This window comes from Lithobates pipiens, unplaced genomic scaffold, assembly GCF_037356315.1.
Source record: "Lithobates pipiens isolate NorthernLeopardFrog02 unplaced genomic scaffold, aLitPip1_a1.2 Scaffold_37, whole genome shotgun sequence".
Classification (NCBI taxonomy): domain Eukaryota; kingdom Metazoa; phylum Chordata; class Amphibia; order Anura; family Ranidae; genus Lithobates; species Lithobates pipiens.
The window spans coordinates 13,750,172-13,894,350 of record NW_027507825.1 but is presented as its reverse complement, the minus strand read 5'-3'; the positions used below and the strand labels follow the sequence as shown (position 1 = coordinate 13,894,350).

General features: G+C 45.9%; 4 protein-coding genes across 4 annotated transcripts in view; 1 reads left to right on the top strand and 3 right to left on the bottom strand.

Moving 5' to 3' along the window:
* Nucleotides 1-44,318, bottom strand: part of LOC143956536 (legumain-like) — a 248,129-nt gene extending 203,811 nt beyond the window's left edge. The window contains exon 1 of the mRNA XM_077466740.1: nucleotides 44,297-44,318. The gene's annotated coding sequence lies outside the window, so the exon portion shown is untranslated. The remainder of the gene's footprint in view (nucleotides 1-44,296) is intronic.
* The window catches only part of LOC143956538 (legumain-like), a 49,115-nt gene extending 4,718 nt beyond the window's left edge, over nucleotides 1-44,397 (bottom strand). Inside the window, exons 1-13 of the mRNA XM_077466742.1 lie at nucleotides 44,297-44,397; nucleotides 38,728-38,883; nucleotides 32,793-32,890; nucleotides 28,998-29,079; nucleotides 25,353-25,438; nucleotides 22,788-22,863; nucleotides 20,762-20,824; nucleotides 19,922-19,988; nucleotides 13,606-13,724; nucleotides 10,538-10,627; nucleotides 5,545-5,745; nucleotides 2,881-3,051; nucleotides 25-92 (exon numbers count right to left, since the gene is read on the bottom strand). Of these exons, the coding sequence (XP_077322868.1) occupies nucleotides 25-92; nucleotides 2,881-3,051; nucleotides 5,545-5,745; nucleotides 10,538-10,627; nucleotides 13,606-13,724; nucleotides 19,922-19,988; nucleotides 20,762-20,824; nucleotides 22,788-22,863; nucleotides 25,353-25,438; nucleotides 28,998-29,079; nucleotides 32,793-32,890; nucleotides 38,728-38,862 (1,256 nt within the window). The 5' untranslated portion in view covers nucleotides 38,863-38,883; nucleotides 44,297-44,397. The remainder of the gene's footprint in view (nucleotides 1-24; nucleotides 93-2,880; nucleotides 3,052-5,544; nucleotides 5,746-10,537; nucleotides 10,628-13,605; nucleotides 13,725-19,921; nucleotides 19,989-20,761; nucleotides 20,825-22,787; nucleotides 22,864-25,352; nucleotides 25,439-28,997; nucleotides 29,080-32,792; nucleotides 32,891-38,727; nucleotides 38,884-44,296) is intronic.
* A 21,418-nt stretch (nucleotides 44,398-65,815) lies between these two features.
* LGMN (legumain) lies at nucleotides 65,816-107,624 on the bottom strand. Its single transcript, XM_077466743.1, has 14 exons — nucleotides 107,515-107,624; nucleotides 105,231-105,386; nucleotides 91,256-91,353; nucleotides 88,964-89,045; nucleotides 85,928-86,013; nucleotides 83,344-83,419; nucleotides 81,431-81,493; nucleotides 79,517-79,583; nucleotides 78,047-78,165; nucleotides 75,313-75,402; nucleotides 73,912-74,112; nucleotides 72,940-73,110; nucleotides 69,868-69,935; nucleotides 65,816-66,718 (listed from the first exon to the last, which is right to left on the bottom strand). Exons 2-14 carry the CDS (start codon nucleotides 105,363-105,365, stop codon nucleotides 66,676-66,678), a joined length of 1,299 nt encoding a protein of 432 aa, XP_077322869.1. The 5' UTR covers nucleotides 105,366-105,386; nucleotides 107,515-107,624; the 3' UTR covers nucleotides 65,816-66,675.
* A 35,996-nt stretch (nucleotides 107,625-143,620) lies between these two features.
* Nucleotides 143,621-144,179, top strand: part of GOLGA5 (golgin A5) — a 58,577-nt gene continuing 58,018 nt past the window's right edge. Inside the window, 1 exon segment of the mRNA XM_077466736.1 lies at nucleotides 143,621-143,891. The gene's annotated coding sequence lies outside the window, so the exon portion shown is untranslated.

Genomic DNA, 144,179 nt, shown 5'->3' with positions numbered 1-144,179 from the left:
ACAAGGAGAGGCAAAGATGGTTACCTCTCTAGTGGAAATCCGGATTCACAGAGGTTCACCAGAGTGTAGAGCCGTCTCATGGAATATTCATACTGCAATGACAAATACACCGTCAGATCTCATATCACCGCTAACACAGAACATTTTAGGATTAATGTGTTGCACAATGAAAGCAATATCCTGGATATCAGAGGTCTATACTTCTGGCCATAGGTGTGCTCGCCGGATGTGCCTGGGTACACCCTAATCACCCCATTCACATTAGCATTATTGCTCTGTGCATCGGCGGGGAGATGGGAAAGATCTACCACTGAGCAATTCTGCTTAAAGAAGTGTGGGAGCTTTTCTTTCTCATTCTAATCTGCAGTCATGGATATCATGTGCTGGTGCAGCAAGGAAGGAGCGCTGCAAGGAAGACTGTATATACACATACGTGTTTGTGTGGAGCTTTGGTGTGCACATCAGTGGCGGTGAGTCCATAGAGGGAGCAGGAGCGCCGCCCCCTCTCTCCTGCACCGCTCTATCACCAATAGCTAGATTCATGCACTGTTTGTCACTGCTGCCACCCCCTATTAAGGTGTCCGGCCCCTTGTCGGGCACTGGGCTTCTGAATTACAGCAGCGGGGCTTCTTTGGAAGTGCCTGATTAGAGCTGTCAGCTCTAATAGGTGTCCTGATTAGAGCCGTGGGATCTAATAGGCTTCCAAAAGGGTAAACGGCAGGCGCAATGCTGTGCGTTCGCTGTTTACACAGTGTTGTGTTAGAGAAGCGAATACATCGCTTCCCTAACACTGATCCGCCTCTCAGCCAATCAGTTTGCTGGGTCTGTGTTACCTGTCACCTGATTGGCTGAAAATCGCAGGCTCTGATTTTTGCGACCCCCAAAACTTTTGAGCACCAGCCACTACCGGTGCACACCCAAATGAAATAGGCTGCACACACCTGTACTTCTGACACAGAATTAGGTCTCAGACTAAGGTTTGGGATTCCTGTACAGTGGAAATGAACCACTTAAAGGGGTTATAAACCTTTGTGTTTTTTTCACCTTAATGCGTCCTATGCATTAAGGTGAAAAAACACCAGGCAATGACCGGCCCCCAGCCCCCCCCCCCACCCCCCCATTTTACTCATCTGAGCCCTGGAACTTCTCCCGGCGGTGACACGCTGTCTTTCTGCCCAGCTTCTCAGCTCTTGATTGGATAGATCGATAGCAGCGCAGCCATTGGCTCCTGCTGCTTTCAATCAAATCCAATGACACGGGTGCTGGGGGCAGGGCCGAGTCATACATTCAGCGGCTATGGATGCTGAATGCTGGACTCGGGAGCGCACCCACAAGGTAACCCCTCAGGAGATCGCTTCTCCTAGGGGGTTATCTAATGTGGGGAGGAGCTGAGAGAGCCACTGAGGGAACCCAGAAATGGACAACCAGGTTCACTATGTGTAAAACGAGCTGCACATTGGAGGCAAGTATGATGTTTGTTATTTTAAAGGAAAAAAAACGAACCCTTACAATCACTTTAAAGGGCCACGCTATAGCAGTATTACACTGCATCTCTGCATCGGATCACAAAATATACATTCGCTGACTCTTCCTGGTGGGGGGGTGCATGCGCGCTGCTGGCGGCTTGCTCCCACCATGTTTGCACAGCAGGAGCTGATCAGCGGGTAATGCGGACATGATATTCTCTGGCACCCGCCAATCATCAGGCAGAGACAGAACAGCAATTTGCTTATGTAAACAATAGGGGTGCAACAGATAAAAAAAAACTCATGGATCGGATCGTTCCTCAGATCAGAGTCACGGATCGGATCATTTTTTCAGATCAGCAAATAATAATTTAATTTGCAAAAACCTGTGAAAATTCCACCACCATATAGTCCCCATTGTAATATTGGCTGGGTATTGCAGAGTATGGCTGGGTATGGCAGAGTATTGGCTGGGTATTGGCAGGATATTGGCGAGTATTGCAGAGTATTGTCAGGGTATTGCTAGGTATTGCAGGGTATGGAGGGATGGCTGCTTCCATCCGATCTCTCCCCTCCACTGTACAGATTAGTACAGAGAGGGGAGACGCCGGTTTGTTTACAAGTGATCGCTCCGTCGGAGCGATCACATTGTAAACGGCCTGGGTGTAGAAAGATGGCCGCCGCTTCGAAGCTAGGCTGAAGCCGCGGCCTTTCCTAAGGCCGAGACTGCGGGGCGCTCCGCGGACCGCCGCACGTGCCAATCCGAGCGGGGTGACCCGTTCGGATCACGGATCGGTGACGATCCGTGTCACCCCTAGTAAACAAGGCAGATTGTTGTTCTGATAGAAGGGATGGAATTTGTATCCCTGTGCTAAAGGGGTAAAATGGTTTAAACTGCAGAAATATGCAAAGTCACTAAGTCAGTGCTCTCCCTGCAGCATATGTAAAAAAGAAGCGGTAAAGGCAGAAGGGAGGGGCCAGGAGCAGCAAAGAGGGACCCGAGAAGAGGAGGATCGGGGCTGCTCTGTGCAAATCCACTGCACAGAGGCGGCAAGTATGACATGGTTGTTATGTACACATGGATGGGAGGGTGCCCTGCATGTAGATTAGGGGGCCGGACACCAGGATAGGGGGCAGTGCCTGTGCACTCTGCATGTAGATTAGGGGGCCAGATGCATGGATAGGGGGCAGCGCCTGTGTGCCCTGCATGTAGATTAGGGGATCAGATGCATGGATATGGGAGGCGGTGCCCATGCCCCCTGTATTACAGGCTGCTACTGGTCATGAGTTAATTGGGGGGAAAAAAGTGTCACCTGATTCAATTATCTCATGAGATCTTCTTTAGTGAATTGATCCCCTGTGACACCCCCAAGAGAAGCAGCAGATTGAGGCTGTGATAATGACCGGGACTTACCAGAGGGTTGTGCCAGTTGAAGCACTGCTTCATGAAATGCTCGACAGCCGCACGGTAACAGGAGCGATCGTGAATATCCAGCCGATCGGTGAGAATCTCTTCGGTCATCTCATCAGATTCCGTCAGCAAAGAAACAATCTTCTTCACCGTTTCCTTGATCAATGCTTTGGCCTGGAGGGAAGATGAGGGATGGATATAAAAGCCGGCTATACGATATGGCGATTTATATAAAAGAACCAAATGCGAAAAATCTGAGGAGCTTAAAGAACCCCGGTGAGTGACCACACTATTGTCTACTGTAGTTAAGCAACACAGCTTGGACAGACCAATCTTGACTGGACAATGTTGGGGCACCATTGTATTGATGACATCACCATTCTGCCCCAGCAAGTGTCCAGTGTTAGACTGACAGCTCTGTTCAATGCCGTGCAACCTGCCTGACACAAGCAGAGGAATGCATGAAGAAAGATTTAGGTATTTATACTAACTGTATTTACCCACTTCCTGTCCTTAGGAGGTTTTAAAACTTTCCAGACTTGAAGTGATTAAAACAAGTTCATAGCTGCAGCCATGAACTTGGTATAATTTTTTTACAGCCCGCCAATCGCTTTTACTGTAGCACAATCTGTGTTTGAATAGCTGCATCAGAGGGCAGGGGAGACAATGGGGGTCTAATACACCCCTGATGTCTCCATAAAGAGTACCTGTCCCCTGTCAATACCATCACATAGGGGACTGGTTAGCGACTTTGTGATGGCAATAAAATTATATGAATTTTTTTTATTTTTTATTAAAATGTTAAGCACTGCTGTCACCCCGCGAATACAAACACACATAGGTCCGGCACATTGCTGTGAACACCAGAGTGAGAGCAATAGTTCTAGGGTCATCATTCACAAATTACACAAGGAATGCAGCGATACCAGTATCGTGCAGATACTAAGCATTTATACAAGCATCAGTACTTGTGCAAATGCTCCGAAACCTGAAACCAATACTTTCAGCTGACAGCGATATTCCCCAACTGACAGCTGAAGAGCAAAAAATAAATAAATAAATAAATAAAGGGAAAAAAAAAAGCCTGGCAATTACCGGTTGTTAACCACTTAAGCCCCAGACCAATTTGCAGCCAAAGGATCAGGCCCCTTTTTGCGATTCGGCACTGCGTCGCTTTAACTGACAATTGCGCAGTCGTGCAACAAGGCTCCCAAACAAATTGGCATCCTTTTTTTTTCCCCACAAATAGAGCTTTCTTTTGGTGGTATTTGATCACCTCTGCGGTTTTTATTTTTTGCGCTATAAACAAAAATAGAGCGACAATTTTGAAAAAAAATGCAATATTTTTTACTTTTTGCTATAATAAATATCCCCAAAAAATATATAAAAAAACATTTTTTTCCTAAGTTGAGGCCTATAGAAAAAAAAAAATCTCAATTAGCGATTATTATTTGGTTTGCGCAAAAGTCATAGCGTTTACAAAATAGGGATAGTTTTATAGCATTTTTATTAATTATTTATTTTTTTTACTAGTAATGGCGGCGATCACCAATTTTTATTGTGACTGCGACATTATGGCGGACGCATCGGACATTTTTGACAAATTTTTGGGACTGTTATCATTTATACAGCAATCAGTGCTATTTAAATGCAATGATTCCTGTGTAAATGACACTGGCAGTGAAGGAGTTAACCACTAGGGGGCAGTGTAGGGGTTATGTATGACGTAATGGGTTTTTCTTATTGTAGGGGGGCGTGGCCTGGCTTGTGACGTCACTGATTGTCCTTCCCTATAAAAGGGAACAGACGATCGGTGACAGCCACACAGGGAAGCACGGGGAGAGGTTTGGTTACACAGACCTCTCCTCGTTCTTCATCTCCGCTGCCACGGTCACGGAGCACAGTACTGAGTCAGGAGCGCTCTGCCGGCAGCGCGCTCCCGACCCATGGCTGGGCACTTAAAGAATCACGTACCGGTATGTGATTGTGCCCAGCTGTGCCATTCTGCCGACGTATATCGGTGTGAGGCTGTCCTTAAGTGGTTAAAGAACGGGTCCTTAACAACATGGCATCATTCATCTGTCAGTGGGGTTCCCCTGTTGACAGCTGAAGTTTAAATGAAGTCCCAGCAATTGGAACTGTCAAAAAAATGTTTATCAACATTGCTCAGCTAGAAGATATAAAGAAACATTGTACTTGTACAAAAAAAATGTTACTGGTGCATCCCTACTGATAACCTATAAAGGCTTTTAAAGTGTGTCACCTATGTAAAATTGTAAATCTTGACATGTTGGGCATCCAAGTTACTCAGAACAAGACAATTTTATATGTTATAAAGAAAATTGGGCATTATAGTGTGTGTGTGTACTAAATTTTATTTTAACATATTTGTTCCTGAAAATACATGTTTGATGTTTCACAAATATCCTGCAACATAAAAATTGCAACGGCCACCATTTTATTCCTTTAGGGTCTCGGATTTCAGAAAACAGATAATGTTTGGAAGGTCAAAGTAATTTTCTAGCATAAACTTCTGATTCTAGCACAGAAGTTTTGCTCAGTTAATACACAACAGGATAATTCTTTTTGGTTTCTTCTATATCTGCGGTTTTTCTATAAAATGGAAATTAAAATTTTATTTTTGTATCAGCGGCCGGCTTCTCTCACCTCCTGTAGGGCCTTTATCCTGCTCAGTATATCCCGGGCCTCGGTAGCATCATTGGTAGCTAGGAGCTTTCTCTTGAGGATGGCCATGGGCACCTCTGAGCTGGGGGTCTGGTCCAGGTTGTGTATGGGCTCCAGGGTCATCCGAGGGGCGACTTTTTTACCGCTACCTTGGAACTGGCTCACCTTCATCTTAGAAATGGTCTGAGAAGAAGAAAGCAACATGATACAGAATGTCAATAACAAAGTCTCATTGTGTTTTATAGGCTTAATCTCCCCCTATAAGCGTTATTCAATTCTGATAGGACCGACCACTTAAAGCATACAAAAAAAGCTAAAAAAAATTAAAACACCACACACACACACACACACACACACTACCATACAGGAACATATTCTCCTTTAAACATCAAGTTTGAGTTGACAACGCAAAGCCTCAGAGTCCCCAAGCAGTGTTGTCAGTCCTTTCTGCTGGACTACAGAACTCCAACCATCCCCCACCCCTCTCCACACACATACATTGATTTGTTTCCCAGCAATGCTGTTGCCTCAACTCCTGGGAGCCTGTCCGCAGACTATGGGGGTTATTTAATAAAGCTTGAGAGTGTACAATTTGATGCACCTCTGCAAAGAAACCAATTAACTGCCATGTTTGAGCCCGGGTTCACACTGATATGACACAACTGTGGTTCAGACTTTGCCATGCGACCTGAAGTCCGACATAAGTCCAACTTCAATCCCGACAATGCAGGCACATTGTGACTGGTATGAATCTTTAGGGGGAGCTCCATGCCAAATAAAAAAAAAAAAGGCATGGGTTCCCCCCTCCAAGAGCAAGTCCATACCAGACCCTTATCCAAGCACGCAGCTCAGATGAGTGAGCACCCCCCTCCTGAACTGTCACAGGCCACATGGCCTCAGCATGGGGGTGGGTGCTTTGAAGAAGGGGCATCCTTTCGCCCCCCCCCCCACCCCAAAGCACCTTGTCCCAATGTTGATGAGGATAAGGGCCCCTTCCCGACATCCCTGGTCATTGGTTTTGGGCTTATCGGAATGTGGAAGCCCCCTTAACAAGGGGGCCCCCAGATCCCGGCCCCCACCCTATGTGAATATGTATGGAGTACATTGTACTCCTACCCATTCACCTAAAAAAAAAAAGGGTCAAAAATAAAACGCAGTACACAGGGTTTTAAAGTAATTTATTAAGGCAGCTCTGACGTCATCTTCTCCATTCTCCACCGATGTCTTCTAGCCCTCTGTGGTTCTTCTCCCTCTGTCCGCTGTCTTCTCCCTCTGTTCTACTTCTGATGTTGACTTGACGTTTTCTCCCACTCTAATGCCAGGTGTGAGGTGTGCCACTACTTATATTGGTATGACCTCAGCTTGTGACCCCGCCCCTTATGACATCACCGCTTGGGGCATGATGGGTGGTGATGTCATAAAGGGTGTGGCCTCTGGATGACCCCACCCCATGCCAATGTAAGTAGTGGCACACTGCGCACCCACATTAGAGCAGGAGAGAACATTGAGTCAACCTCAGAAGAAGAACAGAGGGAGAAGACAGCAGACAGAGGGAGAAAAAACAGAGAGAGGGCTAGAAGACATCAGCGGAGAAGACCCAGAGAGGGGGAGAAGAAAATCTGAAGCTGCACCAGAGCTGCCTTAATAAAATTACTTTAACCACATCAATACCGGGCACTTAAACACCTTCCTGCCCAGACCAATTTTGAGCTTTCAGCGCTGTCGCAATTTGAATGACAATTGCGCGGTCATGCTACACTGTACCCAAATGAAATTTTTATCATTTTTTTCCCACAAATAGAGCTTTCTTTTGGTGGTATTTGATCACCTCTACGGTTTTTATTTTTTGCGCTACAAATAAAAAAATACCGAAAATTTTGAAAAAAATATGTTTTTTTTTTGTTTCAGTTTCAAAACTTTGTAAATAAGTACGTTTTCTCCTTCACTGATGGGCACTGATGGGGCTACACTGATGGGCACTGATATGGCGGCACTGATGGGCACCAATGATGTGGCACCAATGAAGTGGCACTGATGAGGTGGCATTGATGGACACTTATATGTGGCACTGATAGGCGGCACTGATGGGTGGCACTGATGGGCGACACGGATGGGCAATGATAGGTGGCACAAATTGGCACTGATAGCTGGCACGGATTGGCATGGATGGGCAGCACAGATGGGCATGGATAGGTGGCACAGATGGGCATGGGTGGGCACTGATAGGTGGCACGGATGGGCACTGATAGGCGGCACAGGTGGGCACTCATAGGCGGCACAGGTGGGCACTCATAGGCGGCATTGGTGTTATACTGTACTAATGGATGCCAATCAGTGCCAAACAATAATGCATGCCAATCAGTGATGCCCATTGTGGGCACTGATTGGCATCCATTATGGGCACTGATTGGCATCCATTGTGGCACTGACTGGCATCCCTGGTGGTCTAGGGAGGATTACCTTTTGCTGGGCATCCCTGGTGGTCTGGTGGCGTCCCTGGTGGTCCAGTGTGGGCATCCTCGGGGGGGCTGTGCTGATAATCGATCAGCACAGACCCCCCCTGTCAGAGGAGCAGCCGATCGGCTCCCCTCTACTCGCGTCTGACAGACGCGAGTGAGGAAAAGCCGATCACCGGCCCTTCCTATTTACACTGTGATCAGCCGTGATTGGACACGGCTGATCACGTGGTAAAGAGTCTCCGTCGGAGACTCTTTACCGAGATCGTAGTTGCCGGGTGTCAGACTGACACCCCGCAAAAACAATGATCGCCACGATGCGCGCCCCCGGGGGCGCGCAGCGGCTCATAATCCTGATCACGACATATGACGTCCGATCAGGATTATGCAACCACTTTGCCACCGTCAATTGCCTATAGGGCGGGCGGCAAGTGGTTAAAAACCTGTGTACTGTGTTTTTTTTTTTTTTTTTTTTTTTTTTTTGGTGAATGGGTAGGGGTACAATGTACCCCATACTCATTCACATAGGGTGGGGGGGGGGGGGGTCAGGGTCTGGGCCCCCCTTTTTAAAGGGGGATTTCAGATTCCGATAAGCCCCCCACCTGCCAGGGTTGTCGGGAAGAGGCTCTTGTCCTCATCAACATGGGGTCAAGCTGCTTTGGGCCACCCCACCTCACCATGTTGGAGGGCATACAGCCGTATATGGTTCAGGAGGGGGGTGCTCGCTTGTCCCCACCCCCTTTCCTGACCTACCGGGCTGTGTGCTCGGATAAGGGTCTGGTATGGATTTTTTTTTTTTTGGCATGGGGTTCCCCTTACAATCCATACCAGACCAAAGGGCCTGGTATGCTCTTGTAGGGGGAACCCATGCCGTTTTTTTATTTTATTTGGCGTGGAGTTCCCCTTCAAGATCAGAGCACAAGTCGCGTGCCAAAATCGGATCAATTAAGATCGTGATTCAACTTTGATCTGACTTCAGTGATATTCAATGGGCTGAAGTAGGATCAAAGTCGGACCACAGTAGTGCAGGAAGCATTTTCAAAGTCAGATTGACATCTGTCAGATGGCTCTTATAGGGAAACATTGATTTGCACATGTCATGCGACATGAACTCCCAGTGTCGGAGTGTTTGTCATACCAGTATGAACCCGGCCTTATTGCCAATGCTTAATTGAACAAGCTGAAGTTAGAAGCCAATTGGCTACCATGTACAGCTGCACCAGATTCTGTGTATAGCAGTTTTACTAAATCTCCCCTCCTCATGTGTAGTAAGAGGGCTCTTGTGTGATATAGTTTTGGGGGTGTACCCTTGTCAATAAGAACTGCCTAGAACAGTGGTGTTCAACTTTGACATGGGGGGTCTCTAGTGTGGTCCCCAATATCACCAAAGAGCCACATACAATACAGGAGATGGTCAGAGACTGCAGACATAATACAGGAGATGGTCAGAGACTGCAGACATACTACAGGAGATGGTCAGAGACTGCAGACGTACTACAGGAGATGGTCAGAGACTGCAGACGTACTACAGGAGATGGTCAGAGACTGCAGACATACTACAGGAGATGGTCAGAGACTGCAGACGTACTACAGGAGATGGTCAGAGACTGCAGACGTACTACAGGAGATGGTCAGAGACTGCAGACGTACTACAGGAGATGGTCAGAGAATTTTCACATTGCTGGATCCTGAGGATATGCTCAGGGGCGGCCCATATATTAAGGGTGCACGGGTGCCGCCACCCCTCTCACCAGCCACCCCCCTCTATGACTATTGGATAGATTTATGCATAGCATGAGTGGCGGCATTTGACGGGCACAATGAGGCTGCAATTGATGGGGTTGTTTTCAGTTTATTTGCACCCCCCCCCCCCCCCCCCCAAATTTTGAGCATCAGTTGCCACTGGATATGCTTCAAGAGAGTCACAGACTGGAGACACATCACACAAGACTGAGAGATCACTGATTTAACAGGGCAATAGGGGAAATGCAGATTAGTGTCTGCAGGTCACAAAAGGTGTCAAATGAATGTGGCCCCCAGGTTGCAGGTTGGGCACTGGGGGCCTAGAAGCTGCCTGTGTATGAATCTCACAATCCTGACAAGGACATTGCAGAGAGGAATACATGTGATATCTGACTACAGAGAGAAGAGAGGAGAATAAATAAAGCCGGGAGCGGAAAAGGGAGGTATTGGGATAAATCTGGGTAATACCTGGATATATACAACATCATTGCTGAATAAAAATCACACAAAGCGTAATTTTTTACAGCCAATCAGCAGAATGAAACATTTGCATTGAGCTAGAGGAACAACAACACACAACCACTGTGCAGCATTACTAAGGAGGAAGCAGAACCTGCACATGTAAATAGACGGCATTTGTTGCCACCTTGTACAAAGTAACATTGTTAGTAAAATATTCAGTAAATCCCAGAAGAGATTTCTGTAGACGACTACAATGTACTGACAGTGTACACGTCTATAGAGCTCCCCCAACAATGAATGTCTCCATCACTCACCCGGTTCCCGTACTGCGTCACATGACTGGTATTGGTGCGTTGCTTGACCAATAAATACTGTTTATATAATGTCTCCTGTGACAGATCCTCCTAGAATAGAAACATTATAATCTTATATGAAGTCATAGAACAGAAAACACTCCCATCATATATATAGAAAACAATGCAACGTGTCATCGCTAAGCAATAGTCATAAAAATAGCGGCCATTTACCATAAATGACACTTTTGTTTAGAGGTCAGGTGACAGCAATGGGCATTCCTTCTAATGTTCCTTCCATGTGCAGTGGGTGTGGTCACATGTGGAGCAGGTGTGGTCACATGTGCAGGGGGCGTGGTCACATTGACTAGGGACAACTACTATTGCGACATCACACCTTAAAACAACTGTCAATCTTACAGAGCTGGGGGTGTGGCTACACATGAAGTGGGAGTGGTTAAATGTACTGGACACTGCTGCTGTTCAGACAGCGAGCCTCCTGAGAGAAGTTATTGCCAATCAAACCATGCAGGGGGTGTGGTTACATGTGCAGGGGGTCAAGTATACCACTCGGTACAGCTGCTGTTGTGATAGCAAGGTTATTGTTGGGAGCCGCTGTCAAACTGAGCCAGGGCGTGGTTGCATGTGCAGGGGTGTGGTTACATGTACAGGGGCATGGTTGCATTTACAAAGCACAGCCTAGGAGCCACACTGTCAAACTGAACTGAACTGAGCTGGGGAGGTTTGTCAGCCAAGCTGACTATGGTCTGATAGGGAATGATAGGAAATGTAAGCAGTTATTCTGTTACAGTCTATGTACATTATATTATTTATTGTGAATTTATTATCTATACCCAGGGCCGCTGATAATGCAGTAGAGCCAGCCCTCCTGTACTGGGCCCCATCAGTTCAAAATAGTGGCCCGGGCACATGCTGAGCAGGAGGACCGGCTGTACGGTCTTCTTGCAGACATCAATCCTCCACCAGCTTCTCCCTCCGGCTGCACAGCAGGGGATTGGTCTTCACACATGCACTCCTTTCATCTGCTGTCTGGGCCCACCTGTGTGTCCCTTTCCCCCCACAGTGGTTCCAGCTTCCCTCCCCTCCTGCTGCAGGCACACAGGGGGGATGTTTTGGGAAGGAAAGAGAGGGGGGAAAGGGGCCGGTAAATATATAAATTTATTGGACCCTTCCATTCCAATCACTCTTGTGTCCATTCATCACTGAAGCATAGTAAACTGTCCTCACTATGCTTCAGTTTGTGAATGATAAATCTATGTCCCCAATCACTTCTGACCGAGTGGGGGGGGGGGGGGGGGCTGTAAGGTAGGCTGTATGGGGCCTGTGATTTCTAACAGCAGCCCTGTCTATACAGGATGGTCTCTAGAAACACAAGGGCTGATGGGCTGCCTTTGGACAGCTTATACAGTTTTTATTCCAGATACTTGGTGAGCTGTTGGTATAAATCAAGGAATTTTAAAAGGAGACATGTGCAGGATGTTATTACTATTCAGTTCAAAAAAATTCAACTGAATTAGAAAAAAAAAGTAGGAATGATTAAATCGGCATTCGAAAACGCATTCAAGTTTGCTATTTAAATGCAGTTGTTGTATACTGGTTATTTATGGAACAAAATAGAATTTTATATATATATATATATATATATATATATATGTATATACACACATATACACATATATATTAGAATAGAAAGAATATAATATATATCCATCTTCCAAAATTTAAATAGAATATTTTTATTCTATTCAAATTAATTCTAAAATTTATATTCTATAGTATTTTTTTTTTTTCTATTTTAATTCAAAAATAATATTTCCATTTGAATTTCTGAAGATGGCTATATTCTTTATATTTGAATCCATTCTTTTCTCTTATTATCTATTCTATTTTTTTTTTCTATTATTTTGGATTCTATTCTATTCGAATTAAGGAAGATGGTCATATTCAATTAGATTATTATTTGTTGTATTTTTTTTTAGAAATTCCTTTTCTAATTTTTCAAATTCAATTTTGTTTTCAAATCGAATTTTGGTTTGTTATTTTGGATTCGCTTAACCACTTCAGCCCCGGAAGTTTTTATGACCAGGCCATTTTTTTGTGATATGGCACTGCATTACTTTAACTGACAATTGCACGTCGTGCGATGCTGTACCCAAATAAAATTGATGTTCTTTTTTTCCCCACAAATAGGAGCTTTTTGATGACCTCTGTGATTTTTTTTTTTTTTTTTTTGTGATATAAACAATAAAAGTGCAACAATTTAGGAAAAAATAAAATTATTTTTTGCTATAAAATACATCCGATACAAAAAAATCGAATTTCTTTATCAATTTAGGTCAATATGTATTCTGCTACATATTTTGGTAAAAAGAAAATTCCAGTAAGCGTATACTGATTGGTTTGCGCAAATGTTATTGCATATACAAACCATGGGATTGATTTATGGACTTTACTTTTTTATTGGTTTTACTAGTAATGGCAGCGATCAGCAATTTTTAGCAGGATTGCGACATAGTGGCAGGATATTGTGACACCTTTTGGGGACCAGTGACTAATACAGTGAAATGCCACAAAAAGGTTCTATTTGTGGGGGGAAAAAAAGACATCAATTTTGTTTGGGTACAGCGTCGCACGACCGCACAATTGTCAGAGATGCAGTGCCGAATAGCAAAAAGTGCTCTGGTCAGGAAGGGGGTAAAATCTTCCAGGGCTGAAATGATTAATGTTGGAAGCAAAGTGGCCATTTGCTGGGCAGTAAGTTGAGTGAGGGCATGATGGCCCCCATTCAGCTCTATGACCTTGGAGGACCAGAGGGACCTCTGATGCCACTTCCGGTTTTGATGATTTTGAAAAAAATTTCACATCAAAAATAATATTTTTTCTTGTGCCGTATCCCAAAAAAATGGCCTGGTCATTAAGGGGGGGGGGTAAATCCTTCTGGGGCTGAAGTGGTTACATTTCTTACTATTGTAATTGAGATACATCTGAAAAATGTGTCCAAAATTCGATTCTGAGCCAAACGAACCGCACGGGTCTAGTTTTAATGCCTGTACAGAAATAAACCTCACCGCTTCCGAGTCCTCCATCCAGTTGATGCTGTAACAATCACCAAGAAATGTGTCTCGCTCCTTATCAAAATAGCAGACCGAGGAATCCTCTGTATTGTTGGTGGCTGTGGTGGCATAAACTACAAAATAGAACGTGAAAATGTAAATATAGAAGATATAATGATCCACAGGGCTTTTTTTTTCAGCGGGAATGCGGGGGAACGTAGTTCTGGCACCTCTAGCACTAAATGCATGTAAGGGATGTGCTGGAGGGTCTATTGATTCTGGCTGCTGGGGGATCTATTGTCACTGGTGGGGATCTGTTTTGTGTGGGGGATCCATTGTTGCTGGGGGTCTTATGTTGCTGGTAGGAATCTACTATTGAGGGAAATGTGTATCGTTGCTGTATGATGATGGGCCTATTGATGCTGGCTGCTGGGAGATCTGTTGTTGCTGCTGGGAGGTCTAATGTTGCTGGGTGGATCTTTTGTTGCTGAGGGTGGTATTTTGTTGTGGGTGGTCCATTGTTGCTGTGTGTGTGGGGGGGGGTCTATTGTTGCTGGGGTGTGGTCAATTGTTTCTGGGGGTGTCTATTGTTATGTGAGGGATCTATTGTTGCTGGGGGGGGCCTATTGTTGCTGGGGTGGGGTCCATTATTGCTTGGGGAGTCTATTGCTGTGTTGACGATCTATTGTTGCTAGGGTGGGATCCTATTGTTGCTGAGGGGACCAACTTTTGCTGGGATGGTGTCCTAATGTTGCTGGGATGGGGTCCATTGTTGCTGAGGGGACCTATTGTTGCTGAGATGGGGTCCACTGTTGCTGAGTGGACTCATTGTTGCTGGGACGGGGTCCATTGTTGCTGGGACGGGGTCCATTGTTGCTGAGGGGATCTATTGTTGCTGCGATGGGGTCAATTGTTGCTAGGGGAGTCTATTTGTGTTAGCGATCTATTGTTGCTAGGGTGGAATCCTATTGTTGTTGAGTGGACCCATTGTTGCTGGGGGGACCTTTTGTTGCTGGGGTGGGGTCCATTGTTGCTGAGGGGACCTATTGTTGCTGGGATGGGGTCCATTGTTGCTGAGGGGACCTATTGTTGCTGGGATGGGGTCCATTGTTGCTGAGGGGACCTATTGTTGCTGGGATGGGGTCCATTGTTGCTGAGGGGAGTCTATTGCTGTGTTGGTGATCTATTGTTGCTAGGGTGGGATCCTATTGTTGCAGAGGGGACCAACTGTTCCTGGGATGGGGTCCTAATGTTGCTGGGATGGGGTCCTAATGTTGCTGGGATGGGGTCCATTGTTGCTGAGTGGACCCATTGTTGCTGGGACGGGGTCCATTGTTGCTGAGGGGACCTATTGTTGCTGGGATGGGGTCCATTGTTGCTGAGGGGACCTATTGTTGCTGGGATGGGGTCCATTGTTGCTGAGGGGATCCATTGTTGCTGCGATGGGGTCAATTGTTGCTAGGGGAGTCTATTTGTGTTAGCGATCTATTGTTGCTAGGGTGGGATGCTATTGTTGTTGAGTGGACCCATTGTTGCTGGGATGGGGTCCATTGTTGCTGAGGGGAGTCTATTGCTGTGTTGGTGATCTATTGTTGCTAGGGTGGGATCCTATTGTTGCAGAGGGGACCAACTTTTGCTGGGATGGTGTCCTAATGTTGCTGGGATGGGGTCCATTGTTGCTGAGGGGACCTATTGTTGCTGAGATGGGGTCCACTGTTGCTGAGTGGACTTATTGTTGCTGGGACGGGATCCATTGTTGCTGGGACGGGGTCCATTGTTGCTGAGGGGATCTATTGTTGCTGCGATGGGGTCAATTGCTGCTAGGGGAGTCTATTTGTGTTAGCGATCTATTGTTGCTAGGGTGGAATCCTATTGTTGTTGAGTGGACCCATTGTTGCTGGGGGGACCTTTTGTTGCTGGGGTGGGGTCCATTGTTGCTGAGGGGACCTATTGTTGCTGGGATGGGGTCCATTGTTGCTGAGGGGAGTCTATTGCTGTGTTGGTGATCTATTGTTGCTAGGGTGGGATCCTATTGTTGCAGAGGGGACCAACTGTTCCTGGGATGGGGTCCTAATGTTGCTGGGATGGGGTCCATTGTTGCTGAGTGGACCCATTGTTGCTGGGACGGGGTCCATTGTTGCTGGAATGGGGTCCATTGTTGCTGAGGGGACCTATTGTTGCTGGGATGGGGTCCATTGTCGCTGAGGGGATCCATTATTGCTGCGATGGGGTCAATTGTTGCTAGGGGAGTCTATTTGTGTTAGCGATCTATTGTTGCTAGGGTGGGATGCTATTGTTGTTGAGTGGACCCATTGTTGCTGGGGGGACCTTTTGTTGCTGGGGTGGGGTCCATTGTTGCTGAGGGGACCTATTGTTGCTGGGATGGGGTCCATTGTTGCTGAGGGGATCCATTGTTGCTGCGATGGGGTCAATTGTTGCTAGGGGAGTCTATTTGTGTTAGCGATCTATTGTTGCTAGGGTGGAATCCTATTGTTGTTGAGTGGACCCATTGTTGCTGGGATGGGGTCCATTGTTGCTGAGGGGAGTCTATTGCTGTGTTGGTGATCTATTGTTGCTAGGGTGGGATCCTATTGTTGCAGAGGGGACCAACTTTTGCTGGGATGGTGTCCTAATGTTGCTGGGATGGGGTCCATTGTTGCTGAGGGGACCTATTGTTGCTGAGATGGGGTCCACTGTTGCTGAGTGGACTTATTGTTGCTGGGACGGGATCCATTGTTGCTGGGATGGGGTCCATTGTTGCTGAGGGGATCTATTGTTGCTGCGATGGGGTCAATTGCTGCTAGGGGAGTCTATTTGTGTTAGCGATCTATTGTTGCTAGGGTGGAATCCTATTGTTGTTGAGTGGACCCATTGTTGCTGGGGGGACCTTTTGTTGCTGGGGTGGGGTCCATTGTTGCTGAGGGGACCTATTGTTGCTGGGATGGGGTCCATTGTTGCTGAGGGGAGTCTATTGCTGTGTTGGTGATCTATTGTTGCTAGGGTGGGATCCTATTGTTGCAGAGGGGACCAACTGTTCCTGGGATGGGGTCCTAATGTTGCTGGGATGGGGTCCATTGTTGCTGAGTGGACCCATTGTTGCTGGGACGGGGTCCATTGTTGCTGGAACGGGGTCCATTGTTGCTGAGGGGACCTATTGTTGCTGGGATGGGGTCCATTGTCGCTGAGGGGATCCATTATTGCTGCGATGGGGTCAATTGTTGCTAGGGGAGTCTATTTGTGTTAGCGATCTATTGTTGCTAGGGTGGGATGCTATTGTTGTTGAGTGGACCCATTGTTGCTGGGGGGACCTTTTGTTGCTGGGATGGGGTCCATTGTTGCTGGGGAGAGTCTATTATTGTGTGAAGGATATAAATTTTACTGCTTTTCTTGTTATTAGACAACAGCACATTCCATACAAATTATTTAGCACCACAAAATAATACTTGGGGTAGTACTGGGAGGTGGGTAGGGGGTGGGATCAAGGGCCGGTGCTCAGAGGAGCGTAGGGTGCGTAGATAAGGGGGAACTCGGAAGGGGGGAATTCCCGCACCTAGTCTATGAGAAAAAAAGCCCTGCTATCCATACTACACAATATCTGTTCCGTGGGAAGGAATTTCAGACACACAGCAGGTCAGTCTGTTCTACAGTATAAGAATTTCCATACATTATATGTTTGTATACTCACAAACAGAAGTCTTGTTAGGCAAAGCTTGCAATATATCATTTTATAATAAATGGATGAATTTTAACAGTTTAGTATATGTATTGCATTATTAAATTGCATACAATTGTAATTTCCCCTAATGAAGGAAGACCAGGATCCATCCTGATACGAGGCTATTCCTCCACCAGGGAAGGGTCTTTAAAGGGGTTGTAAACCCTCAGAGATTTTTACCTTACAAAGGATATGTAAAAGGTTAGTTTAAAAAAAAAAAAAAAAAAGTGTCCCTGATCCTCTTTTGGGGTCCCCCGGCAGCGCTCCTGGCTCCTCTTCTCAAGTGCTCCAGTGGGGAGCCCCTTTCCCTTGCAGCACCCACACAGGCTCGCTCCTGAATCCTGCTGCTGCATCCATTAACAGACAGCATGACTCAGCCCCGCCCCCCGTCATTGGATTTGATTGACAGCAGCGGAAGCCAAATGGCTGTGCTGCTATCAATCTATCCAATGGGGAACCAAGACAGCGGCAGGAACTGCTGTGCTCGTCCCCGTTGCTGGAACGATCAGGTTCAGGTAAGTAAAAAAAAGGGGGGGTCTGGGGAGGCTGCTGCATCACAGGAGGTTTTTCACAATAAACAAAAGTGTGTATCTATTACAGGGTGGTTTCTGTGGATACACTCAACAGTCAAAAAAAGAGCATTAAGGTGAAAAACCTTTTGTGCTGTAGCAGCCTCCCCAGACACCCAACCCCCCCTTTTTCTTACCTGAACCTGATCGTTCCAGCAACAGGGACGTGCACACCATCTGCTGTCTCTGGTCCTGATTGGATAGATTTATAGCAGCAGGAGCCATTGGCTCCCGCTGCGGTCAATCAGATCCAGTGACATGAGAACCAGAGGGGGCGGGGCCGACTCCTGCTGTCTGTGTCGATGGATGTAGCAGCAGGACTCAGGAAGGAACCCGCATGGGGGGCCTCCAGGGAATGCGGCTCACCACGGGGGCACACAAGAAGAGGAGGTGCCAGGAGCACCCCTGGGGGACCCCAGAAAAGGAGGATCGGGGGCCCACTGTGCAAAATCCTTGCAAAGAGCGGGTAAGTATAACATGTTTGTTTTAAAAATAAAAAACCCTGAAGCTTTACAAATCAATTTAAATGTGCCAAGAAAGTGAGAATCCAAATATATGCAAAAACCTCCACGTCATAAAAACATCAGTTTTATTGTATCTTGTTAAAAGATGCCATCTAAATGTAAAATCAACAAAACAATCAGATAAATGTACAAAAAATGAGTTGATGTATCATTATATAATTCATTTTCTTCTCTGCGGTCCCTCCCAGCTCTCAGGGGGTCCTAGGAGGTATGGTACATACAGGGCCAGGACAATGGGTGGGCAGGAGGGGTGGCTGCCCTGGGCACTGTGGTATCATGTGAGGTGGGGGTAGCAAAAGTAGATTGAGGGGGTAAAAAAAATTCTAGGAGACAGTTGGGGGTGTCTGCTAGGAATGGTGATTCAGGGGGATTTGTGTTGGGAAGGGGATGGAAGGAGGGACTTTGTGCTATAAGGCTGCTTTCACACTGTGTTGGCGGTAAAGCACTGCTCGTTTCAGCGGCGTGCTTTTAACCCCCGATGAAAGGGTTAAAACTGCCCGTGGTGTGGCGCTTCCGAAGCCGAATTCCAATGTCCCGCAAGCCCTCCGGCCCAGTATGAAAGCACTCGGGCTCTCACACGGGGTGACATCGGGAGGCAATTTTCAAGTCCTATTTTTAGCTCTAAAATGCCTGAAAAAACTGCCCCTGTGTGAAAGTAGCCTAAAGGTTGATTTGGGGGGGGGGGGTTGTGCTAGAAGTGGTGATATAGTAGAGGAGGGAGGGGGATTTGTGCTAGGAATAGAACTTTTTTCTGAGGGGTGTTGGATTTGTGCTGGGGGGATTTATGCAGATTAGTAGCCAATCTTTTTTTGGGGGGATTTTTCCTGACACATGTAATATTCTTACATCTGGGGGGGGGGGGGGCAGTTTGGCACGTTCGCCCCTGGGCTCTAGGTGACCTTGTCCCGACTCACACATGAAGTTGACTTTTACAGGGACACTGAAAGCACAGATCATGGACATGACATGCCCCCTCCTAAGTCACAGCGTCAGTCCCTCTCCATGCCAGGTTCAGTCCACTCCAGTCCAAACAGTACTTACAGGCCTGCTCCCGGCTTGCCTTGCTCCCATCCCGCAGACCCACCCATGAGGCTTCGGCCGCTGGGTTCCCTTGCGCCATGACATCACACAACATGCTCAGGCACTGCCTCCACCAGAACGCACTGTAGCAGGCACTTGGATGGTCTCAGTCAGGTCCGGACTGCAGTTCTGAGCCCAGCATCAGCCATATTTTACTGACAACCTTTTCCTGTCATCTGCATTTACTGGCATGAGAAAAAGTGCCCATATTTGTACTAGCTGCCAGTAAAAATACTGAGGGTTGGCAACACTGGGCATGCATCCTTGCTGAGTCAAAGCCAGAGCTCTCCAATCAGCAGAGGGCGTAATCTTTGCCAGCTTCAGAATTGCTGACTGCCATGGCAATCCTTTTCTGTAAATGGGAATCTGTAATACCATTTGCAATGTATATGGTTGATTTTGCTCTTCTGGAGAAAACTGAGGCAAATCTCAGCCGCACTTACAATTGATGTCGTTGGGGAAGTATCTCACCATGGAGCCGGACTCACACGCATCGATGTACAGAACCATCTGTAAGAGAAATATCTCCATGTCACTCCAACAGGTTCTTCTACAAAAGACAAAAGAGGCTGGTCCATAAGGGGCGCCGCCCCCTAGTTTTCCTGCGGGGCTCCGGACTCATACGTTTCTATGAGTCCCCCCCCCCCCCACCAACACATGATTAGAGCCAGAGGCTCCAATTGGCTTGAAAAAGGTTAGGCTTGGGGCACAGAGCACTGCACCCCAAAAACACTCACTTGACACTAGCAAATCAATATTCCCTATTGGTTTCCAGCTTCTCCTCCTGGCCAATTGGGACAGGAGGCAGATCTATAGAAGACCGGGTTGGCTGGGAAAGCCGCGACCCAGGAGGGGTGAGTGTGGATCTGGGGGGGGGTTATTTTCCACCCCCCCAAAAAAGTTAAGCACCAGCCACCACTACTCAGCACACCGATACATTGGGGGAGATTTACTAAACCCAGAGAATTCAACATTTGGTGCAGGTCTACATAGTAACCAACCAGCTTCCAGGTTTTATTTTTTGTCAAAGGTTAAAGTGATCGTAAAGGCTCGTGTTTTTTCACCATGCATTAAGGTGAAAACCCTTTTGTCTGCAACCAGACCACCCCCCCCCCCCCCCCCAACAATGTGCATGAGAGCAGCTGCTGTCTTGCACTTCATTGGGTAGGAGCCATTGGCTCCTGCTGCTGTCAATCAAATCCAGAGACAGGGGAGGGGGCCACTGCTCCCCTATTGCATATCATAGAAACTGTCCACTTCCCATGACACCGTTAGGCACTTACTTTTTTGTACAGCTTGTTGTCATACATGTACTTAATGGTGTGATACAGTTCCTCCTCGAAGAGCTGCAATGGAGGACACAAATCAAAGAGTTACTACAACCAAAAGACACAATGTATGAATTATGTCAAAGGACTCTTTATAACAGTCACAGCTGTGTGTGTGTGTAATGGTAACATTGTACAGTACATCTGCACAAGGGCTTGATATATTTTATCTACATAAAATTTGGCTGTACACTAGTAGAATATTGTTAATTTTTTTTAAATTTGTATTAAGAACGTTTATTCAATTTTCTAATCATAACTGGGGTAAAGTTGGTGTTAGTTTTCAAGGAAAATCAGAGGAGCAGCAGTGGCAGCCCGTCCATAGGGGGCGCATGAGGGACACCCCCCCCCCCCCATCTACATGCAGGGTGCCAGACACATGGATTCCAATGGGGGGGTTATTTTGTTGAAGCACATGATTAGAGCCCTAGGCTCTAATGGGCTTCAAAAAAGGGTGGGCTTTGGCCGGAAGCCCACCCAGTTGTGTGACAATACCTGCTATTGTCACACTGATTCTACCTCCTGACCAACCGGGAAGCAGGTCCTGAGATCGGTTTCCCTATTGGCTGAAAGGACAAGCTACCCTATTGGCTGATGGAGGAAATGCAGGGTGAGGACACCACTGTGATGCCGAGGGGTAGACACACCACCATGATGCTGAGGAAGAGACACAGGGGAAGCGCTGCCCGGGGTAAGCGGTGCAGGTGACTGACCGTTGGGAAGGGGGGGCTGCAAATAGTGCATTGCCACCGCACTCCCCTTTCCAATGGTTGGTCAAAATTTTTATATATTTTATTTATATATATATAATATGTATGTGTATATATGCACACACACAGTGGGGGATTCCCCCAAATGACAGCTGATACATAAGACAAAAAAGGCTGGCAATTATTGATTCTTAAAGTGGTAGTAAACGCTGTACTACCACTTGTACCTACAGGTAAGCCTATAATACCTGTAGGTACAGTTAATATCTCCTAAAACTTGCAAAGTTTAGGAGATATTTAGAGTGCATGCAGCCATTGACATCTCTGGTGTAGCTTACAGTACCGGACCCCCAGAGCCCATGCCAAAATTGACGTTATCGTGCCCCCTGCCACTCATGTAGCCAGAGGCCACAAACCCGGAAGGAAGACCAGGGGAATATGTCAGCCGTCCCATCGGTGTCATTGTGGCACTGGATGGCTTCATTCCAAGGTAAGTTTCTCATAATGTGCTAGTATTCTATGCTTACTAGCACATTATAACATTGGCTTGCAGGATCTTTTTTTTTTTTCTGAAGCACCAGTGGATTACTACCGCTTTAAGGAGTGGGGCGGCCCCACCCTTAATAGGCGATCACTCATTCAGCTGTCAGTGGGGTTCCCCTGTTGACAGCTGAAGTGTAAACAAAGTCGGGGCTATTGGAGCTGTGGAAAAAAAGCAGCTTGACACTGTTTATGAACAACATTGCCCAGCTGCTGAAACAGAAAGACAAAAAGAAACATTGTTCTTTCTGTTTTATTCATCTAGAGATCACAGGGATGATGGTTAAATTGACAGCTATGGGACTTCCGCCAGGGGGTACATGCAACACTTACGCATCCCAGTGCCGGTAATCCTCCATTTGAACGAGGCCTAAGGCTACAAAACGGAGGTGCCTAGGCACACTCACATTCCAGGAAGTGCTCTGCTATTTTTCCAGACAAAAAAGGTACATTGTTCAGAGTAATGCTTGGTTACTTTTTTAGATGTCCCGCTATAACAGTAAATCTTCACTTTCTGAGTGAAGGTCCTCTTTAGTGGTTGGACTGGACAATGATCTTCTATGGGAAGTAACATAAGGAGGACATTAAACGCGTTAGCAGAAGCAGCAGCTGGTTCTTATATCTGAAATGCAGCTTCCTCTCCGTTTTCCTCCCAGAACAGGAGCCACAGTAGGGATACGGTACGAGCGGCTGTGGCGGGGGGGGGGGGGGGGGGTTAGTTTGGTGCTTACCACATCATGGGGAAAGCCCAGTAAACCCGGAGCTCCGTGATCATTGAAGTAGACAAAGATATGGTCTTTCGGTCCACTGCAAGAGAACAGAAAAAAATGGACTTACCCAAATTATGTGATGTCGTATGTTATAACTGAAAGCTGTGCAGAGTTCCTATTCAGAGCAGAGTTGTCACATTCTAGTTACTCATTTTACCAACCACCCCCCAGAGTCTTCCTGGTTTCTGGCCTAGGTGAAAATTATGTCATACATCCCAGGAGTTTTCATGGGCACCCCCCTTTTATCTGGAGGAGGGGCCATCTCAGCTTAGCACACCCTCCTTTTCCTGTATGCTTGAGCTAAGGGCAGGTAGATTTCAGCAAGTAAAAGCTACATGAATTATCTGCCCTTACTCAAGATGGCCAACACTACGGCTTGTGCTTGTGATGCTAGGGGGGTGTTTTTCAAAGTGATTTCTCAGCAAATTAAAGCATGGAGACATGGATGGACAGGGGGAGTTTTCCTTAAAAATTAAAAATGAATTAAGTTTTCAGCTTGTACTGCTCATTTGCATTTTAAAGAGGATTTCCAGATAAGGCAATTTTTATAGGTGACCTTGTCTCGACACTAAATACATCTACATTGGCCTAGCTTGGACCAATGTAGCCATGTATGTATCCAGTGCCGGGACAAGGTCACATAGAGCCCACGGAAAACATGCCCAACTGTGCCCTCCCCAAGATGTATGAACAATATGTGCCAGCAAAAATCCCCTCCCCTAAAAAAAGGCACAAATTAACCCCCCACCAAGAAAACAAATTTCTCTTCATAGCACAAATCCTATTCCTTCTCTACCATATCACCACTTCTATCCCCCTCCCAACACAAATCCCATGAATCACCATTCCTAGCAAACACCCCCAAATGTCCCCTCCTAGAACAATTTTTACCCCTTGCTGCTCCCCCAAAGTCTGCATAACACAAATCCCCTCCCCCTCAATCTACTCACAGTGCCCCCTCACATGATACCACAGTGCCCAGGGCAGCCACCCCTTGTCCTGGCTCAGGACCCTCTGAGAGCTGGAAATCACTGAAGCAAACACTGCTACTACACCTACACTACAGTGATCTCTACTAACCTCTGGGTCCCGTGCTGAGCGGCTGCCCTGTGAACACAGGAGGTTGATTGTTTGCCAAGGGCAGGCATGTACTGGCCATCGGGACTACCGGGAGTTTCCCGGTGGGCCGATGGCTCAGTGGGCCACTCTGATGTAAGGGGGCTGCTGATGGGACACTCTGATGTAAGGGAGTGCTGATGGGACGCTCTGATGTAAGGGGGCTGGTAATGGGACACTCTGATGTAAGGGGTGCTGATGGGACACTCTGATGTAAGGGGGTGCTGATGGGACGCTCTGATGTAAGGGGGCTGCTCATGGGACACTCTGATGTAAGGGGGCTGGTAATGAGACTCTCAGATGTAAGGGGGTGCTGATGGGATGCTCTGATGTAAGGGGGCTGGTAATGGGACACTCTGATGTAAGGGGGCTGCTGATGGGACACTCTGATATAAGGGGGTGCTGATGGGACGCTCTGATGTAAGGGGGCTGGTAATGGGACACTCTGATGTAAAGGGTGCTGATGGGACACTCTGATGTAAGGGGGTGCTGATGGGATGCTCTGATGTAAGGGGGCTGCTCATGGGACACTCTGATGTAAGGGGGTGCTGATGGGACGCTCTGATGTAAGGGGGCTGGTAATGGGACACTCTGATGTAAGGGGGTGCTGATGGGATGCTCTGATGTAAGGGGGCTGCTCATGGGACACTCTGATGTAAGGGGGCTGGTGATGGGACGCTCTGATGTAAGGGGGCTGGTAATGGGACACTCTGATGTAAGGGGGTGCTGATGGGATGCTCTGATGTAAGGGGGCTGGTAATGGGACACTCTGATGTAAGGGGGTGCTGATGGGACACTCTGATGTAAGGGGGTGCTGATGGGATGCTCTGATGTAAGGGGGCTGCTCATGGGACACTCTGATGTAAGGGGTGCTGATGGGGCACTCAAAATGTAAGTAGGCCATTCTGGAGGAATTCCAGGGCCACATTTCTGTCCCAGTCCAGCCCTGGCCAAGGGTGTCATTCACTTCTCTATAAATGCAAAGCATTTTATGATTGAATGAGGTGGAGAGGCAGGAGGGAATGTCACGATCTACACCTTGTCCAATCAGAGCGACCTCCGGTGGTCACAAGACAGCAGGGCAGCCACACGACACAAGACCTGGAAGCTAGTGGAGATTACAGTAGTAGCAGTGTCTACTACAGTAACTTCCAGCTGCCAGGAGGATCCCACAGGCATAGAACATACATACTTCCATTGGTCCAAATATGTAAAAACTGCCAAGCTGGGGATTTCTGCTTTAATGAGAGGGCCAACAGGGGACATCACATTTCAGAAGTATGGACACCCTTATTAGATGGGTCATAGGTCCGTTTCTACACAAGAATCCCATATTCCCCTCTTCTAATCCCAGCAGCCATCTCATGTGAGATCCAAATCCAAAGGGTTAAAGAATAACAATTCACCAACCTCCTAATCACCTTCCCGGATCCTTGTTCCTTCACCGCATTTGCGTCACCTCGGAGAACGGCCAGGAAGTTTTTAGGAGTGACGAACTAGAAAGAAACAACAGTCACATCATCAGCAACACAGGATAAAAAGGTCCTTCGATAAAATATTTAAATTCTCATGGTGGCCAAAATGTTTTCTGAGCTTTGTTGGAATATGAGAAGGAAAATCGAAGTAGTGCTATGACGGAGGGTTAAAGCGGAGGTCCACCCTAAAGTGGACCTCCGCTCATCGGAACCCTCCCCCCCTCCGGCGCCACAATTGGCACCTTTCAGGGGGGAGGGGGGTGCAGATACCTGTACAGTACAGGTATTCTGCACCCACTTCCGGGATAGCTCTCTGCGGAATTATGCCCCTTTCCGCAAGTGCCCGCCCCTTTCCGCAAGTGCCCCGCTGCCTGCTGGGAAACACACGGATCCCAGAGACAGCGGGGACCATCCTTATTGCGCAGCGCGATTCGCGAATGCGCAGTAGGGAACCGGGAAATGAAGCCGAAAGGCTCCATTTCCTGATTCCCATACCCAAGATGGCGGCGGCAGCACCCGACAAGACGATCTAGAGATCGGCTTCGGGTGCCGACATCGCGGGCGCGCTGGACAGGTAAGTGTCACTATTTTAAAAGTCAGCAGCTGCAGTATTTGTAGCTGCTGGCTTTTAAAAAAAAAAAACGCGGAGTCCCGGCGGACTCCTGCTTTAAGCAAAACACTTCCAGCACTGACTAAGCCTCAATAATTACTTCCCAGGATCTAGAACATAGAACAAAGGAAAGTAATGGCGAATCACAAATGCCACCTACAGATCTGGGTGCATTGACTCCCCGCTGGGAACAGAACAATTTCCAACTATAGTGGTCCCACTGCAACCCAAATTCTGCAAATGTGAACCTTCAAAAAGTGGAAGATGCCACCTCTGTCTTGGTGAATATGTCCCCGAGACTTTAGAGTTGAAGGGCAATTACTGGTCTAGTGGTGGGAGGACAATGACTGGGGCGGAAATCAGTTGCTTGTGTTCACTTCCAAGCCACCAGCCTGGTTTGAATTTTACAAGCCTTTGCACAGGGAGGGGGGAGGAATCATGTGCAGCATGTTGTAGGAACAATGAGATCATCAGCATGGCAATAGATGCCACTCTTGGGACTGGATAGCCAGACCTTGTAAATCCATTTGTCCTCAATGGCTCCTTCAGACAGATAAACCAGGAGAAGAGTTGGCCTTTGGAAAACACAAAGGCCCAAAGGGCTCTGAGTAATCCAGACCTCCACTGGTTAGCGAAAGCTGGCCATACCGATAGCATTTTCACTTTATTTAAAATATAGCAAGGAACCAACTCCCCATACTAAATGGCCTCACAATCACAGGATTTTCTTCCTCTTTCTACAAACTCTCACCCCCTCCCCCACCTCAATCAGCACGTGCCATGCTGATTCCCCCTGCTTTCTGGTGCCCCGTTTCCCCCTGCAGTGCCGCCAAGTTCCCTATTCTCCTTCTTGCTGCAGGGGGATGTTTTAGGATGGAGAGTAGGGGAAGGGACCAGTAAATATTTAATTTACTAGCCCCTTCCTTTCCTGAATGAACAGTGAGTGATCTGTGTTGCTTGCTCCTATGTCCATCCTGCATTGAAGCATAGTAAACTATGGGGCTCCAAAAACAATATATAAATAAATAAAAAATATTAAAATATTTTTTTCCTTTATAAAAATAAAAAACTGACGCCATCCACTGCTCTACTGATATACAAGCATGTGTATTTGTGCTCTGGGGTGCACACACCAATGCTGGCCATAAACAAGTAGAATGAGCAATAGCAGACCCCCTCAGTCTTTGATGGTCTGGCAATGCACAGATGTTACATAATAGGTGAGGGTTGAAAAAAGATACTAGTCCATCAAGTCCAACCTATGTGTGTGATTATATGGCGGTATTACATTGTATATCCCTGTATGTTGCGGTCATTCAGGTGCTTATCTCATAGTTTCCTGTTCGATGTCGCTGAGACCACCGCTTGTGGAAGGGAATTCCACATCCTTGCCGCTCTTACAGTAAAGAATCCTCTACTCAGTTTAAGGTTAAACCTCTTTTCTTCTAATTTTAATGAGTGGCCACGTGTCTTGTTAAATTCCCTTCTGCTGAAAAAGTTCTCCCTATTGTGGGGTCACCAGTACGGTATTTGTAAATTTAAATCATATCCCCTCTCAAGCGTCTCTTCTCCAGAGAGAATAAGTTCAGTGCTCACAAGCTTTCCTCATAACTAATATCCTCCAGACCCTTTATTAGCTTTATTGCCCTTCTATGTACTCGCTCCATTTCCAGTACATCTTTCCTGAGGACTGGTGCCCAGAACTGGACAGCATACTCCAGGTGCGGCCGGACCAGAGTCTTGTAGAGCGGGAGAATTATCGTTTTCTCTCTGGAGTTGATCCCCTTTTTTAATGCCAATATTCTGTTTGCTTTGTTAGCAGCAGCTTGGCATTGCATGCCATTGCTGAGCCCATCATCTACTAGGACCCCCAGGTCCTTTTCCATCCTAGATTCCCCCAGAGGTTCTCCCCCCAGTGTATAGATTGCATTCATATTTTTGCCATCCAAATGCATTATTTTACATTTTTCTACATTGAACCTCATTTGCCATGTAGTTGCCACACCATTCATTTGTTCAGATCTCCTTGCAAGGTTTCCACATCCTGCGGGGAAGTTATTGCCCTGCTTAGCTTAATATCGTCCACAAATACAGGGATTGAACTATTTCCCCCATCCTCCAGGTCGTTTATGAATTAAATAGGATTGGTTATTTTAAATCCATTTAACTCACCCTATGGTCCATGGCAACAGACTTTACTTTGTACAGTAAACGTTTATGGGGAACTGTTTCAATTGCTTTTGCAAAATCCAGATACACCACGTCTACGGGCCTTCCTTAATCTAGATGGCAACTCACCTCCTCATAGAAGGTTAATAGATTGGTTTGGCAAGAATGATTCTTCATCAATTCATGCTGATTGCTGCTAATGATACCATTGTCATCACTAAAATCTTGTATATAATCCCTTATCATCCCCTTCAAGAGTTTACATACTATTGATGTTAGGCTAACTGCTCTGTAATTCCCAGGGGTGTATTTTGGACCTTTTTTTTTAAATATTGGTGCTACATTGGTTTTTCTCCAATCAGTTGGTACCTTTCTACTCGACTGTCAGTAAAAATTAGGAACAATGGTCTGGCAATTACTTGACTGAGTTCCCTAAGTACCCTTGGGTGCAAGCCATCTGGTCCCGGTGACCTTATTAAGTTTTTCTGGTCTATTTCTAATTCTGTCCTCTGTTAGCCATGAGGGTGCTTCCTGTAATGTGTCATGAGGATAAACACTGCAGTTTTGGTTACTGAATTCCCCCAGACCTGGCAGAGCCCCATGGCAGATCCGCACTTGCACAGGTGTGCAAAAGCAGTTTGATTGGAGAAGCGTTTTTTCCATTCCATCTCCATCTTTTGCTGTGCACTTTCCTTTTTATTATAATGGCGCCCAGTCTTGACCCCGAGTGGGACCTGTGGCTGGGAACACATGATGCAGGGAAGGGGTATTCCACTGCAGCATCAAAATGGTGAGGGTTACCTCCTTTGTGTAGTCCTTAATTACTCCGGCGTACACGTCTGTCCCATTGGGCCGGTTTATGATGATTCCTTTGGTTGGATTCCTGGACATAAAAAAAAAAAAAATATATACATTGTATAATATTAGCATATTACTCACACTTCTTTAGAATTAACCACTTGACCTCTGGAAGATTTACCCCCCTTCATGACTAGGCCGTTTTTTTGTGATATGACACTGTGTTAATTTAACTGACAATTGCACAGTCGTGCGACGCTGTACCCAAATAAAATTGATGTCCTTTTTTTCCCCCACAAATAGAGTTTTCTTTTGGTGCCATTTGATCACCTCTACGGGTTTATTTTTTGCACTATAAAAAACAAAATCAAAAACGTAAATTAAAAAAAAAAAAAAACAATAATAATTTAGGCCAATATGTATTCTGCTACGTTTTTGGTAAAAAGAAAATCCCAATAAGTGTATATTGATTGGTTTAAAAAAGTTTGTGATATTGCGGCAGACATTCTGACACTTTTTACAGACACCACTACAGTGTTCTGTGCTAAAAATATGCACTATCACTGTACTAATGACACTGGCTAGGAAGAGGTTAACGATGAAAGGGTTAATTGTGTGCCTAGCCAGTGTTTTACAAAAACTATGGGAGGTGCTTTTACTAGGGGGTAGAAATAAATCCTTGTCCTCGCTTTGTAGGAACATGGGATCCATGGCTTCCCTCAGGTCAGAACAGCGATCTGCCTTGTTTACATAGGCTAACTGCCATTCTGTCTGGCTGATGATCGGTGGGTGCTGGCGGACAAAGTCTGTGGTACCCACTGTGTAATATCACAAAGGGAGTTAGCCGCTGGCAGAGCGCATTCATACCCCCGACCAGTGTAGGATCACACATTTACATACCCTGGCAGAATTTATGATTTCTTGGCCATTTTTTGGAGAATATGAATGATAACACAAAAACTCTCTCTTTCACTCATGGTTAGTGTTTGGATGAAACCATTTATTATCAATCAACTGTGTTTACTCTTTTTAAATCATAATGACAACAGAAACCACCCAATGATCCTGATCAAAAGTTTACATACCCCAGTTCTTAATACCGTGTATTGCCTCCTTTTAACATCAATGGCAGCTTGAAGTCTTTTGTGGTATTTGTGGAGGAGGCTCTTTATCTTCTCAGATGGTAAAGCTGCCCATTCCTCTTGGCAAAAAGCCTCCAGTTCCTGTAAATTCTTGGACTGTCTTACATTAACGGCGCCTTTTGGGATCTCCCCAGAGGGGCTCAATGATATTGAGGTCAGGAGACTGAGATGGCCACTCCAGAACCTTCACTTTATTCTGCTGTAGCCAATGACAGGTCAACTTGGCCTTGTGTTTTGGATCATTGTCATGTTGGAATGTCCAACTACGTCCCATGCACAGCTTCCTGGCCGATGAATGCAAATGTTCCTCCAGTATTTTTTGATAACATACTGCATTCATCTTGCCATCAATTTTGACCAAATTTCCTGTGCCTCTGTAGCTCTCACATCCCCAAAACATCAGCGATCCTCCTCCATGTTTCACAGTAGGAATGGTGGACCTTTCACCATAGGCCTTGTTGACTCCTTTCCAAATGTAGCGTTTATGGTTGTGGCCAAAAAGCTACATTTTGGTCTCATCGCTCCAAATGACTTTGTGGCAGAAGGTTTGAGGCTTGTCTCTGTGCTGTTTGGCGTATTTTAAGTGGGATACTTTGTGGCATTTGCGTAGTAATGGCTTTCTTCTGGCGACTCCACCATGCAGCCCATCTTTCTTCAAGTGCCTCCTTATTGTGCATCTTGAAACAGCTACACCACATGTTTTCAGAGAGTCCTGTGTCCCATCTGAAGCTATTTGTGGGTTTTTCTTTGCATCCTGGCAGTTGTGGCTGAAATTTTAGTTGGTCTACCTGACCATGGTTTGGTTTCAACAGAACTCCTCATTTTCCACTTCTTGGTTAGAGTTTGCCAATCAGCAGTGTTCATTCTCAATTCCTTGGATATCTTTTTATATATCTTTTATGTTTTATACAGTTCAACTTTTCCCACAGATCCTTTTGAGAATTATTTTGCTTTCCCCATGACTCAGAATCCAGAAACATCAGTGCAGCAATGGATGAAAGATGCAAGGGTCTGTCAGGAGTCCAGAAACTCATTGACCTTTTATACACACACACTAATCACAAGCAAACAGATCACAGGTGAGGATGGTTACCTTTTAATAGTCATTCAAACCCCTTTGTGTCAACTTGTGTGCATGTTATCAGGCCAAAATCACCAGGGTATGTAAACTTTTGATGAGGATCAGTTGGGTAGTTTCTGTTGTCATTATGATTTAAAAAGAGTAAACACAGTTGATTGATAATAAAAGGTTTCTACCAAACACTAACCATGAGTGAAAGAAAAGTTTTTGTGTTATCATTCATATTCTCTGAAAAATGGTCAAAAATTCATAAATTCTACCAGGGTATGTAAACTTATGAGCACAATTTTTTTTATTCACTATATATATTAAAGCGTTGTCACCCTATGGAAGCGAGTGTTTTACTGGTGAAAATAAAAGTAAAAAAGGAAAGCCTGGGAATTAAAAAAAAAAAATCTACTAAAATTTTTTTTTTTTTCTTTCAAGAATCCTTCCATTTTCCCCTCCCAGGGCAATGCACACAAACAAATCCCATGCAGCCTGTTCTAGGAACAATGAGATTCCCAGCATTGAGTTAAGTGCCGTTCATCTAAGTTTGGTTTATATCCACCTCAGCTCCAGAAGGTTTTAATCCCCTCAAGACCAGGCCATTTTTTGCGATATGGCACTGCGTTATTTTAACTGACAATTGCATGATCATACAACACTGTACCCAAATGAAATTTATATAATTTTTTTTAACAAATAGAGATTTCTGTTGGTGGTATTTGATCACCACTGAGTTGTTTTTTTATTATATAAAAAAAGGAAACAAACTAAAAATTTTGGAAAAGAAAAAAAAGTTTTACTTTCTGCTATAAGACATATCCAATAAAAAACATTTAAAAAAAAAATAAAATGTCTCTATAATTTTATGCCAAAATGTATTTTGTTACATAACTTATAAAAAAAAATAAAAAAAATACCAATAAGTGTATATGGATTGGTTTCCTATGAAAGTTATAGAATCTACAATCTATGGGATATGTACAGGGATTTTTTTTTTTAATACTACTAAGGCTCCATTCACATCAATTCGTTTTTTTATGCATTTTTGTAGAAACGCAACGCATTCTTTTTAACAAGGGCTCCTATGGAACACGTTCACATCAATGCATTTTGTGCCTCTGCGTTTTTGGAAAGGGTCAGGGACTTTTTTTTAAAAGCAAAACAGTGCTTTTTTGTTTAATAGTCTTCAATGGATAAGCTTTTAGTGTGTTTTATCGCAATTTGTGGTTTTTAATCTGCCCAACAACAAATTTTTTTTAGGGGAAAAAAAAAACACCCAGAGCGGCCCTGGTCTTCTTCAGTCCCCCGCTGACATTCCTGGCTCCTCTCCCATAAGCAGTGCTCCCAATAGCAAGCCGCTTGCCATGGGGGGCACTGGTGCGTGCTCGCTCCTGAGCCCTGCTCTATGTGCCCATAATAACAGAGCCATGGCATGGCCCTGCCCCCTCTCCTCATTAGCTGCAATTGACAGCAGTGGGAGCCAATCCCAATACCGACCAACATTCTCTTCTATGGACTTATGAAAGTGGAACCCCAGATAAAGAACAAAGTCAGACGATCTCTAGTTTTATTGTACATAACACTTACACTTCATTATCTGCGATGTCGTCATACATCATCACCACGATCTGCTCATCAGGGATGCCGTTGTTCTTGACGATTTGATACGCGTGGCAGACGTCAGCCTGGAAATACAATGTCAGAGGTAAATGTTATATACAGTTATAGCAGAAAGAGTCCAACAATCATTCACTGGTTCAGTAAATGACCATAGAAAGGACAATGAAATGCATTTTGGGGGCCCAAAGATCTTCCCCTTCCCCCAGAGCTTAAAGTGGTTGTAAACCCTTACAACACACTTTGACCTACAGGTAAGCCTAGATTAAGGCTTACCTGTAGGTCCAAGAAATATCTCCTAAACCTATACGGTTTAGGAGATATTTGCCTGAAGACAGGCGCACTGAGGGCGGCATTTCCAACAACGGAGCTGCCGCACGTGTCGGCTCCCGTGTACTTGCGCGGGAGTGACGTCATCGCGGCTTCGCCGAATGACAGCGGCGGAGCTGCGAGACCCCACCGAGAAGATGGATGTGCCAGACTACAGGGGACAGCGGTGACATCGCTGGCTCCTGTGTCAGGTAAGTGACACATAATGGACTACTATGCGATGCGATGCGATGCATAGTAGTCCATTATGCTTTACCTTTGCAGGGAATGAAAGAGGAAGTAAACCCATCAGGGTTTATTTCCTCTTTAACCACTCTCCTACCAGGAAAATATATATTTTTTTGCATGTTACAATTTTTTTAACCACTTCTGGACCACACACCTCATATATATGCTGTGTCTGAGGCTCCGCGTGCCCACCGCTGGAAAATAAAGATCTCGATTCTCAGTGTAACATCATCTTTCACATTATACAAAAAAAAAATTGGGCTAACTTTACGGTTTACTTTTATTTTACCCACTTTAAGACCAGGCCTATTTTCCAAACTTGTAGTTTACAAGTTAAAATTTGTTTTGTTTATTTTTTGCTAGAAAATTTCTTAGAAAAAAAAAATATATTGTTTGGGGGTTTTAACACCCTAGAGATTAAAATGGCAGTCATTGCAATACTTTGTCACACCGTATTTGCGCAAAGTCGAACCGCAATTAGAGGATAAAAATGAATATTAATATTTACTGTGGCAGTCTATATGAATATAAATTTTTATCCTCTAATTGTGGTTCGACTTTTCGGCCACAAGATGGCAGTTTGGATGTGTTCAACACATTCGATATGTCAATTTGGCTTTTTTAGCCACATAATGGCAGTTTAAATTAATTTTATTTAAACAATAATATTACAATATATTAGTTCTTTGAAGTTTATATCCATCCATTTCTTCATAATGACATCTTTCTTTGCAACTATTGAGGATGGCACTGGATTGGATATTGTTAATTGGCGGTTGTATTTATATGGAGGCGACGTGCCCATTCGTATGACCCCTAATGACATCAGAGCGTACTGACGAAACTGGTAGGGTATACTGAACGTGATACGCCACTTCCACCAGCGGCGTTTGTGTAAAGACTGTCTGCACGAACGTATGCATTTTTTTTTCACTTTGTTTTTATTACAATTTTTAATAAATTTTCTTGATATTTATATATATATACTTCATATATATATGAAGTATATGATATATACTTCACTATGGGAACATTCCTTTTTTCTCCCAACCTATGGCATTGATGGTTTAATGATCAATCAATCACATTTTAAGCAAGCCCACCCAGTGTCCAGGCAGGTCACAGCATTCCTATCTTCACAACACTTGGATCAAGCCACTGCGGTGAGATTCCAATCGGCATTTTCCATACAAGCGTGCTCGACTCCTGTAAGGAGAATCACTACTTTCTGGTGAGTAGACTGTGTGACCGGTGCTGGTGGTGGAAGATTAACCCTTTTTGATGATCGCCGAATATTAGGAAGACCTCAACCAGAAATCATTCAGAATTTGTCTGTCAGGCTTGAATAATACTTTATTTGAACACAATAACATTTATATTTTGGACCTTGGCTTAAAAAACACTTACGGTGTCAGAAATTATTGGCATTTTCACTAGTTTTTTTGTGTTAACTAATTGGTTATTTTTGCACTTTGTAGAGAGCGTGGTTTTAACTAATTTGTTTGTTTTTTCATTCTTCATCTGATTTTATACAACGTCCTGCTCTCATATTTTCACAATATAAACCTCACAGTATACTAACTAATTCATCAATTATTTCATTTGCGTGGATTGGTGGCATTTCCATTTATTTTAGCATCTTCAGCTTCCCACATTCCGATCGCACATTTTTTTGTCGGAAAGTCCAACTGTGTGTACAGGGCATTACTGTGGGGGGGGGGGGGGGGGGGGGCAACCACTGACATGACAGCGATCACTGATCCCGATGACAGGGAGGGATGATCTCTGTCATGTCACTAGGCAGAACGGGGAAATGCCTTGTTTACATAGGCATTTCCCAATTCCGCGGCTCTGTGACACGAACGTGGGACACCAGGGGACGTACAGTCAGCGGGACCTGCGGTTACAGAGCATGGATGCGCCCACAATGCTGCATCTTAAAGGGGATATACCTGCATGCCCTTTTGCCTACCTGTGACATTCTGCCGACTTATATCGGCGTGCGGCGGTCTGGAAGGGGTTACTCCAATGTCAGCCACCTATTTTGCTCTACACTTCAAAGAAGCTGGATCTTGGATAGAGAACAAAGTTGCAAATATTTTAGATATTAAACCCTTCCTTGCATCTGCTTGAAGGATCTCCAGCAGCAGAGGAACTTGGATGGTAATTTTTTATAATAAATTACAGTGCCACGATAGAACACCTTTGGGATGAATTATAGTGGAGACTATGAGCCAGGCCTTCTAGTCCAACATCAGTGCCTGACCTCACAAATGCCCTTCTCGAAGAATAGACACACTCCTAAAACTTGTGGATGGCCTTCCCAGAAGAGTTGAAACTGTTATAGCTGCAAAGGGTGGACCAACTCAATATTGAAAACCTACGGACTAAGACTGGGATGCCATTAAAGTTCATGTGCGTGTAAAGGCAGGTGTCCTAATACTTTTGGTAATATAGTGTATATGAAAACAGATGTCGTCATCCCTTTAGTATTTACACTTGGAGCCTTGAGGAATGTACAGTGCCGATAAGCCTGAACTCTCTTCATCTCCCCTTCATCTCCCCGGCTGTATATTGTACTATAAATGATTCCTGTGCAATGTGACCTTGGTTAAACTCCAGTGTAGTGTAAAGTTCACCATACAATAATAAATATGAGCTAAAAGGCAGTTGAGGTGAGTATAGAGCAACTTTGTCCCTGGAGATTAGAAGGAAAAGCAACCCTTGTACTGTGCAATCATTAGATAGTTACATAGTAGGTGAGGTTGAAAAAAGAAAGTCCAACCTATGTTTTCTGATTATGTGTCAGTATTACATTGTATATCCCTGTATGTTGTGGTTGTTCAGGTGCTTATCTAATAGTTTCTTGAAACTTTTGATGCCCATCTCTGAGGAAGGGAATTCTACATCTTTGCCGCTCTTACAGTAAAGAACCCTGTAGTTTAAGGTTAAACCTCTTTTCTTCTGTCCCAATGACAAATGTTTTTTGAAAATTTGGTGTTTTTAGTGAATCAAGGATTGGTGATAAAGCATCAGTGGAGAGGAGACACGTTTTTCCCATATCAACCCTTATAGGAGAGAATTTCCCTTCCTAGGGGTAGATTTCATCTCACTTCCTGTTGTCTCCTTCCGTTTGCAAGTAGGAGTCATTTGTAAGTTGGATGTTTGAAAGTAGGGGCCTGCCCTATATGCTCTGCAGAAATTTTGGGCCTTAGGTGTTGGTGTTGCCACAACACTATAAGCCCTCACAGTTACTCTTGGTGGGCGCTGGAGCGCCCTGCTGTGTACTAATATATCAAGAATTGTAATTACATGCCATTGTTGAACAGTGGTAGAAAAATTGGGCCTTTGGTGGTGGTGGTGGTGTTGTCACAACACTGTAAGCCCTCACAGTTAATCTTGGTGGGCACAGGAATGGGCCCTGCTGTGAAATATTAGATCAAGAATTGTAATTACATGTGCCTGTTGAACAGGGACAGAAAAATTGGGCCTTAGGCACTGGTGCCACAACTTCAACCCCTTACAGATACTGGAGTTGACCGCAGGAATGAGCCCTGCTGCAAAGTATTGCATAAAAAATTGTAATTACATGCCCCTGTTAAACAGGGGCTGAAAAATTGGGCCTTAGCCACTGGTGCCACAACACTGCAACTCCTCACAGATACTCTAGTTGGAGTGCAGGAATGAGCCCTGCTGCAAAATATTGCATCAAAAATTGTAATTACTCGCCCCTGTTAAACAGGGGCTGAAAAATTGGGCCTTAGCCACTGCTGGCGGCGCCCAGAACCAAAAATGTTCTTACAAGCTATCAGCATGAACATTGAGGAGTTAGAGGATAGTCACTCAGCATCAGCATAGGCAGTCTTGAAGGAATCTGACATTTCAAAAAATTATTCGGTTACATCAGCATCAGGTGCTTGGCGGCTGGTGGTGATCCAAGACTGATTAATTTTTATGAAGGTCAGTTGATTCAGTGTTCTTTCAGAATGCACATTCAGTGCAAAGCACCTGATGCTGATCCAAGACTGATTAATTTTTATGAAGGTCAGTTGATTGATCGAGTTGGTGGACAGGCACACCCTGTGATCGGTTACAAAGCCTCCAGCAGCACTGAATGTGCATTCTGAAAGAACACTGAATGCAGGACAGGCCAGTGGCTCAATTGCATACTGTGCAAGCTCTGGCCAGTGATCCATCCCCAAGACCCAGTAAGCCAGAGGATTTTCGGTGGGAAAGGTGTCTAAGTCTGACCTTGCCCCTAGGTATTCCTGCACCATGTAAATCAGATGCTGGTGATGGCTGCTGGATCCGATCATACCTTGGGGCTGCGGACTAAAAAATTGTCTGAATGCATCGGTCAGATGGCCACCTTCTCCACCGCTCCTTCTGACCGATGCCTCAGCAACACGTTGTCCAGGACCAGGAATTTGTAACCTCCCAGTCTCTGAAAAAACGTATTGTACAAACCTTTCTGCAAAGCCCCCTAAAGATATTTCATCCTCTGCTCCCTCTGCGACAGAAAGATAAGGTCAGCAATCTTACCCTTGTAACGTGGATCAAAGAGGGTTGCCAGCCAGCAATGATCCCTCTCCTTGATACCACAAATACGAGGATCCTTCCGCAGGCTTTGCAGGATCATGGAGGCCATGCAGCGTAGGTTTGCTGAGCCATTCAGTCCGGAGTTCTCTGGGTCACTAAGGACGACATGATCCGCAGCCACCTCCTCCCAGCCACGTACAAGTCCATAGGTTTCTTGGGACTGTAAATGATCCCTTGAAGACAGCTGCTGATGCCGAGTGCTAGGCTCCACCTCCATGCTGACACAATCCTCCTCCTCATCCTGTGTGATCTGCGGGCCAGCAAGAATACTGTCTAGATAAAGGGGGCCTTGAGAGGTAAGGAAGTCCTCCTCTTCCTCCCTCTGTTCTGATTTAAGTGCCCTGTCCATTATTCCATGCAGCGTGTGCTCCAACAGGTGGACAACAGGGACAGTGTCACTGATGCATGTACTGTCACTGCTCACCATCCTCGTGGCCTCCTCAAATAGGACAGTGCATGCATCCCTGATCATAGCCACCTGGCATGCCGAAAAAAAAACAAGCTCAACTGACCCTGTCCTGGTGCCATAGTCTAACAGGTACTCGTTGATGGCCCTCTGCCGCTGCAGCATGGCCAATGTTGAGTTCAACCTGGTGGGCATGTCAGAGATTAGGCAGTTCTTGGGCAGGTTAAATTCCTTTTGGAGTTCAGCCAGCCAAGAACTAGCATTATATAATCTCATGTTACTGAAGATGAATGTTGTTATCTTGAGTCACTGATGACAGAAGGTGAATTTGAAGGCTCTCACCTGATGTCTATAGTTGTACCAACCACTGGAGCCGGCCACCAGGACCACCCAGTGCTTCCCGCCATCTTCTGGGTCATCAATTGGCATGGAAGTGGCCAGGACAGCGAGGCCGAGGAATAGCATTACTGGAAACATCTTCAAATAAGTATCCGATCCCTGAAGAGAGAACATGAAGGGTGATTTATACACACGGAGCATGAGGAAGATCTCCTTGGTTGTATGCTCTGTTCCACAGACCTCAGTCTACAATACCCTATTGAAGTCCAAGCATGAAAACCAAGACAGTCAATAGATATTACCAACAAGTAACATATTACTATAGATCAACCAATATCCTGACATCCTGCTGTGTGGGGCTGTGTGATAGAACTGCAGTTGCTGGTAAACATACAACTATACCACAGAGCTGATTGAACTTTAGCTTGTTTTATGAATTGAGTGCAAAAATCATGTACCTGTACAACATTTTGTTGAAGTGGTTGTACCAGGGTGATGTCTGCAACTAGAGGCATCACCCCGGTACCTTTTTTTAGAGCTGGTGGTCGGGTCGGCTTTCTGATGATTACAGCTGATAAGGCCAATGAGCCGCTCGGCCGTCATCATGAGCTGCGTCCACCGGCTGGCCGGAGACCCGAACGAAGCCAGAAACCGTTTTGATTGTGTCTGATGTAGCAACCCGGAAGCAACGTCACTTCTGGTTTACTTGGCTGCCAAATTTTTAAAATATGTCAGTATTCCAAAATGCAGATTTTAGCATTTTGAATACAAAGGAGGGATTTGGAATCTTTTAGACCCCGGATCCCTCCATAAAGAGTATCTGTCACTGACTATTACTGCTGTCACAAGGGATGTTTACATTCCTTGTGACAGCAATAAAAGCGATCAGATTTTTATTTTTAAAAAGGGACAGTGTTAAATTAAAAAAATAAAATTTTAAGCACTCAAGTCCACCAAAGAAAACGCATACGCAAGTCGTACCAGCAAATGTAATACCGCGTACACGCGACCGGACTTTTTGACAGCAAAGGTCCGACGGAACGAGTCCGTCGGACAATTCGATCTTGTGTGGGCTCCATCGGACCTTTGCTTGCCAAAAATCTGGCGGACTTTAGAAATAGAACATGTTTTAAATTTTTCCACCGGAACTCCGCCGGACCGAGAAATCCGTTCGTGTGTATGCTAGTCCGACGGACAAAAACCGACGCTAGGGCAGCTATTGGCTACTGGCTATGAACTTTGTTATTCTAGTCCAGTCGTACGTCATCACGTTCGAATCTGTCGGACTTTGGTGTGATTGTGTGTGGCCAAGTCCGTTCATTTGAAAAGCCCGTCGGAACTCCGCCGGAAGTCCGTCAGAAAGACCGCCAGACCTAGTCTCTCGAAAAGTCCGGTCGTGTGTACGTGGCATAAATGGTGTTCAAATCACACATGTGAGGTATCGTCATGGTCATTAGAGTGAGAGCAATAATTCTAGCAAAATACCTCCTCTTTAACTCTAAACTGGTAAAAAAAAATTCAACATCGCCTATGGAGATTTTTTATTACAGTACCATAGTTTGTCGCCATTCCACAAGTGTGTGTAATTATAAAAGCGCAACATGTTTGGTATCCATTTACTCGGCGTAGCATCGTCTTTTACAATATGCAAAAAAATTGGTCTAATTTTACTGTTTTCTTAATGAAAAAAATAAATAAAAAGTGTATGAAAGACCGCAGCACAAATACCATGTGAAATAAAATGTTGCATATTATTTTCTAGGGTCTTTCCTAAAAAAAAAGATATATAATGTTTGGGGGTTCTAAGTAATTTTCTAGCAAAAAATATTGATTTTAACTTGTAAACAAGTGTCAGAAATAGGCCTGGTCCAGAAGTGGTTAAATTTGTGAATTGATGCACTTTAGTTGGTGATTTGATCATCTCCTTTGGAAAACGCTCTTGCACAATTTGATGGCATGCATTGGTTTTGTGTCACTATATGTATGTTTAAGTGATTACTTTTATTGATCATTTATTCAGGTCGCTGTATTTCTTTTTTATTCATTCTCATTTATTCACATCATTGGATATATGAATTGTCACCAATTTAATTATTTATGATATTCACTTATATATATATATATGTAATTTTACATGTATTTATTAATTTGATATAGGTTTGCATAGTTTTGATTTCTTATATATTGATCTGGATTTGTGGTTCACTATTAGCACCCCTTATAATTTTGTATTGAAAAAATAATACTGCATGCATTATGCGGACTGCGAGGGTGTGGGGTGGGGGTTTGAAGGGGAATTTAAAGGGGTTGTAAAGGTGGAAGGTTTTTTTCTCTTAATGCACGCTATGCATTAAGATAAAAAGCCTTCTGTGTGCAACAGCCCCCTAATACTTACCTGAGGTCCCTGCCTGTCCTTGATTGTCTCAGCTGTCCGAGATTCTCCTTCCTGATTGACAGAGACACAGCAGTGGCACCATTGGCTCCCGCTGCTGTCAATGAAAGTCAGCTAGCCAATCAGGGTAGAGAGGGGGTAGGGCAGAGTGAGGGCTCTGCGTTTGAATGGATACACAGAGCTGTGACTCAGCTTCTTTGCCCCCATAGCAAGCTTCTTGCTGTGGGGGTACTGAACAGGAGGGAGGGGCCAAGAGCAGTGAAGAGGGACCAGATAAGAGGAGGATCTGGGCTGCTCTCTGCAAATCCACTGCAACAGAGCAGGCAAGTATGACATGTTTGTTATTTTTATAGAACAAAAAAAAAAAAGACTTTACAATTACTTTAATGCTGGCCATCAGACTGAGGACATCTAGTGTGAGAAGAAAAGTACTGTGAGGAAGGAAACCTCCTGACTCTTGCTGAACATTGCGTCTTGTTAAAGAGGAAGTAAACCCTGATGGTTTTACTTCCTCTTTGTTTCTCTGCAAAGATAAAGCTTAATGGGCTACTCTGCATTGCATAGTAGCCCATTATGTGTCACTTACCTGACACAGGAGCCAGCGATGTCACCGCTGTCCACTCTTCCACGAAGCGTCCATCTTCCTTCTGGGTATCGCTGCTCCGGCGCTGTGAGTGGCTGGAGTAGCGATTACATCACTCTGGCGCATGCACGTGGGGGCCTTCAGTGACGGCATGTTAGCCTTCACTAACGGCATGCTCAGTGTGCTTGCGCCGTTGTCTATGGCGCACATGCACCATAGACATTGGTGCCCGGTTTTTGTAAAATATCTCCTTAATCGTGTAGTTTAAGGAGATATTTCTTGCACCTACAGGTAAGCCTAGATTAAGATTAAAGTGGTCCCAAAGGGTTTACAATCACTTTAAGGTGGTTGTCAACCCTTTACAAACACTTTTTGCTACAGACAAGCCTATAATAAGGCTTTCCTGTAGCTACACTGGATATCTCCTAAACCTGCACAGTTTAGGAGATATCCCTGTATTTGCATGTCCCGCCGTCATCATACGTGCTTTTGCTTTAGTTAGACTGTGCCATTACCGGCGGCTCCCATGCACGTGTGCGGGAGTGACGTCATTGCGGCTCCAGCCAATCACAGCGCCAGCGCCAGAGCCTGCAATGCCCGGAAGTAACTCCAGGAGTTATGTCAGCTGCCGAAGTGGTGTATGAGGACTGCTGGGGGGGGGGAGGGGCTTCGATCTCAAGTAAGTAATTCATAATGAGCTCCGTGCACATGTGCGGGAGAGACGTCACTGCGACTCCGGCCAATCACAGCGCCAGAGCCTGCAATGCCCTGAAGTAAATCCAGTAGCGATGTCAGCCGCCGAAGTGGTGTATGAGGACTGCTAGGGGGGCTTCGATCTCAAGTAAGTAATTCATAATGAGCTAGTATACTACGCATACTAGCTCATTATGCCTTTGTCTTATTTATTTTTTATAGGGTTTACAAAAACTTTAATGTGCGCTTTAATGGCCTATTCAATTTTTATCTTTTTAGTTTTAGTTGAACCCCATAATGAAGCTATAGGAGATGAGGTACTACAAGTCCCAGAAGGACCAGCTGTTCAAATATTACCAGAACCTAGCATGCCACTGATTAGACATAAGCACGCCATGTGGAGGAAGTGTCAGAGGAGAAATTCCTTCTGCATTCATAACCGGTACAAAGGGCGACAAGTCAGCTGAGGGAAACTTAAACTTGTAGAGAGAGATCTGTGTATTAAGGAGCTGAATGTAGACTGGGTGTGCTACGTACAGCAACCAATCAGAGACCAGCTGGGTCTTTTCTATTGCAGCAGATGGAGGAATGGCTGATGTGGATGACAGATTCTATACCCAGACATCCAGAGCTCATCCATTATATACACACAGACAATGTTACCTAAAATGTTATACAGAAACATATTTAAAAAAAAAGGATTATGGTTGGATTATTACGTCTATACAGATGGAACACACAAGTGGACCAATTAACAAAGACATCCATAATAAATGGATCTTTCTATTTTCATACACAGGCTGTCAGATCCCCTGATTGTCACCCAACCCCCCATTCACTTCCAATCATCAGATCTGTCCATCTGCCGATCTTCTCCTCTTAAACCGGCCATACACGGGTCGAATTCCAAACCAATTATCTTTTGAAAATCGTTACTAATGCCCTGCACACAGGACCGGTTTCCCCGTCAGAATAAACTCTGAAGGTTCTTGCGTACACACGATCACACCAAAGTCCGATCGTCAAGAACGCGGTGACGTACAACACATACGACGGAACTAGAAAAAGGAAGTTCAATAGCCAGTAGCTTCTGTCTCATACTTGCTTCAGAGCATGCAACGTTTTTGTTCCATCAGAACAGCATACAGACGAGCGGTTTTCCCGATAGGAATTGGTTCCGGCGGAAATATTTAGAACATGTTCTATTTCTTGGTCCGTCAGAATTATCGAAAAAAAAAAAAATCAGATGAGGCATATACACGATCGGAATATACGATAAAAAGCTGCTGTCAGACATTCCGCTCGTGTGTTCGCGGCATCAGAATTTTCTTTTGCATTTCGGATCATTAGTGGGGCTGCCGCAATGGTCGATTTTCGAGCAGCCATCGAATTTCAGTGATGGGGCATGTTGGGGAAAAAAAAAAACAACAACATTTTCTAATCAACGATGGGAGAATCGTGCGAGAAAAAAATTAAACAAAAAAAAATGCGCATGAGTTGTGACCGGCAAAGAAAAGAAGATTCCCGGCCACAAAAGTTCTTTTCTGTAATAACAGGAGGAGAAATTGAAGGCTTGCTTGGTCGTATTTTGAAATCAATGGTGGTATCATCGGATCACAAAATTTCCAATTTAAAAAAAAAAAAAATGCATTCGGAATTGGACTCGTGTATGGCCGGCATTAGTCTCATTACTCCATTGTCTGATCTCTCCTGAACCCCTCCCCCACACACACAGATCTCTTTATTCCCCAGTAGCTCCCCTCCCCCACACTACTCCCAGCAAGGTACATATATAAAATACAGTTTAGTATTATTATAGAACGCCTTTAGAGGCAGTTTATCAATTATACAAAGGAGATCTATACCCCCCCCCTGCAGTCCTGGCCGACCTCCTGATCACTTACCTGCTCTCCTCTGCGATCCCAGTGTTATTACAGTGATGAGTCCGCAGATTGTGACTCTGTATCCTTCCAGCTACTGTATAGACACAAAAATGAGGGCGGGGTCACTGCTGTCCAATAGCTTCGCCCACCAATCACCAGAGATTAGCTGTTGTTGGTTTCAAAGCTGCAACATTCAAGAACACCCCGGCGGATACTTTTTGTATCCATTTATGGGAATTTATTAATGTGTGCCTATAGGAGGAAATCTACCCGGCAACAACCATTGGTGGGGGATCTAACCCACCCCACTCCATCCAGAACTCAAACATTGGGCTGGAATTAAACTTTACCCCCTCATCCTTTTTTTATTTCTGTTTTATGCATACATTTATTTATTTCAGGTACTTATATAGCGCCATCAATTTACGTAGCATTTCCCATATATTATATAATTCATCAGCCCCTGCCCTCAAGGAGCTTACAATCTATGGTCTCTTATGCTGCGTACACACAATTGGTTTTCTCATCGGTATAAACTCTGAAGGTTTTTCCGGAGGTGTTCCGACGGAATTACGATGAAACTGTCTTGAGTACACAAGATCGCACCAAAGTCCGATCGTCAAGAACGCGGAGATGTACAACACGTACGACGGGACTAGAAAAAGGAAGTTCACTATCCAGTAGCTAATAGCTTCCGTCTCGTACTTGCTTCAGAACATGCGTCGTTTTTGGTCCGTCGGAACAGCATACAGACCAGCGGTTTTCCCGATAGGAATTGGTTCCGTCGGAAATATTTAGAACATGTTCCATTTCTAGGTCCATCAGAATTTTCGAAAAAAAAAAAATCAGATGAGGCATATACACGATCGGAATATATGATGAAAAGTTCCCGTCAGACTTTTTCTGTCGGACATTCCGCTCGTGTGTACGCAGCATAACGCATATTCATACATACACTATATCACCAAAAGTATTGGGACACCTGCCTTTAAACACACAATAACTTTAATGGCATCCCAGTCTTAGTCCGGAGGGTTCAATATTGAGTTGGCTTCGCCCTTTGCAGCTATAACAGCTTCAACTCTTATGGGAAGGCTGTCCACAAGGTTTAGGAGGGTGTCTATGGGAATGTTTCACCATTCTTCCAAAAGAGCATTTGTGAGGTTAGGCACTGATGTTGGACGAGAAGGTCTGGCTTGCAGTCTTTGCTCAAATTCATCCCAAAAGTGTTCTATCGAGTTGAGGTCAGGCCAGTCAAGTTCCTCCACTCCAGACTGGCTCATCCATGTCTTTATAGACCTTGTGCCCATTATGAGGGGTTCTCTCCACCCCTGTGCTGAGTTCCCGGGTCTGTACACCTGCTGTGCCCATTATGAGGGCTTCTCACCTTCCCCGTGCTGAGTTCCCAGGTCTGTATACCTGATGTGCCCATCATGAGAGGTTCCCACCATCCCTGTGCTGAGTTCCCGGTTCTGTACACCTGCTGTGCCCATTATGAGGGGTCACCACCATCCCTGTGCTGGAGTTCCCGCGTCTGTACACCTGCTGTGCCCATTATGAGAGGTTCCCACCATCCCTGTGCTGAGTTCCTGGGTCTGTACGCCTGCTATGCCAATTATGAGGGGTTCCCACCATCCCTGTGCTTCTTAGGTCTGTACACCTGCTGTGTCCATTATGAGGGGTTCTCACCATCCCTGTGCTGAGTTCCCGGGTCTGAACGCCTGCTGTGCCCATTATGAGGGCTTACCACTATCCCTGTGCTGAGTTTCCGGGTCTGTACGCCTGCTATGCCAATTATGAGAGGTTCCCACCATCCCTGTGCTGAGTTCCCGGGTCTGAACGCCTGCTGTGCCCATTATGAGGGCTTACCACTATCCCTGTGCTGAGTTTCCGGGTCTGTACGCCTGCTGTGCCCATTATGAGAGGTTCCCACCATCCCTGTGCTGAGTTCCTGGGTCTGTACACCTGCTGTGCCCATTATGAGGGGATCCCACCATCCCTGTGCTGAGTTCCCAGGTCTGTACACCTGCTGTGCCCATTATGAGGGGTTCCCACCATCCCTGTGCTGAGTTCCCAGGTCTGTACACTCGCTGTACCCATTATGAGGGCTTACCACTATCCCTGTGCTGAGTTCCCGGGTCTGTACACCTGCTGTGCCCATTATGAGGGGTTAATTTTGTTTATTGAAAAATCTTACAAACAACAACTTATATATACAATAAAACCATAATAAATAAATAAAACATATTTACAAAATAGAGTAGGACTATACAAAACAAAAAAAGCAAGAACCAAATTTTGCACAACATAATCCTTACAAGAGAGCCAGACTAAGGAACATCACCGTCACCATGCATGTAGCCTTTTATCAAAAATATATTTGATCTGAAATTCTAGAGGAGTAAAACAAGAATACAAAGAAAAGCCGCACACCCCGAGATCAACAGGCAGCAGCTACAGAGTCACACCCGCATATGTAAACTGTGTTCAAACCACACATGTGAGGTATCACTGTGATCGTTGGAGTGAGAGCAATAATTCTAGCACTAGACCTCCTCTGAAACACTAAACTGGTAACCTGTTAACATTTCGAAAGCGTTGCCTATGGTGATTTTTAAGTACTGTCGTTTTTTGCTATTCCACGAGTGTTTGCAATTTTAAAGCATGATATGTTCAGTATCTATTTAATCAGCATAACATCATCTTTCACATTATACAAAAAATTGGTGTACGATTTATGTTTTGTTTTTTAAATTAATTAAAGTGTATTTTTTCCCCCAGAAATTGTGTTTGAAAGACCACAACGTAAATTCTGTGTGACATAAATTATTGCAAGGATCACCATTTTATTCTCTAGGGTATCTGCTAAATATATATATATATATAATGTTTGGGGGTTCTAAGTAATTTTCTAACATAAAAATACTGGTTTAAACTTGTAAGCAAAAAGTTCCAGAAAACACCTGGTCAGCAAGTGGTTAAAATTCTTTACAGATTATCAGTTTCGAGTCACCTGTGAATTATGGCCTTTAGAATAATCGCTCTCACTCCAACGTTCACAGCGCATTAGTGTAGTGCAATTTATGGTTACATACACATCCTATGCTGTGGATTTGCACTGGGGTGTGTACTGGGGGGACTTTTTTTTTATATACATTCATTTGTATTTTTTTATTATTTGTCTTTATTGCTGTAACAAATAGGCCCCCTATGTGATAACACGGGCAGGTGACAGGTCCTCTTTATACAGACATTCAGGTTCTATTTGGCCTCCAATGTTTTCCCTGCCACTCCAGCTAATCAAGAACTGATCGTTATAGATTAGCTACATACTTTGCTACAGTAGCTAAGCAGTGACAGCTGTGAACCTGTAAGTAGTACACATTGCTTCTGGGTCTAAGTGCCGGTTCACACTAGTGCGATGCGAGAACCCTGCGAATCAACATCGGGTTCCCGCATCGCACTTGACACGCACGGCAGTTCACACTGCCATATGCGATCTCATGGGGAGTGTCATTATATGTTAACGACACCCCCATTTCAGGTCGCATATCGCACTGCGAACTGACAGTTCGGACATGAATCGGATCGCATATGTGTGAACACGCATGCGATCCGATTCTGGTCCGAACAGAAAAAAGGGTCCTGTGCGTGTTTGGACCAAATGCGGTGCGATATCAGCCATACTATCTGTATGGCTGATATCGCACCCGCACAGACATCGCATGTAATGTGAACAGCTGTGCGCTGCGAATTACATGCGATGTCTGGCATCGCGCTAGTGTGAACCGGCACTTATAGGAGAAAGAGAGGGCAAGGGATGGATGTTTCCTGATCACCTTCTGCTCTCTTAGTTACCATTTACCTTTAGTCCTAACAGGAGAGCCTGGGAACCACAGAGGGTTTCATTAGTGCCAGGACAAAGTCATCTAAAGCCCATTCCGCCCCCACAAGATGTATGAGCATTATGTGTCAGCAAAAATGCCCCCCAAAAAAATCACTAAGCATAAATTCCCCCATCTCCCAATAAAAATGCACCCCCTGCTGAAATTCCCCCTTCCATCACAAATCTTTGCCCCCCCCCCAGCTCAAATCCTCTGATTGCTCATATGCCTCCAGCATAAATCCCTGCCCCCCCCTGAAAAAAAAATCCCCCCTCCTAGTACAAATCCTCTATCCCTCAAATTTCCCCTCTGATTACAAATCCTCTCCTCAATCCCTCACTTTAGCACAAATCCCCCTAAATTTCCCCTCCTAGCACAAATACCTTCTCCCCCATGCGCCCCCATAAAAATCACCTCCTAGCATAAATCTTCTTCCCCCATCCCCCCTCACAACACAAGTCCCCTCAACTCACTACTCCTAGCACACCTCCCTAAAATTTCCCCTCCTTGAACAATTTTTATCCCCCAAATTCCCCCTCCCAGCATGAATCCCTGCACCTCCTTGTGGCGCCACACCTCACATGTCATCCCTCCTGCCCACCCCTTGTCCTGGCCCTGGGTTTCAGTGCAGAAGGGGAGGCTCTCATTTTGAACCCTGTAAAAGTAACCTGGCTGCTCTAGACTGCCCAGACCACTTACAGCGGGGAAAATAATTATTTGATCCCCTGCAGATTTTGTAAGTTTGTCCACTTACAAAGAAATGAAGGGTCTATCATTTTTATCATAGGTGTATTTTAAATGATAGAGACAGAATATCAACCAAAAACCCAGAAAAAAACACACCATACAAATGTTATAAATGGGAGTTGCAGTTCAGTAAGTAAAATAAGTATTTGATCCCCTACCAACCAACAATAATTCTGACTCCCACAGACTGGCTACAGTATGTGCTCATATAGTACACAGATTAGTCCTGTCAATGTAAGAAGGTGCTCCTACCAACAACTTGTTCTGTCCACAGAATCTTTCTTCCATTCAAACCTCACCATCATGGGCAAGACCAAAGAGCTGTCAAAGGATGTCGGGGACAAGATTGTAGACCTACGCAAGGCTGGAATGGGCTACAAGACCACCAGCAAGAAGCTTGGTGAGAAGGAGACAACCTTTTGAGCAATTATTCTCAAATGGAAGAAATACAGAATAACCATCATTCGCCCTCGGTCTGGAGCTCCACGCAAGATTTTGCCCCATGGGGTAAGGATGACCATAACAAAAGTGAGGGAATCAGCCCAGAACTACACGGGAGGAGCTTGGGAATGATCTCAAGGCACCACAGTCACCAAACTAACCATCGGTAACACAACACACCACCATAGATTGAAATTCTGCAGTGCCCACAAGGTCCCCCTCCTCACGAAGACACATGTACAGACCCATCTGAAGTTTGCCAATGGACCTCTAAATGATTCAGAGAAGGATTGGGGAAAAAGTGCTGTGGTCAGATGAGACCAAAATTGAGCTCTTTGGCATTAATGCAACTCGCCGTGTTTGGAGGAAGAAAAATGCTGACTATGACCCTAAGAACACCTTCCCTACAGTCAAGCACGGAAGTGGAAATATGATGCTTTTGGGCTGTATCTCTGCTAAAGGTACAGGCCGACTTTGACACATTGAGGGGCCGATTAGCAGGGCCTTGTATTGTAAAATCTTGGATGAGAACCTTCTTCCCTCAGCCAGAACACTGAAAATGGGTCCTGGATGGGTCTTCCAGCATGACAATGACCCAAAACATCCCGCCAAGGCAACAAAGAAGAAGCACATTAAGGTCATGGAGTGGCCTCATCAGTCCCCTGACCTTAATCCTATATAAAGAAACTTTAAAGATTTAGAGAAGATCTGTAAAGAAGAGTGGACTAAAATTCCTCCTGAAATGTGTTCAAACCTGGTCACCACCTTCAAGAAACATCTTACCGTATATACTCGAGTATAGGCCGACCCGAGTATAAGCCGAGGCCCCCAATTTACCCCCAAAAAACTGGGAAACCTATTGACTCGTGTATAAGCCGAGGGTGAGATATGCCTGTCCATCCCTGTGTGTGTGTCCATCCATCCATCCATCCCTGTGTGTGTGTGTGTCCATCCATCCCTGTGTGTGTGTGTCCATCCATCCATCCATCCCTGTGTGTGTGTCCATCCATCCATCCATCCCTGTGTGTGTGTGTGTCCATCCATCCATCCATCCCTGTGTGTGTGTGTGTCCATCCATCCATCCATCCCTGTGTGTGTGTGTGTCCATCCGTGTGTGTGTGTGTGTGTGTGTGTGTGTGTGTGTGTGTGTGTGTGTGGCCTTGTGTGTCCAGCCTACCTGTGTCCTGAGCCTCCGTCCGGTCCCGAGCCTCCGTCCGGTCCCGTCCCGTCCCGAGCCTCCGTCCGGTCCCGTCCCGTCCCGAGCCTCCGTCCGGTCCGGTCCCGTCCCGAGCCTCCGTCCGGTCCCGTCCCGTCCCGTCCCGTCCCGAGACTCCGTCCGGTCCCGTCCCGTCCCGAGCCGAGCCTCCGTCCGGTCCCGTCCCAGGATCACCGCTCTTCGTCGGCGCCCATTCCCCTGTTCAAATGCCGCGCCTCCCTGTCTGTGATAGGCGGAACACAATTTCCCAGCAGCCTGTGTTCCGCCTATCACGGACATCGTCTCATCCTCGTCCGTAGTACGAGGATGAGACGATGTCGGTGATAGGCGGAACACAGGCTGCTGGGAAATTCAGTGTTCCGCCTATCACAGGCGAAGGCGGAGCCGGAGGCGCGGCTTTTGAATTATAGAATGGCCGCTGTCTGTCTGCTCGACACGCTGATCGAGCGGGCAGACAGCGATGACTCGAGTATAAGCCGAGGGGGGCACTTTCAGCCTCAAAAAAGAGGCTGAAAATCTCGGCTTATACTCAAGTATATACGGTAACCTCTGTGCTTGCCAACAAGGGTTTCTCCACCAAGTACTAAGCCATGTTTGGCTTAGGGATCAAGCAACTGCAACTCAATTTGTAAGATTTGTTTTATGTGTTTTTTTTTCTGGATTCTTGGTTGATATTCCATCTTGATCATTTAAAATACACCTATGATAAAAATTATAGACCCTTCATTTCTTTTCTTTTCTTTCTTTTTTCTTTCTTTTTTCTTTCTTAAAGAGGGATTCCACCAAAAAAAAAATATATTAAAAGCCAGCAGCTATAAATACTGCAGCTGCTGACTTTTAATAAATGGACACTCACCTGTCCCGGGTTCCAGCGATGCCGAGGCCGATCGATCGCTCGGCTCTCGGCTGCTGCCGCCACCATTCTAGGTGAGGGAATCGGGAAGTGAAGCGAATCGGCTTCACTTCCCGGTTCCCTACTGCGCATGCGCGAGCCGCGCCGCGCAATAAGAAAATCTCTGCGCTGTCACTGGGACCCGTGTGTGTCCCAGCAGACAGCGTGGCAGGGCAGGAAATGGCGTAGACTCCCACGGGAGTCTATGCCCGGAAGTGGGTGTAAATACCTGTCTTTGACAGGTATCTCCACCCCCCTCCCCCCTGAAAGGTGTCAATTGTGACACCGGAGGGGGGGAGGGATCCGATCAGCGGAGGTTCCACTTTAGGGTGGAATCCCGCTTTAAGTGGGCAAACTTACACAATCTACAGGGTGTCAATTAATTATTTTCCCTACAGTGAGTGTACACATCAATATCAGCAGCAGCCATAAGCTTGCCATTTTTAATAATGCCTTATGCCGGTCTGACGGTCTTCCCGACTTTTAGTGGACTTCCGAACGAACGGACTTGACCACACACAATCACACCAAAGTCTGGCGGATTCTAATGTGATGATGTACAACCGGACTAGAATAAGGAAGTTCATAGCCAGTAGCCAATAGCTGCCCTAGCGTCGGTTTTCGTCTGTCGGACTAGCATACAGACGAATGGATTTTTCAACCAGACTCGAGTCCGTCGGAAAGATTTGAAACATGTTCTAAATCTAAAGTCTGTCTGATTTTTAGACAGCAAAGGTCCGATGAAGCCCATACATGATCAAATTGTCAGGTATACAAAAATAAGAAATATGAAACAGCAAAAAATATCAGTCGCATAAATAAATTACATAGAGGTGATTAGTTCTGATTGAGATTATGAAAGAATTTGAATACTCCTTTTATTAACCAGTTCCCGACCGGAGCACGCCGATGTACGTCGGCAGAATGGCATGGGCAGGCATATTGGCGTACAGGTACGTCCATTTTTATATGCTGCCCTGCCATCGCGTGCGTGCCGCTGGCGGCGCCTCGCGTGCCAGTCGGGACCCCCGTGAGTCCGGTCGTGGGTCCCGCGGACTCGATCGCTGCGGGGATACCCGTGATCGTCTCACAGGCCGGCTGAATGGGGAGATGCCGTTGTAAACAGCATCTCCCTGTTCTGCCTAGCAACAAGTGACGCTGATCTCTGCTCCATGTGATTGGAGCAGAGATCAGCGTTCACTAACACAAAGCCCAGCCCCCCACAGTTAGTAACACGCCCCTAGGAACACTTAACCCCTACACTGCCACCCACTGGTTAACCCCTTCACTGCCAGTGTCATTTACACAGGAATCACTGCATTTGTATAGCACTGATTGCTGTACAAATGACAATGGTCCCAAAAATGTGTCAAAAATGTCCGGTGAGTCCACCATAATGTCGCAGTCACAATAAAAATCGCTGATCGCCGCCATTACTAGTAAAAGAAAATTATTAATAAAAATACCATAAAACTATCCCCTATTTTGTAAACGCTATAACTTTTGCGCAAACCAATCAATAATCACTTATTGCGATTTTTTTTTATTTATTTTTTTACCAAAAATATGTAGAAGAATATGTATCGGCCTAAACTGAGGGAAAAAAATGTTTTTTATATATTTTTGGGGGATATGTATTATAACAAAAAGTAAAAAAGAATGCGTTTTTTTCAAAATTGTCGCTCTATTTTTGTTTATAGCACAAAAAAGAAAAAAAAATGCAGGGGTGATCAAATACCACCAAAAGAAAGCTGTATTTGTGGGAAAAAAAGGACATCAATTTTGTTTGGGAGACACGTCGCACGACCGCGCAATTGTCAGTTACAATGACGCAGTGCCAAACCGCAAAAAGTGGTCTGGTCTTAAGCCAGCAAAATGGTCCGGTCTGTAAGTGGATAAAGCCATTTTCTGCTCTCAACCTGTCCAGCCAAGTAGGGCTCACCTATAGGAATTGGGGTGTAGCAGCAAATGTGTGCAGTAGGAAGAGATCCTGAGAGGACATTTTTTTTGAGCAAAGGATGGCAGAACAAGCTGGGGCCACACTGACTATTGCTGGAGTGGGGGTCTTACACAGCAGGCTGCACTCAGAGGAGTGGGGGTGGGGAATATTTAAACATTTTAATACCAATTCTGGCATTCCTCTCCTACATGTAAAAATCGTTATTGTTTTTGCGAGAAAATTACTCAGAACCCCAAACATTATATATATATATATGCAATTTTTTTTATGTCAGATGGTATTTGTGCAGAAATCTTTTGTTTAGTATGAAAGATGATGTTATGCAGAGTAAACCCTCTTGTATTGAATTGTATTGTTGCTGTACTGTCTCCCTTTATATCCTAAATCGCTGCACAAACTATTGGCGCTAAATAAATCCTGTATAATAATAATAAATAGATACCTAACATGTCATCCAGATATCTCCACTTAAAGTCCAGGATGTCATATGATGTCCTTGGGCTGGAAATGGTTAAATGACAACTGTAAGTAAAAAATAGATGGTGTTGCGCTCCACGCCAAATACATTAAATCTAATAACACAATTGATAAATAATCGCATAAAATCTTGAAGACGCACTCATGCGATTAAAATTACTATTAATTATAACTACAAACTTTAGTGCAAAAAATTAATGCCAAGTGATTAATACAGTGCTCGGAGAAAAGCTAGTTCCTACTATTATTCATGAATGAAGGAACTAAAATGATCTATACAATCATAATAAAGTGCCAGATAAAAAACGCAGATCTTAATAGAAATACTTCAACAGAATCGTGACATCAAACAAATCTGTGTCAGTCCATGAAAGTGCATCCAAGTGCCAGCATGTGTGCAAAACTTATATATAAAAAAACCATATATAATAAATACACAAAAAAATATATAGAACGGTGTGTGAAAAGTATGTATCACAGAATACAAAAACAATAGTCCAACAAACGTGATTGCTAAAAGTGTCTCTAAATTAACATAAAAAACTTAGTAATAAAGTTCATGCAGGAAATGAAATAAATCCATGCTGTGCTATGTGAAGAAATTAATCCTGTGAACGACCCCGGGATAATTCCACCAGTGATCTTGCAGCTCCTTAAACGTGGGTGCTCACACACTGAGTGCAGTGGGTACCTGACTAGTGCCTGATGAAGTCACGTGATCAATGACGATACGCGTAGGATTGGCCTAGGAGGATACCGGAAGTGACGTCCGGGGTACGAACGAGGAAGCCGTTCGTTGTTTGTTAGATGTAAAAAAACGTTTGAATTTTACTGCATAAATGTGAGTACCCAGGACTTGGTCCTTTTATAATAAAGTATTTGTGTGACGTACTTCACTATTGGAGCCCCCCTTTTTTCTTTCTTGGGTCTGACTTGCGATCCTTTGCGGAGTTTCTGGAGGAAAAGTTTTGGGGGCGCCCAGACTGCATTTAGGATATACACCGCAAAGTATTGGAGTACCCCTACACCCACTGAGGACATACATCCCATTTGAGGACACAACCGCTATATTGGAGCATATTGCTGTCTGACTGACAGCAGTGAGGTAAGGTACCCACTGCACTCAGTGTGTGAGCACCCACGTTTAAGGAGCTGCAAGATCACTGGTGGAATTATCCCGGGGTCGTTCACAGGATTAATTTCTTCACATAGCACAGCATGGATTTATTTCATTTCCTGCATGAACTTTATTACTAAGTTTTTTTATGTTAATTTAGAGACACTTTTAGCAATCACGTTTGTTGGACTATTGTTTTTGTATTCTGTGATACATACTTTTCACACACCGTTCTATATATTTTTTTGTGTATTTATTATATATGGTTTTTTTATATATAAGTTTTGCACACATGCTGGCACTTGGATGCACTTTCATGGACTGACACAGATTTGTTTGATGTCACGATTCTGTTGAAGTATTTCTATTAAGATCTGCGTTTTTTATCTGGCACTTTATTATGATTGTATAGATCATTTTAGTTCCTTCATTCATGAATAATAGTAGGAACTAGCTTTTCTCCGAGCACTGTATTAATCACTTGGCATTAATTTTTTGCACTAAAGTTTGTAGTTATAATTAATAGTAATTTTAATCGCATGAGTGCGTCTTCAAGATTTTATGCGATTATTTATCAATTGTGTTATTAGATTTAATTTATTTGGCGTGGAGCGCAACACCATCTATTTTTTACTTACTATCACTTTGAGGGGAGGGTTTGCACCTCTGTCGGTGTTTTTGCTGCAACCACACCAGCCTGCTTAAATTCTACCACTATAGCGCGAGGATAACCCACCATTACCAATAAATGACAACTGTACTGCGGACATTTTGCCTTCCCTGGCTGCTCCCTCATCAACTTGCTATTTACATTATTAAGACCACTTTCACACTGGGGCGTTTTTCAGGCGTTTTTCAAGCGCTTTAGCGTTAAAAAAAAGCGTCTGTAAAGCGCTTGAAAGAAGCCTCATCTGCAGTCCCAATGTGAAATGTCAGCGCCTGAAAAACGCTTGTAAAGCGCCGCTTAAACTAGCAGCGATTTACCAGCGTTTTTCGAGCGTTAATTGGGCGCTTTTAACCCCTGCTAGTGGCCAAATAAAGGGTTAAAAGTGCCCACAAAACGCTGCTGCCAATAGCGTTTTTCAGGCGTTTTTCGGGCGTTTTACAAGTGCTTCCCATTGATTTCAATGGGAAGGGGCGTTTTAGGAGCGTTGTATTCACCGCTCCAAAAGCGCTGCAAAGAAGCTGCTTGCAGGACTTTTTTGACGCTCTGCCAGCGCAGCGCCTCAGTGTGAAAGCACTCAGGCTTTTACATTGGGATTGCAGTTGCAGCTTCTTTCAGGCGCTTTTTTTAACGCTAAAGCGCATGAAAAACGCCTGAAAAACGCCCCGGTGTGAAAGGGGTCTTACTACTTGACCACATGGAAGGCTTTCACACTTGTACGACTCCATAAAGTCAAACGATTTTTGGAGAGCAGCTTTGATGCAAATTTGGATGGGTGCGACTTGGATGTGACTTGTCCCTCTGCAAAGTTGGACCCACTGTTGCATGTAAAACATTCAGGTCTGACTTTCATGCATCTTTTGAGGCTTAACATTGAAGTCTATGGCCCTCAAGTTGCTTAAAAGTCAGACCACAGTAGTACATGAACAGTGCCTTGAAAATGTATTCATACCCCTTGAAATGTTCCACATTTTGTCATGTTACAAGCAAAAACATAAATGTATTTTATTGGGATTTTATGTGACAGACCAACACAAAGTAGAAGGAAAATGATAAATGGTTTTCAGAATTTTTAACAAATAAATATGTGAAAAGTGTGGGGTACATTTGTATTCAGCCCCCTTTACTCCGATACCCCTAATTAAAATCTAGTGGAACCAATTGCCTTCAGAAGTCACCTAATTAGTAAATAGAGTCCACCTGTGTGTAATTGAATATCAGTATAAATACAGTGGTTCTGTAAAGTCCTCAGAGGTTTGTTAGAGAACCTTAGTATCATGAAGGCCAAGGAACACACCAGACAAGTCAGAGATAAAGTTGTGGAGAAGTTTAAAGCAGGGTTGGGTTATAAGAAAATCTCCCAAGCTTTGAACATCTCACGGAGCTCTGTTCAATCCATCATCTAAAAATGGAAAGAGTATGGCACAGCTGCAAACCTACCAAGACCTGGCCGTCCACCTAAACTGACCAGCCGGGCAAGGAGAGCATTCATCAGAGAAGCAGCCAAGAGGCCCATGGTAACTCTGAAGCAGTGGTTCTTAACCTCAGTCCTCAAGTACCCCTATCGGGCCATGTCTTGGGAACTTCCCCTAGATAAAATAGCTCTTATCAATACCATGTCATTGATATTGATTTAACCACTTGCCGCCCGCCCTATAGGCAATTGACGGCTGCAAAGTGGTTGCATAATCCTGACCGGACGTCATATGACGTGACCAGGATTATGAGCCGCTGCGCGCCCCCGGGGGCGCGCATCGCGGCGATCGTTGTTGCGGGGTGTCAGTCTGACACCCGGCAACTACGATCTCGGTAAAGAGTCTCCGACGGAGACTCTTTACCACGTGATCAGCCGTGTCCAATCACGGCTGATCACAGTGTAAATGGGAAGAGCCGGTGATCGGCTTTCCCTCACTCGCGTCTGTCAGACGCGAGTAGAGGAGAGCCGATCGGCTGCTCCTCTGACAGGGGGGGTCTGTGCTGATCGATTATCAGCACAGCCTCCCCGAGGATGCCCACACTGGACCACCAGGGATGCCACCAGACCACCAGGGAAAAGGTAATCCTCCCTAGACCACCAGGGATGCCAGTCAGCACAATGGATGCCAATCAGTGCCCATAATGGATGCCAATCAGTGCCCACAATGGGCATCACTGATTGGCATGCATTATTGTTTGGCACTGATTGGCATCCATTACTATAGTATAACACCAATGCCCCCTATGAGTGCCCACCTGTGCCGCCTATGAGTGCCCACCTGTGCCGCCTATGAGTGCCCACCTGTGCCGCCTATCCATGCCCACCCATGCCCATCTGTGCCGCCTATCCATGACCATCTGTGCCGCCCATCCATGCCAATCCGTGCCAGCTATCAGTGCCAATTTGTGCCACCTATCAGTGTCCGTCCGTGTCGCCCATCTGTGTCGCCCATCAGTGCCGCCTATCAGTCCCGCCTATCAGTGCCACATATCAGTGTCCATCAATGCCACCTCATCAGTGCCACTTCATTGGTGCCACATTGGTGCCCATCAGTGCCGCCTTATCAGTGCCCATCAGTGTAGCCCCATCAGTGCCCATCAGTGAAGGAGAAAACTTACTTATTTACAAAGTTTTGAAACTGAAACAAAAAAAAACATTTTTTTTTTAAAATTTTCGGTATTTTTTTTTTTTTGTAGCGCAGAAAATAAAAACCGTAGAGGTGATCAAATACCACCAAAAGAAAGCTCTATTTGTGGGAAAAAAATGATAAAAATTTCATTTGGGTACAGTGTAGCATGACGGCGCAATTGTCATTCAAAGTGCGACAGCGCTGAAAGCTCAAAATTGGTCTGGGCAGGAAGGTGTTTAAGTGCCCGGTATTGAAGTGGTTAAAGCAGCTGTGCAAAGTAAAGGAAAACCTGAAAAGTGTGGGGGGCATTTATATTCAGCCCCCTTTACTCCGATACCACTAACTAAAATCTAGTGGAACCGATTGCCTTCAGAAGTCACCTAATTAGTAAATAGATTCCACCTATGTGTAATTTAATCTCAGTATACATACAGCTGTTCTGTGAAGCCCTCAGAGGTTTGTTAAAGAACCTTAGAGAACAAACAGCATCATGAAGGCCAAGGAACTCACCAGACAGGCAGAGCTTTAGATTTGGAGAAGTTTAAAGCAAGGTTAGGGTATGAAAAAAAATATCCCAAGCTTTGAACATCTCACAGAGCACTGTTCAATCCATCATTCAAAAACCTAAACTGACAGGCCGGGCAAGGAGAGCATTCATCAGAGAAGAGCCAAGAGGCCCATGGTAACTCTGGAGGAGTTGCAGAGATCCACAGCTCAGGTGGGAGAATCTGTCCACAGGACAACTATTAGTCGCACTCTCCACAAATCTGACCTTTATAGAAGAGGGGCAAGAAAGCCATAAAAGACCCCCATTTGCAATTTGCGAGAAGTCATGTGGGGGACATAGTAAACATGTGGAAGAAGGTGTTCTGGTCAGATGAGACCAAAATTGAACTTTTTGGCCTAAAAGCAAAACGCTATGTGTGGCGGAAAACTAACACCGTACATCACCCTGAACACACCATCCACACTGTGAAACATGGTGGTGGCAGCATCATGTTGAGGGGATGCTTTTCTTCAGCAGGGACAGGGATGTAATCTGATATAATGGGAGGACGTCTTGTGTGATGGATGACCTCTGATGTGATGGGGGACCGCTGATGTGAGGGGTAGACCTCTGATATGATGGGTAGACCTCTGATATGATGGGTAGGTAGATCTCTGATGTGATGGGGAAATCTCTGATGTGATGGGTGGACCTCTGATGTGAAGGGGAAATCTCTGATGTGATGGGAGGACCTCTGATGTGATGGGTGGACCTCTGATGTGATGGGTGGACCTCTGATGTGAAGGGGTAATCTCTGAAGTGATGGGAGGACCTCTGATGTGATGGGTGGACCTCTGATGTGAAGGGGTAATCTCTGATGTGATGGGAGGACCTTTGATGTGATAGGGGGAATCTCTATTGTGATGGGGGGACCTCTGATGTGATGGGAGGACCTTTGATGTGATAGGGGGAATCTCTATTGTGATGGGGGGACCTATGATGGGATGGGGGAATCTCTGATGTGATGGAGGAACCTCTGATTTGATGGGTGGATCTTGGATGTGATGGGGAACCTTTGATGTAATGAGGGAATCTCTATTGTGATAGGGAAACCTCTGATGTGATGGGTGAACCTCTGATGTGATGGAAGAACCTCTGATGTGATGGGTGGACCTTTTATGTGATGGAGAACCTTTGATATGATGGGGGAATCTCTATTGTGATAAGGGAAGCTCTGATGCGATGGTGGACCTCTGATGTGACTGGAGGACCTCTAATGTGAAGTTAAATTCATCATGGTTGTGTGCATTGCCCCAGGCTCAGGTTCCCCATTGATAAGTAACATTCTGATGTGATGGTGGGGAACCTTGATGTAATGTGATGGGAGGACCTCTGATGTGAAGGGGACTTCTGATGAGATAGGGGGCTCTGATGTAAAGTTAATTTCATCAAGGAGATTATAAGCATCGTCCCAGACTCAGGTTTCCCAATGACAAGTAACATTTACATTTTGTACATTGTAGACTGGGGGTGCCTCAGAATTGTCCACATTTTTAAAATGTGCTGGGACTGAAAAATGGATGAGAGATGCTGAGCTTGATGACTGCAAGAAAGGTGGAATGCATAGGGGGTAGGTTTTAAATAAACAGCTGAAGGGGGCTTTGGGGGTGAGGTGGAGAGTTGCAAGGGTGGACAGTAGACAAAAACCTGAAGTTCTTGCTTAACACGCTAGGGAGTTAGTGTTGCTAGGGAGGGAGGCGATTAAAATAAACCTGTAACTTTGACTCCTATGAAGAACAGTCCTGGTTTACTTTAAAGGGACATACTACTCCCTGTACTTTTATTTTTTCCATCCCCCCCACTATAGTTATTACCTTTTTTTTTTTTATCACTTGACCCTCTCTCTTTGATTGTAAGCTCTAACGAGCCGAGCCCTCTGATTCCTCCTGTATTAAACTGTTTAGTGACTGTACTGTCTGCCCTTATGTTATAAAGTGCTGTGTAAACTGTTGACTCTATACAAATCTTGTATAATAATAATAATACTCATGTGTAGGATTTTTTAATATCTGCAAATAAAGTAAATAAATATTTGAGAATTAGGCTTCAAAATTCCGATCTGACATCAGCACAATAAGAAGTAAAATCTATTCAATGCTAAAAGCTACACAAGAAAATAATCAAATTTTATAGTATAATCTCATTTTATTATTACAGGTGATATTTCATAAAACAAAATTATGACAAGAATTGGTGTTTTGCTGCCCCCTTGTGACTGAAAAAGAGTACGATTTATGACTAGAAAAACACAACAAAAACTGTGGTAGACAAACAGTGCTGACGACCCATAGATAGTCCTGGATTTCCAAGTTTTGTCCCTGGTTATCAAAACTGATCAAATACACCAGGGGTAGGCAACCTCGGCACTCAAACTTTGGTGAAAATACAAATCCCATCATGCCATTGCCTTTAGGAGTCATGCCTGTGATTGTCAGGGTCTTGCAATGTCTCATGGGACTTGTAGTTTCAAAACAGCTGAAGGGCCATGGTTGCCTACCCCTGAAATAAACCCTCATCATTTACTGCAAAAAACATTTAACATGCAACAACAGGATCCAAATACTGATTAAAAAAAAATCATAATTGGTTATATGAGTACAAAAATAAATGAAATGGGACTTTATATACCCCTCCAATGGACAGATGTACACAAGAAAATATATTCAGAAATATGCATACCTTTATTACATTCAATTAAAACTTCATTTTAAAAACATACAATTTATACATGGACTTCCAGTCTACCACTTGTCTTCCATTTAGGGAAGTAGAGGATGTATGGTATCTAAGATTATGATGTGTGCGTCGACGCGTTTCATTGATGATTTGCTTCATCGGGACCTCAAATCTCATGTCAAAGTACAACTGGACACTAAGATAACATTTCCAAAAAAATGTCATTCAATATAGCTTCAGAATAGTACTCTCAGGAACCATTAATCAGACTGAGACAGAAGTGCAGTAAAAATCACACTATTTAATAAAATGTTAAACTGGTATAAACGGAGCAAACATAGTCAAAACATAGCCAGAGTAATCAGGTTGAGTAATCAGAACAAGCCAGAGAAACAGGAGTCCAGAGATCAGCGCAGTCGGGTGCAGCAATCAGGAAACAGAAGGGAAGTCAGCCAAGCAAATGTCTTTCACAGGAAAACACAGCAGAGAGAGACCGGATATGTTGACCAAGGCAAAGGGATAGAAGATTTGATCCAAGGAGTTTATATAACCAGCAGCTCTAGCTGACGAGCAGGAAATGAAGACCAGACAAGTCACTGTTGAAAGAAGTCTTTAGCAATTAACCATAAGCTGAGCACAGAGCTATGAGAAGGAAGGGCTGAGCCCAGCCCTGACAAGTACATGATTGTGATGAATGAGTGTGAGTAAAGTCACGCCGGCCCATGGGAAGACCACCAGGGCGGGAGATCTAACAGGCTCAATGGAAAGGTATTAGTGTATTATGTGAGTGCCCCAATTTACATCATCTATCATTTCAGATAAAGAAGGGGAGGGAAAGTTGCCAGTCACATTAAAGTGGAAGTAAACCCTTCTATGGTTTTCAGTCAAGGAAGCTGCCATCTTGGCCTCTAATGATTCTTTAACTGCCATAATGCTGCACATGTGATCAGTTATGAAACCAGCCATTGGATGGTTTGAAAGTTTGGTTGAGAGCACAACCAATGTGAAAGTTAGCATTTCTGGCATGCCGGGAATGTAAGTGTTTTTTTAAACTGAGTTTACTCCCACTTTAAAATAAAAGTGTTTCCAACATGTCAGGTAGTCTATAGGGATGAGCCAAAGAGGCAAAAAATGTGTTCGAACACCGTTAAAGTCTATCAAAAGTGCTAATTTTAAAGGCTTATATTCAAGTTATTGCTATAAAAAGTGTTTGGGGACCCGGGTCCTGCCCCAAGGGACATGTATTAATGCAAAAAGAAAGTTTTAAAAACTGTTTTTTTTTTCCGGGAGTGTCAGAAACCATTAAATCAGGCCGAGACAGAAGTACAGTTAAATCCCACTTGTTTAATAATAAAAGTAAAAAGAACAAACGCAGTCAAAACATAGCTAAAGTTCAGTAACAGCAACGGATAGTCAGCCAAGCCAGAAGTCAGGGATCAATGTAGTGGAACAGCAAGCAAGATCTGGAGGCAGAAGGGATGTCAGAAAAGCAAGTCTTGAACAGGATCGCAGGAGATCGTCTCTGTGATGTTGACCAAGGCGAAGGCAGAGATCCTCTGGACTGGATGGCTTAAGTAGGCAGGATTGACGAGCAGGATATCATCAACAGCTGAGTGACTGTGGAGAGATAAGAGCTGGCAATTAGCCGACAGCTGAGCGGCCAGCTAGAGAAGGAAGGGCTGAGCCCAGCCCTGACAGGGAGCAGTGCTTTTAATAATGCTTAAAGTAAAACAATAAAAATGAAATATTAAATATCGTGTCTGGGGTTGTCCTTGGTATGCCTGTAAAGTAGAGCATCTTTCCCATGTTTATAACAGTGCCACAGCAAAATTACATTTCTAAAGGAAAAAATGTCATTTAAAACTGCTTGCGGCTGTAATGTATTGTTGGATCCCAGCAATATAGATAAAAATACCAAAAATACTAATTCTTTTTTTTTTTTTTTTTAAACATTTTTTTGTTACAAAAAAAGGGACCAAAAGGGTGAGCAAACTTCCCCCCTCCCTACTACATAAGGTGAACCTATACAAATTTCTTACTTTACACATTTCCCTTTCTTCCCTCCCTACCCCCTCCCCCCTCTTGTACCCCCTCTTTTGAGAAAGGAAGTAACCTCCTTCCCCTCTCTTACCCCTACAACCCTGACACCTCACTGTATTTCCTCATTAGCTTAAATGTTTTCCATCTCTCCCACCTCCCATAGAGCTCCGTACTTCCTCCCTCCTCTCCAACCCTATTTCATCTATTTTATCAAAGCATTCCTTTATTTTAGGGATTTCTACTTCCTTCCATTTTTTCAGGATCAGACTCTTTGCAGCATTAATCAGATGGATTGTCAGGGAGTTGCTATATTCTTTTAATGGGGTATCCACCCCATTGATAGGCATACCCAGGGTACTGGATACTAGTTATCTCCTTTATATACCTTTTATATATTTCCCTCCAGTAATTTTTGATCTTTGGGCAGTTCCACCATATGTGTGTCATAGTCCCTATTTGCTTACATCCCCTTCAGCATTCCATAGTTTGTTTCGATCATCCCAATATTTATCGAGGATCCATGTACCAATTTTAGTATTTTCCCTACCTCCTGCTTCTCACCTCGTGGGCCTATTTCCCGCTCCCAATTTTTTATATATGTCGGTACCTCCAGCCCATTTTCCTGCACAAAGAACTTATAAATCCACGAGATCTGCTTGATTGTGTTCTCTTACCTTAGAGTCCTCTTTTTCATGCTTCAGGAGATTAACTGTATGAACTGTTCTACATGCTGGTTTTAAAATCATGTATTTTATGTATTTTGAATAAAATGTGTTATTTTTCAATTCTTCTATACTCGTTGTATACGCAGCAGCCCTCAGCCGTACTATCCCCAGGGCAAATTTTCCTATTTCTCTTGATCCATTGGGATGAGATGTGGATTTATATATATTTTTGCTAGGTAGTCCTTGTATTATTTTCTTCTGGTGTGATGGGAGGACCATTGATGTAATGGGGGGACCTCTGATGTCATAGAGAAACCGCTGAAGGGATGGGAGGACCGCTGATGTTCTAGGGAGAACTCTGATGCGATAGGGGACCTCTAATGTGATGGGAGAACCTCTGATGTGACGGGCGGATATCTGATGTAATGAGGGGCCCTCTGATGTTATGGGGAGACCTCTAATGTGATAGGGGGACCTCTGATGTGATGGGGGACCTCTGATGTGAAGTTAATTTTGATCATGATTGGGTACATTGCCCCAGGCTTAGGTTCCCCATTGTTAAGGAACATTCTGATGTTTTGGGGGGCACCTCTGATGTGATGGGGAGAACCTCTGACGTGATGGGAGGACCTTTGATATAATGGGAGGACCTTTGATGTTCTAGGGAGAACTCTGATGTGATAGGGGACCTCTGATGTGATGGGAGAACCTCTGATGTGACGGGCGGATATCTGATGTAATGCGGGGCCCTCTAATGTTATGGGGAGACCTCTAATGTGATAAGAGGACCTCTGATGTGATGGGGGACCTCTGATGTGAAGTTAATTTTGATCATGGTTGGGTACATTGCCCCAGGCTTAGGTTCCCCATTGTTAAGGAACATTCTGATGTTTTGGAGGGCACCTCTGATGTGATGGGGGACCTCTGATGTGAAGTTAATTTCATCATGGTTGTGTGCATTGCCCTAGGCTCAGGTTCCCCATTGTTAAATAACATTCTGATGTGATGGGGGAACCTTGATGTAAAGGGGAGCTCTAATGTGATGGAAACCTCTGATGTGGAGGGCGCTTCTGATGAGATAGGAGGCTCTGATATAAAGTTAATTTCATCAAGAAGGTTATAAGCATCATCCCAGACTCAGGTTTCCCAATGACAAGTAACATTTACATTTTGTACATTGTAGACTGTGGGTGCTTCAAGATTTTCCATATGTTTAAAATGTCCCGTGACTGTAAAAAGAATGAGAAATGTTGAGCTTGATGACTGCAGGAAAAATGGAATGCATAGGGGGTATATTTTAAACAAACGCCAGGGGGGGCTTCGGGGGTGGGAAATGGGAGAGGTGGGCAGTAGTCAAAAACCTGAAATTCTCACTTAACATGCTCAGTGGACCGGCCCTGAAAAAAAAGCTATGTATGTGTTACTTCCGCTTCATAATTATGTGCCACTTTGTGTTGGTCTCTCTCATAAAATCCCAATAAAATCCATTTACTTTTTTTTTTTTTTTTTTTGTAACATGACAAAATGTGGAAAATTTCAAGGGGTATGAATACTTTTTCAAGGCACTGTAACCATATTGCATTTTCAGAAAATTACAGCGGCTGCAGATTAAAAAGGAAAGGTAATTTTTAATAACATTCAGTTACAATATGGCGTGTATCACAATTGTAAATGCTATATCATTTTTTCTTTATTTGCGATTTATTTATTTATTCCCCCCCCCCCCCCCCCACAAAAGTGGAATTACCCTTTAATAAGAGCCGCATTTCAACTATAAAGGCAGCAGTCTGTTCTATGTACTATAGATATACAAGAATATTGACTTCCACAATTTGTTACTCGAGTGACAGATTCACAGTCTTTGAGAAAAAAAAACACTAAAACATTCTCTGCAATTAAAACAAACATTCTAGTGATACAAAATGTACAATCTGCATTCTAATAAGTTAAAAGCCACATTTTCAGTTTGTGGTAATTTCTCTGAAATCCAAAATGTGATCAGACTCATGTCATGCATTAAAACCGGCCAGAGGTAGTCCGAGTCAATTTCCACCCTTCGTTTTGGTCAAGCAGCATCTCAAGTATTGTCACCACTCTTCAAGTCTTGTGATTTATGTTGTTTGGTGGCCTCTAGGGGGCAGGCCTTGACTTCCTAGGAGCGGTTCCTGACCCTCCTGGCCATTCAGAATGGTGTGGAGGTCACACACATGCTCCTCATTTTGGATGTACAGATCAGGGCCTTGCTCAAGCTTTTCAGGTCCAATAGCCAACACAGTCTTAGATGGACTTGGCTTTGTAAATGTAGATTGAGGTTTGTACTGAAGAGTTGTGACGTTGAAGGCAAAAATGGTCATAGAGTAAAGTTCAGGATTGAGGTAGAAGCTTCAGGCTAGGGGTAGAGAGGATTAATCATCACCAGTGCCCCCCTCTACTGCCCTCTGCTGGAAGACTCGATGTTGCCAGTCGTGTCAGTGAAGACCTTGGCAGACGTTATCCATAGCACGGGTGATGCTATAAAAACACAAAATAGTGTCAGTGTGTCTATAAAATACTAAATATTATATAACAGGGCAGGCAGGACAAAATGGAAAGTGATCACCAATCTGAACCCACAACTGATGAAAAGGGCCGTTATATACACAGCACAACAAATGTTCCCATGAGCAAAGACCGGTCATATCGGTTGCCATTTTACAAACAGACCTCTCAGCAAATATGTAGAAATTGCAAAGCACCTCGGCATCATGTAGTCCTATTCTACCCAATGAGAGCATCTAATAAGACGCAACTAGAAGTCGATTTGATTGAGAGTTTATAAGGATGGGTACAAAGGAGCGCCTGATATCTAATGAGATGCAAACTGAAAGGTGAATTTGTAATCGATCTATTGAAAGTAGTGAAAAGTGATCAAGCCAATGCGTTTCGACGGAACAGACTCCCCTCCCCCTTCTTCAGGACTATCAGAGAAAAATAAACTGCTTCTTTCCATTTTAGTGTTTTGGTTTTGTTTTGCTTCTGCTGTTTTTATCATTTTGTTAAATACTATGTACAATATTTTTATATATATCTATATATCTTTTTTTTTATGTTTCTGTACACTTTTATTTTTTCTGATTGCCCTGAAGGGGGGTGTGTCAGGGCTGGGCTCAGCCCTTCCTTCTCTGAGCCGGCCGCTCAGCTGTCAGCTAATTGCCAGCTCCTATCTCTCTTCACAGTTACTCAGCTGTTGATGATATCCTGCTCGTCAGTCCTGCCTACTTAAGCCGTCCAGTCCAGAGGATCTCTGCCTTCACCTTGATCAACATCACAGAAACTATCGCCTGCGATCCTGTTCAAGACTGTCTTTGCCGACATCTCTTCTGGCTCCAGATCCTGCTTGCTGTTCCACTACATTGATCCCTGACTTCTGGCTTGGCTGACTATCCGTTCCAGTTACTGAACGTTGGCTATGTTTTGACTACGTTTGTTCGTTTTACTGTTATTATTAAACAAGTGTTATTTAACTGTACTTCTGTCCCGGTCTGATCTCATGGTTTCTGACAGGGTCTTTGTTCCTGAAATGCGTTGGCTTGATCACTTTTAGCTACTGTCAATAAAACAATTAAAACCTTTCAGTTTGCATCTCATTGGGTATTGGGCACTCCTTTTTACCTACCTTTACAAGTATATGGGGAAACGACCCGAGGCCATACATAGAGGTAGCAGCCCACAAAAAAGGCTTACCACCTGCCTTCTGTTAAGTTGGGCCAAAATCCTTGGGAGAGAACTCTTCCAACCCACCCCCGCCCTCACCTACTCACAGACCCTCAAATGAGTAAGTCAGTCCAGCCTGATATCCAATATCCTATACTGATGCCAGAGGGGAGGGGGGCAGCGAGCGGTGGCTGCAGCATTGGGAACAGGTTACATGTTCCACCCTAAAATTTGGTGGAACATGTAACATATTCCCAAAGGTTAACTTATCCTTTAAAAAAAGTCTGTTTTCCATTTTTATGAATGCATTATTTTCCCCAGGGGACAAAGTACGCGTAGAACCTTGTTCCGTCTTTCTCTATGCCATGTAAGGCTTGTTGTAAGCCTGGACTGTGCACCCCTCCTCCCTCCACAGTCCAACAATACAGCTAGCAGGAGATGGCTTTTCACCTCCTCCAAGCACTTGCCCGCTATCCTGGAACATTTTGGCTCACAATCTCCCCTCCCCCCTGCATTCTCGTAAGCAGTGATGGTCTGCTGAATAGGGACGCAGGGGCGCCGCCCCTCTAATCCACGCGCCCGACTCCTAATCTCCATGTGGGATGCCAGACACATGGATTTCAATGTGGATTCTTTTTTTTTTTAAGCACACGACTGGAGCCTAAGGCCTCGTACACACGGGCGGATTGTCTGCCCAACTTAGTCCGCTGAAACGTGTTTCAGTGGACAATCCGCTCGTGTGTGGGCTTCAGCGGACTTTTTCAGCGGTCAGTCTGACGGACTAAGTCTTTCGGAATTTCCGTAATTTTGTCCGTCCAAACTTGGTTTCAGCGGACAGTCCGCTCGTGTGTAGGCAAGTTGGACGGACTAAGTTTGGCGCATGCTCAGAAAGGATTTACATGGCCGAAGGTTGCATTGCAGTGTATTGGACGTCGTATTTCTAGTCCCGTCATACGTGCTGTACACGTCATCGCGCAAGCTTTCAGCGGACTGTCTGTTCATCGTGTGTGGTCAAGTCCGTTCATTCAAAAGTTGGACGGACTGTCCATCGGATTGTCTGACGGACTTAGTTGGGCAGACAATCCGCCCGTGTGTACGCGGCCTAAGGCTCTAATTGGCTTAAAAAAAAAAAAAAAAAAGGTGCACCCCAAGCCCACCCACTTGTGTGTCATTAGCGAATAAATATTCGGTAATGTCTTCCTGCTTCTCCTCCTGGCCGATCAGGAAGCGGGTTCTGAGACCCAATTGGCCTGGGAGTTTTGGAACCCTTGGCCAATCGAGTCTCAGGACCCGCTTTCTGTTCGGATGGGGGGGGGGACAAGCAATGGCCTCAGCTCTTCCCTCCGCAAGCTGCAGGCCATGTGCAGCGAAGAGCAAAAACAGCCTCTTGCAGGAGCCGTACCCCAGCACCAACACCACCACCTTGTCATCGTCCTCCTCCCCGCAACTTTACAGCAGCATAAGGTAAGGCTATGGATCGCCTCCTTCCCAATCATTCGATCAAGTGCCGGAAGAGGGAGGAGATTGCCAGTGGATCGCCCCATCCCAACTGATTGAGTGCGGGGGGAGGTAGTGCGAGTGAGGGGGCCAGGTATGTTGGCCGTGCCCCCTTCAAAATATTGAGCACCAGCCACCACTTCTCTGGGGTCAGTGCTTGGAGACAGAGAGAAGCTCTGTCTGTCAAAGCCGTCTCCTTGATAGCTGCGTTGTTGGGCAGCCATGGAGGCAGGAGGGGTGACAGCAACACACACCAAGAACTTAGACGTCAGCTTACTACGTAACAGAAAGTGTGCTGGGGATCCCTTTGTACTGGTCTGTATATTGTCCTGCCCATGTGCACCTTTCCTTTATGCTAATTTCAAACAGAGCAGCTGCCATTGTTGCTTTTTTCGGAAGAGTTGCAGGGTGAAGGATACGGAGCAGATATATAGACGACAATTACTACAAGGAAAGGCAGAGATGGTTACCTCTCTAGTGGAAATCCGGATTCACAGAGGTTCACCAGAGTGTAGAGCTGTCTCATGGAATATTCATACTGCAATGACAAATACACAGTCAGGTCTCATATCACCGCTAACACAGAACCTTTGGAAAAAAATTGTTGCAAAAGGAAAGCAATATCCTGGATATCAGATGTCTATACTAGGGTTGCATAATACCAAGATCGGTGCCGATACTAAGCATTTGTATGAGTATCGGTATGCAAATGCTTTGATACCTGAAACCAACACTTCCCACTTCAAGAATCGGTTCTTTCAGCTGTCAGTGGGATTCCCCCACTGACAGCTGAATAAATAGAAAAAACCCTGTAAATGATCAGCTGTTAAGAAACGGGGCCGCCATGTCCTTAACAGTCTTTGTCTCATTCAGCTGTCAGTGGGGTTTCCCTGTTGACAGCTGAGGTGTAAGTCCCGGCAATTGCAGTTGTAAAAAAAAAAAAAAAAAAAAAATGCAACCGGGCAATGTTTATCAACAAAGCTACCCAGCCACAGAAACAGAAAGATAAAAAGAAACATTGTTTCTTTTTGTATCTTTCTGTTTCTTCATCTATATAGCAAAGGGATGCATTTCAATCAGCAGATGAAGTCAGTTTTCAAGTAAAAAAATTATTATATTATATTATATATAATAATTTTTTTATATATATCTGGTGGGGTACCATACTACCACAATATTTATATATATATATTGTGGTAGTATGGTACCCCACCAGAAGAAGGATGCAGGGTTCTCAACGAGGCAGGTTGAAGGGCTCCAGGGGAGTTGTTTATTTGGGAGGAAACTGGCTTTTCAGTTTCCTCATTGTTTCCAAAAATCCAGTTGGGGACCTGGAGCCCAGAGATTCCATAGTGTTATGGGTGGGACAGAATCTCCAATCCTGGGACCGGGTTTTCGGACTCACCAGCACACTGACTGGTCAGGTGTGTGTTAGTCTATTTCTAGACACCTGACCATGGTTCTGGGTTCCACCCTCCCGAGGAGTCCAGGCAAGCAAGGGAGAAGCATGCATGTCTGCATGGTATAGTCAGAGGGCCCAAAGCTGTGGGCTGAGCAGCAAGAAACATAAAAAGAGGTACAGTAGTTGTATGTGATCTCTTTTATATGGCCAAGAGGGCTGAAGTGTAAAGCCTGAACGTCAGTACTGCTGAAAAGAGCCAGGTGGCTTGGTATTTTTCTGTTATTACATTTTTGCTGTGGAAAGCTGAAACCACTGTGTGGGCAAACCTCCTGTTATTGGACTTGTTCTCTTTTACTTTTAATAAAAGTGGGCCAACAAGCCCTTAAATGGCACGACTGGTGTGGACTCTGCTCACTGGTGTGCTCTACACACAGAGGCTAAATAACCCCTATATATATATATATATATATATATATATATATATATATATATATATATAAATAAATGGGGCTGGTTGGTAAGTGGTTAATATTAACCACTTGCCGACCAGCCCCGTCATTATACTGCGGCCATCCCCCATTTTGTAGATGCTATAAATTTTGTGAAAACCAATCAATATACACTTATTGGGATTTTTTATTACCAAAAATATGTAGAAGAATACATATAGGTCTAAACTGAGGAAAAAATTTGCTTTTTTAAAAAAAAAATTGGGGATTTTTATTATAGCAAAAAGTACAAAATAATGTGTTTTTTTTTTTTTTTTTTTCAAAATTGTCCCTTTTTTGTTTATAGTGCAAAACACACGATCGGAATATATAATGAAAAGCTTCTGTCTGAATTTTTCTGTCGGACATTCCGCTCGTGTGTATACAGCATTAGGATTTCCTGTAATGTAAATGAACAACTTAAGGTCCGCACTGTAGCAGTTTTTCTACACACACACACACACACACACACACACACACAGGCTCCGTGTCTGAATGGACACAGGAAGCTGTGACTCGGCTCAGGTGCCCCCATAGCAAGCTGCTCGCTGTGGGGGCACAGGAGGGAGGAGCCAGGAGCACAGACCATTGACCCGAGAAGAGGAGGATCTGGGCTGCTCTGTGCAAATCCACTGCAACAAAGCAGGTAAGTATAAAACTTATTTGTTATATTTATGGGGGGGGGGGGACTTTACACTTTATCATTTTAAAGTGGTGGACCAGCTGAATTTTTTTTTTTTTTAAAGTCAGCAGCTACAAACACTGTAGCTGCTGACTTTTAATAAGGACACTCACCTGTTCAGGGTGCCTGCGATGTCGGCCGCCTGAGGCCGACCCGTCCCTCGGCTCTCGGCGCCACCATTCCAACTAAGGTAAACAGGCAATGGAGCCTTGTGGCTTCACTGCCCGTTTCCTACTGCGCATGTTGCTCAGCGCTCTGCGAATGGCCGGCTGTGTTCTGGGACACACTCAGTTCCCAGAACACACCACGCCACCTTACCCAGAAGACAACGCGAGGAGAAGACTGAAGATCACCGCGGAGTAGGAAGTGACAGATTAGGACGATCTGCCTAGCAACAGCCATTTCTGGTAAATTAAAAAAAGATATTTTTTCTTTTTTTCAGATTTTTAGGGACATTTTTATGCAATTTGTTTTTTTTAGGGCGGCCCTCCACTTTAATCTCCCTAACAGGGACACAGAAAGCAATAAAAACCCTGACAGGGGTTCTAATCCACCCTATCCAAAACAAAAACAAAAAAGTTTTGCCTTTAGTAATGCTTTAAGTAAATCATTCCCAATAATTCTGTATTTTTCAATATTTAGGTTCCTACGCATTACTGTTGAGAAACTGATCCAAAAAGGCAGAGACCCCTCCAAACTGGCTTTTATTTTTTTTTACATTCCTTCAATAGCTCATGCGATAATGCCGTTTTAGGAGTTCTTTTCCTCATATCTTTGCTTTGTAAGGGAAGTAACTCGTAAGGGGACAGTGAATTGACATTTTCAGCATCTCATGAGATAACTGGAAAAAAATGTGTCACCTGATTCAATTATCTCATGAGATCTTCTTTAGTGAATTGAACCCCTGTGACACCCCCAAGAGAAGCAGCAGATCGAGGCTGTGATAATGATAATGACGACCGGGACTTACCAGAGGGTTGTGCCAGTTGAAGCACTGCTTTTTGAAGTGCTCGACGGCCTCACGGTAACAGGAGCGATCGTTAATATCCAGCCGATCGGTGAAAATCTCGTCTGTCATCTCATCAGATTCTGTCACCAAAGAAACAATCTTCTTCACCGATTCCTCGATCAAGGCTTTGGCCTGCAGGGAAGATGAGGAGGGATGGGTATAAAAGCCGGCTATGATAGGATTTATATAAGGATCAGATGTGGAAAATCAGAGGAACTTGGAATTACCTCGGTCAGTGACCACACTTCTCTATTATTGATAAGCAACACAGCTTGGTCACAGACCCAGGGCAGGACTTAGGGTGGCGGGGGCCCCCCGGGCTTGAGTCAATTTTCGGGCCCTACCTTCTATACATTACCGTATTTATCGGGGTATAACACAAACACACACATAGTTCGGCACATGACGTGAGGTATTGCTGCGAACGAGTGAGAGCAATTCTAGTGTCATCTTTCACAAATAACTCTACACTGATAACCTATTAAGGCTTTTAAAGGGTCACCTATGAAAAATTGGAAATCTTGACATTTTAATTATTTACACATCACAACCCAATTTTGCCAAAAAGAAAAATGGGTATTATAGTGTGTGTGTGTGTGTGTGTGTGTGTGTAAATTCCTTTTAACATATTTGTTCCTGAAAATACGTGTTTGAGAAACAGCTGCACAAATATCCTGCAACATAAAAAAATTGCAACACAAACCATTTTATTCCCTGGGGTCTCTAATTTTAGAAAATAGAATATGGTTGGAGGTTCTAAGTAATTTTCTAGCAGAGAATGCTGATTTAAAAACATAGAAGTTTTTTTTTTTTTTTTTCAATGAATGCACAACAATATTCATTTTTTAGTTTCTTAGATTTCTGCGGTTTAGCTATAAAATAGAAATTAAAATCTTATATTTATTTTTTGTATCAGTGGCCGGCTCCTCTCACCTCCTGTAGGGCCTTTATCCTGCTCAGTATATCCCGGGCCTCAGTAACATCGTTGGTAGCTAGGAGCTTTCTCTTGAGGATGGCCATGGGCACCTCTGGGCTGGGTGTCTGGTCCAGGTTGTGTATGGGCTCCAGGGTCATCCGAGGGGCGACTTTTTTACCGCTACCCTGGAACTGGCTCACCTTCATCTTAGAAATAGTCTTGATAAGGAAAAAGCAACAAGATACAGAATATTAATATCAAAGTCTCTTTGGATATATATATAAGCTTAACCTCCCCCTTTAAGTGTTCTTAGTTTCTGATAGAACCGACCACTTAAAGTGTTAACAAAAAAAAAACAACAACAAAAAAAAAACACAAACACACACAAATAATACACCTTTGCAATACATGGACATATTCCCCCTTTAAATGTCATGTTTGAGTTGACCGCACAGTGCCTCAGATTTCCCAAGCGCTATTGTCGGCACTTCCTGCTGGACTACAAAACTCCACCTGTCCCCCACACCTCTCCACACACATATGTTAAACTGCCTAGAACAGTGGTGACCAACTTTCTTGACATGGGGGGCCTCAAGTGTGGCCCCTTGACATAACCAAAGAGCCACATATAATACAGGAGATGGTCAGAGACTGCAGACACACTACAGGAGATGGTCAGAGACTGCAGACATACTACAGGAGATGGTCAGAGACTGCAGACATACTACAGGAGATGGTCAGAGACTGCAGACACACTACAGGAGATATTCAGAGACTATGCACATTGTTGGAGACTGGGGATATGTTTCAAGAGAGTCATAGACTGGAGACACATCAAACAAGACTGCTAGAGATCACTGATATAACAGATCAATAGCAAAATACAGATTAGTGTCTGCAGGAGCTCCGAGGGGGGGGGGGGCTGTACAAAAGTGTCAAATGGCTGAATGTGGCCCCCAGGTTGCAGGTTGGGCACTGGGGGCCTAGAAGCTGCCTGTGTATGAATCTGACACGCCTGACAAGGACATTGCAGAGAGGAATACATGTGATATCTGGCTACCGGAAGAAGGGAAGAGAATAAATAAAGCCGGGAGCGGATCTAGATGGGAAAAGGTAGATTAAAAAAATAAAATAAAAAAATAAAAATCACACAAAGCGTATTGTTTTACAGCCAATCAGAATGAAACATTTGCATTGAGCTAGAGGAGCAACAACACACAAACACTGTGCAGCATTACTAAGGAGGAAGCAGAACCTGCACATGTAAATAGACGGCATTTGTTGCCACCTTGTACAAAGTAACATTGTTAGTAAAATATTCAGTAAATCCCAGAAGAGATTTCTGTAGACGACTACAATGTACTGACAGTGTACACGTCTATAGAGCTCCCCCAACAATGAATGTCTCCATCACTCACCCGGTTCCCGTACTGCATCACATGACTGGTATTGGTGCGTTGCTTGACCAATAAATACTGTTTATGTAATGTCTCCTGTGACAGATTCTCCTAGAATACAAACATTATATCTTATATGAAGTCATAGAACAGAAAACACTCCCATCATATATATATATATATATATATATATATATATATATATATATATATATATATATATATGATAGAAAACAATGCAACACGTCATCGCTAAGCAATAGTCATAAGAATGGCGGCCATTTATTATAAATGACACTTTTATTTAGGGGTCAGGTGACAGCAAAGGGCACGCCTTCTAATATTCCTTCCAAGTGCAGCGGGTGTGGTCACATGTGCAGGGGGCGTGGTCACATTAACTAGGGGCAGCTCCAGTTACAGCACGGCTCAAAGTCACTGTCAATCATACTGAGCTGGGGGTGTGGTTACATGTGAAGGGGGTGTGGTTACATGTGAAGGGGGTGTGGTTACATGTACTGGACACTGCTGCCTTCATGACAGAGAGCCTCCTGAGAGAAGTTGCCAACCAAACCAAGCAGGAGGTGTGGTCACATGTGCATGGGGCGTGGTTACATTAACTAGGGGCAGCACCTGTTGTCACAGCACGGCTCCTGCTCGAAGCCACTATCAATCATACTGGGCTGGGGATGTGGTAACACATGGAGGGGTGTGGTTACATTACTAGAAAGTGCTGCTGTTCTGACAGCGCGCCTACTGAGAGAAGTTGCTGTCAATCAAACCAAGCAGGGGGTGTGGTTAAGTGTGCAGGAGGTGTGGTTACATGTACAGGGGTCAAGGATACTATCACCAAATACAGCTGCTGTTGTGACAGCAATGCTATTGCTGGGAGCTGCTGTCAAGCAAACTGACCTGGGGGTGTGGTTACATGTGTGGGGAATGGTTGCATGTGCAGGGGGCATGGTTACATATAGGGTTGCACCAATTCCGATACTAGTGTCATATCGGTGCTGATGCCAAGGATTTGCACGAGTACTTGTACTCATAAAAATGCTCTGATATCTAAATAGATATCTCCCAGCAGGAGGTAGGAGGACACAGGAGCCAGAGGAGGACCCGGAGGACAGCTGTGGGCGATTGGTGTGGTGGTGGGGACCAGTTACAAGCACCGATCTCCCTGTACAGCTGCTTCTCCTCCTCTCCCTTCTGTGGCTGTCAGTTGCTTCATTGAAAGCTATACAGGGAGATCGATGCTTGTAACTGATCCCCACTGCTGCACCAATCACCCCTGACTGTCCCCCAAGTCCTCCTCCAGCTCCCCGATGTCCTCCTCCGGTTCTCACTCCCTTGTCCCAGATCTGTCAGGATGGAGAGCGGATGAAGGAGCCGGTAAATGTGTAATTTACCAGCTCCTTCCTTTATAGAAAGAACAGAGCCAATGATCACCGACTGACCATTCGTAACTGAGCATCGTAAACTGTTTCTGATGCTTCAGTTTAAGAATGGGGGAGGGGCCTCTGTCTCCTGTCCATTCATCTTCATTGCAGCTGAGAAAGGAACTGGGGAATCTGTGTCCTCAGTCCCTGTCTCAAAGGGGACATATCAGGGGACTGTTTAAACCCCTGATATCTCACAAAAGACCCCCCCCCCTCCCGATGGGGCTGATTGATTGACTAAACCCACAACAGTAAAATCATTCTGTATATGCAGCATAGCCTGCTTGTTATACTCACTGTTGATCTTAAGGGCTTAATCATCTGTACTGTGTAAAAAGCTTGTTTTATCCTGTATGTACAGATCCTCCCCCTCCTACATAGTCTAGATTGAGACGGCCAGCTAACACACAGGCAATAGCCAACCTGCACATGCTCAGTTGTGTCTTTTCTGCTGGAGAGAACAGTTACTAGTGTGGGTGTGTACACAGGCTGCAGGGGAAATATCTTCCTATCTGAACTCTCAGCACTGAAGAAACTCTGCAGTTTATCATGTATACAGATCAGCAAAAAAAGGTATATAATGGCAATATTTTAACGTAAAAAGAAGATTTATAAGCTGTGGGCACTCTGTGTGTGTGTGTGGGGGGCAAATTAACTATTTTCATATTATTGGGTTTAGTAATATTTTTAGATTTTTTTTTTTTTACAAACAACACTACACTTTAAAAAAAAAAAAAATTATAATATATATATATATATATATATATATATATATATATATAATCTATACCTATCTATATCCCATCGGTGCTGCATATTAGTGCCACTGTCACATGACATTAAAAGTATCAGTAATCAGCATCGGCGAGTACTTGAAAAAAGTATCAGTACTTTGTCTTAATAAAGTGGTATCTAGTTACATATAGAGGGGGCATGGTTATATATGCAGGGGAGTGGTTACATATGCAGGGGGAGTGGTTACATTCACTAAGCACAGCCTAGGAGCCTCCTGCTAGGAGCCACTGTCAGTCAAACTGTGCTGAGCTGGAGGAGGCTTGGCAGCCAAGCTGACTATGGTCCCATAGGCACAGTGTTTTGTAGCTTCGATTGATAAACAATTAGAAACTTAAGCAGTCAGTTATTGTCTAGATTACATTGTATTTATTCTGAATTTATGATCTATGGCTGATGGTCTTTTAGAAACAAGGAAGCTGATTGGCTGCCTTTGGACAGCTCATACAGTTCTTATTCCAGATACTTGAGGAGCTGGTGGTATAAACTGAGGCATTTTAATGTATGTACAGAAAAGAAAAAAAACTCACTGTGTCGGAATCCTCCATCCAGTTGACGCTGTAACAATCACCAAGAAATGTGTCTAGCTTGTCATCTTGATAACAGGCATAGGAGGACTCATGAGCGTTGGCGGCTGTGGTGGCGTAAACTACAAGTAGAACGCGAAGATGTAAATATAGACTAGATGATGATCCATACTACACCATATCTGTCCCGGGGAAGGAATTTCAGCCATGCAGCAGGTCACAGTCCGTTATACAGTATAACAATTTCCCACGCGTTACATGTTTATATACACAAAACAGAAGTTGGAACAAAGTTTGCAATATATTTTATTAATTTTATAATAAAACTTTTTTTTTTTTTTTAACAGTTTGGTATATGAATTGCATTATTAGGCAACCCATTCCTGTAGACTTGTAAGGGGAGAAAAACAAACAAGGGCCTAAATCGGCTACAAATACATTCTAGAAAACAAGAGGTGGGCCAAATCCTGGAGTAGAAAAGCCTGTTCCCTGCCAGCATGCTGCAGAGATAGACACTTGCTGTCTGTGTGGAAGTGGCGGTCTCTCTGTAGAGGTCCGACACACATGCCTCTTTGCTGAGTCAAAAAGCCAGAGCTCTCCAATCAGCAGGGGGCATAATCTTTCCCAGCTTTAGAATTCCTGACTGCTGTGGCAATCCTATCTTTTCCTGTAAAGGAGTTTAATATTCTCAAAGTAAGAATGTGTAATAGACATGTGCAATTCTGAATTTGTTTGCGGATGAAAATTGGCATATTCGTTCAGAAGCATCCATATGAATGAAAGACTCTTGACGAATGCATACAAAAATAAATTTTCTGAAAGAACGTAAATCCGAAAGAACAAAAAAAAAAAAAAAAAACAGAACGAAAAACCCAAAAGAGCAAAAACCCAAAAGAGCAAAAATCCAAAAGAACAAAAACCCAAAAGAGCAAAAACCCAAAAGAGCAAAAACCCAAAAGAGCAAAAACCCAAAAGAGCAAAAATCCAAAAGAGCAAAAATCCAAAAGAGCAAAAATCAAGAAGAATGAAAAATCCAAAATAACGAAAAACGATTCAACCAACTAATCGATTACATTCAGATCATTTAGATTTTTTTGCGTAATTTTTAGTATAAATCAATAATAATAGTTAATAATTTATTATAAAAAAAAAACTATAAACAATTATAGGTATTGGAATTTCCTTTCAAATGTGCCTGACTGTTAGTGAACATAACGAATACAAATGCATCCGAATTTACAAATTATCTGAAGTAATGAATACTGCATCTAAACGAACGGAACAGGACGATTATGAACACATTATAAAGTTACGAATGATCTGGAGTAACAAATGCCAATCATAACTAATGAACGGATAAAAAAAAAAAAACATTTTGGTTGTGCACATGTCTAATCTGTAATGCCATGTGTAATGTATATGGTTGAATTTGCTCTTACGGAGAAAACCGAGACAAATCTCAGCTGCACTTACCATTGATGTTGTTAGGTAGGTGATTCATCATGGAGCCGGACTCACAGGCCTCGATGTACAGAACCATCTGCAAGAGAAATATCTCCATGTCACTCCAACAGGTTCTGCTACAGAAGACTCAGCACACATTGGGGGGGGGATTAACTAAACCTGGAAAATTCAACATTTAGTGCAGTGCTGCATAGTAACCAATCAGCTGCTAGGTCAGTGGTTCTCAACCCTTATAGTGCCGTGACCCCTTGATAAAAATTTTCCAAGTTACGAGGACCCCTAACATTAAAATTATTTTAAAACATTTTAGGATGTACCATGCTCTTTGTGATAAGAGAAAAAGGGGGTAGGTGCGCTATGGACCCTAAATGTGAAAAAAATTAAAATACTATATATGAATAACCCAAAAACGGAATTAGAACCCTTAAAATTAAGAAGAAAGGGGCTGCCACTACCATGTAAATTCACCCGGATATTCACTTTTTTCACCTTCTGGGTGAATTTACATGGTAGTGGCAGCCCCTTTCTTCTTAATTTTAGGGTTCTAATACCATGCTCTTTGTGCTCCTTTCTATCCTAAAAAAAATTTCCCCATACATCCCTCTAGCCGTTTCTCTTATTCTGTCTCTCCCTTTCTTTGTTCCTCCCCCTCTTTTTCTCTCCCTTTCATGTATTCTCTATTTTTAGAGAATATATGAAAGGTGGGGGGGGGGGGGGGAATGGGATCAATGGCAGTGCTGGCGGAGAGCTGGCATCAGTGGCAGTGCTGGCGGAGAGAGGGCATCAGTGGCAGTGCTGGCGGAGAGCTGGCATTAGTGGCAGTGCTGGCGGAGAGCTGGCATCAGTGGCCGCTCTGGCGGGGAGCTGGTATCAGTGGCAGTGCTGGCGGAGAGAGGGCATTAGTGGCAGTGCTGGCGGAGAGCTGACATCAGTGGCAGTGCTGGCGGAGAGCTGGCATCAGTGGCCGCTCTGGCGGGGAGCTGGCATCAGTGGCAGTGCTGGCAGGGAGCTGGCATCAGTGGCAGTGCTGGCAGGGAGCTGGCATCAGTGGCAGTGCTGGCAGGGAGCTGGCATCAGTGGCAGTGCTGGCATCAGTGGCCACTCTGGCATCAGTGGCCATGCTGCCGGGGAGCTGGCATCAGTGGCCACGCTGGCGGGGAGTTGGCATCAGTGGCCACGCTGGCGGGGAGCTGGCATCAGTGGCAGTGCTGGCGGGGAGCTGGCATCAGTGGCAGTGCTGGCATCAGTGGCTGCTCTGGCATCAGTGGCCACGCTGGCGGGGAGCTGGCATCAGTGGCCACGCTGGCAGGGAGTTGGCATCAGTGGCCGCGCTGGCAGGGAGTTGGCATCAGCCAACTTGGGTGCTCTTGATCAAGGTCATCTGCTGATCTGAGAACTTTAGTGGAGACTTTTAATGGCAACTCTATTCACAGGTAGTTTTACTGTGTCTCTGACTTTGTGGTGTCTCGTAGCAGTGACACTTATTCCAAAATCAGGAGATAGGGTCTCCTCCAGCCCCTCCCACTTCACATTCCTCACCAGTCATCTGACCTCTAGTCTCTGCCCCCAGTCATGCCGTGAACTGAATGGGTGGCTGCAAAGAGGCTGAGTGGGCGGCCGCGGGCTTCAGGGACAGCCCTGCTGGGCAGCTGCAAAAAGACTGGGAGAGCGGTGCGGGCTTCAGAAACAGCCCAGGATTTGGTGACCCTTGCCAAATCATCATTCTGCCCCCTGAGGTGGTCCCGACCCCCAGGTTGAGAATCAATGTTCAAGTTTTTTTTTTTATCAAAGCTTAACTGGGCAAGCTGAAATTGGCTCCCATGCACAGCTGCACCAGATTCTGTGTTCTCAAGTTTTAGTAAATCTCCCCCCATTGCCTATCATACAAACTGGCCACTTCATAGGACACCATCGGGCACTTACCTTTTTGTACATCTTGTTGTCATACATGTATTGAATGGTCTTGTTCAGTTCCTCAACGTGGAGCTGCAATGGAAGGCAACAAGTCTAAGGATTACTACAACCAAAAACACATTGTATGAATTATGTCAAAGGACTCTTCATAACAGTCACAGCTGTGTGTGTAATGTTAACACCAGGGCTGGGCCAAGACATTGTGCTGCCTGGGCCCAATAAAATGGCGCCCCACCCCAAAAAAAAAAATATATATATAATAATAATACGTCCACCAAAAGGCCCCCACATTCATTATTTTATACAATGATAATTAGAATTAAAATTTAATTTATCAGGAAGCCAGATTTACATGGAAGAGCACCTTGTCTATATGCAAAATTATATGTAATACCATTATGTTCAATTCCAAGGGGCAGGCTAGGGCAGTATGGGAGCCGTATAAGGGTGGGCTAGGGCAGTATAAGGGTGGGCTAGGGTAGGGGCAGGCTAGGGCAGTCTAGTGATTTTTGAGCATGACAGGTTATGCAACATTTGGCCATCCAGCAGATAAGCAGCCACTACTAGAAAAAAAATGCACACCCTTTGTGTCCTGCCACACAGAACTAACTTATATTACCTCTCTGTTGCTCTCTCCCAGTGCTCCCACAGTCTTCGGTGCCTAGCCTCATGCATGTACCAGAGCATAAGAAGGCGGGCTGGCCACACCCCCTCATCTAGTTCCACCCAATAGAAATGCAAGCCTCGCAATCTGCCCCCGAAAATTGTCTGCTGGAGGAGCCAGAGGGGAAGGGATCTTTCATTGCTCCCTGTCTCCTGCGGGTACCCCGCCCCCAGCAGAAAACCCACCTGAGCTCTTCATGTGTGCTCAGGTGTTTAGCAGCCGGTGAATGTGTGCGAGCTGGAAAAAATTCTCAGACAATTTCTAACAGTGTAATGTATGTGGTCTTTGTTTTGGAAAGTCCATTTGTTCTACAATAGTATGTTAAAAGTAGGGTTACACCGATAGCAATATTGGAGCCGATACTAAGCCTTTGAGCGAGTATCAGTACTTGTGCAAATGCTCCAATACCTGAGACCAATACTTTCAGGCTCAGTTCTTTCAGCTGGCAGAGGAATTCCCCCTGTTGACAGCTGAAATGTAAAAAAAAAAAAAAGCCGGCAATTACCGGTTCTTAAGGTGCTGGGCCACCAAGTCCCTAACAACCAATGACTCATTCAGCTGTCAGTGGGGCTCCCCTGTTGACAGCTAAAGTGTTAAAGAAGTCCCAGCAATTGGAGCTGTCAAAAAAATAAATAAATAAAAAATCTGCTGGGCAATCAACAACATTGCTCAACCGCTGAAACACTAAGATAAAAACAAACATTGTTTCTTTTTGGACCTTTCTGTTTATTTATCTACAGATCACAGGGATGACGGTTAAATTGACAGCTTTGGCACTGCCATCAGGGGGGTTCATGAAACACCTGTGTATCCCCATGCTGGTAAAACCCGGCCCTGCATGGGGCATGAATTAAAATCCTCCATGTGAATGAGGCCAAAGTCTACAAAACTGGAGTGCCTAGGAGCACTCACATTACAGGAAGTACTCTATTTTAGAAGGGGAATTCCAGACAAAAAGGTAAATTGTTGAGAATCACATTTCTAGATGTCCCCTAAAACACAGCAAAACTTCATTTTTTTAAATGAAGGTCCGCTTTATTGGTTTGACTGGACAATGATCTTCTATTAGAAGTAATATAAGGAGGACATGAAAGGGTTATGAGAAGCAGCAGCTAAGTCCCATCTTTAAAAAGAGTCTTCCTTGGTTTTCCTCCCAGCAAAAATGAAAGAGAATGGGATTCAGTGTAGGAAAATGGTACAAGCGACTATGGTGGGGTTGGGGGGGGATGGGGGGGGGTTGTTTTGAAGTGGTTCCTACATCATCATTGGGAAAGGACAGCAAACCCGGAGCTCCATGATCAGCAAAGTAGACAAAAACATGGTCATTCGGTCCACTGCAAGAGAACAGAAAAAAAAATGACTTACTCAAATTATGTGATGTCATGTTATAACTGAAAACTGTGTAAAGTTACTATTCAAAGCAGAGTTGTCACATTATATTTACTTGTTTAAGGCTGGGTTCACACCGCTGCGGGGGGAGATCCGGATGTGATTCGCACCGCAAATCACATCCGATCTCCGTAGCGATGCGAGTACAGCCATACAGATAGTATGGCTGAATTCGCATCGGTCCCGCAGCAAACTCGCACGGGACCCTTTTTTTGGTCCGCAACAGAATTGGATCGCATGGGGGTTCACACCATGCGATCCGATTCCTGTGCGAGTCGGCAGATCGCACTGCGATATGCGGACGGATCTGGGGGTGTCATTAACATATCATTGACACTCCCAGCCGTCCGCATAGGGCAGTGTGAACTGCCGGCGGGAGTAATGCGATGCGGGAAAACGCCGCGGATTCGCGGCGTTCCCGCATCGCAGCGGTGTGAACCCGGCCTAAATGTATTTTTTTTTTTTACATTTCTCCAGTGTCTTGCTGGTTTCTAGCCTAGGCCAAAATGAGATTATCAAGCACGCCCTCTTTTTCTTGCATCCCTGAGCTAAGGGCAGGGGAATTTCAGGAAGTAAGCGCTACATGAATCATCTGCCCTTACTTAAGATGGCCACCACTAGAAATGCTAGGGGGGTTTCAAAGTGATTTCTCAACAAAATAAAAGCATGAAGACATGGATGGACGGGGGAGTTTTCCTTAGATATTAAAAATGAATTCCGTTTTTAGCTTGTGGTGTTCATTTCTGTTTTAACCACTTCCCGACCAGCGCACGACGATGTACGTCGACAGAATGGCACGGGCAGGCATATTGGCGTACAGGTACGTCCAATATTCAATGCCGCCCTGCCATCGGGAGCGCGCCGCCGGCGGTGCGCTCCCGCGCTGGTCGGGACCCCCGTGAATCCGGTCGCGGGACCCGCGGACTCGATCGCCGCGGGCATCCCCGCGATCGTCTCACTGAGCGGCCGAATGGAGGAAATGCTGTGTAAACAACATTTCTCCATTCTGCCTAGCAACTAGTGACGCTGATCTCTGCTCCATGTGATTGGAGCAGAGATCAGTGTTCACTAAATAAAAGCCCAACCCCCCCACAGTTAGTAACACACCCCTAGGAACACTTAACCCCTACACTGCCACCCACTGGTTAACCCTTTCACTGCCAGTGTCATTTACACAGGAATCACTGCATTTATATAGCAGTGATTACTGTATAAATGACAATGGTCCCAAAAATGTGTCAAAAATGTCCGATGGGTCCCCCACAATGTCGCAGTCACAATAAAAATCGCTGATCGCCGCCATTACTAGTAAAAAAAAAAATAATAAAAAATTATTAATAAAAATGCTATAAAACTATCCCTATTTTGTAAACGCTATAACTTTTGCGCAAACCAATCAATAATCGCTTATTGCGATTTTTTTTTTTTTACCAAAAATATGTAGAAGAATACGTATCGGCCTAAACTGAGGGAAAAAAAATTTTTTTATATATTTTTGGGGGATATTTATTATAACAAAAAGTAAAAAATAATGCGTTTTTTTCAAAATTGTCGCTCTATTTTTGGTTATAGCGCAAAAAATAAAAACCGCAGGGGTGATCAAATACCACCAAAAGAAAGCTCTATTTGTGGGAAAAAAAGGACGTCAATTTTGTTTGGGAGCCACGTCGCACGACCGCGCAATTGTCAGTTAAAGCGACGCAGTGCCGAATCGCAAAAAGGGGTCTGGTCTTTGACCAGCAAATTGGTCCGGTCTGCAAGTGGTTAAAGGATGATTTCCAGATATGGCAATCTTTATATAGTAACATTGGCCTAATTTGGATGTAACCATTTATGCATCATACCTCTGGGAACCCCGGGAACCTGGAAATCACTGTGGCAAGCACTGCTACTACATATACACTACAGTGATCTCCACTAGCTTTTGGGTCCCGTGTTGTGCGGCTGCCCTGTGAACATAGGAGGTCGCTTGTTTGCCACAGGTGCCATTCACTTGATTGGATGAGGTGGGGAGGCAGGAGGTAATGTTCCGATCTCCACCTCGTCCAGAGAACTCTTTGTAATAATTGATTTAAAAAAAATATATATATGTTCTTTGAATGGCACCCATGCTCCTGTGTTCAGGAGACAGCAGGGCAGCCACTTGGCACAGGACCTGGAAGCTAGTGGATACTGTAATAACAGTATCTACTATAGTACCTTCCAGCTGCCAGGAGGATCCCACAGGCACGGAGCATACATACTTCCATTGGTCCAAATATGTAAAAACTGCCAAGCCTGGAATTCTGCTTTAACGAGAAGGGCAACAGGGGACATCACATTTCAGAAGTATGGACACCTTTGTTGGATGGGTCATAGGTGCGTACAGGAAGCCTATATTCCCTCTTTCAATCCCAGCAGCCATATCATGTGTGACCCCAATCCAAAGGACTGAGGAATATTAATTCACCAACCTCCTAAGAACCTTCCCGGATCCTTGTCCCTTCACCGCCTCTGCGTCACCTCGGAGAACCGCCAGGAAGTTTTTAGGAGTGACGAACTAGAAAGAAACAACAGCCACATCATCAGCAACACAGGATAAAAGGTCCTTCAATAAAATATTTAAATTCTCATGGAGATCCAACTGGTTTTCTGAGCTTTGCTAGAATATTGACAGGAAAATCTAAGTAGCGCTATGACGGGGGGGGGTTTAAAGAAAAAACACTTCCAGCACTGAGTAAGCCCCCATAATTACTTCTCAGGATCTATAACATAGAAGGAAAGTAATGGAAGATTCCTAATGCCACCTACAGATCTGGGTCTTGACTCTACACTGGGAACAGAACTGGAAACCCAACAACATCCCACTAAAGTGTACCTGTGGTCCCACTGAAACCCAAATTCTGCAAAGGTGAAGAGTCAGGATCAGTGGCGTAACTAGAACCTTCAGGGCCCCGATGCAAGAAACCATGAAGGGCCCCCCTGAACCCCAGCCCGGGCCCTTCCCTTCCGAGTCCGGTGGTGGAACTCCAGGGCATGGTCACAGGTATGACCTTTGTGAGCCCTGTAGTTCCACCACTGGCATCAGCAGTTTTTTTTTATAATTTTTTATTTTTAGGTGCCCCATTGGGGGACTGTCTCTAGGCAGGATGGGGTCTCCGTCCCCAGAAGAGATGAGGTCCTTTTCTCCAGGGCAGATGAAGTTACTGCCCCCAGGTGAGAAGGGGTCCCTGTCCCCAGGGGAGATGGGGGTCCCTGTCCCCAAGTGAGATGGAGGGAGTATGTAATGGTGTGTGGGGGATGGGGTCCTCTCACTCACCATGACCAAGCTGCAGGCCGCGCACTCATCCATGTTGGCCTGGGCTCCATCCAGTGTGTTGGACGGGTGATCAGCATATCTCCCAGAAAGACCTTTCATCATCTGTGTATGACGGGGGAGGAGGGGGGCTGGCAGACAAGCCTGCAGTGTCCTCCGGGAACCGGCTCTCATAGGGCTGCACTGCATCTGTGTGCTTAAAGTTTGTTTACCAGGGAGAAGTATGCAGTGCAGTGTGGGCCGGACTTGGGGGGGGGGGGGGGGGGGATGGGGCGGGACTCTGTCTGGGGAGAACAGACATCGGACTGAGCGGCAATGCATGGAGCAGGAGAGGGGTACTCTGAGGAGGCGGCCCGAGGACATAGGTCATGCGGGGAATGCACAACTAAAGAGCAGCCAGTGCGATAGTCAAGCATGGAGCTCTGCTAGTCACCCTCCACCTCCAGCCACCCATGTGCATGGTGCACTGGTACCCCTAGCTGCCTATGCTGCTGCCAGCCATATGTAGAGGGGGCTGCATGGGCCCCCTGCAGCACAGGGCCCAGTTGCGTTCACGACTGCTGCACCCCCTATAGTTACGCCCCTGGCCAGGATGGAAGATGCCACCTCTGCCTTAGTGGATATGTCCCCCAGACTCTATAGAGTAGAAGGACAATTACTGGTCTAGTGGTGGGAGGACAATGCCTAGGGATCAGCTGCTTGTGTTCACTTTCAAGGCTGCCACCAGCTCAGCTTGCCTTTTACAGGGCTTTTCACAGAGGGGAATTATGTGCAGGAACAATGAGATCATCAGCATGGAAATAGATGTCACACTTGGGACTGGATAACCAGACCTTATAAACCCATTTATCCTCAATGGCTCCTACAGAAAAAAAAAATACAGGAAGAGTTGGCTTTGGGGTTTCCCAAAGGCCCAAGAGGCTCCATGTAAGTCAGACCTGCACTGGTTAGCAGAAGGTGGCCATACAGATAGTATTTCCACTTTCTATTTAAAATATAGCAAGAACTATTGCGGCCCCAACTCCCCAAACTGAATGGCCCCACAATCTCAAGATTCTCTTCCCCTTTCTACAATCCCCCCTTCCACATCCTTACTCCCCCCACTCCTTTCATGCAATCTCCCCCAACTTTTTAATCATTCTCCACCATTTACTCCCTTGAAAAAAAAAAAAGAAGAAAAAAAAAAAAGCACCTCTGCACCATGATGCCTTTGGGGAGCTTATGCTGGCCATACACTAGTAGAACGAGCAACTGCAGTCCCCCTACTGCTGACCCCACCATCTTTGATGGTCTGGCAATGCACCGATGTGCCTTCAGACCTGGCAGATCTGCACTTGCATGGGTGCATTTTGATTAGGAAGGTACAGAAAATTATCTTTGGTCTGTGCACATACCAGTTCTTATGACCCGTACACACGATCAGATTTTCCAACAACAAACCCGTGGATTTTTTTCCAAAGAATGTTGGCTCAAACTTGTCTTGCATACACATGGTCAGACAAATGTTGGACATAAATTCCGAATGTGAGAACGCGGTGACGTACGACGAACCGAGAAAAGGGAAGTTCAATAGCCAGTGCGGCTCCTTTTCCTTTCCGAGCATGCGTGAACTTTTGTGCGACGGACTTGTGTACACACGATCGGACTTTACTTGTCGGAAAATTTGAGAACCTGCTCTCAAACATTTGTGTGCGGAAATTCTGAACAGCAAATGTTCAATTGAGCATACACACAGTCGGACTTTCTGACAACAAGCTTACATCAAACAATTTCCCGTCGGAAAATCCGACCGCGTTTACACGGCTTTAGACTTGAGGGGACTGGACACAAAGGGTTTGATTTAATAAAGCACAGTTGCTCCGGGAGCATAGTAAAATGAGGTAAAGCTTCACTTTGCAAAGAATACCCAATCACGTGCAAGAATTTTTTTATCTTTTTTAAAACAGCATTTTGCTTGCACATGATTGGATGTTGAAAGTCAGCAGAACGTCAGCTCATTTACTAAGCTCTGGAGCAACTTCCCTTGCAGGGTGCAACTGCCCTTTGCAAAGTGCTCAGTTCCTTTGCCTCTAGTATATCAACCCCATAATCTTATGCCTTCCTAATCATGGTGTGTTCTCGCATGTGTTTCTAGATGTGCCGAAGAAAAATGAAATCTTTTATATGAATGTCAAAGAAAAATTGTGAGTCTCACCTCCTTTGTGTAGTCCTTAATTACTCCGGCGTATACGTCTGTCCCATTGAACCGGTTTATGATGATTCCTTTGGTTGGATTCCTGGACACAAAAAATACATTGTATATTATTAGCATACTGCTTATAATTCTTTAGAACTTTAAAATGCATTTTGTTCAACCTCGGGTGACAACAATTACACCACTCCTCCATAGATATAGGCAGAAATAATGGGGTCCTGTACAGCCTTCCTGATGCCCCCCCCCCCCCCCCCAGAACCCCACTCATTTATTACGTTCCATTTGTTTAGATGCAGCCTTCATTATTTCGGATAGTTCCTAAATTCAGATAAATTTGTATTCGTTATGTTCACTAACACCCAAATTTGAAAGGAAAATTCCAAAACCTATCATTTAATATTTATTATTAGTTCATTATTATTTTGGATTTTTGAACTTTCGTCCTTTCATATTTTTACATTTCCAAATTTCCGATCATAACAAATGACCTGAAAAACAATACACAAAAAAAAAACGAATGAAACGAAAACTAACAATTTTTTTGGCAGGGCACATGTCTAGAGCAGGCCATTTTTTGCAGCACTGTGCTACTTTAGATTATTAATTGCATGGTCATGCCATGCTGTATCCAAATTAAATTTATATAATTTTTTATTGGTGGTATTTGTTTTATTTATATAAATTAAATAGTAATAAAAAAAATTAAAAAATGTGTATATATATATATATATATATATATATATATATATATATATATATATATATATATATATATATATATATATATATATATATATATATATATATAGAGAGAGAGAGAGAGAGAGAGAGAGAGAGAGAGAGAGAGAGAGAGCTTTACAATGCATAGGGGAGACAACACAATTACAGTACAATACAAAAGGTACAGGAGGGCCCTGCTCATAGAGCTTACATTCTAAAGGGAGGGGGTGAAGGTACATACACACACACACACACACACACACACACTACATATATAAAAAAAAACTAAAATCCCGGGAAAAAAAAAAAGCATTGCAGAAACACTCAAAAGCAAACTGCATAGGTGTAAATGGAGCCTAATGGCAGTGATAAGCGACTAATGCCGCGTACACACGACCAGACTTTTCAACATCAAAAGTCTGACGGAATGATTCCGGCAGACTATTCGATCGTGTGTGGGGCTGCAGCGGACTTTTGATTTGCAAAAGTCTGACAGACTTTAGAAATGGAACATGTTTCAAATTTTTCCGACAGAACTCTGCCGGACCCAGAAATCCGCTCGTGTGTGTGCTAGTCTGACAGACTAAAACCGACGCTAGGGCAGCTATTGGCTACTGGCTATGAACTTCCTTATTCTAGTCCAGTCATACGTCATCACGTTCGAATCCGTCAGACTTTGGTGTGATTGTGTGTGGCCAAGTCCGTTCATTCGGAAAGTCCGTCAGAACTCTGTCAGAACTCCGTCAGAACTCCATCGAAAGTCTGCCGGACTTAAGTCCTGTCGTGTGTACGTGGCATTAGGCTGGCCATACAATCTACAATTTTCCTTTATATTTACTAAAACCATATAATATGAAGTCACACCTAAACACATTCAATTTGTATGCAATAAAGCAGACCCTTCCACTACATAGTTGAAAGTAAATCTAAAGGAAACTGAAAAAGAAAAAAATTGTATAATGTATGGCCAGCTTTATAGTGGGAGTGTGATAGTCCGGCGGACAATCTGGCACTAACTGAAACTGGGGGGACCGATTAACTGCCACCGACACCAGTGACACTAATATGTGATCAGTGCTCATACTATGCACTGTACTAATGACACTGGCTGAGATGTGGTTAACATCTCGGGGTAGTCAAGGGATTAAAGGGTTATTAAATTTTTGCCTCTATTTATAAAAATACAAACAAAAAAAAAACACCCGCACGCAACAAACGTCATACTTACCTGCTCTGTGTAATTGTTTTGCACAGAGCGGTCCGGACCTCTTGTCGGGTGCTCCGCTGACATTCCTGGCTCCTCCCCCATAAGCAGTGCTACCAATAGTAAGCTGCTTGCCATGGGGGCACTGGTGCATGCTCGCTCCTGAGCCTGCTCTATGTGCCCATAAGACGCAGAGCTACAGCTTGGGCCCTGCCCCCTCACCCTCTCCTCATTGGCTCACTGGCTGTGACTGACAGCAGTGGGAGCCAATACCGACCAATATTCTCTTCTATGGACTTATTAAAGTGGAACTCCAGATGAAGAACAAAGTGTGACAGTTCTCAAGTTTTATTGTACAGAACACTTACTTTTTATTATGAGCGATATCGTCATACATCATCACAACGATCTGCTCATCAGGGATGCCGTTCTTCCTGACAATTTGGTATGCGTGGCAGACGTCAGCCTGGAAATACAATGTCAGAGGTAAATGTTATATACAGTTATAGTAGAAAGAGTCCAACAATCATTCACCGGTTCATAGAACTGCACGATTCTGGCCAAAATGAGAATCAAGATTTTTTTGTAAAGATCACAATTCTCGCAGTGTAACATCTTTCACATTATACCAAAAGAATTGGGCTAACCTTACTGGTCAGTTTTTTTTAATTCATTAAAGTGTAATTTTTTCCCCAAAAAAATTGCATTTGAAAGACAGCTGCGCAAATACAGTGTGGCATAAAATATCACAACAACCATCATTTTATTCTCTAGGGTCTCTGCTAAAAGAAATATAATATATATATATATATATATATATATATATATATATATATATATATATATATATATATATATATATATATATATATATATATATATATATAGGTTTAGTGTTTAACCACTTCAGCCCTGGAACATTTTGCTGGTCAAAGACCAGACCACTTTTTGCGATTCGGCACTGCATCGCTTTAACTGACAATTGCGCTATAAACAAAAATAGAGCAACAATTTTGAAAAAAATACGCATTTTTTACTTTTTGTTATAATAAATATCCTCCAAAATTATATTAAAAAAATGTTTCCCCTCAGTTTAGGCCAATACGTATTCTTCTACATATTTTTGGTAAAAAACAAACAAAAAAAAACAAAAACAAAATCGCAATAAGCCATTATTGATTGGTTTGCGCAAAAGTTATAGCGTTTACAAAATAGGGGATAGTTTTATGGCATTTTTATTAATATTTTTTTTTTACTAGTAATGGCGGTGATCAGCGATTTGTAGAGTGGATGACCAAGCCCTCTTCATCCTCCTCATCCTCTCTCACCCAGTCTCAGGGTACTAGCAAAGCAGCTGCCAACGCATCGTCTTCCCTCGTCTCAATGTCATCATCAGTGACTCCTTCCCTAGACCCACCACGTCATCCTGAGGAGTCTCCTGAACTCTTTGAGCACAGTGTTGGGTACATGTTCCAGGAGGATGCCCAGTGTTTTGTAGGCTCTGATGATGACACTCAGCTAGAGTAAGGCAGTAGCGTGAATGCAGAGAGAGGGGATGCTCAAGAAGGACAGCAATCTGGCAGTCATGTTCCACAAGCTGCAGTATACTGCCAGGTTTGCTACAGCGATGAAGAGGGAGGGGATGACTCCACGTGGGTGCCTGGTAGGAGAGAGGAGGAGGAGGAGGAGGCACATGTCCAACGAGGCAGAATGCCCTCCAGGGGCCAGCTTAGGGGCAGCACACCGAATCACACCGCAGAGCTCCGCCTGTGCAGGGCGCTACCTCAGTGCGTTATTCTAAAAGTTCTTTGGTGTGGGCCTTTTTTGAGACGAGTACATCAGATCGCACCGCTGCTATTTGCAACATATGTCTCAAGCGTATCTCGCGTAGCCAAAACATCAGCCGCCTGGGCACCACATGCTTGACCAGACATATGTAGCTCGTTGGCAAGCGTACCTCAAAGACTCACACCAAAGAACAAAGCAGACCTCTCCTTGCTCCTCATCAGCTGGCATCTCCAACCCCACTAGACCTTCAGTCCTCTCTGAAACCTGCTCTGAGAGGAATGAAGGTGTAGAATTAGGTGTGTCACAGCCAAGTGCTTCCGGGCACTCTGCTATCAGTACACCCACATCCGATTATAGCAGGCAAATGTCCCTGCCCCAGCTGCTGGACCGCCGAAAGAAGTTCACTCCCAGCCATCCACATGCCCAGCGGTTGAATGCTAGCTTGGCTAAATTGCTAGCACTTCAACTGCTGCCTTTTCAGTTGGTAGACTCGGCCCCCTTCCGTGAGTTTGTACAATGTGCGGTTCCTCAGAGGCAGGTCCCCAAACGCCACTTTTTCTCACGGAAGGCGATTCCGGCTCTCTACCGGTATGTGGAAGGCAATGTCCTTACCTCGCTGGACAGGGCGGTCAGTGGTAAGGTGCATATTACCGCTGAATCATGGTCCAGCAGGCATGGACAGGGACGTTACCTGTCTCACGGCCCATTGGGTCACTCTTCTGGCAGCTGGGAAGGATACAGGACAAGGTGCAGTAGTGTTGGAGGTTGTTCCACCACCATGCCTCCAAAATGCTACTATTGGTTGTGACACACCTCTCTCCTCCACCCCCTCCTCTTCTTCTTCCTCCATGGCCTCTTCCAGTGCTCTGTCCTCAGAACCAGCGGTGCTCCGTAGGCGTTCCAGGGGCTACGCAAGTACGCAGGCAAAACGATGCCATGCCGTGCTTGCGCTGGTTTGTTTGGGGGACAGGAGCCACACTGGGGCAGATATTTTGTCAGCTCTGCAGGGGCAGGCCGAGAGGTGGTTGATGCCACGCCAGCTTAAGCCAGGAATGGTGGTTTGCGACAATGGCACTAACCTCCTCTCCGCCCTCCGACAGGGACAACTGACCCATGTGCCCTGTGTGGCTCACGTCCTTAACCTGGTGGTGCAGCGGTTCTTGGGCAGGTACCCGAGCTTACAGGATGTCCTGAAGCAGGCCAGGAAAGTCTGTGTGCATTTCCGCCGATCATTTAATGCCTGTGCTCAGCTGGCTGAGCTCCAAAAGGAATTGAACCTGCCCAAGAACCGCCTTATATGTGACATGCCCACCAGGTGGAACTCAACGTTGGCCATGCTGCAGCGGCTGCACACGCAGCAGAGGGCCATCAATGAGTACCTGTGCGACTACGGCACCAGGACAGGGTCAGGGGAGCTCGGTTTTGATCAGGGATGCATGCACTGTCCTGTCACTGTTTGAGGAGGTCACAAGGATGGTGAGCAGTGACAGTGCATGCATCAGTGACACTGTACCTCTTGTCCACCTGTTGGAGCATACGAAGTGTGGAATAATGGACAGGGCACTTGAGGCAGAACAGAGGCAGGAAGAGGAGGACTTCCTTGCCTCTCAAGGCCCCCTTTATCCAGACAGTGTTCCTGCTGTCCCACCCATCACACAGGAAGAGCAGGAGGAGGAGGAGGAGGAGGATGATTGTGTCAGCATGGAGGTGGAGGCTGGCACTCAGCATCAGCAGTCTTGTAGGGAGGATTTACAGTCCCAAGAAACCCGTGGACTTGTACGTGGCTGGGAGGAGGTAGCTGCGGATCATGTTGTCCTTAGTGACCCAGAGGACTCTGGACCGAATGCCTCAGCTAACCTACGCTGCATGGCCTCCCTGATCCTGCAAAGCCTGCGGAAGGATCCTCGTATTCTTCGGATCAAGGAGAGGGACCATTACTGGCTGGCCAATCTCCTTGATCCACGGTACAAGGGTAAGGTTGCCGACCTTATCTTGCCGTCGCAGAGGGAGCAGAGGATGAGACATCTCCGGGAGGCCTTGCAGAAAGGTCTGTGCAACGCGTTCCCAGAGACTGGAAGGTTACAAACTCCTGGTCCTGGACAACGTGTTGCTGAGGCATCGGTCAGAAGGAGCAGTGGAGAAGGTGGCCGTCTGATCGATGCGTTCAGACAATTTTTTAGTCCACAGCCCCAAGGTATGATCGGTTCCAGCAACCATCGCCAGCGTCTGATTTACATGGTGCAGGAATACCTAGGGGCAAGGTCAGACTTGGACACCTTTCCCACCGAAAATCTTCTGGCTTACTGGGTCTTGAGGATGGATCACTGGCCAGAGCTTGCCAGTATGCAATTGAGCTACTGGCCTGTCCTGCATCCAGCGTTCTTTCGGAACGCACCTTCAGTGCTGCTGGTGGCTTTGTTACCGATCACAGGGTGCGCCTGTCCACCGACTCAGTTGATCGACTGACCTTCATCAAGATGAATCAGTCTTGGATCACCCACAGCTACCAAGCACCTGAAGCTGATGTAACCGAATAATTTTTTTTGAAATATCACATCCCTTCAAGACTGCCTATGCTGAGTGACTGTCCTGTTATGTTGATTGTCTATCCTCTAGCTCCTCCACTGATATGTTGGAAGAACATTTTTGGTTCTGGGTGATGCCACCAGCCCAATTTTTACAGGGGCTGAAATTAAAATTTTTGATGCAATGCTTTGCAGCAGGGCTCAATCCTGCACCACAACTAGAGTATATGGGAGAGGTTGCAGTATCGTGTCACCAGCACCAGTGCCAGCAGCCCAACTTTTCAGCCCCTGTTTAACAGGGGCATGTCATTACAATTCTTGATATAATATTTCACAGGAGGGCCCGTTCCTGTGCCCACCCAGCGTAACTGAGGACTTATAGTGTTGTGGCACCAGCACCACAACCACCAAAGGTCAATTTTTCTACCACTGTTCAACAATGGCATGTAATTACAATTCTTGATATAATTGTTCACAGCAGGGCGCTCCAGCGCCCACCAAGAGTCACTTTGAGGGCTTACAATGTTGTGGCAACACCAACACCTTGTTCCGCCATTTCTGCAGAGCATATAGGGCAGGCCCCTACTTTCAAACATCCAACTTACAAACATCTCCTACTTGCAAACGGAAGGAGACAACAGGAAGTGAGATGAAAAAAGACGGACGGCAAAACAAATTATACAGGGGTGATAACCCTTCCCTATGTTTTCCAAAAAGCTTAAAAATCAATTTTTTGACTGGAGCTACACTTTAAAAATGTACCAGTTCAAAATTACACACAGATTCTACTTAACACAACAAATCTACACAGTCCCTGTCTTGTTTGCACCGCCTGGATACTGCTGTTCTGAGTATATAGGGCCTGGGGGCCCCACGTCTTTCCTTTTTTTAATATGGGTACGGGGTTCCCCTTAATATCTGTACAAGACCCAAAGGGGCTGGTAATGGGCAGGGGGGCTACCCATGCCATTTTTCTCAATGATTTCCATCCATATTGCTGGAACCAGATATTACATTAAAAACGCAAGCAGTTTGAAATGACTTTTTTTCCATTAAATGTCATTTTGTGCAGGGACTGTTCTAAACTCGGGAAACGCGTGGCACTTCACAGGCATACTACAGACACCCCCCAGGCACCATATTTAAAGGAATATTTCACTTTTTTTTCACTTTAATCGTCATTAAAATCAGTGCTCCCGCCAAAACGGCCATTTTTAAAAATATTTTAGGCATTGACCCATGTCTCCTGGGGCAGGAGCCAGGTCCCCAAACCCTTTTTAGGACAGTATCTTGCATATTAGCCATTAAAATTAGCACTTTTAATTTCGAACGTTCGAGTCCCATAGACTTCAATGGGGTTCTAAAGTTCGTACGAATTTTCGGTCCGTTCGAAAGTTCTGGTTGCGAACCGAACCGGGGGGTGTTCGGCTCATCCCTAGTGAACACTGATCTCTGCTCCAATCACATGGAGCAGAGATCAGCGTCACTAATTGCTAGGCAGAAAAGTGAGATGCTGTTTACAACGGCATCTCCCCGTTCAGCCGCCCCGTGAGACGATCGCGGGTATGTCCGCGGCGATAGAGTCCGTGGGACCCGCGAACAGACTCACGGGGTCCTGACCAGCACGTGAGCGCGCCACCGCCGGCGCGCTCGCGATGGCAGGGCGGCATTAGAGACTGGACGTACCTGTACGCCAATATGCCTGCCCGTGCCTTTCTGCCGACGTACATCGGTGTGCGCTGGTCGGGAATCGGTTAGGTGGTTAAACTTTCCTCATTTACACACCGAAGTGTATTCCTTTGATCTAAAGGACAAATCGTTACAATGTTTATACTTAGTTTGACTGCTAAAGAATGTTGTGATACTTGGCAGACTGTCTGTTTTTTTTCTTTTGATGGCTTCAGCAGAGCAGAGAGAATTCTCTGCATAGAACGAATCTGGAAAATACTTTGTCAAGATCGCAAGGGGAAAAAAAAAAATCCCAATAATGATTCTTAACAAATTAGCGGTTCAGTAAATGACCATAGAAAGGACAACAAACGGGGGGGCAATTTATTTTTATTTTTTGCCCACGTTACAATTTCATTATTTTTTTGATGTAAACCTGCTAAAAGGAATATAATTTCTCAAAGTAGAGACCCTGGAGAATAAAATGGTGGTAGTTGCAGTTTTTATGTCATGCAATACTTATGCAACTATTTATCAAATGTATATTTTCAGGATTAAAAAATATACACTAAAGTGAATATTTGTGTGAACAAACACATTATACCCAATTTTTTGGTAAGATAGAAAAGATTAGGTTTTGGCAAATAAATAGAAACATGTAAAAAAAAAAATAATAGTTCAAATCAACATTAGGAGGATAAGGGAACTGATGTCCCTGGAGTTCCTCCTGCTCTCAATGGCCAAGCTGCTTCCCACAGTCCCAGACTTCCAGGCTTCCCAGAGGAACCCAGGAACCACCATGGGTGCCATCAGCATGGAAGGAAGGGGGTGCTTTTTGAGAGACCCCTAACAAGTAATCCTTCTCTGGCTCTTAAAGCCAAAACCAATCTCAGGGCATAAAAAAAATAAAAAAAAATAAAGTCAGATATGACCAGGATCAGTGAATCAATGAATCATCGTATTGACACAGATGTGTGCAACCGATTGCATTATTGTCAAAAGTATTGTGACACCTGCCTTTACACACACATGAACCGGTGTCAGTCCTGGGGCCAACCCTGAAAGTCTTGTGGGAGGGTGGACATAGGCCTTCTGGCTTGGTTCGCCCTCTCTTTGGGGGGGGTCTCCCTTCAGGGGAGCCCCTACCCTAGTACCTGGGTGGGTCTGTTTCGGCAGACCTTCCGGAGAAAGGCGGTCGTCCGGCTTCGGCTGGATGGGCCATGTATTGGTACCTCAGTCCCCGTCTGGAGCCTAACGCCCCGGGGGATCAGGGTAAGGTCCTTCCTTGTGGAGGACAGCAGACACCCATTGCACGTTTTTGTGTTCACTCTCTATGTGTGTGCACTTTTTTTGGCACCGGGTGGAAGTTTTTGGGTTGTGTTTTGCACGCCACAGGCTTTTCAATCGAAAAAAAAAGTGGGTTTACTTTGCGTGCTTGCAAAAGAGTTCTCTCATCACTTTTTGCTGCTCTTGATGACTGTAGATTATTTGCTACTTCAGACAAATAATAATGGAAACATTATCTGGGTTTTTTGAGGTTATGTGGAGTACTTTCAGACAATTAACCATGGAGCTGTTTGAACAGTGTGATGTGCTGGTCATATAGGCTGGGCTGAGTGTCCTTCAAGAGCTAATGAGTGTATTTATAGCAGGAACCAGGGGCGTAACTATAGGGGGTGCAGCAGTCGCGACCGCAACCGGGCCCTGTGATGCAGGGGGCCCATGCAGCCCCCTCTACATATGGCCCATGCAGCATAGGCAGCTAGCACACACTATTACATACCCCCTCCATATCCCCCTGGGGACAGGAACCCCTTCTCACGTGGGGACAGGGACCCCTTCTCACCTGGGGGCAGTAACTTCATCTGCCCTGGAGAAAAGGACCTCATCTCTTCTGGGGACGGGGACCCCATCCTGCCTAGGGACAGTCCCCCAATGGGGCACCTAAAAATGTAAAAAAATTTATAAATAAAAACTGCTGATACCAGTGGTGGAACTACAGGGCTCACAAAGGTCATACCTGTGACCACCTCCTGGAGTTCCACCGCCTGACTCGGAGGGAAGGGCCCTGGCTGGGGTTCAGGGGGGCCCTTCATGGTTTCTTGCATCGGGGCCCTGAAGGTTCTAGTTTCGCCACTGGCAGGAACATAGCTGGGTGCGTTCTTGTCAAACACTTGAAATGATCTCAGAGTTTAGTTGGGAAAAAAACTGCATGTGAGATGTCCTAGACCCAGGACAAGGTGCACCATAACCAGGAACTGGTCCCAGGTTTGGTCACCCATCTTACTCACAGAAACAAAGGATTTGTGTTAACTTGGTGTCTGTCCTAAACCTGAGACGAGGCACACCATGACCAGGAACCAGTCCCAGGTATGGTCATTCTTCTCTCTCACGGCTGCTCCTCATACCTTGCTCTCTGGGTGTCTGTCCTAGACCTGGGGCAAGGTGCATATGACCAGGAATTGGTCCTAGGTTTGGTCATCTACCTCATGCACACCCATTCCTCCAAAGCTTGCTGGGTAAGCCAGTGGGTTTATGGCGGACACATCCGACATTTCTGACACATTTTTGGGACCATTGTCATTTATACAGCAATCAGTGCTATACAAATGCAGTTATTCCTGTGTAAATGACACTAGCAGTGAAGGGGTTAACCAGTGGGTGGCAGCGTAGGGGTTAAGTGTTCCTAGGAGTGTGTTACTAACTGTGGGGGCTTTGTTTTAGTGAACACTGATCTCTGCTCCAATCACATGGAGCAGAGATCAGCGTCACTTGTTGCTAGGCAGAACGGGGAGATGCTGTTTACAACAGCATCTCCTCGTTCAGCCGCCCCGTGAGACGGTCGTGGGTATGCCCACAGCGATCGAGTCCGCGGGAATCGCGATCGGACTCATGGGGGTCCCGACCAGCACACAAGTGCGCCGCCGGCGGTGCGCTCGTGATGGCAGGGCGGCATTTTAAAATTTGCCAATATGCCTGCCCGTGCCATTCTGCCGACGTACATCGGCGTGCGCCGGTCGGAAAGTGGTTAACCACTACTATTCCTTTACAATGGCTTTTGGAATTTACAAATGCAGCAATTTGGAAATCATATGAAAGGTTTAGTGCTGGAAAACACTTTTTGATGAATAAAAAGTGATTTTTATATACAACTTTATAGATCAGACCAAAATGAGGGTCAAATGAGGAGGAAAGAGAGACAGAGGGACATTGCTCTAAATAAGGGACAGTCCCTTCAAATCAGGGACAGTTGGGAGCTATGCCTGCCCATAGGACGTCATACGACCTCAGGTTGAAGTGGTGATATCTGGATGATGCCTGCAGCTGCAGGCTTCATTCAAATGAATTTATTTTCAGCCAGTGATTCCCTCTAATGTAAAAGCCACCCTAATAGCCATTTAGCCACTGGATTGCTTTTACAGGCAGTGGGAGGGGACCTTCCCCCAACCCCCAACAGCCCTCCGATGCCTCTCCAGTGCGATCCAGAGCCTGGAGAGTCGTTCTGGATTACTATGGAGCTTGCTGAGGACCGGATAAGAAGAACAACAAATTGCAAGGACCGCTATTTTTTACTCTAGGGTCTCTAAAATAAATGTAGGCCAGAAATGTAAGAATTGGCCTGGATGGAAAGTAGTTAAAGTGATTGTAAGGGTATTTTTTTTAAAATTAACAAACATATCATACTTACCTCCACTGTGCAGCTTCTTTTGGACAGAGTGGCTCTGAATATTCTCTTCTGGGGTCCCCTGGCGGCTCTCGTGACTCCTCCCCACATCAGATAACCACCACGGAGAAGCGCTCTCCCAAGGGGTTTACCTTGCGGGCTCACTCCCGAGTCCAGCATTTGGGGCCTATAGAGGTCGAATGCAGGACTTGGCCCCGCCCCCAGGCGCCTGTGTCATTGGATTTGATTGACCGCAGTGGGAGCCAATGGCTGGGCTGCTTACAATCTATCCAATCAAGAGCCGGGAGCCCGTAGAGAGAAAGAGAGACAGCACGTCCCCGCTGAGTGAATGAAGGGGTTCAGGTAAGTAAAACGGGGGGGGGGGGGGGGGGGGGGGGTGTGACTGCGAGGTGTTTTTTCACCTTAATAGGATGCATTAAGGTGAAAAGACACAAGCCTTTACAACCCCTTTAAAGCTGACCTTTGGTCATAGAATACCCCACACCGATGTCCGCCAGCCACCCGTGATCGCTCCACAGAGAGGCAGAACGGGGATCTGCCAGTGTAAACAATCAGATCCCCGTTCTGCCAGGGGAGTACAGTGAGATTGTCTGTCTGTTCTTAGTGATCAGAAACAGCGATCTCTCTGTACTCCCTGTCAGTCCTCTCCCCCCACAGTTAGAAACACCTCCCTAGGGAACACTTAACCCTTTGATCGCCCCCTGGTGTTAACTCCTTCCCTGCCAGTGTCATTTAGACAGTAATCAGTGCATTTTTATAGCACTGATCGCTGTATAAATGTCACTGGTCCCAAAAATGTGTCAAAAGTGTCCGATCTCTCCATTGCCACCATTACTAGTAAAAAAAAAAAAAAAAAAAAAAAAAAAAAAAACACAACATAAATCTTTCCCATAGTTTGTAGACACTATAACTTTTGTGCAAACCAATCAATATACGATTATTGCGATTTTTTTTTTTTTTACCAAAAATATGTAGAAGAATACACATTGGCCTAAACTGAAGAAGATTTTTTTTTTTAAATTTGGATATTTATTATAGCAAAAAAGTAAAAAATAATGTGTTTTATTTTTCAAAATTGTCACTCTTCTTTTGTTTATAGCACAAACAAAATAAATAAAAATAAATAAATAAAAAATAAAATAAAAACTGCAGAGGTGATCAAATACCACCAAAAGAAAGCTCTATTTGTGGGGGCGGGGGGGGGGGGGAGGACATCAATTTTGTTTAGGTACAATGTCGCACGACGAATTGTCAGGTAAAGCTACGCAAAAAAATGGCCTGGTCAGAAAGGGGGTAAATATTTCCGAGGCTGAAGTGGTTAAAGACCGCCCACCGCATATATACTGCAGCAGGGCGGCTCTGTTGCGCAAAACATACCTGTACATCATTTCATGCAATAGATACTGTGGGCATGCGCCCACAGCATGGAGCGGCAGCCAATCAGCCTGTCCTGCGAGCCCGATGTCAGCCGGTCACCAGCGATCGCTCCACAGAGAGGCAGAACGGGGACCTGCCAGTATAAACAAAGCAGATCCCCGTTCTGACAGGAAGTACACATGGATCTCTGTGTTCTTCCTGTCAGTCCATCCACCATACAGTTAGAAAACACCCCCAGGGAGCACAGTTAACCCTTTGATTGCCCCTGATGTTAATCCCTTTCTTGCCAGTGTAATTTATACAGTGAAAGTGCATTTTTTTTTTTATTTTTTTTTTTAGAACTGATCACTGTAATGTCAAAGGTTCCAAAAATTTTCGCTTACTATCAGATTTGTCCACCACAATGTCACAGTCCTGCTGATCACCATTACCAGTAAAAACAACAACAACAAAAAAAATTAAAAGTCCATAAATCAATCTCATAGTTTACAGACGCTATAACTTTTGAGTAAACCAATCAATATACGCTTATTGGGATTTTTTTTACAAAAAAATATGTAGCAGACTACATATTGGTCTAAACCGATGAAGAAATTAGATTTTTTTTACATTTTTATTGAATATGTATTATAGCAGAAAGTAAAAAATATATATTTTTTTTTTTTCAAAATTGTCGCTCCTTTTTTGTTTATAGCGTAAAAATAACTGCAGAGGTGATCGAGCCAAAAAAAAAAAAAAAAAAGTACATTAATTTTATTTGGGTACAGCGTCGCATGACCACGCAATAGTCAGTGCCGTATCGCAAAGAATGGCCTAGTCATTAATGGGGTAAAACCTTCTGGGGCTGAAGTGGTTAACCCTTAATTTACTCGAATCGGCCTTAATTAACTACTTATTCTCTTTCTCCCTTTTAATTATTATTTTCCTGCTGATTTTTCTTTTGTTCACTTCTATTTTATAAACTATTAATAATTAAACCTTTTTTTTGTTTGCTTTGTTCCTTATTATTTTTACACCTTTAACATATATTTACATGTTTCACATTGAAAAACAGTTGCCGGCTGGTATCAGTAATTGGTATTGGCGTAAATAAATAAATAAAGTGTCTCGGTGCATCCCTACCAATTACTTATCCAACAGAGCAGAACTTACCTGGGTATGTGATGTTAGCTACTTGATATAAAATATTATTACTGAAAATGTGAATTAGGCAAAATATACCCTTCCAGTAGACATGATACTTCATACATATCTATGCATCGGGGGGGGGGGGGGGGGGGGCTGTCTGCGGTAACGTGCCGCCACGTGACACATAATACATATCTATTTATTGGGGGCTGTCTGCAGTAAAGTGTCGACATGTGATGCCTAATACATATCTATGCATCGGGGGGCTGTCTGTAGTAAAGTGCCGGCACGTGACACCCAATACATATCTATGCATCTGGGGGATGTCTGTAGCAAAGTGCCAACACGTGACACCTAATACATATCTACTACAGACAGCCCCCTGATGCATAGATATGTATTAGGCGTCACGTGTCGGCACTTTACTACAGACAGCCCCCCCCCCCCCCCCCGATGCATAGATATATATTAAGCGTCACGTGTCGGCACTTTACTACAGAAAGCCCCCTGATGCATAAAGTGCGGACACGTGACACCTAATACATATCTATGCATCGGGGGGCTGTCTGCAGTAAAGTGCCAAAACGTGACGCCTAATACATATCTATGCATCGGGGGGGCTGTCTGTAGTAAAGTGCCAAAATGTGACGCCTAATACATATCTATGCATCGGGGGCTGTCTGTAATAAAGTGCAGACACTTGACGCCTAATACATATCTATGCATCAGAGGGGCTGTTTGTAGTAAAGTGCCGACACATGATGCCTAATACATATCTATGCATCAGGGGAACTGTCTGTAGTAAAGTACCAACACGTGACACTTAATACATATCTATGCATCAGGGGGGCTGTCTGTAGTAAAGTGCCGACACGTGACGCTTAATACATATTTATGCATCGGGGGGCTGTCTGTAATAAAGTGCCGACATGTGACGCCTAATACATATCTATGCATCGGGGGCTGTCTGTTGTAAAGTGCTGACACATGATGCCTTATACATATCTATGCATCAGGGGGCTGTCTGTAGTAAAGTGCCAACATGTTACACCTAATTCGGGCGGCACAGTGGTGTAGTGGGTAGCACTCTCGCCTAGCAGTAAAAAGGTCACTGGTTCGATCCCAACCACGACACATCCTGCCTGGAGTTTGCATGTTCTCCCTGTGCCTGCGTGGGTTTCCTCCGGGTACTCTGGTTTCCTCCCACACTCCAAAGACATGGAGGTAGGTTAATTGGCTTCTGTCCAGAAAATTGGCCCTAGTATATGAGTGGGGACCTTGGATTGTGGGCTCCTTGAGGGTAGGGACTGATGCGAGTGTGCAATGTACAGGGATAGGGACAATTGTAGACACTCACTCAGTTGAACTGGATGGACTTGTGTCTTTATTCAACCTTACTAACTATGAAACTATGTAATACATATCTATGCATCAGGGGGGATGTCTGTAGTAAAGTGCCGACACGTGACACCCAATACATATCTATGCATCTGGGGGATGTCTGTAGTAAAGTGCTGACACATGATGCCTAATACATATCTATGCATCAGGGGGGCTGTCTGTAGTAAAGTGCCGACACGTGACACCCAATACATATCTATGCATCTGGGGGATGTCTGTAGTAAAGTGCTGACACATGATGCCTAATACATATCTATGCATCAGGGGGGCTGTCTGTAGTAAAGTGCCGACACGTGACACCCAATACATATCTATGCATCTGGGGGATGTCTGTAGTAAAGTGCTGACACATGATGCCTAATACATATCTATGCATCAAGGGGGCTGTCTGTAGTAAAGTGCCAACACGTTACACCTAATACATATCTATGCATCAGGGGGGCTGTCTGTAGTAAAATTATGATACGTGACACCTAATACATATCTATGCATCGGGGGGTTAGTTATAATTAATATGCCAATAGATTTTCTTCCTTTCTATGCAAAAGAAAGGCGGTCTATAGTATACGTTTTGACATGTGACAGTTCATATATATCTGCACGTCAGAGGTGCTTATCTGTGTATAAGGGGGCAGTGGGCTATAAGATCATATCCTTCATAAATCTGCTCTAAACCCTACAGAGTTTATATTAAATATAGATCATGTCAATGAAAATTTGTGTTGTTAACTTGAGTCCCTAATGACAGAAGGTGATATCGGGAGCTCTCACCTGATGTCTATAGTTGTACCAATCATTGGAGCCGGCCACCAGAACCACCCAGTGCTTCCCGCCATCTTCTGGGTCATCAATTGGCATGGAGGTGGCCAGGACAGCGAGGCCGAGGATAAGCGTCACTGCAAACATCTTCAAATCAGTATCCGATCCCTGAAGAGACAACATGAAGAGTGATTATACACATAGAGCATGAGGGATATGTCCTCGGACCTCAGTCTACAATAACCCACTGGAGTCCAAACATGAACACCAAGACAGTCAATAGATATTACCACCAAGTAACATATTACTATATATTAACCAATATCCTGATACCTGCTGTGCGGGGTTGTGTGATAGACCTGCAGCTGCTGGTAAACATATACTACAACACAAAGCTGATTGAACTTTAGCTTGTTTTATTAATTGAGCTGATCTACGAATGAAGCTGAAGGACAGAGCTGCTCCCCGGCATGCGTCTGCGGCTAAGTACGAGCGGTGCCAATCAGTCTTACATATTTGTCTTCTTGCTAGCAGCATGATTGGACAGCTTGGGGTGACGTGTTGGGGCGCTAGCTGTCCAACCACTCTGCTAAACAACTGCTATATGCACCTGATCTCCTGGGTAATATATTAAAAATGTTCTCTTAAGGAAAAAATATTTCTTCTTTAAAGCAAACCTGCGTACTTTAGTACTATTATTTAGTAATATGTTTATATAAGCCCAATCACTGTCCATCTGCTGATATCAATCTCCCCCCATCAGATCTCTCTATCTGCCGATCTCCCGCCTTCCCCCCATGGTCACCTCTCTCCATCTGCTGATCTTCTCTTATGTCCCGTACACACGATCAGAAAATCGTATGAAAAATGATCGGACACCGGCATTAGTCAGATCACTCCATTGTCTGATCAATGCAGTCCAGGCTGACCTCCTGATCTCCCTGCCCACCCATCATCAGATCTGTCCATCTGCCGACCCCATCATCAGATCTCCCCATCTGCCCCTTTACCCCCCCAAATCTGCCGATCTCCCCCCACTGTCAGATCTGTCAGTCAATCTGCCCCCCCATATCGTCAGGTCTCTCCGTCTGATGACCTCCCCCATATCGTCAGGTCTCTCCGTCTGATGACCTCCCCCCATATCGTCAGGTCTCTCCGTCTGATGACCTCCCCCCATATCGTCAGGTCTCTCCGTCTGATGACCTCCCCCCATATCGTCAGGTCTCTCCGTCTGATGACCTCCCCCATATCGTCAGGTCTCTCCGTCTGATGACCTCCCCCATATCGTCAGGTCTCTCCGTCTGATGACCTCCCCCATATCGTCAGGTCTCTCCGTCTGATGACCTCCCCCATATCGTCAGGTCTCTCCGTCTGATGACCTCCCCCATATCGTCAGGTCTCTCCGTCTGATGACCTCCCCCATATCGTCAGGTCTCTCCGTCTGATGACCTCCCCCCATATCGTCAGGTCTCTCCGTCTGATGACCTCCCCCATATCGTCAGGTCTCTCCGTCTGATGACCTCCCCCATATCGTCAGGTCTCTCCGTCTGATGACCTCCCCCATATCGTCAGGTCTCTCCGTCTGATGACCTCCCCCATATCGTCAGGTCTCTCCGTCTGATGACCTCCCCCATATCGTCAGGTCTCTCCGTCTGATGACCTCCCCCATATCGTCAGGTCTCTCCGTCTGATGACCTCCCCCATATCGTCAGGTCTCTCCATCTGATGACCTCCCCCATATCGTCAGGTCTCTCCGTCTGATGACCTCCCCCATATCGTCAGGTCTCTCCGTCTGATGACCTCCCCCATATCGTCAGGTCAGGTCTCTCCGTCTGATGACCTCCCCCATATCGTCAGGTCTCTCCTTTGCATGAGCTGTGACCTGCAAAGAAAAGAAGATTCCCCGCCACGAAAATTATTTTCTGTAGCAACATGAGGAGAAAATCAAGGCTTGTTTGGTTGAATTTCGAAAAGAATGGTGGTATCATAAAATCACAAAATATCTGACTTCCAAAAGAAAACCCATTCGGATTTCGACTCATGTATGGCCGGCATTAGTCACATCACTCCATTGTCTGATCTCTCCTGAACCCCTCCCCCAACACACACACACACACACACACACACACACACACAGATCTCATTATTCCCAAGTGCCCCCTCCCCCACCCCACACTGCAGGGTATATCTATAATAATAAACTTTCTTTTATAGAACACCTTTAGAGGTAGCTTCTCAAAGTACTATACAAAGGACATCTATATCCCCCACATTGGCCGAACTCCTGATCACTTACCTGCTCTCCTCTGCAATCTCAGTGTTAGCACAACGATGAGTCCGCAGATTGTGACTTTGTATCTTTCCTCCCAGCTATAGACATAAAAATGAGGGCGGGGTCACCATTACCAACAGCTTCACCCACCAATCACCAGCGCCGGAGCCTGCACAGGACTGGTCACACTGGCTGGTGATTGCAACAGTCAAGAACTTCAACGCCCCGGCGCATACTTTATGGTGTCTTTTGTATCCATTATGCTTGATGTGATTGTATTCATGATGGGAATTTATGAATGTGTGCCTATAGGAGGAAATCTACCCGGCAACAACCATTGGTGGGGGATCGAACCTATCCCGCTCCATCCAGAACTCATACTTTGGGCTGGAGTTAAACTTTAACCCCTCATTTTTTTAATTTTTTAATTTTATTTTCCACACACATTTTATTTATTTCAGAAACTTATATAGCGCCATCAATATACATAGCACTTTCCATATATTATATATTCATCAGCCCCTGCCCTCAAGGAGCTTACAATCTAAGGTCCCTAATTCACATTCATACCTACACTATATTACCAAAAGTATTGGGACCAGTGGTGGCTGGTGCATAATTTTCTTGGCCCCCCTGCTAGCCAACAACCCCATCATTCAATCGATCGCCGCTCCACTTGCCCATCAGACTACCGCCAGCCCCGCACTTACCCCACCCAGGTTACGGCTTTGACAGCTCCCCACCCTCCCCGCATCTCCTTCTGAGTCCCAACGGTTGCTTCTTCTCCCAGCCAATCAGGACTTAAAGCGGAGGTCCACCCTAAAGTGGACCTTCCGCTCATTGGAATCCTCCCCCCCTCCTGCGCCACAATTGGCACCTTTCAGGGGGGAGGGGGGTGCAGGTACCTCTACAGTACAGGTATCTGCACCCACTTCCTGGATAGCTCTCTGCGGAAAGGGGCGTAGATTACGCCCCTTTCCGAAAGTCCCCCGCTACCTGCTGGGAAACACACAGATCCCAGAGGCAGCGGGTCCATCCTCATTGCGCAGGGCGACTCGCGCATGCGCAGTAGGGAACCGGGAAATGAAGCCGAAAGGCTCCACTTCCTGATTCCCATACCCAAGATGGCGACGGCAGCACCCGAGAGACGATCGAGAGATCGGCTTCGGGTGCCGACATCGCGGGCGCGCTGGGCGGGTAAGTGTCACTATTTTAAAAGTCAGCAGCTGCAGTATTTGTAGCTGCTGGCTTTTAAAAAAAAAAAAAAAACGCGGAGTCCCGGTGGACTCCCGCTTTAAGTGAAGAACACACTATATGAAAATCGAACAAATGTTCGTCCGATTTTTCTCAATGTTTCACAGAAAATCGGAACCGATGAATGAAAATCCGTACAAATATTATCACGAAAATTCTCGACAAAGGCTTTTTTTTTTGGTGTTTATTGTTCCTGATGATGCGCAGTCTTTCTTTTCAGATTTTTCTTGTACAAAAATCGCACGAAAACGGTACACATTAAAAACTAAAATCGTTCATTTTGTTCCCGATACGAGAAAAATTTTGGAGTTTGTCCCTTCGGGAATTTCATTATGAAAATTCAAAATTGTGAAAGTTATGTACACGCTATATGAAAATCGTAGGAAAAGTCTTTGTTCGCCTGATTTTCTTATAGTGTGTACGAGCCTTTAGGCTCGGTTCACACAGGGGGCGACGCGAGGCGACACGACTTGCCGTGCCGCAACCTGACAAGTCGCCCCCGTTCTGTACTACGGAACCGTTCTAAGAGGAGCGACTCGAGTCGCTCCGACTTAGAAAAAAGGTTCCTGTACTACTTTTGGGCGACCTCGGGCGACTTGCATTGACTTCTATACAGAAGTCATTTGCAAGTCGCCGCTGAGGTCGTGGCAGGTCGCGGCGAGGCAAGTCGTGTCGCCCCCTGTGTGAACCGAGCCTTAGGACTCGCGGGCAAACGGGACTCAGGACCCGCTTCCTGATTGGCCAGGGGGAGAAGCAGGACGACCTAAGCGAATATTCATTTGCTCTTTGCTCATCACTAATGTCACACAAGTGGGTGGGCTCGGAGGCACAATGCTCTGCGCCCCAAGCCCACTCTTTTTGAAGCCAATTAAAGCCTCAGGCTCTAATAATGTGCTTCTAAAAAAGAAAAAAAGAAAAAAAAAAAAGCATTGAAATCCAAAGCAACCAATGCCCTGCATGTAGATTAGGGGCCGGCAGTGGCGACTGGTGAAGTTTTAGGATGGGGGGAGCCAGACCCCACCCTTCCCTTTTGACCCCTCCCACTTGGTGAAAATGGGCATGGTTTCACCAAAATAGTTGGCATGGCTTTAAGGTGGTGTGGTTAGTGTCTTAGATGAACGAGAGAGGGAGGGACAGCAGGCCCAGATCCTACACAATAGAAATATGTGTATTCTGGAAAGTTTAACAATCAGCAGATAAAGATACTCCAAACACCTGGTGTTAGCACTTCAATCATCTCAGCACACGGTTGTTATAGTGTCAGGATGATTGAAGCACATTTTTTCTATTATTAAATTATTATATAAAATGAAATCATTCAACTTACCATAATGCAGAATCAATGGGAGCCCTGAGTGTGTCACTTGCCACGTCGCCTGTCACCAGATGCCATTAGGTGCCCCCAGCAGAGTCCCTCCTTATGTCAGGTGCCCCAGCAGTTTCCCTCCTTATGTCAGGTGCCCCTGCTGGGGCACCTGAGTGCCCCAGCAGGGTCCCTCCTTATGTCAGGTGCCCCAGCAGGGTCCCTCCTTATGTCAGGTGCCCCAGCAGGGTCCCTCCTTATGTCAGGTGCCCCAGCAGAGTCCCTCCTTATGTCAGGTGCCCCAGCAGAGTCCCTCCTTATGTCAGGTGCCCCAGCAGAGTCCCTCCTTATGTCGGGTGCCCCAGCAGAGTCCCTCCTTATGTCGGGTGCCCCAGCAGAGTCCCTCCTTATGTCGGGTGCCCCAGCAGAGTCCCTCCTTATGTCGGGTGCCCCAGCAGGGTCCCTCCTTATGTCGGGTGCCCCAGCAGGGTCCCTCCTTATGTCGGGTGCCCCAGCAGGGTCCCTCCTTATGTCGGGTGCCCCAGCAGAATTCCTCTTTACATCAGTGTCCCCAGCGGAGCCCCTCCTTACATCAGTGTCCCCAGCGGAGCCCCTCCTTACATCTGTGTCCCCAGTGGAGTCCGTCCTTACATCTGTGTGCCCAGCCGAGCCCCTTCATACATCTGTGAACCCAGCGGAACCCCTCCTTACATGTGTGTCCCCAGCAGAGTCCATCCTTACATGTGTGTCCCCAGCAGAGTCCATCCTTACATGTGTGTCCCCAGCAGAGTCCATCCTTACATGTGTGTCCCCAGCAGAGTCCATCCTTACGTGTGTCCCCAGCAGAGTCCATCCTTACATGTGTGTCCCCAGCAGAGTCCATCCTTACATGTGTGTCCCCAGCAGAGTCCATCCTTACATCTGTGTCCCCAGCGGAGTCCCTCCTTACATCTGTGCTTAAGCTGTAATCTGTGTATGGAGTGCACAGCACTCCTTCAAGCTGCATCTGTAGCTAGTTCCTGGTTTCTCTATGTGTTCAGTAGGCCCCACCCCTCTCCACTGAGAACAAGGGGATTAATCCTCATGACGGCCATCTTTTTGTAGCCCGTTGGAAGTGACTTTGTTCTCACACTGAGAACAAAGCACCCTGCTTTGTGGCAAGATTTGATTGTGTTGCAAAGCAGCTCCAAACCCCGCCAATGAATTGCCGCGTCTGCAATCTCGTGACCTTTTTTCATTTAGTGAACACTGATCTCTGCTCCAATCACATGGAGCAGAGATCAGCGTCACTAGTTGCTAGGCAGAATGAAGAAATGCTGTTTACACGGTATTTCCTCCATTCGGCCGCTCCGTGAGACGATCGCGGGGATGCCCGCAGCGATCGAGTCCACGGGTCCCGCAACCGGACTCACGGGGGTCCCGACCAGCACGGCGCGCTCCCGATGACAGGGCGGCATTGAATATTGGACGTACCTGTACGCCAATATGCCTGCCCGTGCCATTCTGTCGACGTACATCGGCGTGCGCTGGTCGGGAAGTGGTTAATTAGCCTCAGAATCTGTGTAATTCATATGTGATCGGCTATAAAGGGATGAGGTGGCAACTCTAGGAAGGCTCCAATCACACTTGTACGACTCCGTAAAGTTGAGCAATTTTGAAGTGCAACTTTGATGCAACTTTGGATGGGTGCGACTTGGATGTGACTTCTCCCTCTGCAAAGTCGGACCCACTGTTGCATGTAAAACATTCAGGTTTGACTTTCATGCAATTTTTGAGGGTCAACGTTGAAGTCTATGGCCCTCAAGTTGCTTGAATGTCAGACCACAGTAGTGCGTGAATGACTGTGAGTCGCACATATATGAATGGTTATCATTGGAAAACATGGGGTACGTCTTGTCATGCGACTTTGAACACCAAAGTCGCATGACAAGCTGCACAAGTGTGAATGGGGTGTAGGAGGAGGACCTGTGAGGACCCTTCTAGAACAAAGGATTGACATAACAAGGTGGGGCCACACTGACTATTGCTGGAGGGGGGGGGGGGGAATAGTGATTTACACAGCAGGCTTCACTCAGAGGAGTGGGGGAGGGGGATAATTAAAGGACAGCTGTAATGTGTAAACTTTGCCTTCTCTGACACTGCAGAGTCCTTGTCAGCATTTTAAATCTGACGAAAAGCTCCAAAATTGACCTTTAACCACTTAAGGACTGAAAGGTTTTATTGTCCTTTCCAGACCAGGCCATTTTTTTGCGATACGGCCCTGCGTTATTTTAACTGACAATTGCGCGGTCGTCCGGCGCTGTACTCAAACAAATAGAGCTTTCTTTTGGTGTCATTTGATCACCTCTGCGGTTTTTATTTTTTTGCGTTATAAACAAAAAAAGAGCAACATTTTTGAAAAACAAATAAACAATATTTTTTTTTTTACTTTCTGCTATAAAACACTAAAAATAAAAAACTGTAAAAAAAATCTAATTTCATATTCAAATCATCAATTTAGGCCAATACGCATTCTGCTACATAATTTTGGTTAAAAAAATAAGCGTATACAGATTGGTTTGCGCAAAAGTTATAGCATCTAAAAACTATTTTTATGAAATTTTTTTATACATTTTTTTTTTACTAGTAATGGCAGTGATCAGTGTTTTTTTTTTTTTTTTTTTTTTAGCAGGACTGCGACATTGCGGCAGACAAATCGTACACCCGACTGACACTTTTTTTGGGAACCAGTGACATTATTACAGTGATCAGTGCTAAAAATATGCGCTGTCACTGTACTAATGACACTGGCAGGGAAGGGGTTAACACCAGGGGGCGATCAAAGGGTTAAATGTGTTTTCTAACTGTGTGACTGGGACAACACAGAGATTCTTATGCCGCGTACACACGATCAAACAATCAGGTGGAAAAGTCCGGCAAACTCAAGTCCGCCGGACAATCCCCCCGTGTGTAGCCTCCGGCGGACTTTTTTTTTACCCAAAAGTACGGCGGACTTAGAAAGTATTTTTGCACTCCAATCTTCCCGCCGGACTCGCATTTCAGCGGACAATCCGGCCGTGCGTATGCCAGTCCGCCGTACTTTTGAAATGAATGGACTTTTCCCGCCTGGAGAAAAGTCCGCTCATTTTGAGCGCATCTCCAGGTAGCCGGGGCCAGCGAAGGAGGCGTCGCTGGCCCCGTCATTTGGTATGGACTTAAAGGGGAACCCCAACGCCGAAAAAATTGGCGTGGGGGTCCCCCCCAAGTCCATATCAGACCCTTGTCCGAGCACGCTACCCGGCCGGCCAGGAAAGGGGGGGACGAGCGAGCGTGCCCCCCCCCTCCTGAGCTGTACCAGGCCCCCCGCCCGCAGACCCCGACAACCAACGGCCAGGGTTGTCGGGAAGAGGCCCTTGTCCTCATCAACATGGGGACAAGGTGCTTTGGGGGGGGCCGCACGGCCCCCCCTTTCCCAAGGCACCCCCCCATGTTGAGGGCACGCGGCTTGGTACGGCTCAGGAGGGGGGCCCGCTCGCTCGTCCCCCCCCCTTTCCTGGCCGGTCGGGTAGCGTGCTCGGACAAGGGTCTGATGTGGACCAGGGGGGGACCCCCACGCCGATTTTTTTGGCGTTGGGGTTCCCCTTTAAGTCCATACCAGGTGGCGGGGCCAGTGACGTCTCCTTCGCGGGCCCCGCCTACCTGGAGACGCGCTCAAAATGAGCGGACTTTCCTCCGCGTGTGTGGGCGAGTCCGTTAATTTCAAAAGTATGGCGGATAGTGCCGTGTGTGGGCAAGTAGCCCGTTCGGAAAGTCCGGCGGACAGTCCGGCGGGAAGTCCGTCAGACTAAGTCCGCCGGATAGTCGGCTACGTGTGTACGCGGCATTATTCCTGCTTAGCAGGAACACAAGATCTCTATGTGCTCTCTGTCAGAACAGCGATCTGCCTTGTTTACATCAGCTGGATCCCCGTTTTGCCTCTGTGGGGGGCTGGCAGACATCGCGTCTGATTTGTTCCCCCCTCTGGCCAATGCGATCGCGTGCCGCAGGGGTCTAGTGCATGAAACGACGTACATGTACATTGATTCGCGCAGACATGCCACCTTGTTGCAATAGATCTGCGGCTTTGAGATCGTGCCAGCTCCATCTGAAAACGCACGATTTCAAAGTTACATGTCAGTGCACCTTCGGGTTGCGGCTTTCAAGGCATCTGATGCGACTTCATGCGCAGATGTAAGTCGTACCTGAAAAGTAGCGCATGTACTGCTTTTTCTAATGGATGCTGTACTCCAAAGCCGGCGTGGCACTGATTTGAAGAGTGCGATTGTTGGCAATAGGGTATGACTTGTCAATGCGTTTTGAGCTGTCGGGTCTCTTCAATGTGAACTGAACCTTAAAGTGTCACACGTATTTGTGTCACCAACTGTTGTGTGTGGGGGAGGGAAATGTAGCAATCTCTGCACTTGTAGAATCGCTGATGTATGAACATTTCTTATCAGCTGATAAAGTCACCAAAAAGTGTCTGAACTGCAACATGTGACTCCACCACCGACCACCTCCAGAGAAGAATCACCACCAAACCCAGCTGACACCGACCACCTCTACAGGGGACTGAGGTCTCTGTATTCATGGGCAATCTTAAAGCTGAACTCCGGGCACAAAAACTCATTTAGATCCATTCTTCAATAGTCACAAGGGATACAAACCTCATTGTGTGTTATAGACATGTGCACTGCCGAAAAATCTGTTCGTTTTTTATTTTCGTTTCATCGTTTTTTTAATTTAGTTTTTTCGTTTTTCGGGTGATTGAAATTTCGGAAATTTTAAAATTCGGAGATTCTGAAATTCAAAAATTCGAAAATATGAAATTCAAAAAGAACAAAAGTTTGAAAATCTGAAATACTAACTCACTAATAATAACTATTAAATTATAGGTATTGGAATTTCCTTTCAAATTTGGTTGTTTGTGAAAGTAACGAATACGAATTTATCTGAAGTTGCGAATTATCTAAAATAATGAGGGGCGCTTCTAAATGAATGGAACGTAACAAATTAATAGTGATAAATAGTAATAATAATAAAAAGTTTTTATTATTATTTATTATTATTATTATTATTATTATTATTATTATTTTGTTACGTTTCATTTGTTTAGATGCGGCATTCATTATTTCAGATAATGCGTAACTTTGGATTAATTTGAATTTGTTACTTTCACTAACGCGGCGTACACACGATTGGAACTTTGGCCAGCAAAAGACGGATGAGAGCTTTACTTAAGAAAATGCGACCGTGTATATGCTCCATCAGAATTTAGCTGGCCGAATTCCCGCCAGTAAAAATTTGAGAGCATGATCTCAATTTTTCCGACGGAAAAACTTTCTATCGGAAATTCCGATCACGTGTATGCAATTCCGACACGCAAAAACTCGCCCATGCTCAGATTCAACTAGGAGATGGATGCCATTGGCTATTGAACTTCTGTTTTCTAGTCCCGTCGTACGTGCTGTACGTCACTGCGTTCTTGGCGGTCGGAATTTGGTGTGACCGCGCGTATGCAAAACAGCTTAAGCGAAATCCCCTCGGAATTCCGGTGGGAAAACCATCAGAGCTTTTTCCAACTAAAATTCCGATCATGTGTACACGGCATTACAGCCAAATTTGAAAGGAAATTCCAATACCTATAATTTAAAGTGGTTGTAAACCCTTACAACACACTTTGACCTATAAGTAAGTCTAGATTAAGGCTTACCTGTAGGTCCAAGAAATATCTCATAAACCTATATGGTTTAGGAGATATTTGCCCGAAAACAGGCACTGCTGTCTACGGCGCATGCGCCGTAGACAGCGGCGCGCAGGAGCACTGAGCGCGGCATTCTCAGCGACGGAGCTGCCGCGTGTGTCGGCTCACGTGCGCATGCGCGGGAGTGACGTCATCGCGGCTTCGCCGAATGACAGCGGCGGAGCTGCGAGACCCCACCAAGAAGATGGATGCGGCGGACTACAGGGGACAGCGGTGACATCGCTGGCTCCTGTGTCAGGTAAGTGACACATAATGGACTACTATGTGATGCGATGTGATGCATAGTAGTCCATTATGCTTTTCCTTTGCAGGGAATGAAAGAGGAAGTAAACTCATCAGGGTTTACTTCCTCTTTAATAATTAGTAATAGTTATTATTGTTAGTTATTATTTCGGATTTTAAAATTTTCTTTTTTTTTTTTCTAAAAAATTCGTTAAATGGGTTTTTGTTACTTCTAATAACCCAGAATTAACGAATTTGTTGAATTTTGTCGAAAAAACAATTTGAAAAGAAACAAATTGCACAGGTCTAGTGTCTTGTATGAACATTTCTTATCAACTGATAAAGTCACCAAAAAGTGCCTGAACTGCAACATGTGACTCAGAGGCGTAACTAGAATCTTCAGGGCCCCCTGTGAAAGAAACCATGAAGGACCCCCACCAGGGGCATTTCTAGGTCTACAAAAGATCTCAGGCTAGAGCCCATCGCAGTGTAGCAAGTAAAGAATGTCATACGCTTGGGCGGGCATATACATGTATATAATATACATGTGTGTGTATGTATTATGTGTATGTATTATATATATAATATACATGTGTGTGTATGTATATATCAGAGTCCCCAGAGACCCCCCCTTATATCAGGGTCCCCAGAGAGCTCCCCTTATATCAGGGTCCCCAAAAAGCCCCCATTTTACATCAGGGTCCCCAGAGAGCCCCCCATACATCAGGGTCCCCAGAGAGCTCCCCTTATATCAGGGTCCCCAGAAAGCCCCCATTTTACATCAGGGTCCCCAGAGAGTCCCCCATACATCAGGGTCCCCAGAGAGCCCCCCCTTATATCAGGGTACCCAGAGAGCCTCCCCTTACATCAGGATCCCCAGAGAGGCCCCTTATTACATCAGGGTTCCCATAGAGCCCTCCTTACATCAGGGTCCCCAGATAGCTGGCCCCCTTCCAGAGGTTCCCCTGTACCTGGCTGGTCTCCGCTGTCTGTGCCCCTCCAACCCCCAGCACAGGGGGAGGTGGGAGAGGGCGATCGGTAGCTCTATGGTGACTGTGTGGACCATGCAATCTCCCTGGGGCTTGTAGTTCTCCTCCCGAGTACATAGAGTGGAAAGGGAAGGGCCTCTGACCCCGGGAGCTATCAGCAAGACTGCATAAGCAAAGCGACACACTTGTACACACATGCGCTGTAATATTTTCTTCTGTTGTATGGTCTTATGGCAGCACCATCTTTATGCATTTTTTTAGGGTGTGCCCCCCAAATATCTTGTTTGTCTATTGTATGAATTCTGACCAAATCCCGTTGGGTGGAGCACCCCACTCCCTCAGTAAGTACCTCTCATTAGTGACCACCTGTGTCATGGTGGAGACCTCATATTCTCCCATATAGAGGAGTATTGCTCCCATGGTTCAGAGAAGCAGGATCTCCCAGTATATGGATAGTGTAGGACCCACTAATCATGGGGTACTTTGTCACAGTAAGTGGGCTTAAGCACCATATAGCAATATGGTGTGACCAAATCCCCATATTTTTTGATAATGTATTTTGAAAATGTCTAGGTGTTTTTAAAAAGCTTTTCCGGAGGTAAATGTTAGTTTTGCATGTGTGCACTGTAATATTTTTGTTCTGTTTCACCTCTGTATCATGTGCGCATCCTCTGACCACTTCTGTATCATGTGCGCATCCTCTGACCACTTCTGAATCATGTGTGCATCCTTTGACCACTTCTATACCATGTCCGCATCCTCTGACCATCTCTATACCATGTTTGCATCCTCTGACCACCTATGTGCCATGTCCACATCCTCTGACCACCTCTGTACCATGTCCACAATCTTCTATCCACCTCTGTATCATGTCCACATCCTCTGACCACTTTTGTACCATCGTCACATCCTCTGACCACCTCTGTACCATGTCCACATCCTCTGACCACCTCTGTACCATGTCCACGTCCTCTGACCACCTCTTCTGTATCCTGTCTGCATCCTCTTACCACCTCTGTATCATGTCCACATCCTCTCATCACCTCTGTATCATGTCTGCATCGTTTGACCGCCTCTGTACCATGTTCGCATCCTCTCACCACCTATGTACCATGTCCACATCCTCTGACCACCTCTGTATCATGTCCACGTCCTCTGACCACCTCCTCTGTATTGTCTGCATACTCTGACCACCTCCTCTGTACCATGTCCACATCTCTGACCAGCTCTGTACCATGTCTGCATCCTCTGACCACCTCTGTACCATGCCCACATCCTCTGACCACCTCTTCTGTATCCTGTCTGCATCCTCTGACCACCTCTGTACCATGTCCACATTCTCTGACCACATCTGTACCATGTCTGTGTCCTCTGACCACCCCCTCTGTATTGCCCGCATCCTCTGACCATCTCTGTACCATGTCCGCATCCTCTGACCACCTCTGCATTGCTGGCAATAGGGTGCGCATCCTCTGACCACTTTTGTATCATGTCCACATCCCCTGACCACCTCTGTACCATGTTTGCATTCTCTGACCCCCTCTGTATCATGTCCACATCCTCTGACCACTTTTGTACCATTGACACATCCTCTGACCACCTCTGTACCATGTCCACATCCTATTACCACCTCTTCTGTATCCTGCCTGCATCCTCTTACCACCTCTGTATCATGTCCACATCCTCTCATCCCCTCTGTATCATGTCTGCATCGTTTGACCACCTCTGTACCATGTCCACATCCTCTGACCACCTCTGTATCATGTCCGCATCCTCTGACCACCTTTGCATGATCTTCGCATCCTCTGACCACCTCTGTATCATATGCACGTCCTCTGACCACCTCTGTACCATGTCCATGTCCTCTGACCACCTCCTCTGTATTGTCTGCATCCTCTGACCACCTCCTCTGTACCATGTCCACATCCTCTGACCACCCCTGTACCATGTCCACATCCTCTGACCACCTCTGTACCATGTCCACATCCTCTGACCACCTCTGTACCATGTCCACATCCTCTGACCACCTCTTCATTGCTGGCAATAGGGTGCGACTTGTCAATGCGCTTAGAGCTGTCAGATCTCTTCAATGTGAACTGAAGCAACTGTCCCTGATTTCGAGGGACTGTCCCTGATTTGGAGCAATGTCCCTCTGTCTCTCTTTCCTCCTCATTTGTCCCTCATTTTGGTCTGATCTATATGGATGTATATAAAATGCACTTTTTAAGTATCAAAAAGTGTTTTCCAGCTCTAAACCTTTCATCAGATTCCTAAATTGCTGCATTTGTAAATTCCAAAAGCCAATATAAAGGAATAGTAATGGTAAAAAAAAAAACACTAGTGGGTTTATCCAATCTTGTTTATTGTACAAGTCTCCTTTAAGGGGGCGTGGCATGGGGTGTGTCCTACTCCTCCATACTTTTGCTGATAGGTGTCCCTCATTCCCATTTCAAAATGTTGGGAGGTGTGTAAGTGTCACACGTATTTGTGTCACCAACTGTTGTGTGTGGGGGAGGGAAATGTAGCAAACTCTGCACTTGTAGAATCGCTGATGTATGAACATTTCTTATCAGCTGATAAAGTCACCAAAAAGTGTCTGAACTGCAACATGTGACTCCACCACTGAGACACCGCTCACCATCTCCAGAGAAGAATCACCACCAAACCCAGCAGACACCGACCACCTCTACAGGGGACTGAGATCTCTGTATTCATGGGCAATCTTAACCACTTTCCGTCCGGTCAATAGCAGATTGATGTCCGGGAAGTGGTTCTGTAATCCTGACTGGGCGTCATATGACGTCCTTCAGGATAACATGCCGCCGCGCATCTGTGGGGGAGCGCAACAGTTTGACACACCGCTCCACCGATCTCGGTAAAAAGCCTCCGGCGGAGGCTCTTTACCACGTGATCAGCCGTGTCCAATCATGGCTGATCACGATGTAAACAGGAAAAGCCGTTGATTGACTTTTCCTCACTCGCGTCTGACAGACGTAAGTAGAGGAGAGCCGATCGGCGGCTCTCCTGACAGGGGGGGTCTGCACTGATTGTTTATCAGCACAGCCCCCCCTCAGATGCCCACACTAGACCACCAGGGAAGCCCCCAGGACCACTAGGAAAGTGGGCAACATGTGGATGGGCAGGTATGTACCCCATGGCCATCCACATGTACAAATGAATGCCCAATCTGTGCCAATCAGTGCCCACAAATGGGCACTGACTGGCACCATCATGAAACAAATTAAATCAGCAATGCCAGCTATCAGTGTCCAGTAGTGCCACCATCAGTGTCCAGCAGTGCCACCATCAGTGCCCACCTATCAGTGCCCATCCGTGCCACCTATCAGAGCCATCCATAAGTACCCATCAGTGCCACCCATAAGTACCCATCAGTGCTGCCTATGAGTGCCCATCAGTGCCGCTTATGAGTGCCTATCGGTGCCTTCTATGAGTGCCGCATATCAGTGCCACCTATCAATGCCTTCTATGAGTGCCGCATATCAGTGCCCATCAGTGCCACCTCATCAGTACTACCTCATTGGTGCCACCTCATCAGTGCCCATCAGTGCCACCTTATCAGTGCCCATCAGTGCAGTCATATCAGTGCCCGTCATTGAAGAAGACAACATACTTATTTACAAAAAAATTTTTTTTTACAGAAACAAAGAAAAACTTGTTTTTTTTTCTCAATTTTCTGTCCTTTGTTATTTGTTGCACAAAAAATAAAAATCGCAAAGGTAATCAAATACCACCAAAGGAAAGCTCTATTTGTGGGAACAAAATGATAAAAAATTTGTTTGTGTACAGTGTTGTGTGACCGCGCAATTGTCATTCAAAGTGCGATAGCGCTGAATTGGCTTTGGCAGGAAGGTGCCCGGTATTGAAGTGATTAAAGCTGAACTCCGGGCACAAAAAACTCATTTAAATCCATTCTTCAATAGCCACAAGGGATACAAAGCTCATTGTGTGTTCTAGACGTGTGCACTGCCGAAAAATCTGTTCGTTTTCATTTTCATTTCATTGTTTTTTGGGGGGTTTTCGGGTCATTCGTTATGATCGAAATTTTGGAAATTTGAAAATTCGAAAAATATGAAATTCGAAAATTCGAAAAGAACAAAAGTTTGAAAATCTGAAATAATAACTAACTAATATTAAACTATTAAATTATAGGGATTGGAGTTTCCTTTCAAATTTGTCTGTTAGTGAAAGTAACGAATACGAATTTATCCGAAGTTACGAATTATCTGAAATAACGAGTGGCGCATCGAAATGAATGGAACGTAACAAATTAATAGTGATAAATAGTAATAATAATAATAAAAAGTTTTTATTATTATTATTTATCATTATTATTAATTTGTTACGTTTCATTCGTTTAGATGCGGCATTCATTATTTCGGATAATGCGTAACTTCGGATAAATCCGTATTCGCTACTTTTACTAACAGCCAAATTTGAAAGGAAATTCCAATGCCTATAATTTAAAAGTTAGTAATAGTTAGTTATTATTTTGGATTTTCAAATTTTCAGTGTCCAGCAGTGCCACCATCAGTGTCCAGCAGTGCCACCATCAGTGTCCAGCAGTGCCACCATCAGTGCCTATCCGTGCCCATCAGTACCCACCTATGCCCATCTGTGCCACCTATCAGTGCCACCCATAAGTACCCATCAGTGCCGCCTATCAGTGCCCATCAGTGCCGCTTATGAGTGCCCATCAGTGCCTTCTATGAGTGCCCATCAGTGCCGCATATCAGTGACACCTATCAGTGCCCATCAGTGCCGCCTATCAGTACCACCTTATTGGTGCCACCTCATCAGTGCCCATCATTATTATTTATTATATTATTATTTGTATTCGTTACTTTCACTGACAGACACATTTGAAAGGAAATTCCAATACCTACAATTTAATAATTAGTAATAGTTATTATTATTAGTTAGTTATTATTTGGGATTTTCAAATTTTCGGGTTTGCGAATTTACAAATTTTTGTTTATTTTTTCGTTAAACGGGTTTTTGTTAATTCTAATATTTCCAAATTAACGAATTTGTTGAATTTCTTCGAAAATATAATTTGGAAAGAAACTAATTGCACAGGTCTAGTGTCTTCAGAATGCCTGTGCATGCCCAGATCTTACCTTGTAAAAGTATCAGTGACATCATCACTGTGCTGTATATAGCTTGTGCAGAGAACAGAACTGTGGGAAGGGCCAGAAGGCTCCACCTACTACTAACAAACGACAGGAGGGGCGGTGACAAGACCAGTCACCCTGCACAAGTAGAGAGAGTAGCAGTGAGTGGTCTATATTACAGGAAGTCTCACACTGGATTACTGCACAGATCTGGAGGAAATACACAAAGCTCACCGAGATTCAAGAAGAATACACAGGATCAATGGATTCAGACAATATGGGTGAGATTCACTATAATTGTGCATGGTAGCCAATCAGCTTCTAAATTCAGCTTGTTCAATTAAACTTTGTCAATAAAATCTAGAAGCTGATTACGATGCACAGCTGCACCGGATTCTGTGTGCTCCAGTTTTATTAAATCCCTACAATTCATTTTATCCTGGAGTTTTGTACCGGTAGCAAACGGAATTGGATTTCACAATTTCACATTGGATTTCAGGGGCCATCTAATGTGATGGGGGAACTCTGATGTGATGGGAGACCTCTGATGTTATGGGGGACTTCTGATGTTATGAGGGGACCTCTGATATGATGGGGGGGGGCACTGATGACATGGGGGACCTCTGATATGTGATTGGAGACCTCTGATGTGATTAGAGACCTCTGATGTGATTGGAGACCTCTGATGTGATGGGGGAACTCTGATGTGATGGGGGAACTCTGATATGATTGGAGACCTCTGATGTGATGGGGGAACTCTGATGTGATGGGGGAACTCTGATGTGATTGGAGACCTCTGATGTGATGGGGGACCTCTGTTATGTGATTGGAGACCTCTGATGTGATTGGAGACCTCTGATGTGATTGGAGACCTCTGATGTGATGGGGGAACTCTGATGTGATGGGGGAACTCTGATGTGATGGGGGAACTCTGATGTGATTGGAGACCTCTGATGTGATGGGGGAACTCTGATGTGATTGGAGACCTCTGATGTGATGGGGGAACTCTGATGTGATGGGGGAACTCTGATGTGATTGGAGACCTCTGATGTGATGGGGGACCTCTGTTATGTGATTGGAGACCTCTGATGTGATTGGAGACCTCTGATGTGATTGGAGACCTCTGATGTGATTGGAGACCTCTGATGTGATTGGAGACCTCTGATGTGATGGGGGAACTCTGATGTGATGGGGGAACTCTGATGTGATGGGGGAACTCTGATGTGATTGGAGACCTCTGATGTGATTGGAGACCTCTGATGTGATGGGGGAACTCTGATGTGATGGGGGAACTCTGATGTGATTGGAGACCTCTGATGTGATGGGGGACCTCTGTTATGTGATTGGAGACCTCTGATGTGATTGGAGACCTCTGATGTGATTGGAGACCTCTGATGTGATTGGAGACCTCTGATGTGATTGGAGACCTCTGATGTGATGGGGGAACTCTGATGTGATGGGGGAACTCTGATGTGATGGGGGAACTCTGATGTGATTGGAGACCTCTGATGTGATTGGAGACCTCTGATGTGATGGGGGAACTCTGATGTGATGGGGGAACTCTGATGTGATGGGGGAACTCTGATGTGATTGGAGACCTCTGATGTGATGGGGGAACTCTGATGTGATTGGAGACCTCTGATGTGATGGGGGAACTCTGATGTAATGGGGGAACTCTGATGTGATGGGGGGTGAACCTCTGATGTGATGAGGGGGGGACCTCTGATGTGATGAGGGGGGATCTCCTCTGATGTGACGTTAATTTCATCAATGTTTCATGCATTTTCCCAGGCTCAGGTTCCCCATTGGCCAGTAACATTCTGATGGGATGGGGAGGAAGAGCTCTAATGTAATGAAGGAAACCTCTGATGTGAAGGGGGCTTCTGATGAGATAGAGGGTTCGGATGCAGTGTTGCCAACCTCCCGTAGATTTAAAGGCAGCCCGGAAATGTATACACTCAGCCTTTCTTGGCCGGGTGGGCACATGCTCAGTGAGTATGTGACGTAATGGCACCGCCTGGCACCATTTTGAATGGGAGACCAAACAGCGGCCCGCCGCTGCACCGCACCATGGATGGACTCTGGAGGAGCTTGTTCAGAGTCAGGGATTTCCACCGCCACCACAGCACTGTGTCCCTGCCTGCATCAGCCATCGTTGGCTGCTGGAGTGGACTCTGGAAACTCCCACCACCGGACCCCTGGCCTGCATCAATCCATGCTTGGCTGGCTGCCATCTATTGTGATGATCACAGGCAGCAGTTATCAAGCATGAATGGCAGTGGTGAGATGTTCAGAATCTGTTTTGCTATCTCCTGTATGATGTGCGCATCCTCTGACCACCTCTGTATCATTTTCGCATCCTCTGACCACCTCTGTATCATGTGCGCATCCTCTGACCACCTCTGTATCATGTGCGCATCCTCTGACCACCTCTGTATCATGTGCGTATCCTCTGACCACCTCTGTACCATGTCCACATCCTCTGACCACCTCTGTACCATGTCCACATCCTCTGACCACCTCTGTACCATGTCCTCATTCTCTGAGCCCCTCTGTACTATGTCTGTGTCCTCTGAGCACCTTTTCTGCATCAAATCCGCATCTTCTGACCACCTTTGTATCATATCCACATCGTCTGACCACCTCTGCATTATGTCCACATCCTTTGACCACCTCTGTACCATACCATGTCCACATTCTCTGATCACCTCTGTACCATGTCTGTGTCCTCTGACCACCTCTTCTGTATCCTATCCGCATCCTCTGACCACCTCTGTACCATTGCCACATCCTCTGGCCACCTCTGTACCATGTCAACATCCTCTGACTACCTCTGTACCATGTCCACATCCTCTGACCACCTCTGTCTCATGTCCGCATCCTCTGACCACCTCTGTATCATGTGCACATCCTCTGACCACCTCTATATCATGTGTGCATCCTCTGACCACCTCTGTATCATGTCCGCATCATCTGAACTCCTCTGTATCATGTCAATATCCTCTGACCCCCTCTGTACCATGTCCGCAAGTGCGCATCCTTTGTCCACCTCTGTATCATGTCCGCATCCTCTGATCACCTCTGTATCATGTGCACATCCTCTGACCACCTCTGTACCATGTCCACAAGTGTGCATCCTCTGTCCACCTCTGTATCATGTCCGCATCTTCTGAACACCTCTGTATCATGCCTGCATCCTCTGACCACCTTTGTATCATGTCCGCATCCTCTGACCACCTCTGTATCATGTCTACTTCCTCTGACCCCCTCTCTATCATGTCCGCATCCTCTGATCACCTCTGTACCATTGCCACATCCTTTGACTACCTCTGTACCATGTCCACATCCTCTGACCACCTCTGCACCATGTCCACATCCTCTGACCACCTCTTCTGTATCATGTCCACATTCTCTGACCACTTCTTCTGTATCCTATCCGCATCCTCTGACCACCTCTGTATCATGTCCACATCCTCTGACCACGTCTGAACCATTGCCACATCCTCTGAACACCTCTGTATCATATGGACATCCTCTGACAACCTCTGTATCATAGGCACATCCTCTGACCACCTCTGTATCCCGTGCGCATCCTCTGACCACCTCTGTATCAAGTCTGCATCCTCTGACCACCTTTGTACCATGTCCACATCCTCTGACCACCTCTATACCATGTCCAAATCCTCAGACCACCTCTGTACCATGTCCACATCCTCTGACCACCTCTGTACCATGTCCACATCCTCTGACCACCTCTGTACCATATCCACATTCTCTGACCACCTCTGTACCATGTCCACATTCTCTGATCACCTCTGTACTATGTCTGTGTCCTCTGAGCACCTTTTCTGCATCAAATCCGCATCCTCTGAGCACCTCTGTATCATGTCCACATCGTCTGACCACCTCTGCATTTTGTCCACATCCTTTCACCACCTCTGTACCATACCATGTCCACATTCTCTGATCACCTCTGTACCATGTCTGTGTCCTCTGACCACCTCTTCTGTATCCTATCCGCATCCTCTGACCACCTCTGTATCATGTCCGCATCCTCTGAACACCTCTGTATCATGTCCACATCCTCTGGCCACCTCTGTACCATTGCCACATCCTCTGGCCACCTCTGTACCATGTCCACATTCTCTGACTACCTCTGTACCATGTCCACATCCTCTGACCATCTCTGTCTCATGTCCGCATCCTCTGACCACCTATGTATCATGTGCGCATCCTCTGACCACCTCTGTATCATGTCCGCATCATCTGAACTCCTCTGCTCTGTATAATGTCAATATCCTCTGACCACCTCTGTACCATATCCGCAAGTGCGCATCCCCTGTCCACCTCTGTATCATGTCCGCATCCTCTGTTCACCTCTGGATTGTGTCTGCATCTTCTGAACACCTCTGTATCATGTCAGCATCCTCTGACCACCTCTGTATCATGTTCGCATCCTCAGACCACCTCTGTATCATGTGCACATCCTCTGACCACTTCTGTATCATGTGTGCATACTCTGACCACCTCTGTATCATGTCTGCATCCTCTGTTCACCTCTGAATTGTGTCCGCATCCTCTGAACGCCTCTGTATCATGCAGGCATCCTCTGACCACCTCTGTATCATGCGCGCATCCTCCGACCACTTCTGTATCATGTGCGCATCCTCTGACCACCTCTGTATCATGTGCGCATCATCTGACCACCTCTGTATCATGTCCGCATCATCTGACCAACTCTGTATCATGTCCGCATCCTCTATATTTTGTCCTCATCCTCGGACCACTTCTGAATCATGTCCGCATTCTCTGTATCATGTCCGCATCATCTGACCACCTCTGTATCATGTCAATATCCTCTGACCACCTCTGTACCATGTCAGCATCCTCTGTCCACTTCTGTATCATGTCCGCATCCTTTGACCACCTCTGTGTCATGCCTGCATCCTCTGACCCCCTCTGTATTATGTCCGCATCCTCTGACCATCTCTGTATAATGTACGCATCACCTGACCACCTCTGTATCATGTCCGCATCCTCTGACCACCTCTGTATCATGTCAGCATCCTCTGACCACCTCTGTACCATGTCCACATCCTCTGACCACCTCTGTACCATGTCCACATCCTCTGACCACCTCTTCTTTATCATGTACTCATCCTCTGACCCCCTCTGTATGTTGTGCGCATCCTCTGACTACCTCTGTACCATGTCCACATCCTCTGACCACCTCTGTACCATGTCCACATCCTCTGACCACCTCTGTACCATGTCCTCATTCTCTGAGCACCTCTGTACTATGTCTGTGTCCTCTGAGCACCTTTTCTGCATCAAATCCACATCTTCTGACCACCTTTGTATTATGTCCACATCGTCTGACCACCTCTGCATTATGTCCACATCCTTTGACCCCCTCTGTACCATACCATGTCCACATTCTCTGATCACCTCTATACCATGTCTGTGTCCTCTGACCACCTCTTCTGTATCCTATCCGCATCCTCTGACCACCTCTGTGTCATGTCCGCATCCTCTGACTACCTCTGTACCATGTCCACATCCTTTGACCACCTCTGTACCATGTCCGCATCCTCTGACCACCTCTGTGGCATATCCGCATCCTCTGACCACCTCTGTACCATGTCCGCATCCTCTGACCACCTCTGTACCATGTCCGCATCCTCTGACCACCTCTGTACCATGTCCGCATCCTCTGACCACCTCTGTACCATGTCCACATCCTCTGACCACCTCTGTACCATGTCCACTTCCTCTGACCACCTCTTCTGTATCCTATCCACATCCTCTGACTACCTCTGTATCATGTACACATCCTCTGACCACATCTGTACCATTGCCACATCCTCTGACCACCTCTGTATAATATACACATCCTCTGACCACCTCTGTATCATGTGCGCATCCTCTGACCACCTCTGTATCATGTCCGCATCCTCTGTATTGTGTCCGCATCCTCTGACCACTTCTGTATCATGTCCGCATCCTCTGTATCATGTCCGCATCATCTGACAACCTCTGTATCATGTCAATATCCTCTGACCACCTCTGTACCATGTCCGCATCCTCTTTCCGCCTCTATATCATGTGCGCATCCTCTGACCACCTCGGTATCATGTCTACATCCTCTGACCCCCTCTGTATCATGTCTGCATCCTCTGACCACCTCTGTACCATTGCCACATCCTCTGACCACCTCTGTACCATGTCCACATCCTCTGACCACCTCTGTACCATGTCCACATCCTCTGACCACTTCTTCTGTATCCTATCCACATCCCCTGATGACCTCTGTACCATTGCCACATCCTCTGACCACGTCTGAACCATTGCCACATCTTCTGACCACCTCTGTATCACATGGACATCCTCTGACCACCTCTGTATCATAGGCACATCCTCTGACCACCTCTGTATCCTGTGCGCATCCTCTGACCACCTCTGTATCAAGTCCGCATTCTCTGACCGCCTTTGTATCATGTCCGAATCCTCTGACCACCTCTGTACCATGTCCACATCCTCTGACCACCTGTGTACCATGTCCACATCCTCTGACCACCTCTGTACCATGTCCACATTCTCTGAGAACCTCTGTACTATGTCTGTGTCCTCTGAGCACCTTTTCTGCATCAAATCCGCATCCTCTGACCACCTCTGTATCATGTCCACATCGTCTGACCACCTCTGCATTATGTCCACATTCTTTGACCACCTCTGTACCATACCATGTCCACATTCTCTGTTCACCTCTGTACCATGTCTGTGTCCTATGACCACCTCTTCTGTATCCTATCCGCTTCCTCTGACCACCTCTGTACCATTGCCACATCCTCTGGCCACCTCTGTACCATACTATGTCCACATTCTCTGATCACCTCTGTACCATGTTCGCATCCTCTGACCACCTCTGTCTCATGTCCGCATTCTCTGACCACCTCTGTATCCTGTGCACATCCTCTGACCACCTCTGTATCCTGTGCACATCCTCTGACCACCTCTATATCATGTGCGCATCCTCTGATCACCTCTGTACCATGTCCGCAAGTGCGCATCCTCTGTCCACCTCTGTATCATGTCCGCATCCTCTGTCCACCTCTGGATTGTCTCTGCATCTTCTGAACACCTCTGTATCATGATCGCATCCTCTGACCACCTCTGTATCATGCCTGCATTCCCAGACCACCTCTGTATCATGTGCACATCCTCTGACCACTTCTGTATCATGTCCGCATCATTTGATCACCTCTGTATCATGTCAATATCCTCTGACCACCTCTGTACCATGTCTGCATCCTCTGTCCACCTCTGTATCATGTCCGCATCCTCTAACCATCTCTATATAATGTATACATCACCTGACCGCCTCTATATCCTGTGCGCATCCTCTGACCACCTCTTCTGTATCATGTCCACATTCTCTGACCACTTCTTCTGTATCCTATCCGCATCCTCTGACCACCTCTGTATCATGTTCACATCCTCAGACCACCTCTGTATCAAGTCTGCATCCTCTGACCACCTTTGTATCATGTCCGCATCCTCTGACCACCTCTGTACCATGTCCACATTCTCTGAGCACCTCTGTACTATGTCTGTGTCTTCTGAGCACCTTTTCTGCATCAAATCCGCATCCTCTGACCACCTCTGTATCATGTCCACATCGTCTGACCACCTCTGCATTATGTCCACATTCTTTGACCACCTCTGTACCATACCATGTCCACATTCTCTGTTCACCTCTGTACCATGTCTGTGTCCTATGACCACCTCTTCTGTATCCTATCCGCTTCCTCTGAGCACCTCTGTATCATGTCCACATCCTCTGACCACCCCTGTACCATTGCCACATCCTCTGGCCACCTCTGTACCATGTCCACATCCTCTGACTACCTCTGTCTCATGTCCGCATCCTCTGACCACCTCTGTCTCATGTCCGCATCCTCTGACCACCTCTATATCATGTGCACATCCTCTGACCACCTCTACATCATGTGCGCATCCTCTCACCACTCTCCCACCTCTGTATCATGTCCGCATCATCTGAACTCCTCTGTATCATGTCAATATCCTCTGACCACCTCTGTATCATCTCCGCATCATCTGAACTCCTCTGTACCATGTCCGCATCCTCTGACCACCTCTGTCTCATGTCCGCATCCTCTGACCACCTCTATATCATGTGCACATCCTCTGACCACCTCTATATCATGTGCGCATCCTCTCACCACCTCTGTATCATGTCCACATCGTCTGACCACCTCTGCATTATGTCCACATTCTCTGACCACCTCTGTATCCTGTGCACATCCTCTCACCACCTCTGTATCATGTCCGCATCATCTGAACTCCTCTGTATCATGTCAATATCCTCTGACCACCCCTGTATCATCTCCGCATCATCTGAACTCCTCTGTACCATGTCCGCATCCTCTGACCACCTCTATATCATGTGCACATCCTCTGACCACCTCTATATCATGTGCGCATCCTCTCACAACCTCTGTACCATGTTCGCATCCTCTGACCACCTCTGTCTCATGTCCGCATTCTCTGACCACCTCTGTATCCTGTGCACATCCTCTGACCACCTCTGTATCCTGTGCACATCCTCTGACCACCTCTATATCATGTGCGCATCCTCTGATCACCTCTGTACCATGTCCGCAAGTGCGCATCCTCTGTCCACCTCTGTATCATGTCCGCATCCTCTGTCCACCTCTGGATTGTGTCTGCATCTTCTGAACACCTCTGTATCATGATCGCATCCTCTGACCACCTCTGTATCATGCCTGCATTCCCAGGCCACCTCTGTATCATGTGCACATCCTCTGACCACTTCTGTATCATGTGGGCATACTCTGACCACCTCTGTATCATGTCCGCATCCTCTGTATACCTCTGAATTGTGTCCGCATCCTCTGAACACCTCTGTATCATGTGCGCATCCTCTGACCACCTCTGTATCATGCATGCATCCTCTGACCACCTCTGTATAATGCGCGCATCCTCTGACCACTTCTGTATCATGTGCGCATCCTCTGACCACTTCTGTATCATGTGCGCATCCTCTGACCATCTCTGTATCATGTCCGTATCCTCTGTATTGTGTCTGCATCCTCGGACCACTTCTGAATCATGTCCGCATCCTCTGTATCATGTCCGCATCATTTGATCACCTCTGTATCATGTCAATATCCTCTGACCACCTCTGTACCATGTCTGCATCCTCTGTCCACCTCTGTATCATGTCCGCATCCTCTAACCATCTCTGTATAATGTATGCATCACCTGACCGCCTCTATATCCTGTGCGCATCCTCTGACCACCTCTTCTGTATCATGTCCACATTCTCTGACCACTTCTTCTGTATCCTATCCGCATCCTCTGACCACCTCTGTATCATGTCCACATCCTCAGACCACCTCTGTATCATAGGCACATCCTCTGACCACCTCTGTATCATGTGCACATCCTCTGACCACCTCTGTATCAAGTCTGCATCCTCTGACCACCTTTGTATCATGTCCGCATCCTCTGACCACCGCTGTACCATGTCCACATTCTCTGAGCACCTCTGTACTATGTCTGTGTCTTCTGAGCACCTTTTCTGCATCAAATCCGCATCCTCTGACCACCTCTGTATCATGTCCACATCGTCTGACCACCTCTGCATTATGTCCACATCCTTTGACCACCTCTGTACCATACCATGTCCACATTCTCTGATCACCTCTGTACCATGTCTGTGTCCTATGACCACCTCTTCTGTATCCTATCCGCATCCTCGGAGCACCTCTGTATCATGTCCGCATCCTCTGACCACCTCTATATCATGTGCGCATCCTCTCACCACCTCTGTACCATGTTCGCATCCTCTGACCACCTCTGTCTCATGTCTGCATTCTCTGACCACCTCTGTATCCTGTGCACATCCTCTGACCACCTCTGTATCCTGTGCACATCCTCTGACCACCTCTATATCATGTGCGCATCCTCTGATCACCTCTGTACCATGTCCGCAAGTGCGCATCCTCTGTCCACCTCTGTATCATGTCCGCATCCTCTGTCCACCTCTGGATTGTGTCTGCATCTTCTGAACACCTCTGTATCATGATCGCATCCTCTGACCACCTCTGTATCATGCCTGCATTCCCAGGCCACCTCTGTATCATGTGCACATCCTCTGACCACTTCTGTATCATGTGGGCATACTCTGACCACCTCTGTATCATGTCCGCATCCTCTGTTCACCTCTGAATTGTGTCCGCATCCTCTGAACACCTCTGTATCATGTGCGCATCCTCTGACCACCTCTGTATCATGCATGCATCCTCTGACCACCTCTGTATAATGCGCGCATCCTCTGACCACTTCTGTATCATGTGCGCATCCTCTGACCACTTCTGTATCATGTGCGCATCCTCTGACCATCTCTGTATCATGTCCGTATCCTCTGTATTGTGTCTGCATCCTCGGACCACTTCTGAATCATGTCCGCATCCTCTGTATCATGTCCGCATCATTTGATCACCTCTGTATCATGTCAATATCCTCTGACCACCTCTGTACCATGTCTGCATCCTCTGTCCACCTCTGTATCATGTCCGCATCCTCTAACCATCTCTGTATAATGTATGCATCACCTGACCGCCTCTATATCCTGTGCGCATCCTCTGACCACCTCTTCTGTATCATGTCCACATTCTCTGACCACTTCTTCTGTATCCTATCCGCATCCTCTGACCACCTCTGTATCATGTCCACATCCTCAGACCACCTCTGTATCATAGGCACATCCTCTGACCACCTCTGTATCATAGGCACATCCTCTGACCACCTCTGTATCATGTGCACATCCTCTGACCACCTCTGTATCAAGTCTGCATCCTCTGACCACCTTTGTATCATGTCCGCATCCTCTGACCACCTCTGTACCATGTCCACATTCTCTGAGCACCTCTGTACTATGTCTGTGTCTTCTGAGCACCTTTTCTGCATCAAATCCGCATCCTCTGACCACCTCTGTATCATGTCCACATCGTCTGACCACCTCTGCATTATGTCCACATCCTTTGACCACCTCTGTACCATACCATGTCCACATTCTCTGATCACCTCTGTACCATGTCTGTGTCCTATGACCACCTCTTCTGTATCCTATCCGCATCCTCGGAGCACCTCTGTATCATGTCCGCATCCTCTGACCACCTCTATATCATGTGCGCATCCTCTCACCACCTCTGTACCATGTTCGCATCCTCTGACCACCTCTGTCTCATGTCTGCATTCTCTGACCACCTCTGTATCCTGTGCACATCCTCTGACCACCTCTGTATCCTGTGCACATCCTCTGACCACCTCTATATCATGTGCGCATCCTCTGATCACCTCTGTACCATGTCCGCAAGTGCGCATCCTCTGTCCACCTCTGTATCATGTCCGCATCCTCTGTCCACCTCTGGATTGTGTCTGCATCTTCTGAACACCTCTGTATCATGATCGCATCCTCTGACCACCTCTGTATCATGCCTGCATTCCCAGGCCACCTCTGTATCACATCCTCTGACCACTTCTGTATCATGTGGGCATACTCTGACCACCTCTGTATCATGTCCGCATCCTCTGTTCACCTCTGAATTGTGTCCGCATCCTCTGAAAACCTCTGTATCATGTGCGCATCCTCTGACCACCTCTGTATCATGCATGCATCCTCTGACCACCTCTGTATAATGCGCGCATCCTCTGACCACTTCTGTATCATGTGCGCATCCTCTGACCACTTCTGTATCATGTGCGCATCCTCTGACCATCTCTGTATCATGTCCGTATCCTCTGTATTGTGTCTGCATCCTCGGACCACTTCTGAATCATGTCCGCATCCTCTGTATCATGTCCGCATCATCTGACCACCTCTGTATCATGTCAATATCCTCTGACCACCTCTGTACCATGTCTGCATCCTCTGTCCACCTCTGTATCATATCAGCATCCTCTAACCATCTCTGTATAATGTATGCATCACCTGACCGCCTCTATATCATGTGTGCATCCTCTGACCACCCTGTATCATGTCTGCATCCTCTGACCACCTCTGTATCCTGCCTACATCCTCTGACCCCCTCTGTATCATGTCTACGTCCTCTGACCCCCTCTGTATCATGTCCGCATCCTCTGACCACCTCTGTACCATTGCCACATCCTCTGACCACCTCTGTACCATGTCCACATCCTCTGACCATCTCTTCTGTATCATGTCCTCATCCTCTGACCCCCTCTGTATCATGTGCGCATCCTCTGACCGCCTCTGTATCATGTCCGCATCCTCTGACTACCTCTGTACCATGTCCACATCCTCTGACTACCTCTGTACCATGTCCACATCCTCTGACTACCTCTGTACCATGTCCACATCCTCTGACTACCTCTGTACCATGTCCACATCCTCTGACCACCTATGTACCATGTCCACATCCTCTGACCACCTCTGTATCATGTCCGCATCATCTGACCACCTCTGTATCATGTCAATATCCTCTGACCACCTCTGTACCATGTCTGCATCCTCTGTTCACCTCTGTATCATGTCCGCATCCTCTAACCATCTCTGTATATTGTATGCATCACCTGACCGCCTCTATATCATGTGCGCATCCTCTGACCACGTCTGTATCATGTCTGCATCCTCTGAGCACCTCTGTATCATGTCTCTATCCTCTGTCCCCCTCTGTATCATGTCTACATCCTCTGACCCCCTCTGTATCATGTCCGCATCCTCTGACCACCTCTGTACCATTGCCACATCCCCTGACCACCTCTGTACCATGTCCACATCCTCTGACCATCTCTTCTGTATCATATCCTCATCCTCTGACCCCCTCTGTATCATGTGTGCATCCTCTGACCGCCTCTGTATCATGTCTGCATCCTCTGACTACCTCTGTACCATGTCCACATCCTCTGACCACCTCTTTACCATGTCCACATCCTCTGACCACCTCTGTACCATGTCTGCATCCTCTGACCGCCTATTCTGTATCCTGGGGAGGGGCGTTATCGGCAGGGAGTTAGAGGGACAGGCACTAGTTATGAAAAACCTGTTTTCTTGCTTAACACACTCAGCAGACCAGCCCTGAAGACAAAGTTATCTATGTGTTTCTAGGGAGGGGGAGGTGATTAAAAAGGGAACTTTGTCCCTAATGGAGGACAGCTCTGGTTTACTTTGAATGGACGCACTACTCAGGTGTGAAATGATTTATTATCTGGAAATAAAATAGAACATTTCAGTTTAAATATTTGAGAAAGAAGCTTTAAAATTTCCATCTGACATCACCACAATAAGAAGTAAAATCTATTTGAAGCTAAAAGCTACACCAGAAAATAATCACATTTATTGAATAATCTAATTTTATTATTACAGGTGGTATTCCATGAAACAAAATTAGAAGAGGTGTTATGCTGCCCCCTTGTGACTGAGAAAGAGTACAACATGTTACAAATAGAAATCCAAAACAGAACTGTGGTAGGCAAACAGTGCTGATGACCCATAGATAGTCCCTGGTTACCAAAACTGATCTAATACACTCTCACGTCTTCATGTCGTAAACGCTATTAAGTACAAAAAAAAAAAAAAATGTAAGGCATAATTAGCTAGTATACTTTGCTTAAGAATGAAGCCCCTGCTGCGGCGGCCACACACTGCTGAGACGGTTGACATCTTCCCTGGTGTTTTTTCTAGGTTGGCTGGCTCCATCGCTGTGATCGACCAGAGACGCGATGATGTCACGGGTGGGCGTTTCTTCGGAGCGCATGCGCCGATGACGTCGGTGGTGGCATATATAGTAATTATTTCCTATACGGTGCAAGTTTATGAGATGTTTACAGTTACAATTACAAAAGAAAACTTTACTTCCTCTTTAATGTTTACTGCATAACATTTAACATGCAACAATAGGATCCATATTCTAATTTTAAAAAAGTATCATAATTGGTTACATATGATCCTACTGAGATTTTAACTTTTCATCTGCATTGAGAAAATAAAACATGCTGTCTTTTGCATCCATTGAGGGACACAGGAATTCTATACTCTTGGGTTTTACTGCCACCTACAGGAGGATTGAACTACTTATATTGGCATGGAGCGGGGTCACCGGGTGACATCATCCCGAGGCCCCGTCCCCTTGTGATGTCACCACCCCATCCTGCCCCGGGCGATGAGGTCATAAGGATGACGTCACCTGTTGACCCTGCCCCATGCCATAAAAAAAGTGGCACACAAACAGGAAGCCCTGCTGTCAGGTCACTTGAGACCAGGTGACAGATGCACTCCGTAGAAATCGGAAGTGCACCGCTAAGATAGTGGACCCTAGGACTGACTGCTGCAGATTGTACCCATGGAGGTTCAGGAAGCAGGTCTACTGGATCACTAACACAGATCTCAAATGGAGCTAGAGCATAGATTCCCCAGGGCACGGAGTATAATGCCGCGTACACACGATCAAACAATACGGTGGAAAAGTCCGGCAAACTCAAGTCCGCCAGACAATCTGCCCGTGTGTAGCCTCCGGCGGACTTTTTTTTACCCAAAAGTACGGCGGACTTAGAAAATAGTTTTGCACTCCAATCTTACCGCCGGACTCGCATTTCGGCGGACAATCCGGCCGTGTGTGCGCCAGTCCGCCGTACTTTTGAAATGAACGGACTTTTCCCGCCCGGAGAAGAGTCCGCTCATTTTGAGCGCGTCTCCAGGTAGCCGGGGCCTGCGAAGGAGGCGTCGCTGGCCCCGCCACCTGGCATGGACTTAAAGGGGAATCCCTACGCCGAAAAATCGGCTCTGGGGGTACCCCCTAGGTCCACATCAGACCCTTATCCAAGCACGCTACCCGGCCGGCCTGGAAAGGGGTGCGCCCCCCCCTCCTGAGCCGTGCCAGGGCCCGTGCCCTCAACATGGGAGGGGGCCTTGGGGAAGGGGGGGCCGTGCGCCCCACCCCAAAGCACCTTGTCCCCATATCGATGAGGACAAGGGCCTCTTCCCGACAACCCTGGCCGTTGGTTGTCGGGGTCTGCGGGTGGGGGGCTTATCGGAATCCGGGAGCCCCCTTTAATAAGGGGGCCCCCGTATACCGGCCCCTCACCCTATGTGAATGAGTATGGGGTACAATGTACCCCTACCCATTCACCTGTGGAAAAAAGTAAAAATAAAACACAAAACACAAGGGTTAAAATAGTTTATTGCACAGCTCCGGGGGTCTTCCGTCTTCGGGGGTCTTCTCGCCAGACTCCTCCGCTATCTTCTGCTAGCTCTTTTACTAGCAGAGGAGCCCGGCTTTCTTCTTCGCCGCCGCCGCCCTCTTCTTCCGACTTCGGGGGTCTTGTCCCCCTCTTCGGTTCTTCTTGCCGGGCCACCGCGCCTTCTTATAGCTCTTTTACAGGCGATGGCCCGGTCTTCTGTCGCCGTCTTCTGTTCTTCTCTTCAGATGTTGCCTCATCGCATCCTCCGCTCACAATGGCAGAGGCACAGCGCGCGGCGACTTATATAGGGACATCGCCGGATGATGTCCCCGCCCATTATGATGTCACAGTCCCAGAGGTCTGATGTGGACCTAGGGCGGCCCCCCCCCAAAAGCACCTTGTCCCCATGTTGATGAGGACAAGGGCCTCTTCCCGACAACCCTGGCCGTTGGTTGTCGGGGTCTGCGGGCGGGGGGCCTGGTACAGCTCAGGAGGAGGGGCGCTCGCTCGTCCCCCCTTTCCTGGCCGGCTGGGTAGCGTGCTCGGACAAGGGTCTGATGTGGACCTGTGGGGGGACCCCCACGCCAATTTTTTCAGCGTTGGGGTTCCCCTTTAAGTCCATACCAGGTGACGGGGCCAGTGACGCCTACTTCACTGGCCCCGGCTACCTGAAGACGCGCTCAAAATGAGCGGACTTTCCTCCGCGTGTGTGGGCGAGTCCGTTCATTTCAAAAGTACGGCGGATAGTCCGGCGGACTTAGTACGCCATATTAGTCCGCTGAAAAAGTGCCGTGTGTGGGCAAGTAGCTCGTTCGGAAAGTCCGGCGGACAGTCCGACGGGAAGTCCGTCAGACTAAGTCCGCCGGATAGTTGGCTACGTGTGTACGCGGCATAAGAGCCAGCAGGTGTTCACCAGAGCCTCTAGTGGTGAGGATGGACTGCGCTGCAGTCTGGCTCCAGGTCGCGGCCCCTAGGGTCTCACAGCTCATGCTCTCAGTAGACTACAGGAGAAGGAAACAGCAAGCTGGAACATCAAGGATAGTAAAGGGATAAAGCAGAGGTCAGGGCAACTATCACATAGGAACAACAGAGTACACGCCAAAGGTTCATGGTCACAGACAGACAGGGATATTTGGGGACATGCCAAAAGGTCAGGGTCACGAGCAGACAGGAATAGTCGAGAACACGCCAAGGTCGGTAGCAGAGACAAACATAGAGCACACAGCAAGCAGGAAACAGGAAGCCAAACACACAGTGAATACATAATGATACACAATGGTTGATCAGCACCGCTGGCTTGCAGTGCACAGGTTAATATACGGCTCCCTGATAGGGCCTGGGGTGGAGCCATGCTTAGAGGAGAGGTTATAAAAACCAACAGGTGGAAGTGGCTGGTTTCTTAGTCTGAACACATGAGGAGAGGTAAGCAGACAGAGGAAGATTACTGCATAACCATGACACCTGCCTCCAACAGCCAATCGCCTCCGACACAGGATGTGAATGTCAACACAGGATATGACCAAACAAGGATATGACTTTCAACACAGGAAAAATTAAGTTATACAACAACCAATGAACAATGACTAATGTTCTTGCTGTTGAGAGATTATCTGCAGGTGTATGTCATAGCACCCCAAAATATGTTGATCAGGCACACAGGGGTGACACCAGCGCACATCCGCTAAAATGATAATGTCTTTGCAGAGCGAACACACCCGCCGACGAACGTCTGTGCATCGCACAGGGGCCCTTTTGCCAGCAGACATATCCTCACCCTGCAAACACCTCTCGCCAACCTCAGGATGTTTTCCACTACCTAATGGATCTCAACCAGTGTCAGTCTGCCCCATTCAGCTCTTTCGAGCGGGTTTCGGCGGAACTAACACTGGGAGACACTATGACAATACAAATTAAAATACATCTTCATAAAATTTCCACAACAATACCACATGAAATCCTTTTTTTGGAGCCCATTGAGAGACATAGGATTCATATACGTTAGCTAGTGTCCTCCTGTAGATAGCAGTATAAACCCAGCAATATATTATCTCTGTGACCCTCAATGGATTCCCGGACAGGATTTGATGGCCAATCCAAAAATCAAGCTTTTCCTGACGACACTATTGGACTGAGATGGCTGCTCTTAGTGCCATCAGGAGACATCAGTCTTCATCAAGGCCTTAAACTCGTCCCTTAGTGCTGCGGTTACCAACCTTTTTGGTACCTGGGACTGATTTCATGGGGGGGGTTGGTGGATAGGTCGGGAATGGGATATTCACAGAGTCTGTCCTCAGCCCCCCTTTTACAACACAGTCCCTCCTTTATATTAGTGTTCTCAGTTCCCCTTCACATCACAGCCCCCCTTTACATTACAGTGCCCCTTTACAGTGCAGTGCTCTGTAAAGAGGCACTGTGATGTAAAGGGGACACTGTGATATAAAATGGGCTACACTGTAATTTAAAGGGGGACTGTGATATTAAGGGGACTACACTGTAACAGGGGAGCTGTAATGTAAAGGGGATACTGTGATGTAAAAGGGGGGGGGCTGTGGTGTAAAGAGGAGTGCTTTGTAAAGGGGGCACTGTAATGTAAAGGGAACTACACTGTAAGAGGGGCACTGTAATGTAAAGGGGGCACTGTCATGTAAAGGGGGGCTGTAGTGTAAAGAGGACTGCACTGTAAAGGGGGCACAATGATATAAAGGGGACTGCACTGTAAAGGGGCACTGTAATGATTATAGTGCCCCTTTACAGTGCAGTCCCCTTTATATTACAGTGCCCCTAGCAATTACAGCCTCCTCCATCACAGTGCCCCTGCAGTTTGCCCCCCCCTTTCCTCTATCCCTATTCTAATCTCTGCCACACCTGCTTAGGGCAGAGGCTGTGATCAGTCCGTTTGTCCTCTCTCGGCTCCCGCGCTCGCCCAACAATGTCATCCTATCAACAGGGCAGGGGGCGGGAGGAGGAGCTCTCCATTCCCGATCTTTAGCTCCTCCTGCCCCTGCCCTGCTGATAGGATGACATTGTCGGCTGGGTGGGCAAAGGAGCCGGGAGAGGACACACCGACATTGGCTGAACAGCAGGTGGTCAGCGGCGACCGCAATCTGTGATAGCTCTGTGCAGACCATGGTCCCCTCACGATGTGCAGCCCGGTTATCAACAGGCTTCAGTCCAAGGCCTGGGGGTTGGAGACCCTTGCGTTCTGCTGTGATTTTATTAACATAGACTGTTCAAGCCCTGAAGAAGACTTTTTCCCTTTTTTTTTTTCTGAAACGCGTTGGCTGAAGCAGCAGCTCTTACCCTTCAAATGTTTCAAAAAGTCCTTCAAGTGAGAATAACTTTTGTACCAGGCTTTCCTCCATTCACATCAAAGAGTTTGCATTCCCTTTGTCACGTTCAAAAAAGGAAGCAGCTTAGGACCAGAACCAGGTCCACCCACTATATGTTTTTATCAGGGATCTGCTTCTTTGGAGAAAAATCATCTTATGGTATATCCAACAGAACCAATTTTCAGTTCTATTGGTCCAGCGATATCGCACACATCTGGCACCAATCCATGGCAGTATACGTGTGGTAGTAGCCCCACCCACTACATATATGTCCCCATGTTGGCACCAGGAAAAAATGTACAGTAGTGCCTTGGATTACGAGCATAATCCGTTCCATAACAATGCTTGTAATCCAAAGCACTCATATATCAAAGCGAGTTTCCCCATAGGAATCAGTGGATAATTCGTTCCACAGTGACTGCTGGCGTATGCAGTACTGTATGTGGCCAGAGGTGCGGGGGTGCCAGAGACACGCAGAGATGCTCGGAGACACTCGGGAAGGAAGTGTCTGAGAGCGCCACCGGCACCCCCACACTTCTGGCCAAATGCGGTACTGCACACCCCAGCGGCTTGAATCCTGCTCGTCTAGCGAGACAACGCTTTGAACCTGGAGGGAACCGTGTTCGGTGAGCGGCGAGATTTTTTTTTTGTTCAAGACAGCTGCCCGCACTATAGCCGAAAGATGGCTGCAGCGTGAGCCTTCATTGCTGGGAGGGTGTCCATGGACGTCCTCCCAAGCAAGTGCAGTCTGCCCGACTCTGTGGGTTGTGCGTGGCAAGCTCTGTGATCACCGAGTCTATGAGACTTGGCTGATCACAGATCGGAGTAAGGGGTAGATCCCGGCCCAGTACCACATGATCAGCTGTCAGCCAATGACAGCTGATCGTGTAATGTAAACAGAAGATTGGTAATCGGTGTTGTCACAGACACATGAGGGGAAGAAGAAGCAGATCACTGGCTTCTGTCAGAAGGACATCAGTCCCTCACTCAGAAAGCCGCGGCTGTGCCCACCAGTCCAGTGTCACCTATCAGTACCTACCAGTGCCCACAGTGCCACCCATCAATGCCAATCACTGTCTAATAATCAGTGCGACAGATCAGTGCTGCCTAGCATTGTCACCTACCAGTGCCCATCAGTGTCGCTTATCAGTGCCACTTAACAGTGCCTTTCAGTGCCACCTCTCAGTGCCACTTATCAGTGCCCATCAGTGCAGCCTCATCAGTGCACGTCAGTGAAGGGGAAAAAATTACGTTTTCAAAATTTTATAACAAAATATGAAACAGGTTTTTTTTTCAAAATTTTGGTCCCATTTTGTTTTCTTTAGCAAAAAAAACAGCAGCAATTAAATACCTCCAAAAGCAAGCTTTATCTGTGTGAAAAAAATGATAAAAATGTCATTGGGGTACAGTGTTGTATGACCGCGCAATTGTCATTCAAAGTGTGAAAGCTGGAAATTGGTCTGGGCAGAAGGGGGGTTTAAGTGCCCAGTAAGCAAGTGGTTAATAATGGACTTATCAAAAAGGTTGTGTTTTTATTGATCAATTTTACAATGTACCTCTACTCGTTCATATGGGGGGGGGGTTGGGATCTGGGGGACTCCTTGTTAACCACTTTCCACCCAGCTAATGCACATATACGGCCGGGTGGGAGCCGTCTACTTCTGATAGGATGTTCAGGAACGTCCTTCAGAAGGAGCGGGATCGCGCGCGTGCCCGCGCAGCGGCGCGATCCCGATGTGCTTGTGTCACCTGGACATGGCGCATCTCAGATCGGCAGAAGGGCTCTGTGATTGGCCCTCCTGATCACATGACGGCCATGTCCAATCACGCCAGTCATGTGACGTAAACAAACAGCCGGTTGCTAGGCAATCGGCTCCTCCTCTCCTCACACAGAAGTCATCGCTGAGGAGAGGAGAGCAGATCTCTGCAGCCGGCTGGTGATCAGTGAGTATGAGCTGCTTTTTACAGCTTTTTACTCACTGATCATCAGTCTAGTGTAAACACACCACACACCACACAGTATAAACACAATGTCCCCACATATGTCCCCAAAACATACATGTCCCCAAATAATAAAAAAATGTCCCCCACATATGTCCCACTAAAATCACATGTCCCAATGATTATCTGCACACATATGTACATGATCATTTGCGTACATATGTCCGTAATCACACAAACCAATTATTATACACTTAACAGAATTTTTTTTACCAAAAACATGTAGCAGAATACATTTTGGCTTAAATTTATGACAAAATTTGATTTTATTGGATTTCTTTTCAAATAGAAAAAAGAAAATATTGTTGTTTTTTTTCCAAATTTCCGCTTTTTTTTGCGCTTATATCTCAAAATATAAAAAACGGAGTTGTGAATAAATACCACCAAAATAAAGCTCTATTTGTGTGAACAAAATGATAAAAATTTCATTTGGGTACAGTGTAGCATGACCGCGCAATTGTCATTGAAAGTGCAAGAGCGATGAAAGCTGAAAATTGGGCTGGGAAGGAAGGGGGCGAAAGTGCCCTGTATTGAAGTAGTTAAAAGGGGCTTCCAGACTCCAATAAGCCCCCTGCCCACAGACCCCCAACACCACCGGCTAGGGTTGTTGGGAAGAGGCCCATCATCAACATGGGGACAGGGTGCATTGTGGGGGGGGGGTGAACCCCAAATGTAGCGCTAAGGGCTGCTGGTAACTGTCTTCCCGTCTGCCCTCATGTTGTAAAGCGCTTTGCAAACTGTTGGAGCGATATAAATCGTGTATAATGATGATGATGATGCTGATGCTGCTGGAGCTGTTGCCATAGCAACTAGTTATGCTTTCATTTTCACAGCGCTTACTATCAGAGACCTCCAGCCGCTCCGCGCCGCTCTATCGGTCGGTCGCTATCGTGAGCCGCTCTACCCCTCTCACACGTCTCTATGGGAGGCCGCTCTGTCATTTCGCTGGTATCTATGGCCGGCCGCTCTATCCTTGGGGACTCTATGGTCATGAGTTGCGGTCAGGCAGCGCCGTGGACAGCCTGTTTTGGGTCCTTCGGTGTGTAGGCAGTTCCGGGTCCACGTCTCCGGTACAGGATGGAGGGGAGAACGGAGCGCAGAGTGTGAGGAGAACCGTGTCAACCTGTGTACAGCCCGGGAGTGGTGAGAGCACGGCCCCGGGGTACCTACCGCACTGCTCCTGACCTGGGGGCTGGCCCTGTGTGGGGTCCACCTCTGGGAGGGGCTCCCATCTGCCCTGATCCTGGGGGAGGGGGGGCTCCCCTCTGCCCTGATCCTGGGGGGGGGGGGGCTCCCCTCTGCCCTGATCCTGGGGGAGGGGGGCTCCCCTCTGTCCTGATCCGGCGGGGGGCCCCTGTGCCCTGATCCTGGGGGGGGCCCCCCTCTGCCCTGATCCTGGGGGGGGGGGCCCCCCTCTGCCCTGATCCTGGG

Coding starts and splice junctions, on each gene's coding strand:
- LGMN (XM_077466743.1), bottom strand. CDS start 105,365: ATGTTTGCAGTGACGCTTATCCTCGGCCTCGCTGTCCTGGCCACCTCC. Junction 89,046..91,255: donor GATATCGCTCATAATAAAAA/GTAAGTGTTCTG, acceptor TTTTGTGTCCAG/GAATCCAACCAAAGGAATCA. Junction 69,936..72,939: donor TCAACTGGCACAACCCTCTG/GTAAGTCCCGGT, acceptor TTGTCATTGCAG/TATGAATATTCCATGAGACA.